Here is a 140,468-nt window from a genome sequence, read left to right as displayed (position 1 = left end):
CAGAGACTGTGAGAGGACGCTGCTATCGTTATGTTAGCTGAGACTACAGAGACCAGAGACGTGTCTATGACAGAGACTGTGAGAGGACGTTGCTATCGTTACGTTAGCTGAGACTACAGAGACCAGAGACGTGTCTATGACTGAGACTGTGAGAGGACGCTGCTATCGTTACATTAGCTGAGACTACAGAGACCATAGACGTGTCTATGACAGAGACTGTGAGAGGACATTACTATCGTTACGTTAGCTGAGACTACAGAGACCAGAGACGTGTCTATGACTGAGACTGTGAGAGGACGCTGCTATCGTTACATTAGCTGAGACTACAGAGACCAGAGACGTGTCTATGACAGAGACTGTGAGAGGACGCTGCTATCGTTACGTTAGCTGCAAACACGGAGAGAGTGATCGGAGAAAAGCCGACTGTTTGACCGGATCACGTGTTCCCGACTGGCTCGTTTGGATCACGGATCAACTGTGTGCTGACTAAAAGTTAAAAGGGGCACGCCGCGCTCGCGTGTGTGCGCGTGTGTGTGCATGTTAGCGCTGAAGTGTCTGTGTGTCAGAGAGAGGAGCAGGTAGCTGCAGCTACATTAAACGTGTTTTATATTCATACCAAAGTTTTGATGACGCCAAAAAAAACAACTTAACGAAGCCTCGAGGCAGCGAAAATTCCTCGATGAATTTTTGTAATCGAATTATTCGAGTTATTCGAGTTATTCGAGGAATCGTTTCAGCTCTAAACTGGACTGATATCTGATTGGGTACCAGATTTTAAAAAATGTCTGCTTGTCTTTATCTGCTGCAATTTATTTAACTCTGAATTTTTAGAACCGACCGGGAAATCTTGAAAAGCTGCAGAAAACATCGACGTTTCTTCTTTTCAAACCATTCCTAGTTTTTTCCAGCACTGAGTCGCTGGTTTAACGACGGCTGAGTGATGGTGACTGCACAGACAAATTGTGTTGGTTTTTTTCCTTCTCCACGGCAACAGGCCAGTTATGGAGTCAGGAGTTGATCGATTTGTTTCGCCTAAAGATCCTTGACGTTGAGTGGGATTGGTGACAAAGCCTGGGTTCTGTTAATATGGGCCCCCTGGTGACCTGCCGGTATTTGAACTGGCCTTCAGGTCCAGTGATCAGAAAGCAGTGTGTTAGAACCATGGAGGGGGTTAAGACTCAGCCGGACTGTAAGGGCCAAGCTTTCAACACTCCAGAGGATCACGGACCTGCGACCCGTCACCCTCGGCTGAATTCACGACTCACCGGCCATCGGAAAATACCAATCAGTCATTACCTCGAGCCCGCCGCTCAATGGCAGCAAATCCAGGCTGCAGATATTTTATCTTCATGTTTCAGTTTCTCAAAGTCGACAGGCTTTGATTTATTTGAAGATGCCTCGCTGCAGTCTGGAGATTCAGATCTTAAAGGGTTCAATACACGCCACCTTTCTAGATTGATTGAAGTAATTACGTTTGAATAAATTTGATTAAATCAGTCGTCCTCCTTTAATCATGATTAAAGTAGTTTAATGTTACTGTCTGTACAGTAGATCTTTATACGTCTCAGGACATTTGAACATGAACAGCTTTTATCCAAATATTCTGCACGCTCGATACGTTCACTCTCGTACTGTCTCACGTATGCAGCCAAGCTGCGGTTCTGTCGGGTTTGTCCGTCTTAAAGGAGACGAGGCTGTTCAGATCCTGATTCTGCTCGTCTGTATTCACACATGTGGATCCATTAGGAAATGACCGGATTAGCCTCCTTGCTAATTCTCGTGATCATGTGATGAAACGTAAACTGACACCTGTAACTCTTTTCTTCAATGTTTGAGTCGGGACCAGAGTGGGCATCGAGTCGTGAGGGTCTTGGTGCAAATGACAAGAACTTGAATAAAATATTATAATATCAGAAAATCTATTCTTGCTTTGGATCAGGGTTCGTTGTGTTTCGGGAAGAACAGACAAAATAAAAACGTCATTTCTCTGTGGGCCCAGAGTCCCGAGCGCCGTCCCTGATCAGATATGTATTATGATGAATATGAAATATAAAGGTTAGTCGGAGGCTGTGCTCCTCAAAGCGGTTTAAATCCAACCTGTGGCTCCTTCCCTGCACATCAGTCCTCTCCCTGTCCCCCCCCCCTTAAATACGTATTATAACGAAGCAGGTCAATGTGGCAGAGGTCAGTGATTCTCCTGCAGTCCGTCTAAGAAACAGAAAACAACAGAACGATTTGAACCGCTCTGCATGTAAGGGTTTTAATCAGAAGGCTTTAACAATCAAACTTTATGTTTATGTGACTGTCCAGATATGAAACGTGAAAAATGTCACGTGATGCAGTAACGCACATTAATGTAGAGAAGCACATCTTGGGAGAGACTTGCTGTGGCCTCGAGCCGCTGTTTGTTCCTCCTCACATGCAACATGAAGTCATGAGCTCCACCGGGGACCCGTCACGTCAGGCACGACGGCTCAAATAATGAAGGCTTTGCTTCCACTCCCATGCTCTCTCTCTCTCTCCCCCCCTCTCTCTCACCCCCCCCCCCCCCTCTCTCTCTCTCTCACTCCTCCCATGTTTTTTTTTACTCTTCAAAATAATCAGAAACTTCTTCTCATCCCTTTTTCATTACACAAGTATTCCAGCTCTGGAGTAGCCTGAAGGTTAGAGAGGCTTTCTGGTGACCGGAAGGTCAGATAGTCGGAATCTGCCAGATTCCCTCTGAAAACCTGTGCGGGGGGGAACTGGACCAGTACATGATGGCGTCCCTGAAAGTTCACTTGAGCAACACGTCATGCTGTTGTTGGCCGTGGTGCCGTCGCCCGAGGCCGACACTTCAGCATGTTTCAAACAATATCAAACCTGCATCAATATGTGTAGAAGTTACAGTAAATCCTGTTAGGCATGTATTCAGAGAGGAGGGGTGCAGGGGGGTCGGGGGGGGGGGGGGGGGCGCAGTTGTGTGAAACGATCTGGAACGAGATTTAACACTTCTAATTACATCTATCAACAATCTGGGCTTTCACGCCAAAAGCCAATGTGTTTCCTGTTAGCAGAACACCGTTCGTGACAGCCCTGCAATTAATTGAAACATTAGAGAGAGGGGAGAAGAATACTCGGGGGGGGGGGGGGGGGGGGGGTATGTGGCCTTGGCTGACGCGTCGCATGCACTGCAGCCCCCCCAAAAGACAGGGAGAGAACAGGCGATCCCGGCTCCGCCTGCAGGGAGCAGATGGATCTTTGCACTCTGCACTTCATGGAGAGGCAGACATGTCGCTCTCATGACCAGCTCACTGCGGCACACACGTGCTCTTCATGCAGCAGGTGTCTGTTTTCTGCTGCTCCTATGATTCACCAGCTTGTCATACGCAGGTCTGCTGATGTATCGGGGGACAGAGTGAAGCGTGGAGGACAAAGTAGGGAGTGGCAGGCTGGACTTGATGTGATGACAGAGACCGTCGTGCAGCCAAAAGATTAGGCCGCAGCCGCAGCCACAGCTCGCGTGTCCTCCAGCAAGGCACCGAGGAAATCAAATCAATGTCTGAATCTATTAAAGCAAAGAAAAGGCCAATCAAGGCTCTTTAATCTTTGGGGGGTTTTTTAGTTGTTGTTTGGACCAAACTGTTATTTACAGGCGTCAGTTGGAGTTTTGGGGGATTTTTGTAACAGTCTCTGTCTCGTTTTTTTGTCATTGGAGAGAAAACTTTTATTTCAGGAACTTTAACAGATTCAGATAATTCCTCAAACGCATAGTTTGGAAAATCTGCCGCGGGGGGGGGGGGGGGGGGGGGGGGGGCTCTTAATGAAAACCAAAGAGATGATGTGGAGGCTGGTGGGGAATCATGGGAGTGATCCCCCGATTAAAACCAACTCAGAATCGACCTTTCGTCATGACGACGCGAGGACACGTTTACAGACGAGCCGACGTATCCGAGCATCACGTGCGTGACGCTTTCAAGCACGCTTCATCGTGTGACGCAACAGCCAGGGTTTCCATGGCAACGATAAACATGTCTGTCATGGCGGCCACCGCAGACGACGACGTGGGCCGTTACGACGATAAGATGAATTTCTCTTTGGTCACTGTTGGAAATATTTGAGGTGATGTCAGAGCTCGACTAAAACAATCAGAGCTTTTAAAGAAAGCACTTTGGATTTCTCCAGAAGGGACAGATTTTAAATCACGAGCTTTATTCACATGAAGGTTTGTGGACAAGTTAGCAAATCAATCTGAAGGTTTCAGCACAAACGATTTAAACGCTCGGGCTGCTTTAAATGAACAACTTCTGCTTCTTGGCTTGAAAACTTCATTTTCCCCAGAGTATCCATCTGTGAGGGTTTAGACCAGGCAGCCTTTTTCCTCATCACTCTCTCTGCACTGTGTGTGTGTGTGTGTGTGTGTGCGCTGTGATGAGTGACACAAGTGTTGTGTGACTAAGTTGGGAAAAAAAAAACCTTTTGATTTCCTTCTCGATTCTCTCTTCAAACTCTGAAAGTGTTTTTGTGTTTTGACAGTGACGAGCTGCCACATCTTTTATTTTACACCGACATTTGTAAAGACTCTTTCTCAAACGTTGGAAAACTCATTTAGTGATGAGAGTCATGTATTGCATTATTTCTCCGTGTGTGTGTGTGTGTGTGTGTGTGTGTGTGTGTGTGTGTGTGTGTGTTCATCACAATGGAAACTGTTGTGTGACATTCACAGCATGCCAGGGGTCAGCGGCGGCAGCCCGAAGCACACTAACACGTCAGTCAGAAGACGTACTTGGAAACAATCTTAAGTATTATTTATGAGGCTGGCAACTGCCACTACAATGAACTATGACATCACCTAAGCTGCGCCCATTAAGCTTTTATTCGCAGCAATGTGGCACCTCGCACATCAAAGCTGTCCGCCTGGTATTCCCTGCACCTCCGACAGCCTGCAGCTAATTACATGATGTGATGCTGGAGAGTGGACGCTCGCTGCTGGGACAGTAAACCTGCTCGCCGCTACCTCAACAACAACAACAGCTGCTGTGCCCTTGAGCAAAGTGATGAAACCCACAACCAGCCTATAGTGCCTTCTCGTTGGCCACAAACGTATAAACCGTCGTTCACAAAGAGCGGGTGATCTACAGAGAGCTGAACATTTCAGGATCTGACGCTGCTCGCCGGATGAAGTTTATTCAAAATGAAGACTTAAATATTTTTACACCATCCCACCCAAAAGCTTCGCTCACTTCTGCTCAGTCAGTCCAACGCAAGCAGCAACCTCCAAAATGAAGCCGATGCTGAAAAGTGTAACCTCCTGCAGTTCCTGGAGTGTCCACTAGAGGCTGGCTGCAGCAGCACAGGAAGTCACATACACACCCATTCAAACAGCCTGTTTGTACAGCAGACATGAACATGTTTACAGCCTGCTAGCTGTGATTAGCTCATGTCATCACTGGCACGCTGAATCTTTTATATTTGCAAAGTAAGAGCTATCTGTCGTTAGCCGGTAGCTAACGTGACTCAGAGTTAGCCTGAGACGTTTCATGAAATATTTCAAGCTCATTTATTGTTTCTGATTTAAACTACAAAGGTTAAAGTGAAGGATCTCAGGGCCAATAAGGAGCTTCAGAGCAGTCATGACTGATTTGTGGTCACAGTTTCATGATTATATATTTTTTTTAAATGGTGCCTAACAGGGCCACAAATCCCCTGACATGTTGTGTTTGTTTCCTGCAGATCGCTTCACCAACACATCAGGATAATCAGCCGTCATATTTCCACCCCGAGGTGCCCCCTGGGATCAATACCGTGTCATTAGCGTGTCTCTTTGATGCTCGGCGGGCGAACGCTTTGATTAATTGTCTCGTCATAAAACACGCCCGAGGTGATCCGACTTTCAAGTGGTGGAGGAAGTGAGGCGAAAGCTTTCAGAGCGACAAGAACAAACAAGACTTGAGCAGCAGATCGAGAAACAGGTGGCTCTCTTATTGTTGTTGCTCTGTGCCTAAAGAGATCTCCACCTGTGCCGTTTGTGTGGCTTTTATTAGATAATTACATGTTAATCAAATGATCACGCTGAGCAGTTGATAGTTCCTCCCTGCAGCGCTGCACTTCTCTTTCTTTCTCAGAGAAAAGCCTTTGTTTCCTCTCCGTCCTTTGAAAGGCCTCAAACTTACATGATAAACACATTTATGGCGCTCTCGCTCGATGCAGTGTGCGCCGCGTCACCCTTCCTCCTGGGCGTGTTCAGATCCACGACCTCGAGCCGACCGTGCACGAGCTGGGATACACATGCTGCTGTCTGTTATCATCAGAGAGAGAAGCCGCTGTTTCAGAAGAAGCTCAAAGTCAGAGAAGCTGCCGTCACGTTTCTGCACATTTAGATTTTTATTAAATGGTTTTTTTTATTTTCGAGTCGGCACGTCTTGGATCACGACTTTATGTTGAAGAGGTAACCATGTTCAGGCCGGGCAGACCTGGGTCAGTTCTGGGTCAGTGGGTCAGTCCCGGGTCAGTCCGTCCTGGATCAGTCCCGAGTCAGTCCCGGGTCAGTCCCGGGTCAGTCTTGAGTCAGTCCCGGGTCAGTCTTGAGTCAGTCCCGGGTCAGTCCCGGGTCAGTCCCGGGTCAGTCCCGAGTCAGTCTCGAGTCAGTCTTGAGTCAGTCCCGGGTCAGTCCCGGGTCAGTCCCAGGTCAGTCCCGGGTCAGTCCCGGGTCAGTCTTGAGTCAGTCTTGAGTCAGTCCTGGGTCAGTCCTGGATCAGTCCCGGGTCAGTCCTGGATCAGTCCCGGGTCAGTCCCAGGTCAGTCCCAGGTCAGTCCTGGGTCAGTCCCGGGTCAGTCCCGGGTCAGTCCCGGGTCAGTCCCGGGTCAGTCCCGGGTCAGTCCCTCTCCAGGTGTCCTATCAAACGAAGGCAAAGAGGCTGAAACATTTAAAAAGGAGAAGAAGAATCCGGAGGCTCAGCACTGTTAGTGTTTCCTTTGTTTTGCTGGACATTGTGGTGAATATGTAAAATGTAAATCTTTAATCCCCCCCCATCCTGCTGTTAGCCCCGCCCCCCCCCCCCCCAGTCTGCCATAATAGTCTGCAATCAGAAGCTTGAGTAAACACAATCAATGATAGATACGATAAGCACCACCGAGACTTCAGGAGTCTCCCCCCTTTATTTTTTTTTTTTTTAACACACCCCTCCGTGTATTTGATTGCCCCCCCCCCCCCCTGCGCCCCCCGCCTACAACGCCGGGCGGTTTCCAGGCAAACCTGAGACGAAGGTGTTGATGCAATATTACACGCGGGGAGCAATAACAGGTAACGTTACCATCAGCGTCACAGGGGTCGCTTTGAAGATCCTGGTTCTGGGGGGGGGGGGCCTCTCTCTCTCCCTCTCTGTGTTTGGTGCTCCTCCAGGCTCTCTTGCTCCTGGATTACAATCTCTTCATCCATTATTAATGAAGTTAAACTACTAGTGGCATGCTGAATGTGCTGCATGGGAGATTTGTAGCTAATCCAGCGCAAAACAGCCCCAGTCACATAATGAAGGGAAAAAAGCACAAATGTCAACAGTTTCACACTGGGACTGGATTAGACCCCCCCCACCCCCCCCCCCCACCCCCCCATTCAGACACCGTCTCGCTTGTCTCTCTCTCTCTCTTTACTACACCACTCTCACAGAAACCCTGAGATGATCCAACACCAGTTTCTGTACGGTGGCTGAGAAGTGCAAACCAAACCGCTTTGACAAAAAGACAAATTTACATTTTCAGAAAAAAATAAAATAAAATTCACAAGAAGTAAAACATTTCAACGAGCGCTGAGATAGAAGTTTAAACGACACTTTTACCAGACTCCAAACACATTGATTTTATTTATTTATTCCTGCTTTAAGAGTCATGTGCTTCCTGTTTTATTTTCTCATGTGGGAGTCTGGTCTGTAGTGTTTCCTGTTTTATTTTGTAGTTCTGGATCAGCTCTTGCCCTGACACCCCGAGGAGCTCGACAGCCAAGCGATGGCCGCCCTTGTTTTTACGCTGCTTCCTGCTTCCTCACTTTCTCTGATTCGACATGTTGAATCGGCGTCGGTTGACGTCGTCGGGGTCGCTGAGAGGAACATCTCTGATTGGCTTGCATCAAGCAGGCAGACGGACACTTCCTGTTTCCTCTCTGTGGGGTCAGTAAATGTGAAGCAGCACACGTTGAGGTCGACACGTGACGCACACTCCTTCAGCTGTGACGCCGCTCCTTAAAGTCGACCACATGTGAGGCGTGCTGACAGCATAAGTCGACGCCGACCCGGCTCATCGTCCGTGTTCTCGTGTGTCACATGTCGTCAGGCGACTTTGGTCGCTGTGTTGTGGTGAAGCTCTGTGCTCGTGGGCAGTTCAGAGGGGCGATGAGGCTCCATGAAGAGAAGGAACACCTTTTGCCTCGACGCTGGATTTTATTGTCTCCTTCAGTTTTATTGAATCCAAATATATTCTGAATATTTTAGTCCAGGCTGAAAGAGACGGTAAAACTAGAAAATGGGCCAAGGATTAAACGTCTTCATCCCCATTAATCGTTTGTTTGAAATTCCAAACTCTTAAATAAAACTCGTCAGACTTAAACTGAGAGTATTCTCTCTATGAACCGTGCTTTTATTTTGAAATAAGGTACATTGTGGTAGGTTGGGACATGAAGTCTCTCTCTCTCTCTCTCTCTCTGGACCAATTAGGACTAAGCTGATTCCAGTTGTGACCTTTGGGTGCACCTCGGGGTCTGCTGACAGGAGAGTTAGCATGTAGCTGAACTGTTTTACATGTTATCGACAGGGTGGGAGGCATCATAGTCATTTTATCACACCAATTTCATTCTTGGCCGATTTCCCCTCCGGCAGGTTAGTGGCAGCTTCACATTGATTTTTCATGTAATTGATCAGAGACCTGCTTGAGCAATTTATTGGCCAGCTCGCACCTGTGATTAAGGCTGAGGGCCGCATGTGTTTATGCATGCACCGACTATTACTTCCCCCCGAAGATCAAGCAAGACGCTGCTGTCTGGTCCTGATGGAGGCCGTCCACGGCTCGGGGACACTTTGAATCTGTCACGTCCAAAGTGGAGAGGAAGGGTCTGACAGGAGTTAATGTGTTCACATGAAAACACGGAGCACACTTTAATTCAAAGTAATCCTCGTTTATTTGAAGCTGCTTCATGCATGGGATTAATATTAGAGCGGTCGGGGGGCCAAAACCACGATGACATCAGCTAAGCGTTTTCTTTGGAAGCCGAGGATAGGATAATTACAGAAGAAGACAAAGACGAAGAGCTGAGTACTTTTTAAACATACACCACGTTAGCCGGGGAGGGGAGCCTCTCGTGGCTGTGCGTGGAGCGTTGGGAAAAAAAAAAAACCCACAAGCCATGTTTGCTGCAGGGCTGGAGTGCTTAGTGCTGGTGCAGCTCGTCTGCCTCTGGTGCTGTGACGGAGCTGGAACAGCAAGGATCAGGAATAAAGCCGCTCAACGAGCTCAAGAGCCAGCCAAGAGCCACCCTTTTAATTTGCTTAATTTACAGGCAGCTTTTTCACTAATAACCTTCCTGGAGTGATACTTGACAAATGGAAACACACGCAGGATGTTTCTGCCTCCAAGGAGAATCTTCGGATGATTTGTCTTTCTTACATTTCTCCTTCAGAGAAGAGAGAGAGAGAGAAAGTCACACCCCTGCAATAAAACTCAATTCCCACTCATTACACTATTTCTAACATATTAGCAGTACATAAACTGATTTGTTTAAAGATTTGTGGCTTTGGAAACACCAATTTGACTCCAGATTTTATTACACGGCCACAAAGTGTTGGCCAGACAGAACGCTAGGCGACAATCGCCTGTGGTTTGAGGCTGGAACCGAAAAAAAAAAAAAAAAAAAAAAGGAGAAGGAGAAAAATCAGGCTGGTTTTTTGTGCAGGCAAATTGCAGCCCTGAATAATGGTACCACTTCACACACACACACACACACACACACACACATTACTCAAGCATCAGGAGGCAACAGCATGATTACAGTGTGTAAGGACGGGCCTGGTGTATTTCACTGAGTGCTGTGGGAAACATGTTGGGAGCCACTTTAGACGACGGTCTTGCAGGAGTAAATACAGAAGGCGAGCACGGTGTGAAGGGGGGGGGGCATGACACATACATGTGCTCCTTTAACATACATGTGTGTGACATTCAATGATTTCATTGAAGTCTTTTGTAAAGGCAGACAGGAAGAAAGACATGAGAATAAATCACCTCTCTGATTGATTGTGAGATATGATCAATACTCGATATGATTGATGATTTGGCAGGAAGTGAAGCACAGATAGTTTAAACTGAGCTTAATGGACACAGATGGAGACAGTGTGTGTATGAGCACACTGGTGTGGAAAAGGGCTCAGAAGAATTCCATCAGGCCTCAAAGACCTGGGTATGGACAGAGTGTTAATCTGCACTTCTGTGACTCCAGGTGAAAAATAAAAAGGGGGAAATGCAGATTGTGTTTTTGTATAAAAGTTCAGACATTTGTTAAAAAGGGAGCCAAACTTAAATGGCCTCCAAGTTTAAGATTCTGTGCATCTGTTGCCGGGCAGTCCATCACCTCTCCTCTTTAAAGTGGAGTCTGACACACACGGAGAGGCAGTGATTTAAAGTCCTCTCCAGTATGCAGGAGGAGGAAACTAAAGTTGAAAATGTCCAACTGTACAGACGCTGTGGGGGCTGATGTGCTCGTTAAGAATCAGGAGAGAGCATCAGCAGAGCAGGTCACCCCGTTTCTCACATCACAGCCCCATCACAAATTCTTTCAAGTGTCCTTCTGCGTCGCCAAAGATGACAACGGAGGATCGATAAGCGCTTGAAATGAAAAGAAGCCGCCGGTTTGCCCCCGAGGCGAAAGATTTCATAGCCGGCAGCCTTCTCTGAACTTCAGGCATTCCTCTGCACCTTTCTGCGTGAGAACGAGGAGGCTCTCCACTCGGCTTCTCTCTCTCTCTCTCTCTCTTTGTATAAGACGGTAAGAGGAGAATATAGCGGAACCATGACGCCTCTCCAGACGCAGCTCACCCTCTTTTTCCTCCGCGTGCACGCGGGGCGGGATTTAAAGAAGTGCACGGTGCAGGGTTGAGATTTCGCTCTGCTCGTTTACTCACATTTTGTCTGCGATTGTGTGTGAGCGCGCGCGCGTGTGTGTGCGTGTGGATATGTATGTACATATTATTTATTCTTCCTTTATTGGTTTGCATTTGACCAGCAGCTCTCCGTCTGCACGCGTGTTTACGCGAGTGGAAAATTAATAAAACGTGGCCTTCTCAGGGCCTCTGAAGAACAAGAAAAGGAATTTATGTTTTAAAAACGATCTTAATCAAAGGCTTTATAAGTCCTGCTGAAACAAACCTCCTTATAAGAAGCTGTTTAAAATGACAGTCACCCTTCCATGTCCGTAGAAGGCGGCAGAAAGCATCCAAATATAGGAGTGCAAGGATCCTGAATCTCAGACATTTGGAGGGGGGGGCACGTTTTGCTTCAGTGTCCCCCTCTCGTGCCAGGATATTCCCGTGTGGATGTGCGCATTAATTACTGCTTTAATGGGAGTATGACTAAAAATGTAAAAGAAGGATTAGGCGCGGGGCGCGCGCGGCCTACGTCCGGTCTGCTCGCCTCACTTAAGATGCGAATGGAAAAAAAATCAGTCTGTATCTAACGAAACGGATCTATAAAGAACATTTGCATCCGAGCCAGCTGTTCACTTCATCTGCACATAAATCCGCAACACGATACGGCTTTGTCTGACCCTGGAGGAGACTAATGCATCTATTTAAATCCTCTCTGTGTTTCCCATCCATCCCTGAATATTCAAAATGTGGACTTTTTAAAATATGTTGAAGCATCATTTCAATCAGAGCGCACACTGGTCAAATGATACGCTTCATTAGGCGTCAATTATGCCACAATGTGATGACATAATGAGGCTGGCCCCTGTAAAATGTTTCTGTAAATTAACGGCAGGTTCAGTGTCTGTGGCTCACTTTGGATAATGGGCAGTTCAGCTGCTGCAGGTTTGGTTTAGGCAAATTTAATCGTTCTATGTTTTGCATGCCTGCACATCCAACGTTGGATCCGTTGGCTGTAGCAGTGTACAGTAGAAGTGCAGAGGCGGGCCAAGAGGACGAGCACTGTTTGGTTTCTCTTCACGTGCTCGCGCTTTTTAAAGATGTCCTCCTGATTTTTTTTTTGGTCTTTCTTTGATTGTTGTTGAAAGTTGAGAGCCTCGAAGTTCGCCCTCTGCTTCAGACTTCACAGGCATATATACACAAACACACCCCTTTAAGAGCACACACACGCGCGCGCACACACACAGACGCGCGCGCGCGCGCTCAGGGTCCCTCTATGAGCTCAAAAGACGGAGAAAAAAAATGCGCCACTCTTGGAGCGTCTTTGAAGGGGGGAAAAGTTGAGGAAGACAGAAGAGGACGAACCAAGGGGAGACTCGGATGAACGCGCCTCCTTCGCTCCTTCTCCGCACACCGTCAATAGATGCTTATTTATGCGCATTCATGAAAGTCACCTAAAAGGTAGCTCTGCGCCTCCTGCCTTGTTTTGGGAGGATAACGTAGCCGGGGGAGCTACATCCAAGAAACGCTGCACATTTCCGGACAGAAGCTTGAACTTTCAGCGTTACCCGGACTTTGAAGTTTCCACGAATTGTCCCGTGAACACATCTGCTGGGGTCCGAGTGGGATTTTATCTCTTCGCTGCAGAAAGAAGAAAAAAAAAATAAAACGCCGACGGCTTGGAAAAATCAAACCCCACCGGTGTCAACAACTGGTAAGTGCAGCAGAGGAGCAGAGGCGCTCCACGCACACAATCAAAGTGAGATGTGAGTTCATGCGAGAGGAGGAATTTGTTCCACCTTGTGTTTTATGTTTTTCTGGCTGCGTGGTGCGTTCAAAGCCGTGGCTGTAACATAAAGGAGCGTGGAGTGATGTGAGGGCAGGGTTCGCCTCACAGGTCGGCGGAGCAGGAGGATGATGATGATGGTGATGCAGCCTTTCGTTAGCGGTGATGGAGCTGAAAACAGGCAGAATCATCCAAACACTGAAGAATCTGAAATGTGACACATCGGGGGGATTTTACAGTTTTATCCACGCAGCTTGTCAGCTTTATTTTTGCCTTTAAATGACGTCTTTCAGCTTTAAATTCAACACGTTAGAATAAAAGCATCCAAGTGATGGCAAATTTTAAGATCTTAACTTAAAATAATAATAAAATGTTCTACCACCCAAAATTTAAAAAAGACAACCGAGGTAATAAACACTGAGTGACGTGACTTCAACCCTGCATCCTGCGTAATTCAATAAGAGAAAAACAAATCTGTACATTAAAAAAAAAGAAGAAGAAGAAGAAGAGGCGAGGTTCACGGTCTCGCGCCTTTAAAGAATACAGGAGCATATGGTGGAGGTAAAGGCTGCAGTCTCGTGCTCTACTGTGTTAATTTCACAAGTAAAGCCGGCGTGAGGCCGCTGCCAGCTTTCTGTCTGCACCGGGCCTCGTGCCACGTGAGTCACCGTCTCGCGTCAACTGTTGGTGGTGAACGCGCGCGAGGCGTCCGTGCAGTGACGAAGACTGGATGAACGGGATGTACATCACTAATAACACGAATCAGTCAAATCAATTCATTTTTCAAACCGCTTCTATCGAGTCCACATTAAACAAGTTCAAAAAATATGATTACAAATTAAATTATTTTTTTAATGACCACCAAAACACCAGCACAACATAATCACAAACTAATCTTATAATTATTTTAATTATTATTATTATTACAAGAAATATTTATTTATAATACTCAGCGTGTGTAACGGGTTTATTCATTTAAATTAAAGGTACACTTGTTTTGTTTTGTTTTTAAAACCAAAAAAACCGAAAAGGGTCAACACATATTTTTAGGCTAAAACTTATTTTCATTTATTATTCACACATGATGTATTTTTTTCATCAGGCATTTTTCCAACACATTTTTTTTCCACAGATCGAAAAACATTTTCACTAAAAAATATTCACAATTAAATAAACTCATGTAAAATCCTGTGTGTTGATATCTGACAGGATAAAACAGAGTGAAGAGCATCACGAGGAGCGGGAAACATTTCAGAGGCCCCGTGGAGCAGACAGTTGAAATATTGCCCCAAATATTGCCCCAAATATTGCCCCCCCTCCCCCCTCATTAAATCTGACTGATTAGATAACACGGGGCCGCGTGCAATAACCTCCCACCTTACAGCATGACCCCCCCACTTTTTCATTTTGCTGTGTGGGTGCAGGGGAGGGAGGGGGGAGAGAAAGGTTGTGCAGGTACATGGCGGAAAACTTAACCTTCAATATATGTGCATGTTTGAAAAGACAGAAGAAGAGAAAGGCTCGCGCATGATGTTCGAGCATGTCGAAGGGAGGAAGTGAGGGAAAATGCTTAACAGCATGACTGCATGCAAATTCCCCCCGACTTGAATTATCATAAGCAAACAGTGTGAGCCTGGACTAATAAAAGCCCATCTGTGTAACTTCATATCGAGGTAGTCGAAGGGCTGCGATAATGAATTTTGTAATATCCCACCGACAGACATCTCAATCAGAGTCTAATCCCGTGATTTTACCCACGGAATCACTGCAACTCCTCACTGCTGCAGACTGCTGCACAACACCAGGACCGGGCCGGGCCGAGCCGAGCCGAGCCAGACACACACACACACACACAAACACACACTCATCAAAATAGAAGAAAACATGACGTGCATACGTGTCATTTTTAAAAACGCGCATTTGTCAGAAATCAGGTGACACGTGCGTCATGTATTTTCTATATTCATTTACCTTCTCTTAAAATGCAGTTTACATTTTTAAGTCCTTTTCTGAGTCTCTTTAACATGAAACGTAAAATAAATACATTTATAAAATAAACTTATTTATTTTTGGGAGGAAAATAAATCTGTGAAGCTTCAATCAGACCCAATAAATGATTAAAGCTCGAGTCATTTCAGTGAAGCGCAGCTCACATCTCCAATTTCATTAAAGCGTTTATTCTTAATTATAGCATCATCTCTGCGCATGCGCTTTCCACGCGTTTAATGTCAAATTAAAGTTTTCACACATTAGAAAACACTTTAAGACAACGAGCGTTTCTGATTTCCTTGAATGCAGCACTTCCTGTCTGTTCCTGTTGGTCTCATGATGGACTGTGAGTAGAGTCCTGCTGAGGTCTTCACGGGGGGGGTCATTGTTTACTGCTCTGTAAGGTTCATTTACCCTCTTTTGTCTTTTTTTTTTACAGAAGCAGTTTCCTCAGATTACCAGAATGGACTCCCACTGCCGTAAACTGGCCACCACCTGCGCACAGATAGGTGAGCACGAGAGGCGCGCGAGCTCATTTAGGAGCCCACACATTTATTTGACGAGATTAGAGAAAATAACATAATATATTCATTATCTATTCAACTGAGCACAAATATAAATGCCAGTCATTATTTAAATGATCATGCACAGTCCCTTCTTTCTTATTATTTAAGAACTTTTTTTTGTAATGAATTATATTTTTAAAGGAGGCCTGAACAATAATCTAACACTTTAAATATAAGAGTTGATCCTTCATTCACCTGAGATTTAAACCAGTTTTACATCTTTAATTCCAAAAGACTAAAATGAGAGAATGTGTTGAGACAGCGAGGTGTAAACATGGCATCAGCTCGTGTCTGCAGTTTAGAAGTGGATTTCTCTGCTCTGCTTCAGAAACGTTCAGCTCGGATACCTCGGCCTCTCGAGCTGCAGCTTCATCAGGCTGTGTTAGAGAGACACCTGGCGGTCGCATGTGGGTTTGCAGAGCCATGACAGGCATCTGATACATCTCTCATTTTTACTGCATTCAGTGAGGGGATTTTTTTGTTTTTAACATTTAGAAATAACCCCTCGACACAGCAGCTGGAGACCTGTTCCCCATCAGACACAGAGAGGGGGATTTATTAATTATTCTTCAATATTGTGTGCAAACGACATCAGGTCCAGTTAGGATGTTAAATGAAGAACCAATAGCGCTCATTCTGCTTCGTTTAGCCGCCATCGACGCGCCTCAGTGACAGAGGGCAGCGTGTGAACGACCATTGATTAAGAATAAGAAGATGATAAGAAATAGACAGTGCGCACTGCTGCTGCTCTAATATATGCAGCGCTTGTTGGATTGACTCCGGGGAAAACTCAAAGTATAATGAAAGCCCATCCGTGAGCAGGAATACACTAATGGAGGAATCTGATGTCTCCTTAATCCTATGTAAAAAGCCTTGTCGTCTCCCCCCTATATTGACTGAATTGCTAATTAATGGCCCTCTATGGCGGAGGCCTATTGCGCGCAGTAATCCGCAGAGGAGAGATAAAGCATTCAGAAGGCAGAAATGAAGAGGAAAGAGATAATCCACTTCAAGTTTAGTGTGACAATAAGGCAGCAGGAAGAAAGGAGCAGCAGGGCTACACACACACACACACACACACACACACACACACACACACACATAGCACCTTCTGATGCTAATCACTGTTTTATAAAGATGACATTTTTAGTGAAGGAGGAATATTTGTAGGATATTTTCCAAAAAGATTATACAGCCGATCCGTGCTTGTGTTGTTAACCCGTCAAAGATCGTCTATTCAAGACAAGAATACTTTTATTGTGACGTAACGAGTGAACGAGCATCATCTTCACTGAATTATCCAAACAAGGTTTTACTGCTCCGTGTGTGTGTGTGTGTGTGTGTGTGTGTGTGTGTGTGTGTGTGTGTGTGTGTGTGTGTGTGTGTGTGTGTGTGTGTGTGTTGCATACACTCTATGGTTGATCTGCTGGTATTTATATATCCGGGGCTTTCACGGGATTAGCCCAGTAACTTCTTAACATCGCCAAGTCCAAATGTGCTGGCTGAGTGGGGTGTCCTGCTGGACACGTGCACATGGGAAGTGTGTGATTAAATGATGAAGACGTTGGTGAGGATGAAGGTGTTGCTTTGAAACAATTCCGTTCATACATTTGCCCTGAATATCTTCAACATTTTAAGTCTTTTTTTTTTGACATCCTAATCGCACCCATTGGCGCGCGCTTTTCCTCCCACCTGTCCATCAATCACCTGTTCCCCCTCTGACATGGCTCCACCCTCAGTCTCCCGCCCTGAACATTAAACTCGCGTTTGTTTGATTAGACGTGTTCACTTTGCCTCGACGCTTCAGAAAATCTTTGGGGAATTAAAGGTTAAAAAAAATGTGCTCAAACTCATTAAAAGTCCTTCTCCAGAAATTCTTAGGCAAATGAGAGTCTTATCAGATTAAAAAAAAACAGCAGAGGAGAGCTGCGTGAGGGGTCCAAAGGAAAAGTGCGGAGGGAGATCCATTTAAGCACCCAGAGGAAGTAATCCGCCGTCAACAAACCGAGTCTTGATTTAATGGAACCTTAACTCTGCGGAGATCAGGAGGCTCCTGTGACTGACCGGGCTGCCTGCACGGATCTTTGGGATAGTAAACCACTTAAGTTGGGTCGTGTTTTTTGGACCTAAAGATGAAAATGCATTAAAAAAAATAGTTCCTTATATTCCGATGAGCCGAGAGCATAAATTCTATTTCTCAGTGCTTGTTTTGCACTTTTTGTAATTTCACGGCCTTTTTGACTCCTCGTACTTCACCATCTTGACTTAATATGTGACAGTGTTGGTTCTGCGTGCACGCGCTGCGCAAACAGCACTGCGTGCCCCTTTTAACATACTGCACATGTCTGGCAGTTAGCGTCAGTTGACAAGTGCGCACAGACACTTTCAGAGCAGGTTGGCACATCCTTCCTTTTTTTTTATTCTTCTTCCTTGAATGTGCTTTCTTTCAGAGAGTCTGAGCTGTAGTGCGGGGCTCGTGTTTGCACTGTGCATATTTCTTTCAATACAATCCGCTCGGTGGCTCGCTTTATCCACATTGAGTCCCTGAGTAAACTGCGGTGACAGAGACTACGAGCAGGCTGCTCAGCCGGGGTATCAATAGAACGGCATCGTTTTACTGGGCCACTGGACCCATCTCATAAAATGAGGCCAAACTGTGTTATTTTCATTTTTATTTGGTCTTGGGCTGCTGCGCCACCTCAGCTCGGAGCGCCGCGGGTACACCGTGCGTCCCTTCTCTCTTTACATGCTTTTATTTGGAAGAGAAAAAAAACAAGCGCCAGTGCCGGCATAAACAAATTGGCACACATATCTCGTTTCTGCAGGCTCCGGTTGGCTGCTCCCACAGTCATATCCACATGGATGTGCCTGTCAGAGAGAATATGGGCGGGCGCAGCGCGGTGACGTGGAGAGAGGCGCAGCAGAGCAGGCAACAGCTGAAATGAAGAGAGAGCTGTGTAGTGTGTGTATGCCTCTGGATCTAATATCACCTACCTGTCCTTGTCACTCTGATAGTCAGCCGAGGTAGCCGCTGTTTACAGCCGATGCTATGGCAGCGCTCTCTGCTCTATTTTAAAGCGTTTTCCAGTCCAGGCAGAGAGAAGGAGCCGCAGGAGGAAGCGCTCAGCTGTGCGCCGTTTTTGGACAACTGAACACATTCCGCACACGGACTTTCCACCAATCCTCGCTGCGCTACAGAGGACTTTTATCTGCTTTTGACAGACAGTTGTGCGATCTGTTACCCATGAACTCTATGAGGGATCCTTTAAACATAGACCATCACCACCTCTCAGGGAATAAACTCGTCTCGACGCACCACACGGCTCTGGCGATGGCCTCCACTTTACAGCCGCTGCAGCGGACAGTGGACTCGAAACACCGGTTAGAGGTGCACACGGTGTCGGACACATCCAGCCCGGAGTCAGTCGGTAAGAACCGCGCGGGGGCAGATGTTCCCAGAAAGCGAACCCGCAGCTGTCCTCTATATGTCCAACAAAAAAAAAAAAAAAAAGAGGCTCTGATTAATTGGCGTGCTGGGACTTTTACCAACATGAAAATCGGCGATTTCAGCTGTTATTTTACGCCCAGATAATTCGTTTTGACAGCGGCTCGTGTGTGGTGAGGGAGTGAAAAGTTTCTGTGTTATGTAAATGAATGACAGCTTGTCTTGTGTCAACTGGAATTAGTTCGGTATTTGCTCATATCCTCGGCGTCAGATGAAATCAAAGGGTCAATTATAATCCCCGAAAATAAAAGGAGAGGAACATTTTAAAATCATGAAAAGCATATTTGTCTTATTTCAAATCAAATCCCTCCATCAGCAGCTCATCTGTCTGACCCCGACTCTAACCCGTTTCTCTCCTCTTGACAGAAAAAGAAAAAGTCCAGAATAAAAACGACGACTCATCGGATGACCCGTCCAAAAAGAAGCGGCAGCGGCGGCAGAGGACTCACTTCACCAGCCAACAGCTGCAGGAACTGGAGGCCACTTTCCAGAGGAACCGCTATCCGGACATGAGCACGAGGGAGGAGATAGCCGTGTGGACCAACCTCACAGAGGCCCGGGTCAGGGTGAGTCCTCCCCAGGGTGCATTCAAAAACACGTCCTGTGTTGTATTCGGGGTCAAAACTGTCCGGCTAACCGACAAATACCTTCTACCTTCACATGATTACGCACCGACGCAAACTTTACGCGCGGCTCGGACTTCCCTTAAAATAATGTTTGACACACTGTGTAGCTGCAAAACAAATAGCCAGAGCCCTGTTCAAATAAACGAGCTGGATTTCATTAGATTCAATGTGTTTATCTTTTAGGCTAAAAATAATTCTAATCCTCTGCACATAATGCAAAACAAACAGCTTCAGCTATTTTGTGTCCCTCGGCACATTCTAATCTTTTCAGTAATTGTGTCGTAAACTAGGACAGAAATTAACCCTTTATTCTCTGTAATTAGACATTATTAGGTGGTTAACAGTGGAGGCACATGTGTACATGTATTGGTGGCAGATACCAGTCGTGTTCTGCTGGCCGTGTGAAAGAGGTGCAAAGCTTGTATTTTGGTGTTGTGTGATTAAGGTCAGCGCGCAGAGGAATACACATCCTGTCCACTTCAACACGGTGCAGTGACAGCAGCACGGTGTGTATTCTGCCGAGATAAACACGGAATCAAAGCGCGGACACGAACACAGACATATTAACACCAGTTTAAATTATTAGAATTTATTGTTTAATTCTGCGTGTCCTTTAAATTCAACTTTCAATTCATAAAATAGCGTGCATCATGTCAAAATAAATAACTGTCTAGAATATGCCCTGCACGAATGTAAAAAAAAAATGGCGTACTAATGTTCTAACCTTTTTTATTGTTGCTCTGTTTTAGGTTTGGTTCAAGAACCGGAGAGCCAAGTGGAGGAAACGGGAAAGAAACCAACAAGCCGAGCTGTGTAAGAACGGCTTCGGCCCGCAGTTCAATGGACTCATGCAGCCCTACGAGGACATGTACCCCAGCTACACGTACAACAACTGGGCCGCCAAGGGCCTCACGTCGGCCTCTTTATCCACCAAAAGCTTCCCCTTCTTCAACTCCATGAATGTCAACCCCTTGTCCTCGCAGACCATGTTCTCGCCGCCCAACTCTATATCCTCCATGACGTCCAGCATGGTGCCCTCGGCGGTGACGGGCGTGCCGGGCTCCAGCCTCAACAGCCTCAATAACTTGAACAACCTCAGTAACCCGTCCCTCAACTCGGGGGTGCCCACGCCGACGTGCCCCTACGCGCCTCCGACCCCTCCTTACGTGTACAGGGACACTTGTAACTCCAGCCTGGCCAGCCTGAGACTGAAAGCCAAGCAGCACTCGAGTTTTGGATACGCTAGTGTGCAGAATCCGGCCACTAATCTGAGCGCCTGCCAGTACGCCGTGGACAGACCAGTCTAATACCGACCTGCACTGCAAAAAAAGCACCACTTTAACACGTCATTAGGGACTGCTAAAGGCGCGGAGTGTTATTTTCTCTCTGCTGGAAGTCTGCTCGGGAGATAACTGTCTTTTTTTTTCAGGCAGTTTGGGACATTTCCTGATCATCTGGCATTTTTTTTGAAGAGTGTGATTTGCATTATTTCAAAATAAAGCCACTTGTTCTATAAAAATGATCAAACGTGCCAAGAAAAAAAGTGAGATTATTCCAAAGCAGCAAGTTGTTAATTTGAGAGTAAATAGAAAATTAATGTGGAGGTCGGTGTAGAGTCGGGACGGTTTGTTGTGGTGGTCATTTTTTGCAGTGTGTGGATAATGAAAAGCAGCCGGCCACAGGAACAAGAGACTACTACAACTACTTCTTCATTTTTCAAAAAAAAAAAAAAAAAAAAAAAAAACTAAACAAGGGCACTATAGAAGACTGAACCACTGAAGCAAGCTCCACTCCAGCTCGGAGTCCAACCAAGTGAAACGGGAGATTTTTTTGGTTTCTATATTTTTTGTTGTTGCTGATGAGGGCAGGCCTGCTTCACAGTCCGAAAAAAGAAAAGCACGACCTGATTCTTCAAAGCTTGTCATGAGGGTATTTGGACTTTCTCTGGTGGATTTTGGACGTTCATTGTTGACTGAAAAAAAAAAAGGTTGTATATATATTTGACTTCTCATCTCCTGTTTCGTGGAGGCGAATGCGCTTACAGCCCTCCAGGTCCGACTGATCAACGCATGTGGAAGAAGACGACTAAAAAAAAAACCCTAAAAAGGAATCATGTTTTGCTTGCAAACAAAAAGGGAATGTAAATACTAAAACGCACCAGTTGTGTGTTTCTAACATATTATAAATTTATTATTAATGTCTGTGTGAATATCGATTTAGAATAGCAATTCTGGATTTAAAAAAAAAAAAAAAAAGAAAAAGAAAGAAGCAGCATCAACAATGTTCCTGCGACAGATTCTTTGGTTTTGCTCTGTGTATACTATTTGGTACGGAATTATGGTTTTTTTTTTCTTTTCCAACATCCAAAAAAACTATTGTGTTTTATTTAATGGAAGTAAATATATTGTTGAAAACACTCTTGTGCTGGGGGACTCTTATTGAATCTTTGTGTTAGGTGTGTAAAGTAATGACAGGCTGTCTATAGCCTTTCGATTATGTGCGCTCTAATCTATAGAGGGAAACAATGGGCCGCTCCAATACACATCGCGCGAGCGCCGAGATGCTCCGTCAGATTAACTGCTGAATACATGTCTGCTGCTCTCACAGCCTCGGCTGCTCACTCAGCCTTGAAATAACACGGGAATCCACAAACACGAGCTGGACCACACAACAGTGACATGAGTCCAATAGGATGGGATTTCATCCCAGACCTATGAGGGGGGATTATTTGGAAACGAGCCACTTGAAAATATGAATGAATTTAAGTAGTTTAAAACGTGCATTCATCCGAATATATATTTGAATCTTCAATTAGCCAAAATCAGCTGAAAATTAAATCTGATTAACTCATAAAAGTTTGTTTTTGTTAGAGGTATGTCCAATATTTTTTAAAGCTCTCCGTATTGTGCCAGACATGTGAAGCACCTTTACGCACGCGCACCTTTACCTCGGCTTTTTGTTTTCCTTTTATAACCTGCTCTGCTTCTTTTTCTTTTTGTTGCAAAGGGCATTGCTTTATATTGGGTAAATCCACCGTATCAAAACAAAGCTACGGTGTAGGGAAACTATGAATCACACATGCAGAGGTATGTGGGCCGAGAGGCGGGCTGCAGGACGAGAGAGAAGGCGGGAGACGAGAGCTGCTTCACGGCTGCAGGCAGGGAGGAGAAGCCTCCACAACACTCCGTGAACAAATGGAGAGAATTCAAGAGAAAAGAGGATTTAGAGTCTCATATTTAAACAACATTTTGACAATTATTATTATTTATTTTTTTGTCTTCCATTTAATTCCCTTCTTACAATTAGACTGAAGAATATTCTATCAAATATGGCCGCCTGCTCAAAGAGCTGATTGAAGTTGTGATGTCATGCTTAAAGAGGCTTTAGGTCATCCCTCGTGGGGATTATTATGAGGAGAAATAAATCACAGTTAGTCCCAAGTGTTGTTTTTATAAAAACTCCTCCAGAACAAAGACAAGAGAAACACATCTGATTTGGTGAGCTGACCTCCTCGACCCTCCACAATTAGATTTCCCTCATTCAAAAAAAAAAGCAACGCACGAGAGTCCTTTTGTTGCACGAGCGTCACCTTCTGATGGAGTCTGTAACGCGGGGTAATAATCAGCTGACAGGGAGGATAAGCTTCGGCTGCTGCTTTTAGGCGAATACGCAAAGTCTGCAGCCTCAATACACATCTTCACAATGAGCACGTGCGCAGAGGATGAGGAGCCGAGCTGGAGAAGAGCAAATACAGGACTACACACCTCTGGCCTCTCCTTCCTCTACAAGGTAAGAGCTCATTCAAGTGTTCATGGGACAGAAAACATTTGACTTGAAGCTGCATGTTTCCTCTTATTTTATTTTAATTTTTCTGCTGAGAAAAACAACAAAATAACTTTTTTATTTTTGCACCACGGCTGCTCAAATTCTGCTCACGTTTTGGCTGAAAGGTAAATTTAGACATGCGTCAAACCAAACCTATTTTAGAGTCTAAAAGTACACGCTTCCCAAGCACAGGCATGCATAATAACATCTGACAAACATGCATAATAAAGCATGCAGCAGAGTTCATGTTGCAACACAGATACAATTATCAATCTCGGATTTGTTTTCAAGCCAAAATCCTATTATTCATTGCATCCATTTTCGGACACATAAAACACACTGTTACATCTTAATGTGAGATTTGTTCCGCTAGATGATTAAAACTAAACCAAAAAAAAAAAAAAATCCCATGTGCAGAAACACATGCAGCACATCCACTCCGCCGGGAATTCAAACACAAAGCGAGGAAGAGCAAATATCCAAACACGAAGCGTTCCACCTCCGATCTGCATAATTAACCGGCTCCGCGCGTCGGCTTTGGACCAACCTGGAAATAATAATCCTGCATGAAATACATCAGGTGCTGTGTTTCCTAATTATACATTAATGAGGCCTGAAATTCAGTTATTGTATTTGATGAAAAAAAAACGTTTTTTATGTTTCTTGACTTCTTTGTAAAGAAAAACACAAAGTGTGAAGGAAACAGAATGTTTAGAGGGTTGGATATTCAAGCAGTTAAATTGCATGTATGCATCTAAATTAATTTGCAACAGAAGATACACTTCTGACATAAATACACAATCTACAAGAGGATAGAACTTTCTGATCTTCAGCTCCTTAAAAACAAGCATTTCTTTTCTCTTTTCAATCACAGCTGTGTTTTTGTAAGGTGTGTGTTAGTGTGAATGAAATGAGCACTGCAGATTTCAGATGTTTGAGAGCATGCATGGGGGGGGGGCGCTGATCAATAGTATATTTTAAAGTGGTCAGTGATGCAACAGGCTCAGATTAAATCACAGCAGGGCTGAAGAAAAGCAGCTTTTTGAGTTTGACTCGAGAGTGGAAGTCCAGTTTCATTTGACTGGGTAAAAAGAGAAAAGGGTCGGGATGGCCTGCAGTCTGTAGAGTAAAAAAAGAAAACATATTGATGGAAATAGATATAAACACACTTTATATATATATATATATCCACATAAACACCTTTAACATGTAAGTTCTCAAGTGTTGTGTTTCATATTTGAATTTGAGTTTCTGAAGCAGAAGAGACTCAATTCTTTGTTATATTTGAAATAAGAAACAGCACAGATACACAGGTCTCAGCACTCTGCACCATGAGGGGGGGAGGGGGGGGGGCTGTGTGTCTGGGGGAGGAGGGTGCTTGAGGGTTTAGGGGTTTGGCTCTGGACCAATGGCAGCCCAGCGGCTTCAGCTAAAGGTCACATGGTGTGACCTCACACATTCTCACCCTCACCTAAGGCCCCGGGAGAAGTTCTCCATAACAAGACAGCACGCTGTCCATCCAAGGCTGACAGTAAGGCCACATTCATCCTCCCTGGTTGGCTTTTTTATCTGCCAACACGACCAAACATTCATGGTGTAAGTCTTTAAATCAGCAACATGTTACATGTCTGCACGCTGCAGAATGAAACACACGTCTGTCTGCGTGTGTGAGACAGTCGACGTGCACTCCTTTGTTTGCATGTGCGGCCTTTGATTGCTCGGTGTGTGTGTAGCTCTCTCCGTGCGTGTGTGTGTATCCACCCCTGTGACTGTGGGGGCTCGCTGCTGTGCGGCTGGCCAGAGCGTGTGAAAGCAGATAACCAGGGAGAATTTCATGACGCACACACTTCCTGCTCTCTGAAGTTCTATTAAAAAAAAAGATGAAAACTAAACACACATCTCAGATGTTTTCTCTCCAAATCAATTTCTACACATTAAGCATGCTGAAAAAGATCAGTAGCACGGCTCTCATGGACCTTGAAATAGTGGAGGAGGGACAAGAGAGGATGGAAATGATCTGCCAGGAATCACAGCAGACATTCATTAGAATATTTCTTTGAATGCACTTCACCTGCTTGCTTGTTTTTTCACCGCTGAAACCTTGAGGTCGCTCAGCGTAGGTCGCGATCTGGAGCAGCTAAGACCAAAACTGAACATGTTCGAGGTGTTTTAAAGCTTTGTTTTTTTTGCTCTCATCGGCCTCTACTTATAATAATTCAACAAAAACCAGAAAGAAGAAAAGACACCAAACACCTAAATCAGTCCACGACGCTCAGTCGGAGCTCTCTGACCTTCTCACAGCTCTGAGAGAGTCATCCTTTAGCATCAAAGCTAACTATGCTAAACTGACTAAAGCCATCAAATGCATGCTGGCTGCATGACCAGGTCTCATTTTCAGTAAAGCTCGAGAAACCAAATGTAACTTTCTAAAATCGTGCCATGCAGAAAGACTGAGTGTAGAATAAGAAGCGTGCAGGGCGTTCTTCATGCCTCTTCATGTTCACCTGACAACTTTTAGCCGCTTCTGCAGCATCGTGTTCAGACACCTTCAGTTTACACAGTCGGCCCCAGATGGCATCTCTCAGCTCTGTTTTCTTTCAGCCTGTCATCTACTGTAACGCCTTAATTGACGTTTACCTCTGCTGGCTCGCTGTCAGACCGCCAGCGTCTGAGTCTGAGGAAAAGCCAGCTCCAACCGTTTCCCAGGCTCCAGCTTCAGTCAGAAAATTACACCCGGCACCTTCTGTTTGTTTTGGTTTGGTTCCCTTTCTTTTTTCACACGCAGGGTGAATTACAAAATGTCGTAGATGGATTGTAAAAGTGTCTCCCTCTCGTACGATCTGTGGTGGTTTGAAAGCTGCTCAGAGTCAGAGAGTCACAGATCCACCACAGAAGAGTTTCTAACCTCTGGACATGCACGACTCTTCTCCCCGACAGAAATCAAACACAGCTCTGTTAGATAAGATTGCATGTTTGAGATTGGGACGCAGTTTAGCCTAGCGGTTATGTCACTTGTGTCCTTATAGCAAAGGGCCGTGGGTTCGAGTCCGACGCTAAAAGAACCAAAAGTACAACTTAGCTTAAAGATTTCTTTAATGTGGTTTTAATCGGATTCTGCGTCGAATAATTCCAAACTTTCAAATAACGTGGAGACGATCCTGCAGCGCAGAGTGAAGAGGAAACAACTCCAAACACTTTCAGATTTGATTTAATGTTCAAACCGGTGTTTGGTTTCATGCAGTTTTAAAGATGGAGGCAAAGTCACTTCGCTCGACGCTATCCAGTGTAGCATTTACTGCTCGAGCACATTCACTGCTTAGGATTAAAGGAGCAGTCTGTAACTCAGCCCCCTAGTGTTTAAAATGAGTACTGCAGTCTAAACTCTAATCATCACAGAGAGCTGTCTCCCCCCCCTCCTCTCATACAGCTCTGCATGTGGTGGACACTGTAGCTTCAGTGTTTAGCCAGCTCTGCATGTGGTGGACACTGTAGCTTCAGTGTTTAGCCAGCTCTGCATGTAGAGACACTGTAGCTTCAGTGTTTAGCCAGCTCTGCATGTGGTGGACACTGTAGCTTCAGTGTTTAGCCAGCTCTGCATGTAGAGACACTGTAGCTTCAGTGTTTAGCCAGCTCTGCATGTAGAGACACTGTAGCTTCAGTGTTTAGCCAGCTCTGCATGTGGTGGACACTGTAGCTTCAGTGTTTAGCCAGCTCTGCATGTGGTGGACACTGTAGCTTCAGTGTTTAGCCAGCTCTGCATGGGTCTGTAAAGCTTTCTGCGTTCTAACCTCTCTCCATGTTTCATCTCCAACATTGATCCTAGTTTGAGCAGCTTTCTGCTGCTGGAGCTTATTAGAAACATGCAGAGGCTTTTTAGCTCGGGTACAATCACTTCTATCTGAAGCAGTTCCACTGCCCGCTTCCATCGCTGCAACACCTGTTCACCTGATAACTGCTCTCATATCTGGCAAACCCAGGGGCGTCCAAAACGGCCTTCAAAGCCCCGCCTACCTTCTCTGGTCCAATCAGATCCAGAGCATTCAGGAGCAGAATCTAAAGTTAGAAGGAGGACATACTGGCTGCTGCATTGTTGTCAGAGAAGCTTCAGCACAGCCTCGCTGCACAAGAGCGTGCCGCCGCCGTCTTCTCTTTAAGCAGTTACTGGAAGGATCTTTTCAGATATTCTGATGACTCTGCACTTTACTGAGCACAGGGACACGAGGCTCTCTGGACTACAGTGACGTGTTTAAGTCCACAGTGTGTCTACATTAAATGATAACACTGATGATATCTGGTGTAACAGGGATGGAGCAGGGCGGTCGGATCACACCCTCCCTGTTAATCAACAAATGTTGGACTTTGTTGTTACTGCTCAGAAACGTTCTCACAGGGACGTGTGCTGTGTTCTTACACTGTGTTCATTGTGGTTACCAGCCTGTAACACCAACACCGAGTCGCACAGTACAAGCTAGGCTAACCGTTTCCACCAGCCTCGATGCTAAGCTAACAAAGCTAGAGAGTATTGACTCCTGGTCTATTATCCACAGATTTCATCTTTAATCAGCACAGAAGCGTTGGAGCTCTGCCTCCTGTAGGAGTCATCTTAAGAGACCTCTCGCCTCTTTGTTCACGTCTGTTTGTGCCACAATAAGTCTACAGATAACCTTCATAAATACGAGACGCACACCTGGAGACGAGCAGCAGCTACCTGCTGGAAAAAGAAAAAGAAGTGCACACCTGTCGGCTCCACTCGTGCCCCTCTCCCAGCCTGCAGCCTTTTCCAACCCAACAAGAACAGACGGCGTGGAGAGCGACTTATTGGATTGGATCCCACCCAGCAGTGACTTATACGCTCAACCTATATGTCACAGATGGTGGGATTTCTGTGTGGTTGATATAGGAAATCCACTACGGAGTATTGATCTTTCTAAGATCTGCTCTCTCTGCCTGATCTCCACAGGATCTGAACATCCGCAGAGACCTGGAGTCGAGCCGCTGGAATCTCACTCTGCCTTCCACGCAGACAGTAAGAGGTAAAACTGTATATAATATTCATGCATGAATGATTCAATGAACAGAGCGGTGATTATGTTCATGCTTCTTATGTTCAGCTTTTTTTAACAGACTGTAGCTGACCCGGCTCGTTAGCTTGTTCAACACGGCTGCAGAATTCAAAGCTTCCAGTCACCTGACCTGCAGGAAGAGCTGATAGGAAAGAAGCAGCGACCCGATCAGCTCATCCAGTGACCGTCAGTATTACACTATATGGATCACAACAAGCATCGTCACCAAACTGTTTCCGTTTGTGTTTCAGTAATCAGCTCTATGAATGTGTTTCTCTCCTCCGACAGATAACAGCCGATATATCAGGATCATCGACCCCCCCCCCCCGACAATCCCATGCAAGTTTAAAGCTCCATCTTCGTTTACGTCCCTCGACACCCTCAGAACACATTTAGAAAACCTTTTCCACAGTCTGCTCGCTGATTCACACGCGTTCAGGTGGCCACTGAGGCGATAACTTCTCGTGAACATGCAGCTGGAGGAAGGCTTTCTCGTCCTTCAGTGTGTGACATCATGTGAAAGACAGTAGCTCAGGTTGTAAGAGCAGAAAACCCAAAGAAATACTGCTGAGTCATTGTTTGCTCGGAGTAGATTAAGTTGAAAACCACAACAGTGATAATCCGTTTGTGTCCAAAGAGAGCGAGCAGGGACACGACCGAGACCGATTGTTTTGGTTCGACGCATCGCCACGACAACGGAGATTTAAAGATAATGCTGAGTCATGACAGACAACTGGAAGTGGCTGAAGCTGAGGATCGTCTTTGACTGTAGGATGAAAAGCAAACAAAGGCTGGAATTTAAAAGTATTTAACGAGAGACTCGTTAAGGCCACGCCCCTAAAACACAGAGACACACCCCACCTTACTCAAGGCGCAGGGCGAGGTGCGTTGTTGTCATGGCAACAAACAACCTCTCTGCTCGACTGTCTTCCTGCAAAGCGAGTGGAAGATTCCACGCCACAGTTATTGGCGTGCACGAAGGGAGGCATCAGGTCAGCTGAGTCTCTTTTCAACGGCTCCACAAGCTTTTCCTGATTTTACATTCACTTAAGGTCGTTCTTAAAATCCTACTTTTTAATCTCTTTTTCAGATATTTTTAAATGTTTGCTGTCCGTATGCGACGCCTGCTGTCTGTTTGTGTCCCTGCAGGTCGCTGGTGGGCGGGGCTCTGACACACCTGGGCAGACATGTCCAGTCTTCACAGTGTGTGGGCTTTTTAAGATCAGGCCGCCAGCCTTTCGGATCCACCCTCAGCGTCTCTCTCTCTCTCTCTCTCCCTGTGTGTCTCCCTCTCTCTCTCTCTCCCTGTGTGTCTCCCTCTCTCTCTCTCTCCCTGTGTGTCTCCCTCTCTCTCCCTCTCTCTCCCTCTGGTGAGTCAGTCACGTCGAGCTTTGTCGTCTGCAGTGTAGAAAGCGGCCTTCCTCCAGTCTCCTTCATTACTGCACACGGCGGGAGAGCGTGGGCTCACGGTGAGGTAATCCCCGCTGGAAGGCGTCACCGTACAGCGTCGTTAATGAGAACACACACACACACACACACACACACACACACACACACACACACACACACACACACACACACACACACACACACACACACACACACACACACACACACACACACACACACACACACACACACACACACACACACACACACACACACACACACACACACACACACACACACACACACACACACACACACACACACACACACACACACACACACACACACACACACACACACACACACACACACACACACACAAACACACACACACACACACACACTTCTCTGATAAGGGGTGTGCTGCTCTTTTTACTCTAAGTCTATGTAAAGAATCTCTGATTGGATGTTTCTTTAAGGTCCTGCTGTGATCTTTACCTTTAAATATCACTGACTCTCTCTCTCGCTCACCTGTGACGCCCTGGTGATCAGAGGTATAACGAGCAGCAGAGGAGGACGCCAGTCGACTGTATGTGTGTGTGTGTGTGTGTGTGTGTGTGTGTGTGTGTGTGTGTGTGTGTGTGTGTGTGTGTGTGTGTGTGTGTGTGTGTGTGTGTGTGTGTGTGTGTCGAGCTTGCTCCGAGTTGTTCCTTTGTTTAAATTGTCTTCCTTCTTTCTCTTTTCCCCCTGTAACCATCTCAGGGAACGCAACATGTGATGACCTCTGACCTGTGGCTCCTTCCCTGCGTGTCATCCTCCTCTCTCTCTCTCCCTGACTCGACCGCTGTCCTGTCTCTCAAATAAAGACCAAAAATAAAGGCTTTCTCTGGTCTCCAGTTCTTTTTCTCTGCTTGTTGATATTTACAGGATCCAGTCAGTGGTTCATGTCCATGTAGAACCAAGAGGGTAACAGTTGCCTCTGAGGACGTTTTGATTGGTCGGTTTCAGGCTCGCTCTCTCGGTCGGTTGCAGAGATTCATGTTGTAAATATGATCGGAGCTCAGGGAGGCTTTGACTCGATCCGGAGCAGTAAAACAATCAGACCTGAGGATTCATTGGACAAATAATTGGGTCCTGGAATCAGGTCACACAAGCCGGATCCGAACACGCAGGGTGACGATGAGCGAGTGTCAGGTGATCAGCGTCCTGAGACATTCAACACAACGCTTCTGAGATCAGCTGCTTTCTAAAACTACAGTTTAATAAACTCCAAATCACAGTCTGACCCCAGAGTGACCCCTCCATTAACTTCTCAGTGTCTTGTAATTTACATGGAACACCAGCAGAGGGCGCCAGAGTTAATTAAATCAATTAAAACAGCACTTCATGTCCAGCTGAAAAAGATCCTTAAAGATACAGAATAAAACTTCACATCTGGAATCATCTGGGAGAGGATTTTAACCCAGCAGCTGGGCAGAAGAATCAATCAAAAACAGAACAGCTCACATGATATTAAAAAAATACATATGAAATACCAAATCTATTAAAAGTGTACTTTTAGCCTTCGGGGGCAGCTGGTTAAAAACAAAAACAAACATTTATTAAATAATCTTCATATATCTCTGAATGTACTCTTTATTACGGGTCTGAACACAAGCTGAGGCGAGATCCAACCCTGCAGCTGGTGTGAGGCGAGAGCAGCGCGGCGTTCAGCTCACTTTATGAGGTATCATGGCGGGTAATGAAGCGGAAAGGTCAGGGGGAATGTGCTTTTATCCGCTCTAAACCAATAGGTCACATTTCCACTTTCCACGCCACCACTCTGTGACTGCAGCTGCTGCACCGCCTCGCTTAAAAAAACAATGCATTCCCCTCGCCACTCGTACATCACATCGCCAATTCTCCATCTTATTGGCAATGTCACACGGCGGGGGCTGCAGCGGGAGACGGGACGGAATAGATTTACAGCCTCACATATCAGATAAACACAGAGTAATGTAAGCCATACATTATCAATCCAATTTGCTGCTGGGGTCAGAGGCGCTCTGCGGCCACTAGATGGCAGTGTGCTGGCAGATATGAGGAGACTTGTTATCTGACAGCAATGAGCAACTCTGACAACAACACAAGACAGAGGACAGGGCGTCCTGCAGGACACAGACAAACCTCCCTCCTCTCAGAGTCACATGTTTGACGCGTCTTTTCCTCGCCATCTTTGTGATTAGAAGGAAAAAAGATCAAATCGATTCATTTGTGATTTTTATCCTCCGGTTACGCCCGCTACGTTACGGCCTCAGTGAGGGACACGCCCCCCGCCCCTGTAGTTGTAGTCTTGACTCGGTCTCTGAGCGCTCTGGTCTCGGGTAAGTCTCGTCGCAGCTGATTGGTTCAAATGCGTTTCATTAGAATGAACAGAAACACCCGTGGGCTGCGTCGGCGCCATGATGTGTATGTTGCTCCTTTTGAGGGGTCGAGGGTCGACGCAGACGGTGAGTGGGTTTGAATATTCATCATCAACATTTTTGGACTTTATTGTTCAGAATTATAAATCTATAAATGTATCCGGACTTTGAATTTCATTTGTATAAAAAGGAGTCAGAGGTCAGCTGACAGGATCTGGATCAGTGTAGAATAAAGAAAGAAACAAGCTGAGCTTTCTGAAGCCTCAACAACTAAACATGTTGAGGAGCTCTGACAGAAACATGCTTGGACATTAGGGGGCGCCATTCACACACTTTACACAACCACAACTCATTCCTTCACAGTGCAGCAGGAGGATGAAGAACGGTGCTAAACTTCTTAGAGGACAGATGTCTCTGGCCTCGAGGACGTTTACGAGCCGGACCGAGGCGAGCAGGTCGGACGCACGGCGGTCTGAGGAGTACGGCGAGCGGCATCACGACGTACGAACTGTTCTTTTACTGACTCAGGCTTTTCTCCTCAGTTAACATCAGCCTTTCTACAGCAGGACGCGGAGGTCGGCCCAGAGGTCACTTCAAGGTCACGGGTTATGGAGAGAGTTTCCTGTAACTGTGTCTCAGCTGAGATATTTCATGATTCTGGAACAGAGGAGCTTTAAATGCTTGAAATCCTTTTAAGTTTCACAACAGAGAACAAAGAAGTCACTCTTTAAAACACGTCTTCTGTCACAACGAGGTCACAGCTGGAGGAGAGCAACCAGTAAACCCTGACGAGCAGGTCTGAGGCAACGCCAAAGAGCCAGTCCTCTACACGTCTCTATGCAGAGAATCTGTGTGTGAGTATCAGAGCTGCAGAATGGTGGCGTGCAGACAGTCTGTAGAGACGGTAGAGGTGGCGTGCAGACAGTCTGAAGAGACGGTAGAGGTGGCGTGCAGACAGTCTGTAGAGACGGTAGAGGTGGCGTGCAGACAGTCTGTAGAGACGGTAGAGGTGGCGTGCAGACAGTCTGTAGAGACGGTAGAGGTGGCGTGCAGACAGTCTGTAGAGACGGTAGAGGTGGCGTGCAGACAGTCTGTAGAGACGGTAGAGGTGGCGTGCAGACAGTCTGTAGAGACGGTAGAGGTGGCGTGCAGACAGTCTGTAGAGGTGGCGTGCAGACAGTCTGTAGAGGTGGCGTGCAGACAGTCTGTAGAGGTGGCGTGCAGACAGTCTGTAGAGGTGGCGTGCAGACAGTCTGTAGAGGTGGCGTGCAGACAGTCTGTAGAGGTGGCGTGCAGACAGTCTGTAGAGGTGGCGTGTAGTCAGTTTAGTGAGTGATTTCAGTGAGTGATAAGTCAAATATGATATCTCAACACCTCAACTCTTAACCACTCCTCATAACCACATTCACCTCTCAGTACACACACACACACACACACACACACACACACACACACACACACACACACACACACACACACACACACACACACACACACACACACACACACACACACACACACACACACACACACACACACACACACACACACACACACACACACACACACACACACACACACACACACACACACACACACTTCAGAAACAAACTGGGAGGATGAACTCCCAGTGGGTGCTGTTACTCAGTGGGCTCCACAGTGAGACTTCAGGACGACGGTGAGAGGTCGCACCTCTGAGTCCTGCAGCAGTTCCCCTCCAGAGAAGCAGGGGGAAGCTAATAAAGCTAATGACGCTAACGTGATGAAACCTAAACGCAGGGTGTTCTGGGTAACCGGGGAGGAAAAAGTACCAGAGTGAAGAAAGGTGCAGGAACACAAGAGCAGGTGAGTCAGCGGGCTCAAGGTGAACAGATGCAGAGTTCACATCTGTATCTGCAACATCTGCACTGAACACAATCACCCCCCCAAATCAAAACCCTGGAGTCCATCTATACGTGGAGGTACAACAGCTGGGAGGGAACCTCAAACAAGCCTCTGCAACCAGGACAGGAAACATGAACTGAGCCATCAGCCTGAGTGAAGCTCAATAAGAAGCCAAGTCATGGCAGCGTCATGCATGATGATAACCTGTGTTCACTGAGTGCAGAGTGAACACATGAAGGTGTGTGAGGAGGAAACATGGACACTGAGCGAGCAGCAGCTGCAGAGTGAACACATGAAGGTGTGTGAGGAGGAAACATGAACACTGAGCGAGCAGCAGCTGCAGAGTGAACACATGAAGGTGTGTGAGGAGGAAACATGGACACTGAGCGAGCAGCAGCTGCAGAGTGAACACATGAAGGTGTGTGAGGAGGAAACATGAACACTGAGCGAGCAGCAGCTGCAGAGTGAACACATGAAGGTGTGTGAGGAGGAAACATGAACACTGAGCGAACAGCAGCTGCAGAGTGAACACATGAAGGTGTGTGAGGAGGAAACATGGACACTGAGCGAGCAGCTGCAGAGTGAACACATGAAGGTGTGTGAGGAGGAAACATGGACACTGCGCGAGCAGCTGCAGAGTGAACACATGAAGGTGTGTGAGGAGGAAACATGAACACTGAGCGAGCAGCAGCTGCAGAGTGAACACATGAAGGTGTGTGAGGAGGAAACATGAACACTGAGCGAGCAGCTGCAGAGTGAACACATGAAGGTGTGTGAGGAGGAAACATGGACACTGAGCGAGCAGCAGCTGCAGAGTGAACACATGAAGGTGTGTGAGGAGGAAACATGGACACTGAGCGAGCAGCAGCTGCAGAGTGAACACATGAAGGTGTGTGAGGAGGAAACATGAACACTGAGCGAGCAGCAGCTGCAGAGTGAACACATGAAGGTGTGTGAGGAGGAAACATGGACACTGAGCGAGCAGCTGCAGAGTGAACACATGAAGGTGTGTGAGGAGGAAACATGAACACTGAGCGAGCAGCAGCTTTCAGAAAACACAGAGAGGAGCTTCTCTGTTCTTCCATCACACAAAGAGGAGCAACATACAAACAGGCACAGATCTCAGGTCAGGGGTCAGGGGTCACACTGCTCCCCCCTTGACCTCTTATCTCTACTTATCTTTATACGCTCCACACTTTCATGAAAATATACAAAAATAGATTCTTTAAAAATTCAAGTGGAAAGGGGAAGATTGTAATCATGACAATAAAAGCGTTAAATAAAATCAAACAGTTTCAAGTTTTCACTGCCATCATCTGTTCTTTTTCTAAGACACTTTCTAAAAGAGGAAATACAATCAGTCAGCACGTGCACGTGCACGTGCACCCTGCTCCTTCAATCCACCAAACATCCTCCAAAAGACAAACTGGACCAGCCACAGATATTAACCAATAAACAGCAAACCAGCAGACTGACCTGGAGGAGAGTCTCAGCAAGATCCACACAGTCCACCAAGGGCCGAACTGAGGTCAGGGGACCGGAACCAGCAGCGGGAAAAACTCCTTTCTCCATGACGACGTTGACACGAGCGTCCCGTTACAGACAGCTTTAATGAGCAGCAGGTAGCACTCCATGCTAGCAGCTCCGTTCATCTCAGGAGCAGCTTCAGGTGAGTCAAACAGAGGGCGGGGCCATGCACGTTTAAATGGACCGCTAGATTTCAAATGGCGCGTTGCACGTGACGTCTTGCAAAGGACGTCACGTGCTCAAAGGTGCCCACCTGAACCTCAATTTAAAGGGGAACGCGCCATAAAAACCCGGAAAAGACACTTTGGCTCAGACATGTTTCTAACAGTTCTTGTTTGAGGTAAAAAAAAAAAAAAAAAGTTCTTGTTTGAGGTTTCAGATTATATTATAATTATATTTAAAATATCTTTGTCTTTTTATATATATATATATATATATTCATTAAAAATACATTTATTAAGATGTAACATCATTGTTAGATGTTTTATTATTGTTGATTGTTGTGGTCATTTTTCTTTGGTAATAAAGGTTGTTTCATGTCATGAAAATAAAGCATCTTGAACTTGAGCTGGAGTGAACATCCCGTCCATGTAAACACGGCTCTGACAACAACACAGCCAGCAGGACTCCAGCTTCTCCCTCATTAGAGTCAGGACTCACACACACATTCACACAGGACACAGGACATACTTGATCTCTGCTTTAGTTATGTGTAAACAGTTCAGGCCATGTGGATACCTGGATAATTGTCCTATTCAGAAGTAATCAGTGGAATTCATTCGGGAGCAGAGTGCAGGTACATGAAGGTAGTGAGGAAGTACAAAGGAAACTGCTGTGTGGCTGGCTGACAGCCAATGAGAGATGACGGTGCATGGCAGGTCAGAGACTCTGAACCAACTGGAGGAATCGTGCTCAGGATAACGACACATAAGAGGCTTGAAGCGTGTAACTAGCACTGTAATCTGGTTAAGAAAATGATCTGTTGGAGGAACGGCTGATGAGCTGGCATGCACTAAAGGGGAGTGGGAGCATCATGCCCACAGCAGCACATGAGAACAGACGGATCAGGGAGCACAGGAGACTTCACACCATTAAAACCCGACTGAGGAAACAGCCTATTTAGAGACCCATCCTTAAAGCTGAGATCAGAGGTTTGTTTCTGAGTTGATGCTCTACTAATTTGTCAGCATGCCAAATTTAAGTTTTCCTGCAGTACCTTCCAAATTACTTTCAGACACATTTACATTTCAGCAAATTGCTTGAAAGAAGAACCAAAGACAAATTTTTTTTTAAATGGCGGACCTGCTCAAAAGTTTTGCTCGAGGCTGGAGGTGGAGTCCATGGGGGGTTTTTTTTACCACTGTGACATCACAAGGAGAGCACATTTGAAACAGAGCATTTTTCTCTGAGTTGACTTCTGCAGACCACAAGCAAAGGACTGGATGAATTTATTTCACATGTTGTGGTTCAGGTCAAATACACTGTAGAAGTGGACTTTTCATCCCCTTTAATTGCGGGTCCTGCATCCCATTTATTTTCAGAATAAAGGCCCATTGTTGTAGAATCAGCGCTGCATGTTGTTCATCAATCATTTGTTCTGTAGATATGGAGACAATGTGATTAAAGTGTTACGTAATCTACCCATCAGTCCATGTTAAATCATGAGTTGATGGGCTGAAAGTCCAAGTTCAGCTGCAATAACATCAGGCCACCATCCAAAGGGTAACGTGGTGTCTAGACAGCTCTGTGGTCAGAAGGTTCAACCTGCTGTGGAGAAAGCTTCATGGTTACTGCGTGTTGTGAGCAAGTGTCTGTCTCAACGCAGAATCCAGGGGAAAGTTGAGGTGAAGCTCCGATGATGCAAAAAGGGGTCAATCCACTTTATCTGATTTTTGCTTCATGAAAAAGTTCAATATGTTGATAAAGCCGTCGTTACGACAGTATTTGCAAATGTTTGGAAATTGCGGCAATTGTTGAATAAAGTGACTCATCATGAACGCTTTGAAAAACTGGGAATAACTTCCAGTGGGTCTCTTAAGATGTGAAAAGTGAATATTTTGACTTGCACATTAATGTAGTCCTGGTGTATTTTTGTCTGTAATGTATGCACATGTGTTTGCACATGTGTTTGCACATGTGTTTGCACATGTGTTTGCACAGTGGGACATTTTGACACAAACTTTGATGACAAAGACGATCTCTGTATCTTCCTGCTGAACGGAGCTCCTGAGCTCTCATAGGATCGTTGGTGGAAGGCTTGCCTGCGTGCCCCATCCCATTGAAATGAACAATCTAGATATAGACAGACATGTTTGCTATCGTACATCACATACATGTGTTTATTTTAAAACCACAACATCTATAAGAACTGTAAATCAGAACATGAGGGCTCCTGAGGGCGGACAAAACTTTAAACCACAACATTTTTCCTACCTGTGCAACTTTTGCAATGACAGTAGGAAACCTCCTTCATGGGGCCCCATCTGAAAGCACCTTCTTGCATTACTGCTGTGAAAACCAATGTTTGTCAATTAAAGTCACTGAAGGGAAATTAAATGGAATGACGTGCTTGGTAGTGAAAAGGAAAGCAAGTAATTATTATTATAACTATTATTGTAAAACCAGGGGGGCCCCAAGGACTTTCTACCAGGGGCCCCAGCAGACTCTATCATCGCCTCTGTTTGGGGTGATTTAAAATGGGTTGTAGCCGCAGAGGAGGCCGAACTCGACGGCGTTAGGACCCGGGGTGCTCCTCTCTGGGACAGGAGGGCGTAGGCTCAGCAGCCGGCGGAGGAGGAGGAGGAGGAAGGTGCCGCTACCACCGAGCTGCTCGCGCACAACCGCGAGGTCCTGGAAGCAGCACGAGCGATGCGAGTGGAGGGTCGCGAGGAAACAGACTAAATCGATCCAGCTCGGCCGAGTATCGTGTTGATTCAGCAGCAGTGTGAAGACTAAAGGCAGCATGTCGGTGCTCGCGCTGCAAGAGTACGAGTTTGAGCGACAGTTCAACGAGGACGAAGCCATCCGATGGATGCAGGAGAACTGGTGAGGCTTTTTATTTCCTGCCACATTCTGCTCGCTCTGCATCTCTATATGTTGAAATCGAGGATGAACCGAGGTGTGTACGTGCTCAGTGTAACGTGAAGGCTGCACCGGTGCGCATGCATCAGCCTCGATCTACCGGGATTAAACCTCGCTGTATCCTGTTATATCAGCTCTCTGTCATCATCCGCAGATTGCAGCTTGTGCTTCATAAAATGAACAGATTCACTCAGGGCCTCCGTCACAGATCACTCCATCCGCCGTGGCATCACTCATCTTTTAACGGGAAGGATTCGTCCTTGGTTTCCCCGTGATTTATTCTCCCTGCATCCGTTATTATAAAGGTCATCCATGGCTCCGGCTGCCTCATCCAGTCACAGTCAGTCACTGGCCCAGTGGCATATTGAACCAAGCCTGCACCCCACGCTGCTATAAGCTGCATCCTCCTGCAGCCACCACACACCAAACACCAGGACTGCTCCATCACAGAAAGGATGCAGACAGGCAGAATACTGAGGTTGTTGTTTTTCAGGTCAGAGCTCAAAAAAAAAAATCAGAAAATGTTCAGAATCTGATCGAGCTGAAAATCAACAAATCAATGTATTTTTATAATCACTCTGTTCTGATCTGTCGACTGATCAAGGCGAGTAAAACATAGTGAGAGTAATGAAAATGTGCTCGTCTTCAAACAGCTGTTTTCATCCTCCAACAACAGTAACATGATCAAATTCATGAAGAGCAACATATTGCATGCTAACTACATGTGTGATGAACCTTTAGTTTGAGCTGCAACCAACTTCAGTCTTATCGATGATTTAGAGCGTAAAGGACCGAAATATTTCCATCACACACTCGTAACGTAAACAGGAAGTCGACAGGAACTTATTTCTTCCCAAATGTCATCCGAAGACGATTTCACACCGATACATGAGTTAAAAAGTGGAGGGGGGAAAAAGACGACTTGATTAGTAAATCCACAAAGTTCATTCATGTTACATGAAGGACTCAAACAAAGCTGCAGACGGATGTTCAGAGCGCCATGCTTTAAGCTTAAACCTGCCTGGTGTCACGCTCGCCTGTCTCACCTCAGTTTCTACTGATGCTCAGTAAATACTGCCGTGTGGTTGTGTGCACTGATGCATTTCATACAGACGAGTGAAGGTCATGGCTGTCCAGGTCTGAGCCAGGTTGAGCAAGAAGCAGATCAAAATGAGTCATGTGTAAAGTTAGCACAGGCTTCATTAAACATTCAGAGGCAGCGCATGGTGAGCCGGAAGCGTTCGTCTCACTTCCTGTGTCATCTCAGAAAGTTCAGAAAGAAAAAAAGTCACGTTTGGTGTTTTTCTGTGGAGCTGAAGCTGCAGCCTCCACAACACTTCCCTTCTTGTTGGATGGAATGAAATCTGCATTTGTGTGAGGGCAGACGGCATGGCTGCAGTGTGTAGGAGCTGTCCTTTCCCTGGTACTGAGAACCGACCAATCACGTTCATCTTCTGATGTCTGCTGACAGAGCATTAGCCAATCAGGTGGCAGCTGATCTGAGCTGACTTTCCTCTGCTGCTCTAGCAGTGGTGGAAGTGAGTCTGGGCCAGCGCTCGCTGCACATGGCTAACGACTGTGCAAAAAAAAAAAAGGATTTGATGGATTGTTTATGAAATGAAAATGTCACAGGAGAGGCTGAGTGAGCGGGACGACATGTTCTCATGACTTCAGGGTCAAAAAACAAAAAAGACAAAGGATGTGAACAAAGGGTGAAAAGCTTCACGTTCCTGATCCTTCACAGCAGAGGAACATTGAGAACATACTTCACAACACACCTTTCTGTGTTCAGCCCGGGGCGAGGCCCCGCCCACTCTGAAAGTGAGCCAGTGCTGATTGATCTGTTGAGAGTGACAGGTGGTGATGAAGCGCTGTGGGACGCTTTGGATGTTTCACTTCAGATGTTTTCAAACAGATTCTGTTTCTGAATTTCACATTTTATTTTTTTATGAATAAAAGAAGGAAACCGATGTGTTCATAACCAAACTAAATTTTCAGTCACACGTGAAGAGTTTCACCTGGGGGAGGCCAACCTTAGTTTGAGTCCAAATAGCACAGCATTTAATCATACTCCATTCTAAAGAGAAGTCTCATAACAATCACTTTTAACGTTCAGACAGCCGCAGCGCCTCTCAATACTCCATTACTCGCTTATGTCTATATTTTTCAGGTCAGACAAAAGCGAGAAGCGTCGGTCGATAAACGTGTAGAATGAAGGAAACAAAAAGAGAGAAATATGACGAGAGAGAAACTAAAAGGTGTTTATGGTAAAGAATCCAACATGTGGCTGTGGAGGAGGAGCTGACATGCAGAGACGAGCGCTCACAGGTAAGAAAGCTTTCATCCGTTTTACTGATGGTCCTGTTTATTTATCTGAAGTCTACACAGATACTGATTAAAGCAGCAGACCTTTAACTGTGTAGATTGAGTTTAGTCACAGTGTATTTAAGGCTTGCTAGTCTGTTTTCTTATCTCTCAAACATTCGAACACGCTGCGTGTAAAGTCAGTCGCTGCAGACAGATATCGTATGAAGGCTAAAAATATGTTTTTGCGTCTCATCATGCTCATGATTGAATTTGGTGTGTAATCAGTTTGGAGCTGTTCGTAGTTCATAAAAGGCTGCAGAGGTCCAGACCTGAGACGCGTACAGGTGATGCATGTTGTGTGTATGTGCAGCGTGTCTGCATGTGGTTGTGGTGCAGGGATGAATGGAGGATGGTACTCTGATCTGATGTGTTCCCTTCAGGCCGGCAGCAGACAGATCTGCATTGTGAATAAAGAACAAAGAAGCAAACAGAAGAAGAGGAAGAGGAAGGACCATCCCCGTCTCCTCCCATAGCTGACTGTATGAAGGAGCAGCAACACCACACATGTGCTTCAGTGTTCAGACATGCATGCAGCGGGTTTGTAGAGCCAATGAAAACAGTCATTCTGTGACCAGGCTGCACAGACCACGTCACACCTCAGGCGGGCTAAATGAGAACGCTACTCTTCATCCTACACTGCTTTGTAGTTATTTTTAAGAGTGTCAGCAGCATGACAAACAGCCTGAATGAAGAGTGCAAAGTCAGATCAGCTACAGCTCTGAACCTGTCACATGAAATCGTTGAAGACGCCTCCTTCAGCAGTACGACTCGTGGTCCACAGGACAGCAGGACGGGATGAAAGAGACTGAAATAGACTTTTATATTTACGTATGACAGGTGTGACTGCAGGACAGAAGCGAGCGCACACTGCAGGGTTAGCATGTGTGTGTAGTGCGTGTTCCTACAGTGCATGAAGACAGGAAGCAGAGCGGGCCAACACAAGGTTCACCCTCCTGTTAGAGTCTCTGCAGACAGTCACACCTGTACGGAGGCCCAGAAGGGACAAAGGAGCAGCTTCACTTCAGGATGAGTTTAGAGTTTTATTCTTCAGGGTCAGTCGACTGACTCTACGTTTAACTGAACAGTTTAGGCTGTTAAATCATTATTATTATTATTATTATTATTGTTTACAAACACGTCAGGAAATCACCAACTGAATTGAGTTCTTACCTCATTTTCTGTCCTCTGTCCTGCATGCATCTGTAACAGAAACAGGAGATGTGTTGTTGTATGATGATTTAATGATGTAAACTGTCTTTGTATGAAATATTCAGACTAAATGAAGTTCTGATTAAACCCGTTCTCTTTGGTGTTTCATTTTTAAAGTGACCTGACAGGTGAATATGTGAAGAAATGAGAGTTGGGGGTCACAGGCCTGAGACTCTCACATGATCCTTTTAAACGAACATCATTGCAGAGAGTCGGCGCTCACATGATGGAGAACGTGTGATTGGAATAAAGAAAGGAGAAGGCTCCAGTGTGGAGCGCTGTGTGACCTGCAGGATCATGTCTGCTGATGAGAGACAGCGATGTGTCCATGCATCGAGGATTTGTGTCGTCTCTTCACGTCAATGCATCTGATATGATTTAGTGTGATGGTGCTGCCTGTTTGCTATGAAGCAGTGCAGCTACACCAGATCCATTTTACCTGCTGACTCACTCTGAGCTCTCACACACGTCACCAGCTCTCATCACCATGCAGGTTGCTTGGTTGGACTCTGTGGTCGTCTGGGGTTTTTCTAAAAGCCTCCAGGACAGAGAGCTTCCCTGCAGGTCTCTGCACCTGTGATGGATCTCTGGTGGGTTTGGTCTGGATGCAGAGTCTGAGGGCCATGCAGTCAGAATGAACAATGAGATGTGTTTATTCTGTCTGAAGACTCTGCAGCTCCAGTCTGCTGCATGTTGGTGTTAGGAGGGATGCTTGTTTTATTTGTCAGCACTTCCTCTTCTTCACGGGAGCTCATGATCCCTTTGTGGAGGTCAGGTTACAACTTGAATAGTTAAGACGATAATTCTCTTCCTTTCAAGTCTCGTGTTTCTTGTCCAGCAGCCTTTTGTGTGCTGCTGGATGGACCCGACTTCAGTCTGCTCGTGTTGAACAGAAGGATTTGATGGTTTTTAATCAAGGTTAAGGTTGTTTTTTCCCATGTTGGGGCCGCCGTGGCTCTGTCATCTCGAGGGTTCGATCCCCAGCTCCTGCAGCCACGTGTCCGACTCTCAACCCCAAGTTGCTCCCGCTGCTTCGTCAGCAGCGTGTGTGTGTGAATGTGTGTGAATGTGTGTGAATGTGTGTGTATGTGTGTGTATGTGTGTGTATGTGTGTGAATGTGTGTGAATGTGTGTGAATGTGTGTGAATGTGTGTGAATGTGTGTGAATGTGTGTGAATGTGTGTGAATGTGTGTGAATGTGTGTGTATGTGTGTGTATGTGTGTGTATGTGTGTGTATGTGTGTGTATGTGTGTGTATGTGTGTGAATGTGTGTGAATGTGTGTGAATGTGTGTGAATGGGATTATTTACTTCTGATGAGTCTCATAACTATTGCACTCTCCGAGCTGCAAAGTTTTGCTTTTTAATTACACAGATGTTTGTGTGCTGACACACTGGCAGAGCGTGTGTGTGTGTGTGTGTGTGTGTGTGTGTGTGTGTGTGTGTGTGTGTGTGTGTGTGTGTGTGTGTGTGTGTGTGTGTGTGTGTGTGTGTGTGTGTGTGTGTGTGTGTGTGTGTGTGTGTGTGTGTGTGTGTGTGTGTGCGTGTGCGTGTGCGGCTTTTTACTTTCAGTTTTGGAGAAATGAAATCAAGACATGACTCAGTTTTGAGTTTCTGTTGCTGTGGTATCAAAACATACGTCAGTTTAATATTGTGGTATCATGACAGTAACAGTAGTGACAGTGCAGAACATTGTGGAGGGTGGTCACAGTGTGTGGAGTGCCCTGTAGTGTGTATAGTCCTAAATGCTTACTGTGGAAGACAAACAACGTATGATAGAATTATGCCAGATGAAGACGTGTCCTCTTCATCCCCCCGTGTGCTTCTGCTTGTTCCTGTTGGTGGTTAAACAAAGTCTTGGTGTCTTGTTGTTGATGCCAAACAGACGAGAGCATGTCAGGATGACGCTGATCACATCCGACCACGTTCAGCCCGAGCTCTCCTCAGGCTGGCTGCTCGCTCGGCTGCCGTCCTTCCTACAGATGAAGATGAGGGCTGGCTCTGCAGGACTGATGTTCAGCCTGGAGTCCAGCTCCACTCTTATGTCACTGTGACATGTGAGCCGGCTGTGGACCCAACAGATCCTCCTCCTGTGTGGTCTTTGCATGCATTGACACATACATGAAGGAGGCACACTGGGTCCTGCTTTTTCCAAGTGGTGAGATTTCTATTAGGAGACAAAGAGAGTTACATGAAGGAGCTCATATGTGAGGTTGACTTTGGGTCCAATCAGCTTTCCTTTCTCCCTGCTTGTTTGATGTGAAATGACTCGTGTTCTTATCTTCTTAATGTTGTGTTGTTTCTAATGTGGGTCCTGGTGCATTCTGGGTAATGTGTAATGCGTAGGAATTTATTGTAGTGTAGAGGCTGCAAGACGTGTGCAGCTCTGGAGACCAGGACACATTTCCCCAAGGGGGCGATAAAGAGCATCCTGTATCGCATCGTACAACACAGAACTTCACGTACACAGTGTGTGTGTGTGTGTGTGTGTGTGTGTGTGTGTGTGTGTGTGTGTGTGTGTGTGTGTGTGTGTGTGTGTGTGTGTGTGTGTGTGTGTGTGTGTGTGTGTGTGTGTGTGTGTGTGTGTGTGTGTGTGTGTGTGTGTGTGTGTGTGTGTGTGTGTGTGTGTGTGTGTGTGTGTGTGTGTGTGTGTGTGTGTGTGTGTGTCAGACAGCACAGTGTGAGTCAGCATGCTCCTCTCACAGACACACATCATGATCACTGGAGTGGAGGACTCTTGTGTTTTGCTCAGCAGGTAAACGTGGGCCACCAGATGCAGGAAGCATCTTCACGTCATACACACGGCTGCTCAGTGCGACCATGGGAGCGTGCTCTTCCTGCCTGCTTCTTTGTCCTCAGATTGCTCTGTCATGGCAGCTCCTCCTCGTTTAGCTGCTCGCCCTGCACTTTGGCACAGTAACTCAGATTTATTCCACTGTGGCAGACGGAGACAATAAGCCCAGGGAATATCAGGTTACACACACACACACACACAGCATGAAGTTTCATTTGCAAACGTGACGCTGCAAACACACACACCCTTCAGTGAGACGGTGAGACAGCAGCTCGCGGGCACGAGCATGCAGACTCATCCTCAGACCGCACATTCAGGATTACGTAACCGTTCAAATCTCCTGGACCAGCTAATACAGATCCAAGTTCCACAGCAGGTTATCCAGCAGCTTTACTGTGAGAGGGGGAGGGGAGTTATTATCTTCCTGTGTCAGGACAGGTACGAGGCTTAAAGCACATCTCCACTTTCATAGAGTCATCAGAGGAAGCTCTTTATTAATCAGCAGCTTATAATAAAGCACTCACCACAAATACAAACAGCAAGCTGTAAGCACAGTACGACAGTGACCTGCTGCAGACGGAGCCATCTGTGCAGCCACCAACACAACAATGGATTAACTCTGTGTGTGTGTGTGCACATATGTGTGTGTGTGTGTGTGAGACCGGGGGACCCCCTCTGTCCCTGGAGGCGGGCACAGCGTAGATAAGACTCAGGAGTGTTCTCCTTATGCATCACCATGGCAACAGGGAGACGCTGCAGTGGCTCAGCTAAGGGGTGCAGAAAGGGACAAAATAGCACACGACGGCTTTGCACTGAAACAGTCAACACTTGATTTTCTGACCTGAAGTGCGCGGTGATGATGACGGCTACATGTGCAGATGTTTGTGCATTAAATGGATCATTTCTTGCATAGACAACAGTACAACATTATCTGTGTACTTTGAACGCATCTGGGATATGCAGCAGTGCAAACATGGCCGCCGCCCAGCGACTCGCTCAGGGCCTGAGACAACAAGCACACAGCGGAGATGTCCTCCCTCTCTAACTGAGCTGTCTTTAGTCAGCAGGGACTGTAAATCAGTGTTTGATGCAATAACAACACATTAACAGATATTCAGCTAATGATGTAAAAAACGGCTTTAACTCCGGGGGGGGGGGGGGGGGGGGGGGGGCTGAGCAGGAGGACAGCTGCATGTTTTACAGGAAGCACAGCATTTCAGCTGATGGTGTTTCTGCTCCGTGCTGATCCTCCCCAAAGGAGCTCTGACGTTGTTGTTTTTAGTTTGTGCTGCCTCGGCCCGCTCGGCCTAAACAGCACAGTCAAGCTTCTCGCCGTGCCTCTGTAATATATCGTCCAATAGCGTGACAGGTCAGGATCAGAGGACTCTACCGCTGAGCCACAGCCACTGGGTGGTGTCCAGCTGTTAATGTGAACTCTTCACAAACTCGAAGGCATGAGTACATTTAAATCCTCATATTTTACAAACCAGGATCTTCTGCTTCCTTTATAATGATATAAGCGTGTTTGTGGTCGTTCATGTTGTGAGTCTTATTTCACGCAGACGGGGGGAGTCCTGACTCTGGGTCCTGACTCTGAGTCCTGAAGGTGGTTCACAGAGGCACGGGGGAGCATGAAGGGAAGATGTGAATTCACACTGATGTCCCAGATAGATTCCTGTGAGTGCAGCCCCTCCCCCGCCTCCCCCAGCCCGCCAGCCTTGACCATGCCCTTGGCTTGCTTTGCCCTCTTTATGATCAGAGTGATCCATCCTGTAGACCTGCTGCCTCACACACAGTTTTCATCTGACCATTCAGTCAGACTGACCGTCCACTCCAAAGACTTCGTTTGTAGAGTTTACACAATTTAATGCACTTTTTTTTTTACTTCATCTGAGCCTGTTTTTGTTTTTTTTGTCTGACACTGTTTGATTTTTTTTAAAGACATTTGTAGATATTTTTTAGGATGGATAAATAGATAGATGGATGGATGGATGGATGGATGGATGGATGGATGGATGGATGGATAGATAGATAGATAGATAGATAGATAGATAGATAGATAGATAGATAGATAGATAGATAGATAGATAGATAGATAGATAGATAGATGGATCTGTCTAGATTAGAAGGACAATAAAGATCTTCTAGCACGGTGACCTCTTGACCTTTGTGTTCACACAGCAGTACACTGATTGCTGCTTCCTCTGCACAGTATGTAGGCCGCTGCGTTGCTTGCCGTGGACTTGAGGATCAGTGATGTCATCCTGCAGCCCAGCCCTGCTGTCCTTCTTTGTCCTTTGTTGTGTGGAGGTGGCATCCTGCAGGAACAGAGAGGTGGCACCCTGCATTCTCTGAATACTGACACCCAGCTCGCTCTCTGTGCTGCTCTGACAGCAGCAGGCAGGACGCTGACACATACCGCTCACTGAGGTTTCTGCATCATGTCTGACCTCCAGCTCGCCGTTCAAAAACAACTTCACAGAACTGACTCTTGGGTTTCAAACCTCAGGTCGATCGCTCCCAGAATGCATCACTCCTGGACTCTTTGCATCCTCCTCTGGGAGCAGAGCTGATCATAGTTTTTATTTATTTTTATTCTCACAGCTATCTTTTTTTTTTCAGGCTGGTGTTTGATGTCAGTAGCATCATGTCCCAGTCTCCGCCTCTTTGAACTCTAATCAGACCAATCATCCCCGTCTCACCTGCATACTCGCCTGAAATAAGTTATTTCCTCCCACGTTCTGTTGCCAGCTTTTACTCTTCTCTTAGTCCAACGAGCGTCTGAACAAAGCTGCTCTACTTTCAGCATGCCTGGCTGTGCATCCAGTCTGTCAGGTCCGACCACCTGCGCTCTGTGGCTGTGCTTCTCTTCACATTCAGAGTCCTCCATTTACTGTGGCACAGCAGGGATCTCTGACCGGATCCAGCTCAGACCTGATCCAGCTCAGACCTGATCCAGCTCAGACCTGATCCAGCTCAGACCGAGCACAGCAGGCAGAGAGTCAGCAGCTCCTCTGATATCTGCAGGAACTTGTTGTAGGCTGCTTCACGTCATGTGACCCTGATAATGATCAGTGTGAATGTGTCTGACAGTGGTGTCTGAGCACACGCGTGATGTTGTGTCCTGCAGAGTGTGTGGACACGCATCATGCTGCACGGCTGTGTGGACACGCATCATGCTGCACGGCTGTGTGGACACGCATCATGCTGCACGGCTGTGTGGACACGCATCATGCTACACGGCTGTGCTGTCCACACATCATGCTACATGGCTGTGTGGACACACATCATGCTACACGGCTGTGTGGACACGCATCATGCTACATGGCTGTGTGGACACACATCATGCTACACGGCTGTGCTGTCCACACATCATGCTACATGGCTGTGTGGACACACATCATGCTACACGGCTGTGTGGACACGCATCATGCTACATGGCTGTGTGGACACACATCATGCTACACGGCTGTGTGGACACGCATCATGCTGCACGGCTGTGTGGACACGCATCATGCTACACGGCTGTGCTGTCCACACATCATGCTACATGGCTGTGTGGACACACATCATGCTACACGGCTGTGTGGACACACATCATGCTACACGGCTGTGTGGACACACATCATGCTACACGGCTGTGTGGACACACATCATGCTACACGGCTGTGTGGACACACATCATGCTACACGGCTGTGTGGACACGCATCATGCTGCACGGCTGTGTGGACACACATCATGCTACACGGCTGTGTGGACACACATCATGCTACACGGCTGTGCTGTCCACACATCATGCTACATGGCTGTGTGGACACGCATCATGCTGCACGGCTGTGTGGACACGCATCATGCTACACGGCTGTGCTGTCCACACATCATGCTGCACGGCTGTGCTGTCCACACATCATGCTACACGGCTGTGTGGACACACATCATGCTACACGGCTGTGTGGACACGCATCATGCTACACGGCTGTGCTGTCCACACATCATGCTGCACGGCTGTGTGGACACACATCATGCTACACGGCTGTGTGGACACGCATCATGCTACACGGCTGTGCTGTCCACACATCATGCTACATGGCTGTGTGGACACACATCATGCTACACGGCTGTGTGGACACACATCATGCTACACGGCTGTGTGGACACACATCATGCTACACGGCTGTGTGGACACACATCATGCTACACGGCTGTGTGGACACACATCATGCTGCACGGCTGTGTGGACACGCATCATGCTACACGGCTGTGCTGTCCACACATCATGCTACATGGCTGTGTGGACACACATCATGCTACACGGCTGTGTGGACACACATCATGCTACACGGCTGTGTGGACACACATCATGCTACACGGCTGTGTGGACACACATCATGCTACACGGCTGTGTGGACACACATCATGCTACACGGCTGTGTGGACACGCATCATGCTGCACGGCTGTGTGGACACACATCATGCTACACGGCTGTGTGGACACACATCATGCTACACGGCTGTGCTGTCCACACATCATGCTACATGGCTGTGTGGACACGCATCATGCTGCACGGCTGTGTGGACACGCATCATGCTACACGGCTGTGCTGTCCACACATCATGCTGCACGGCTGTGTGGACACACATCATGCTACACGGCTGTGTGGACACGCATCATGCTACACGGCTGTGCTGTCCACACATCATGCTACACGGCTGTGTGGACACACATCATGCTACACGGCTGTGTGGACACACATCATGCTACACGGCTGTGCTGTCCTCGTAAAGCTGCAGGTTGACGTTCAGGTTTCTGAGGAACAAACAGGAAACATTCTTCTCTCGTGTGTCACGACTTCTTGGTAATAAGAGCGTCCAACAGGTCTGTTTCCTAACGGTGTCAGTCTGCAGAGGCGCTGATTACACGGGGCCCCGGGACGGTAAGAGGCCCCAGGACGGTAAGAGGCCCCGGGACAGGAAGGGGCCCCGGGACAGGAAGGGGCCCCCGAAGTCAGACAAACTTAAACCTGCAGGAATAGAGCCTCCCTGATGGGGCCCCACCTGACGACACTCACTCTCCTGTAATGTTCCTGGGAGACGCTCAGTTTGAAGACGAGCTCTCTGTCTAGGAGCGAAGAAAACGCTGGCGGACATGATGCTAGTGGGAGGGGCCCCAACAGACTCGCCACTGATCGCCTGTACTTCATTTTATAATCCACGCCATTTCAATCAGGGCTTTGTTGTCCTTGAAGTCTGTTTCTACGATATCTGAGAATGGATTCCTCCTGACTTCAAACGTTTGGATCGACTCCCACTCATGACCTCGTGACCTTGTAATGACCTTCAGGATCAACGTGTACGGCTCTCCTGTAAAGACGTGCAGCGATTGGTGCAAAACGCCCCCTGCAGGTTCACCTAAGTAAAACAGGAAGTTCATGTTGGTCTCTTGTCTTCTGATGTTCACAGGAAGAAGTCCTTCCTCTTCTCCGCGCTCTACGCTGCCTTCATCCTCGGGGGGCGCCATGTCATGAAGCAGAGGGAGAAGTTTGAGCTGAGGAAACCGCTGGTGCTGTGGTCGCTCACGCTCGCCGTGTTTAGGTGAGGAGACACACACACACACACACACACACACACACACGTTAATGTGTCTGTCTAATCGCTCTTTTCTTGGCAGTATATTCGGGGCCATCCGCACTGGGAGTTACATGACCTACATCCTGATGACCAAAGGGCTCAAACAGTCCGTCTGTGATCAGAGCTTCTACAACGGGCCGGTCAGCAAGTTCTGGGCGTACGCCTTCGTGCTCAGTAAAGCACCGGAGCTGGGTGAGTCACTAGTATATAAAATAGAAGTATGAAGAAGAATAAATAAGTGATTGGGCCGTAGGACAACCTGAAACACGCCACGTGTCAGCGGGCGGCGTGGATCACTCTGTTTCATGTTCTCCTCTCTGCAGGTGACACTCTGTTCATCGTCCTGAGGAAGCAGAAGCTCATCTTCCTCCACTGGTACCACCACATCACCGTGCTGCTCTACTCCTGGTACTCCTACAAAGACATGGTGGCGGGCGGCGGCTGGTTCATGACCATGAACTACTTGGTCCACGCCGTCATGTACTCTTACTACGCCCTGCGGGCGGCCGGCTTCAAGGTGTCCCGAAAGTTCGCCATGTTCATCACCATTACCCAGATCACCCAGATGCTGATGGGCTGCGTGGTCAACTACCTGGTGTACTCGTGGATGCAGCAGGGCCAGGAGTGTCCCTCCCACATGCAGAACATTGTGTGGTCCTCCCTCATGTACCTCAGCTACTTTGTGCTCTTCGTGCAGTTCTTCATCGAGGCCTACTTGAGCAAGAAAAAATCCTCGGCCCTGGCCGCCACCAAGAAGAGCGAGTAAACAAAGAGCCATATGTTTGGGAAGTAGGGCGATCGTGACGAATAAAGGGAGATTAGGGACCAGCGACTTGAGGAAGTCTGTTAGGGTTTGGGATGGAGAGATGCTGGAGGTGGTCTGAGGGTGGGGGAGGGAGGGTTCGAGCATCACTATTAAAAACGCCTCGTCTCCATCGAGCGATGCTGAGAGAGCAGCGCCGCCGTGAGCAGAAGCCATCGCAAGTTCTAAAAAAAATAAAATAAAAAAAGCCCCTTTTTGAATCCCCCATAATTAGTTTTTAAACTTTGAATTTAACAAAAGGACAAAAATCGCCAGATTAAAAAAAAAAAACAAAGAGCGTATGTTTACCTGATCTAAAAAAAGAAACAGTCTGTGTACATATGAAGATGGACGGAGTCTGCGTTCACTCGAGCCGTCGGAGTATGTTTCTGTCCGTATGTCGTCGGTGTTTGTCGTTTTGTTTTTGTCGGGGGGAGACGGCGGCGAGCGTGACGCTGCTGGGAGCTGCAGGTTGAAGTGATGGGGGGGTGAACGGCACTGTTTCTTCTGTGTCTTACGTCGCAGAAATGTGATATTTTCTCAGGTCTTAGGTTCTCTTTCGTATTATAATATGCATATCAAGACAAAATGTTTGACATCGGTGCGGTTTGAATCGATCCAGGAGGGCTGATGGGAGGAATGAAGCTGATTGGACTGACTGACGCAGATGATCACATTGCTCCTGGGGCATGATGGGAAACAGATGCTGACAGTGCCCTGCTTCACCACACGTCATGACCTCGCAGAAGTTGGCGACCACATCTGGAAAATGACTTGCCATTGATTTCCAAATGTTGTTGTGTGTTTAAGCGCCCCGACCAGAGAACAAGCACGAGTCTGCGGGACACTGAAGGCAACATATTTATGTTGGGGAGGGGGGAGGGAGGGGGGGGCAATCGAACAAGCAAATTGTTTTAATCTGCTGTATTGACTTTAAAAAATAATCTGTATCTCTAATGGTGTCTGTCGTGCTCTTGTGCATTTGCACTGTATCAATGTCAAGAAGTTGTTGCTGAAAAACTTAACCTATGAACAAAGAGTGCAAAAAATGTGACGCGTGCCTCGGCTGTTTATTTGTTGTCTCAGCTGCAACATGATTTCCTTTCTGAAGCATTAAAGGCTGATTTAGGGGAAGATTCAGAAGCTCTGAAGGTAAGATGGTGACGTTCCTCTTTCCAGCTTGTATTTAGACTTTTCGGGATGTTTGGTAGCGGTGATTATGAAAAGTGGCGTTGAACATCTGGTGGACGCTGTGGCGTCTATCAGGCAGGATGTTCAGGAGTCTCTGAAGGTAATCTGGGTCAATGTTGGATCAACATGAGACACACAATGCGTGACTTGAGTCATCACGAAATGACCTGCAATCAAACATGTGCATATACAATGTACCTGATCGCCCCCTAGAGGCGCAAATGAGTGATCAAACAATTATTAAAAAAAGAGAAATTAGATGCAGTTAAAGCGCATTTTTCATTTTTTTATTTTCAGGCTCCTGAAGGGAATTGTTTTTCAAAATAAAAATTTGAAGGAATCCTCGAAATGACGATGAAAGTTTGCCAATAAAAGAATAACTTCTGTCTTTAACTTCATGCCATAATGTGAATATTTTGACTGCGAGACGGGATTATGTCATAAAGTTGTATTTTAAAGGAACAAGCATCCTGTCTCTAAAGTCAGTAGAATGAATATAGTCTCCGGTGCTCATTTATGAATTTGAACTGATTTTAGAATAGTTTCCTCTGTAAACTTTGTACACGTCACTTCAAACATAAAATGTTGGTTTGGGAAACTCAAACTTGTTTCATTGCTTTTTTAAGACCTTTTGAAAAACGGTGACAGGAAGACGCTGTCACATCTTTTTAAGCTAAACAACCGTCACTCATTATTTCAGACAGAAGCTGACAGCTTGTTGTGATTTAACTTCTTGTTTAGTTTGAGTGGATAAAGAAAAAGTCGGAGGGAAGTGTTGTCAAAGGATCTGCAAGAAAAACTGCTCACTAAAAAGACGTTTTTAAAAGAAGTGTGAAAACCCTGAAATGAAAAGAAAAACCTGTCAGTTTAGTTTAAAGTGACAGCTAGCTTAATGCTAGAGCTAACTTACAGCTAGCTTAATGCTAGAGCTAATCTACAGCTAGCTTAATGCTAGAGCTAACCTACAGCTAGCTTAATGCTAGAGCTAACCTACGGCTAGGTTAGCCATCTAGAACCCTAACCCTAACAAGGAGATCTGACCTTGTGTTCTGATCTGATCTATAGAACATTTATTCCAATCATTGTTCATTGGAAGAAATGCAACTTGAGCCGTGACGCAACATTTAGAAAAAGGACATTTAAAAGTGATACTGCAACATGAACAGGTTTAAGATGGGACAACAGTCACTCTCTGAAGAGACACACTTCCTGTTAGTGTGTGTTAGTGTGTGTTGTGCTGCAGAGCCTGTGTGACCAAAGGAAGGAGTGTGTCTGGTTTTATTACCTGCTGTTGTACAGGTGGAGGGCGAAACATGACTCATCACATTCTGTCGTCCCTGCTTTAGTACAGTGTTTGTCTTTCATTTATCAGGGGGAGTGTGCGATGACACAAAGAAAAGTGACGCAAGACCAAACAATAAATCTCCACTCCACACAGGAAGCACGACTTCCTACACAGGAAGTCCATCAGTCCAGAATGAATAGTGAGCGTGGAGCTCACCTGGACGTCAGTGTGCAGTGTTTGCATTTCACCTGGCCCCTCCTGTTTCTGCCTTCTGAATAAGAAGAGACAATATAAAACAATCAAATGACCATATTTCATGAAATGTGTTTCCTGTCATGACACGTGTGCGTTTGACCCTCAGGGCCACCGTAGTCCCACAGAGTCAAAGGATGATTTATGAAACAGACAGAGTAGGTTCTGAGGTCTTTAATCGTGAACATTAAACTCTCAGGTGTTTGCTGCTCGGCGAGGTGTCGGTGTCACCTGAACATTTAGAACACGCCGTAGGCCTTAGCGTGTCAGTCCGTGCTGGAATGCACCCGTGTGAGTTTCATGTCAGCGGTGACAGCTCAACGTGTCTGCGTTCTTACTTCTCTCCTTTATATCCACGCGTGTGTGGCCCCAGGGGGCCGCGGGTCCAGCCCCCGGTGCGGACCAAAGGATCCAGACAGGACTGTCCGTCCAATCAAAGACCGCATCTCTGATTTGAAGTGTTTTCACACCTTTAACGTCGTTGGACTTCACATCACGACCTTGTCATGTTGCCAGGTATGAGAATGAAGCCGTGAAGCCTTCCTTGAGTCGCTTCAATTAAATGTGCTTGTAAATGTGGGCGATTAGGTGATTAGCGGGTTACCTGGATATAAGGCAGCGTCCTTGGTGACCGGTCAGGTGTCCTACCCTGAAGGAAAAACTGGGTTTTTTTTAGTTAGGAGAGTTAAAGGAGAGGAAGTGGACATGTGGAGCCAGTGACTGTGAAACAACGCGTTGAGTAAAATCCAACCTCGACCTTTGATCACTGAACAGGGTTTTTCTCAGTAAACTCTCCAAGCAGTGATTGGACAGGACAGTGATTGACGAGCGTGTTTTGGCAGGCTTTTCGTTAAGTCACTTTTAACTGCAGAGAATTTTGCCATTCAGGGTCGACAGCATATCTGCATTCTGTTAGTTGTTTTCAGTATCAGTCGACCGGCTCGCATTCTGCAGGAGAACGTGTTTTTGTAAGGTGTCAGGTGAACTCTCTGCGTCAGGTTCGGATACGAGGAGTGTCTCTGAGTTATTGACGGAGGAGCTGAACATCCTGCTGCGTTCTCACATCAGCTCACTCGGGTCTGTCAGGAGAGTTCTCTGCAAGCGTGAAAGCACGATACGTGTGAGTTTGCATCAGTGTGACTGTGCAAAGAGAAGCTTCACAAAGCTGTTTGCTTGTTTTTCACTCTCGTAGACTGAGATATAAAAAGGATCTGCCACAGGAGCACCGAAGCTGAGGCGATCCCGACCTTCGTCCTCAGCCTTCAGTTTCACGGAGTAAACTTCAGCCTTCAGTGATTAAAGAATGAATCATCTCTGCTGCTGCTGCTAATGTCACAGTTTCTCAAGGACAATGCATGGACTCATTTCTGCTGTGCACTGTCGCCATCTGCTGGACAAACCAGTGCAGACTTTAAACTAAAGAGCCGAGTTTACAGGATGTATACTTTTAAAACCATTTGATTTTATAACCATGTTGTCAGCTGGTGTTGGATCTTCATCATGTGGTGGCTTTTAATCATTGTCATGTGTTTAAAATAAAACACTATCTGATGCTAACTTTAGAGATGCACTGTTAAGAAAAATCAGATTCTTGAAATAACAATGAATCTGAGTGTTAACTGTGATTCTGTTTGTTTCATGACTTCTTTTGGCGTCACACTCACCACGCTTACACTCATATTTCACATGTAAATAAGGCAGAGTTTCTACTAGTTATCAGCATTAACAACAACTAATCTACCACTAGTGACACATCGGTTGATGCAGCATTATTTGTGGATGTGTCGACACGGCTGTTGATTCGATGCGTCTCTAATGAATTTACCTGAAAGATCAAAAATGGCTCATGTATGTTATTTTCTTCAGGAGTTTTGTGCATGTGTGAGAGCACATGAACCTGTACTGTCTGTCTGTGTTAATCTTTTAGATAAGGAGGAACTTAAACAGTGTCAGTGTGTTTTTGTTGTGTGATGATAAGTATTGCAAGGCTGCAGCTTTAAAGAACATATCACCCAACCAGCCCTGAGGAGACACAACTACCCACATATGGGACTTTCCCTCCTGTGTGGTGCATCCATAGATTCTGGCTCATGTGTCTACGTGCAGTACATGCATTAGACCCCCTCCTCTTTGGATTTTAAATCTACCCAAATCCTCCCAAACTAGTGTTACCCTGTCCTGCTCAAGAGCTGGAGGGACCAAACACTGACCTGAAGGATCAGAACAAAGCCTTTGAGTGGGTAGCTAATTCCCTCTTTAGCCCTCATCAGCTGCCCTGCAGGCTGAGACGGAGCGATAAAGTAAAGCTAACCCCATCTGGCAGGAAAACTACGGACTCTGTTACTCGTGTTTGTCTTCTCCCGTTCCTTGTTTTTCTTTAAATCCACTCCATGTTGGTAACCTGAGACTCTACTGACCCCCATCATGTGGAATAAATCATCCAGTCCTTTGTTTGTGTCTGCAGACGTCTGACAACACAGAGAGAAATGCTCTGTTTCTACTGTGCTCCCCTTGTGATGTCACAGTGGGACCCTCCCCTCCCCTGGTATCTCCACCCATAGACTCCACCTCCAGCCTAGAGATAAACATTTGCGCAGGTCCGCCATTTTTATTCTCGCTAGCAAAGGAGTGATACAGGGAAAACTCAGGGGGCGGGGCTTATTTCATTTAAAGAGACACACGCACCAAAAGGAGCGTTCTGAGAGAGCGACAGCGGTGTGAAAATGTTCTTCTTGTATCAAAACGACAGACTACCGCCACCTGCTGGCGTGGAGAGTTATTTCCTGTCAGTTGGTCGCCAGCTGTTTTCTTTGCGGTGCGTTCAAGTACAACTTCTCGGCAAAGACAAATATGCGACGTGAGGCGACGCCACAGTCGGTCTTCGATGCCACGAGTTCTTTTCCGTCTGCTTGGTGTGTTATGACCTTAAAGTTAACGGGGCGAATAATGACGTGGTTATTTTACCCTCATGAGGGTAAACATGATCAGCTCAGTATGAATGGTGTATTAATGATGTGCATTTCTGAGAGTTTATTTATTCACCTCCAAGAGACTGAACCCCCCCCAGGCTTCTGTTCCTCACAGTGTCACAGACTCTATTGCCCCCTGTTGCCCCAATTGAGCAGTAATACAAGATAAATTGACACTGGGCCCAATTTCATCTTTACTTGAAGGCTGATGTGCTCCTGTTTGGAGTGGCGCCCTAACCTATCTGTTAGCCCTAATGGAGACCAATATATAGATAAGTGTGTCCTGCCAGGAAAATCAATATCGATGTGGCCCCTGATGGTTTTTGAGTGAAAGTGCTTTGTTTTCTGCCGTTGCCTCGAAACAAAGAGCTAGTGGGTCCTTCTATTAACAATTCCCAGTCAACCTTGAGACCGAGTCCCAGACGGAGAGAGAGAGAGAGAAATAGAAAGAAAAGACAGATGGGGCGGGCGAGCGGCGGCGGAGGGTGGCAGCAGTGGTACCAACATCACTAGAGCGTTAGATTTGGTGGAGGATAGAGAAGCATCATCAACGGAGCGAGAGCTGTGGAGACCAGTGATTGGCTGAAGCCAGGTAAATCCAGCTACCAATGGCTAGCTTAATCTTATAATTATAACGCTCCTAAAAAAAAAAAGGATTGGCTAAAAAAGTAATCAAGTACAAACAGAAGTTTTCAATCAATCCGTCAAATATGTTGTAATAATTTAACCCAGCACTTTTATATGTGAATGTCTTTTTATAGATTTGAACAGAAACAAGCTTCTTTATTCTATTTAATCTGAAGGAGACAGAAATGAAACTTTCCAAACAGCCTCGTGTCCAACTCATCATTTGGGGCCCCGGATATATTTACAACCTAAATTACAATCATGCACATATGGAGCTTTTTCTTTTTTTTTATTAGATGATTCAACAACATGACAGACTTTACAAAGTGACGCAGACGGACACTCCAACATGGACGGCTATACGTTTGGGACAGCGTTCAGGCAGGGCAGGTTAGAAGAATGACTTGCTGTGACGCTGCACAGGTGACTTTACATCCAGGTCTAATTACTGCGTCTTGTGATGGGGGACGCTTTGCTGCTATTCTGTTTTTTTCTCATTTTTATGGCTTCATTAAATTTGACAAACTTGACAGGACAGACTTCAGATTTTCTCTGAAAGACTCAAAGACAAACATTTTTTACATTTGTATCTTAAACTACAAGTCATGTACTCGTAAATCCTCAGCTACTCTATCACCTAAATATGACTTTGATTCCAAATACAACACTTCTGAAAAGGAGAAACAAAGAACTTGTTTATTTATGTCATTATCTCAGGAGGGTTTGACACCTGGGACCTGATCCAGATACGCTTGACCCCGAAGTCCGGGTCATTTGACCAGTGTGAACACAAACGTACCGGGTCCCAGTACGCTTGCTATTCTCGGGTACGATTCACGAGTAGGCTGCTCGCGTGCAGTCTGCTGAGGGACGTGAACTCCGTGCAGCTCGGGTCCAGGTCATCCTCTGAGCTGCACGCCAGACGAGGACGCAGGAAGTGGGTCGGTGGTTTGACGTCTCAGAAACTAGAAAACATCCACAGTTAGTGGTTGCCATGGTTACTTCTTCTTCTTCTTCTTGCTCTTTGGTGGATTTACAAACCAGCGATGTGCATACTGCCCCCTGCTGGGTCAGAAAGTGAACATACTTGGGGAACAGAGTAAGTGACTGATGTGAACACAGACCAGCAGGGGGCGCAATCGTGCACAGTATGAACCAATCAGGCCAAACGTATCAAGGCTCCAACATTTGGTGGCTGTGTGCGTCTTCTTCTAACGAGCCGAACCGATTGATCAAATCAAAAAGAACAGGAGCTTAAAATAAAGTAATTTGATCTGCAGCGTCTGCTCATTAACACCAACACTGGCACTTTTTCTTTTTTGCTGCTGTGGTATGGAAACATTCAACGACATCATTGACAGTTTGTGACATCACGGCGAGCCCACGGTCTGTTTGCGTGTGATTACACTGCACTGAGGTGTCGGCTGGGTGTCTGCGGGAGAGTCGGCGATGGCTTGAAAGTCGTGCAGGTGTATGAGCTGGATGATGGACTGCAGTGAAGGGCAGTGGGGTCGGTGGTCTCCATGGCAACAGCGGACACCAGTGAGCACTCGTACCCTCTGTTGTGTTTGGAGAATGTTCCCGACTCCTCGGTCACAGCTGGGAAACAAGGAATCAAACACACAGGTGGTTATGTGAGTCGCTCTGTGAGCTGCTGGATTCACAAAGTGTGAAAACAAAGTCAACCTGTCTCTGACGAGCAGGACGGACACACGGCTCTCATTGGACAGCCCCTTCCCTCCACGCCGCTTTCTCCCACCACGTAGAACTGCAGGTGTGATCACATCATGACCCCGTCAGTTTAACGTCCTCCCAGCACATGGAGACACTTTCACACTTTATTCATGATGATGATGATGTTCTTACCCGGGGGACGCTGCTGGTGCTGCTCTCTGACACGCTCTCATCCGTCACGCTGCTCTCACTCACGTTATCCACCGAGTGTTGTTTGTGGAAGAACTTTCTAGTTCTGCACGAAGGACAGAAAAAAACCCGCGTTTAACGTTTGTGTAAAGTTCAAAGGTCAAACTAACGAACGAGTGAACTTAACATCCACCACACACTCCTTATTTTCTTTCAAAATAAAAGCAGGGTTGGATCCCAACAGGATGTAAAGCACTCCTAACATTATTCAAAATAAAAGCATGAACTGCATTTGTTTGCACGTTGTGTTTATAGCTGTTATTACTGTTTACTGTGTGATATACTTTGCTTGTGTGTGTGTGTGTGTGTGTGTGTGTGTGTGTGTGTGTGTGTTGCAGAGGAAACTAACGCCCCAAACTCACACACTGTGTAAGTGCACTCGCAGTCAAGTGCAGAAGGCAATTTGAGGCAGAGCTATTGGCGGCCACGTAGCGTTTCCACCGGGGTCATACCTCAGCGGCTCCATTCTGCAGCTGAGAAATGACCTCTTTTTATGTGTAATTGCTGTAGAACAAGCTAAACCAAGCATGTAATTGAAAGCGTGCCGCTTCCACAGGGGAGGCAGGACTGCGAACGTCAGGATGTAGTCGATGGAGGAGCGAGAGGTGCTTTAAGAGTCAAAAGAGACGACAGCGAAACAAGCAGAAAACAAATCAGCTCTTTGGAGGCAGCTCAGGTGGAAATACGAGGGAGGAGGGATTCCCTGCGTGGTCTACCAATGCCCCCCCCCCCCCCCCCCCCCCGCCGTCACACTGAGACACCAACATTACACGGCTCATGCCACCCTGCGTTTGATAGACAGCTCTCCATGCTGTCAGCTCCTCCTTCACTCTCTGCCATCCCAAACATTACACGGCTTATTTATGCATGCTGATGGGAACGCATCCACCAGAGAACACATCAACATACATGATCATATATGTGATCGAGGTTTCACATGAGACACTCTTCATACTCTGTATGCTGTGTGCTTTTGTGTTACTCTTGAATCTGTGTGAGTTCTTCCTTCTTTGGGAGAAGTTCAGAGGTCACTACCCTGAAGGTGTTCCAAGCAGAAGTCCTGAGAAACTCTATCGTTCATCAAATGTTATAATCTGTTCATGATTGAAGGTTTCAAGGTTTCTTCTTCTCCTCATTTATTAGTTTAACACTCCAGTTGTAGCCCCTCCCCCTTCTCCCCTCTCACCCAAAGCAGTAGGTGACGCAGGCGGCGATGGAGAGCAGGGACACGAGGACCACCATGCAGGCGGCGATGACCACGTTCCTTCTCTTCTCCTCCTCGGCCTGTTGAAGCTCCCACCACTCCAGGTCGCTGAACTGACACCGCTCGCCCATGAATCCCGACGCACAGCTGCAACACACGCAGCACAGTCACACACTCTGCAGTGGAACCATGTGGTCAGCTAACACAGTTTATCCGTGTGGAAATAGTGACACCTGCTGTTGGAGAACTGTAACTACAGAGATGAGCAGATACACGCTGACAGTGAACAAGGACAATAACTGAAGCTGTCCTCTTCAAAACAGACAATGACTTTGTGTCTGCAGGTCAAACTCTCAGAGGTCAGAGGTCAGAGGGGGGGGGGGGGTCCATGGGGTTTACTGACTTGCAGGCGTAGGACTCCATTTCAGGAAAGTAGAAGCAGACACCCTGGTACAGGCAGTAGGACTCGTGGGTGGGGGGGCAACTCTCCACGGAGTTGCTGTTGTGGTGCAGGGTGGTGACATCAGCAGGGCTCCCGGTCGTAACCCACGGCAACGTGGTCTCTGACTCTGGAGGGGAGAACGTAACACGTCATGGTTCTATCCAATCAGTTCACTTTAAAGAGGGTCACATGTCGAGCCGAACCTTCCAGCCTGCAAACCCCTCAAATAAGTATGTGAAGTAAATCAGGTGGACACACCTTGACATGACTTCCCGTTGCCACGGTAACCGGCTGGGCACTTGCACTGATAGCTTCCCGGGTGATTTTGGCACTCTGCGTGTTTGCCGCAGGTGTGCGTTCCCCGTTTACACTCATCGATATCTGAAGGTAAAGGAAACAGACCGACAGGTTTACGCTTCGACAAGTCTTCATTCATCTCATCGAGCGCTGCAGTCAAACTGAGGGACGAGTGATGACACTGAGGAGAGACCGAGTTTACACCTGCAGAGTAAAAGACAATATGAATATGAAGGATCCTAAAAACGTCCGGCCTCACCGGCGACACCTGCTGGACCAAAGACTCTCCATTCAGCCTTTAATGTTCTAAACTGACTCAAACCGCTGTAGCATCCTTTTTAAAGCACTGAAACAGATGGAGTGACTCACCCACACATGACTGGCCATCACCTGCAAACCCCTCCACACACGTGCAGGTCGGGCTGCCAGCGCTGAGCAGACACTGAGCGTTCACGCCACAGCGCAGGGAGTGACACTCCTGCTGGTCTGACGGGGGAGGAGACACAGAACGTCAGAGAGAAGAGAGCGCCGCCTCGTGCTCACTGTGAAGACTCGACTGTTACCTGAAACCATCTTGTCCGTGTAGAGAGCCGGCTCACTGCTCACGTCGGGGTCGGACCGTCCAGGTGTGCTCTCATCGTTGAAGGTTTGATTTTTGAGGGACTCTAAATCGTTGGCTTCTCCGTCTCCAGATTCTGCTGAACACAGCTCACACAGTCAGGACGGTCTGAGCTTCTTAAACAGAGTGAGACATCTTCACGTGCATCACCTGCTGTGGTACTGGAGGCGTCGGCAGGCGAGCAGCTCGATCCGTCTGCTGACAGCACGTAGCGTGAGCGGCAGGAGCAGTGGGCCAATCCCAGCTCACTTTCACACACATGGGCACAACCTCCATTCAGGTGGAGGCAAACGTCTGCACCTGTGGATCCAGACGCAGAGCGGGAAGTGTTAGCCACAGGATTCAGGAACGTAATCTCAGATTGAGACCCGTGCACAGGCCGATCAGGGATCAGGTCTCGTCTCTGTACCTGGTTTAGACAGAGGATGAACCACCACCACGGATGCTGGTTGGACCATGCTGACGTGGATACGCTGCAGGTTCTTCCCACTGCGCTTGTGCACGCTCCTCAGCTGCCGGTGCTCCCAGTCAGAGATCCACAACCTGTCTTCAAACACTGCGAGGTCAAAAGGTCGAGCTGGATCAGAACAGAGGACAGAAGGCCGGAGGTGTGTTAGCGTTGTAAGGTAAGTGTAGCACATAGCACTGGCCCTTTAAGACTTTAATCAGACCACACCTGCTGCTACCTGTTGACAACAGGTGCATTGATTAGTGTTTGTCGTTTTCCTTTCAACTTTAAAATCACCGTAATAATCTCATCACTACATGTGGAATAAAGAAATGAATGAATGAAGAGGCTTTACTCCCTGCACACACACACACACACACACACTTCCTGCAGTATACAGGCGACCCCCAGGATGTCCTAATAAGGGCATGTCCGGAGGCGTGGTTTTTCTTTTTTTATCCTGCATTAGATGTTGAAACTCCGGCAGCTAGAAAAGACACGTTTAATTGCTCCATAGTGTCCGAGGCATTTTTATTTTTGCATGTTGATAATCAATCAAAGTGTGTTTGAATAACCTCACCTACTTGGTTCTCTAACAGGACGCGACGATGTGAGCCATCCAGGGCGGCGCTCTCCACTAAGCCCCTCCTCTGGTCGCACCAGAACAGACGGTCTTCAGTGAAATCGATGGTCAGGCCGCTTGGCGATACGAGGTCGGTGCTCGCAATGACAACACGGTCGGCCCCTTCCAAAGACGCACTCTCCACAGCAGGCCGGGCCCCCATATCAGTCCAGAACAACTTCCTCAAGAAGAGAGGACAAAACATTCTGAAGCCCCGTTTACATCAAGCGCTCCGGGTTTGCTCCCTTAAATTAAATTCAACAAATAAGAAGAATATGACACAGAAAACAAAGATCAATGATTCATAGGACTGTCAAAAAAATCAAACACAGCCTAGAAAAAACTCTAAATCTGAAAGACATTTAAACAGGGTGTGCTTTGTGTTTGTCAACCAATCATCAGGCTGCAGTGTGTCGAGCTCCGCCCTTTAGGGTCGGATCAGTACGCTTGTCACCCCAACAGAAGGGACCAAAACAGTAGGACTGTGTGGATCTGTTATTCTTCACTTTTATATAAATGTGCACCTTACCGATCCAAGCTGAACCGTCGTGTCCTCAGATTCATTGAAAATACTTGAATATTAGTTTGTAAAAATATCAGGAAATCAATAATCCTTCCTCCTTTCAGAGTGAAGACGTCACACACTGTCAGAGACGATCTGAAAAATGACTCGCTTACTTAGCCAGAGGATGAACTGCGATTCCTCTCGGTTCCTGCAGATCTTTGCTCACAAGGGTTTCCCTGTTTAGTCCCAACAAGTTACTGCAGTCCACAGTGGCCTGGCTGGAGGACAAAAACACAGGTGTAAGACAAGAATATAGCCAGGGACCATTTCAACTGTCACACTGACGTCCATGCAGGACACACCTACCTTTTATCAGTCCAGTACATCCTGCGGTGGAGCCAGTCCACAGCCAGGCCTTCAGGAGAGTCCAAACCGTCAGACACAAGAACGTCCCTCGACCCACCTTTCAAATCAACGCGCTCAATCGTCTTCTGCCTCGTGCTTGTAAAGTACGCCTTCAAAATGCACGACAACAAAAACAGCAAGCTAACCAATTCATGTTTTTAAAATACATAAGCAGCATAGCATTTAATGACACGTACTGCACCAGGTCAAATCCTGCTCCTCATTTATCACTGCTGAACCCTGCTGAACCCTGCATTACCCTGTCTGTCCACTAGATGTCACTATATGTCTTCTACTAAACCTTCATCTCCTCTCAATAAGGGAGACTCATTCTGTCGCGCTGCTCTTGCTTCTTAAATTGCATCTTACATGGTTCTGGACCGGGTCGTAGTCCAGAGCTATAATTGTTCCTCTGGGGTCCTGGACTAGGGTTCGATCCCCAGAGCCATCGGGATGAATTTGTCTCACATCCACCAGATTGGCGACGAGCAGATAAGGCGGTGGTCCTGCAGAAAAAGATGACATGTGATGTAGTTTGCTTATACAGCTCAGCTCTTTAACTCCTTTAAATGTAAGATGAAGAAAAGAACCAGGATGTATCGTGTCACTCACCTGAGGCAATGCAGCGCTTGCTGTCTTGGTGAAGCTGATAGCCTGCGAGACAGCTACACTGCCACCTAGTCGGGGTCACAGGTGTGCACATCTGACTGCAGCCCCCGTTGTCTGGGGACGAGCAGCCTGCAACAGCCAAAAAGACAGAGTCAGGTTTCAGCTCGTAATGTGTAGTGGACCTAATGCAAAGACCCCACAAAGGGTTAATCCTCTGACCGCTTTGACCCACTGCTTTATTGCAAGATATTAACAATGCATGTAATGTCTCTTCTTGAAATTGTTCAGACAGAAGCGTCTGTGGCCTTAATGCATGAGACCGGCCTAAAGATCATCAGCCTACAACCGAGGTCAGGATAGCGTGCGGCGTGCGAGACCTTAATTCAGTTTTATTTGGTATGTTTTTCCTTGACAGATCATATCGGGGGATAACTACAAAAAAAAGTAGTTATATTTCTATCATCGTTCTCATTGTTGATCACATGGCTGACACTTCCTGTCAGTCCGGAATTCAGTGCATCGCTTGCTGTTTGTTTTGGTCATGTGTTGTCCCTGCTTCTTTTCTAAGAGCTGCTAAATCTGCAGTACAAAGGAAACTTAATCTGAACGAGGCTTGTCCCCGGTTAGATGAGGATATTTATCCTCACACCAATGACAAAGGCCAGTCCGAGATCAACTCTTATCCGGCTTCTCGCTCCGCTTTTGTCCTTAGTGTCCACTTATAACTTCTTCTGTTAACTTCTTTATCCGTTCTGTTCCTTTGCAGAGAATACTGATCTAAGAACAGGAACAGGGAGGGTTCCCTTCAGGGCTTTCTGCCTGTTATCATTCATAATGCACCTTAAAGATTTCTGCTCCTCAAAGCAAATCGCATAGTGCAAGATAATGTGTGTGGGACCCCGTCCTTCCTTCAACATGTCCGCTGGTTTGAAGTTGTTATCTTAAGTGGGTTAAATCAGTGGCATCCATTGCACATACCAGTACAAGCCTGTCCATCCTCCTGCAGTATAGATCCATCAGGACACACACACACAGCCCCCTCGTCTGTGATCAGGCATCCATGGCCACACTTGGTGATGTTGCTTTGGCACGCTGTGATCTCTGATGGTGGACAAAAAAAGCTCGTTCTTAACCACCGTTAATCCCAAATGTGGAAAAAAACCCTCCAAACAAAACAAAGACAAATCTGATCAACTCAAGCCAAACCCAAAGAAACAGTCGAAACACTCAAAGGTTATTCAATGATTGATGATTAAGGACTGTTACATGGGGAAGTTATTTTCAGGGATCAGCAGGTTTACAGATTGTAACGCAGCCAGCTGGACCACAAGCTTCTTAACCTCTGCACTGCTAAAATCCCGTAATGAAGGCAGCGCTCCGTCAAAACAGGAGAAAGTGTGAGGAGAATGCAGTCAAAGCCCACACAGTGAGGGTGATGTAATGTTAGCTCGCACGAGAGTGGTATCTCCTCTACCTGTGAATATGTGCCAGGTATACAGAGACAGACCGTAGCGATGTGAATCTCATGTGAAATAGTTAAAGAACTCGCTGTACCTGGACTGAAAACATCTCCACAGCAGGGCAGAGAAAAACACATCAGAGATGACCAGCTTTTTGCATCTACAGTATTCATTATTTTCTGGGGATGAAATCCATCGTTTTTAAATCATTAACTCGAGAATTTACTTACATTACATTAAAGATCACATATTGTCCTCCTTTTTAAAAAAGTGTGAATCAGTGTCCTCGCTCCTCTTCATCATGTGTGTGAAGTGTGTTGTTGTAAATCCACTCTGATCCTGTATTTGATCATGTCTATAAACCCCTCTATTTCAGCCCTGCTCAGAACAGGCTGTTTCTGTGTCTGTAGCTTTAAATATGTAAATGAGCTGTGTCTGACCACGCCCCCTCTCTGGAAGGGCTCGGGTGTACTCGCTGCTTTCTGGCTCCATGTCCTATTGTTTACGGTGAGAAGGCAGACTCAGAGGGCAGAACAAACACCTAGCTGTGGGAGTGTCACCCACCTGGGGGAGGGGCTACTGCCCTTTGTGATGTCATGAAGGGAAAACGGCCTGTTTGAGCACACATTTTCTGAAAAGTGGAGCAGACAGAGAGGATGGACTGTTCTCATGATTGGGGGGTTTGGAGACAGATAGAGACACAGAGGAAGATGGAGGAGAGGAGTTTGGAGAAGATGTGACCTTTATGACCTTCATGAAAACAAGAATATATTATGCAAATAGAAAATAGTCCAGGCACCAGACTAACCCTCCTCCATGCAGTCTGTTGTTGATGCGTTCATTGTCTAGCCTGCTACTTGGCTGCGTGTTAGCACTCCTGGACCTTGGCAAAGGTTGTCTGCTAAACAGCTTAGACGGACAAAGCTGCTGACCAGATATGTTCCCTATTGCAAATGTCACCTCGTCATTTAATCTCGTCGTGTGTGAGCCTTTCCTGTTCTCTTGGCTGTGAGATTAGAAGAGAAGAGATTACAGTGTGTCCATAATTTGTTAGAAAATTAATGAATTATTGTTCATCAATTTTAAGGCTGAGGGAAGACTTCAATCAAAAAGTTTAAATGACAAAAAAAGAAAAGAAGTCCTTGACATTTATCGGGTTTAACAGTCTACACATTCCCTCAGTGCAGTGCATATGTTTGTGCAGAAATCTTGAATTGTCTGAGGTATCTGTTCACGTTAAAAGAATGTGTTGTTCTGTTGGCAGACAACACAGCTGCATGAAGGCAGAAAGAGGTGACCAGACACTGAGTGAGTTCGAAAAAGCTCAACAAACCTGAATTTGTGAGATAGTGGAAGTATTCCTTTACAGTAGGTTTTTGCATAGGTCTGATTTGTTTTTGTAACCTTTTTTTAACCTGATATCTGTCCCAGTAAATGCATGCATGTCTGCTCAGAGAAACAAATGAAGGTTAACCTTTAATTTAACACGATAACCCTGCTTCAACACAGCCTCTCAGTCTCAGCACGACGAGTCCTGTTGTGACAATGCGTCAGTGTTTCAAACCCGAGTCACCTAACACACAATTGGCAGCTCACATGTGTCTGGTCTGGTGCGTCTAGCCGGTGACCCAGCCTATTTATTGGCTCTGTGGGGTCAAAGTAGTGTCTGGGGGTCAAATGCCACCCTTCAAAGCCCGAAGAAGAAGAAGAGGATCCGACGTGAAACCCGGGGCACATTCATTATCATGTTCCAAACAAAGTGCCAGTGTTCTCACTGTGCAAAGAAAAACTGCTTTCTTACGTCACAGCTCAGGAGTCCCGCCCCTTCTTGATTTTGATTGATAGGTGAAAGAACAGTGACAAAGCTAATGAAGATGGTCGTTTAGCTCCGAGGATAGTAAGTGCTGGTTTTGTATTGAAAGCAGCGCCACCATGCTGTCTGCAGACACGGGTTCGAACATTTTCATTGTGCTATCATAATAAATGAACACTAGTATTAGTAACAGATATTTGCAGTTTACCTTGACACGTCTTCCTGTCAGGTAGGAGGGCGTATCCTTGAGGGCAGGTACAGAAATATGAGCCTGGGATGTTCTCACAGCCGAGAGAGCAGCCGTGGTTCCAGTGGGCACATTCATTAACATCTATGATGCAGACATGGATAAAACATTATTATGAGTGTCTGAGTCATTAAACGAGATACAAGGGAAGCAGGAAATTTGAAGGAGCAATATTTAACATTTATCAGGGAGACAGTTCTCAACAAGGATTACAATTTGGACTGCAGTACCCATTTAAAACACTAGGGGTCAGAGTTACATATTGCTCCTTTAACAACCTTAATTTTTAATTTAATTTAAAGACTACACTAAACTGTCAGACTGTTTTTCTTGTGGCCAATTCATTTTGAAGTAATTGATTAAATGACATTGATACCAACCTTCACAATGAGTTCCCTGCTTGCTGAGAGCAAAGCCCTCGCTGCACTTGCAGGTCCCTTGCTGTTCCAGACTTGAACACACGTTTACACAATTTCCACTCTGTTCATCGCATCCTGTTTGAAAGGATTAAAGTAATGTACAACTTAAATGCTTCAGTCTAAAAATCTAACATTTATGTGATACAAGTTGTTAAAAGTCAATGTCCAATCTTGACCTGGAAATGTTGATTGGGAGTCTCCCATTGGCTGGTTGAGGGGATGTACGACCTTTATATCCACCGGGGGTTTTCCCATTGGTTTAATGTTTACACTCAGTGACTCTCCACCAATGTTCTTATCTAATCGTTTTATTATCCGAGATTCAGCATCAGTGTAGTAAAAATACTCCAGAAACACAGATATCCCAAGTGACTGAGACCTGAGCAAAGGAGAACAAATGTTTAGTTTAATACCTGTTAGCTGATGAGAAAGTCACAGAGAAGTGAAACATGCTCACTGAAGAGGCTGATCCATGATGTGCAGGACGTTCCCGTTGTAATCACAAGATCCTATGGCACTTTCTCCTTGCAGACCAAACTGAACCCAGAACAGTCTTTTGTCATCGCGGTCAACTGTCAGCGCTTTCAGCTGTTCTGTCATTTTAATAAGCACAGTTTTCCTCTGTCCTGTCAGATCGGACCGCTGGACACTTGAAGTTATCCCACCAGACAGCCAAAACAGGAACCTGAAACATATTTATTTAAAACTGCCATCATGTTGTAATGAAGTAGCCTCCAACGCATCTGTACTCTTCACAAAGTTATGAGCCACTGTTTTCCAAATCCTAATTGACATATTCAAGATTTGAAAATAATGCATATATGGGATTTTCAGTAAAATTAAAAAGTTAGGCTCACAAAGAAAGTACGGAGCAAAATGAAGAAATGCATTTTGAATCTGTCTCTGTTCGGCGATGTCCCCTTCATGACATCACAAAGGGCAGTAGCCCCTCCCCCAGGTGGGTGTTTGTTCTGCCCTCTGAGTCTGCCTTCTCACCGTAAACAATAGGACATGGAGCCAGAAAGCAGCGAGTACACCCGAGCCCTTCCAGAGAGGGGGCGTGGTCAGACACAGCTCATTTACATATTTAAAGCTACAGACACAGCAACAGCCTGTTCTGAGCAGGGCTGAAATAGAGGGGTTTATAGACCTCAGTCATTTTGCACCTCTGTGTCAGACAGATGGAGGGACACGGAGCCTTTATAGTAACACAGACGCATTATGTGAAAATCTGAACTGTGCAATCAGCTGCTCAGAATCATTTAGTCAAATTCAGTTCATCTCTCAGTTCAGTTTTTTTTCCACCAGTTCCAACCTGATAAATCAGAGAAAGAAGCACAAACAAACTCAGAAGTGAAAGGCAGGGTGGATTACCTTCTAGTTGGGTCGACAGTAATCGAACTGGGTTGGGTCAAGTGTCTTAAAAGAGTTCTTTCATTTTTCCCGTTTAAATCCATTCTCTTGATTTTTCCCTTTTCTCCACTTGTCCAATATACGCTGTTTGAAACCCAGTCCACTGCAAGGCCCGAGATGTTTTTGTCGGATGAGTACAGTTTCTGAAAAACAAACCAAAATGTTGTTCATTATGCTCAACTAAGGATCTTTGATGAAGGCTTTTTCATCTTTAATTTTCTAATAGTTCCATAATCACCTGTCTGTGTGCTCCTCTCGCTGATGCTTTGTGGATGACCCCCGTGTGTTGGTCCGCCCAGTAAACTCTCTCCTCTCTGAAGTGAAAGTCCAGCAGGATAGAACTTCCCACCCCAGTCACAAGCCGCCTTTGGTTTTTTCCATCGAGATCCATCCGATGAATGGCTTTACCATGGCCAAATATGAAGAAGGGCTGTGAAGCTGAACACAACAAAAGATCATTACTTATTTAATCAATTTTATGGATTCCAATAACCTCTGGTCCTAAATCACAAACAGAGCATGTCCTTCCATAGCCATCCATCCATCCATCTATCCATCCATCCATCCATCCATCCATCTATCCATCCATCCATCCATCCATCCATCTATCCATCTATCCATCTATCCATCCATCCATCTATCCATCCATCCATCCATCTGAAACATGTTTCCATGGCAACCAAACGTCCTTTCATTGTCCTCTAACTCTGATAATAGTAAGTGCTGAAATACTGTTTCTGCTCCATGAATGGAAGTCTTCTCCAGCACGTCTGCTGTTGGGAACACTGAATACGTTTTTATCATACAGAGATATGGTTACTGAACGAGGTGACCCAAACAAATCTTCGCTGTCTGACTTGGTATTGATGGAAAGTCTCTCATGGTAATCACGCCGCCATGAGCCGCCATGGATACTTCTCTACACTCTGTGGAATGAAGCAAACAATGAGCAACTCCACACAAACAACATAATGAAACGTATGTCCCCAAGATGGCCACTGGTTTCCAGTTGCTAGGAGACGTCCTTACAAATCGTTAACTGGCGAGTTCACATGTTGGTCAATGCGGGTCTTGACCTGCTAAACTGAGCTTGCCGGATGCTGCTGGGACTTCCAAACAAACATGTTCAACTTTGAGCCACACAAAGAAAGAGAAGTCTCGGGGCGCTGGATAGCATCGGGGTCACGTGTGAAGACGCTGTATCCTCGTCACAGCGACCACGAGTTCGAATCCAACCCCTGACCTTTGCTGCACGTCGTCCCTCACTCTCTCTCCTCCCATCTCTTCCTGTCTCTCTTCAGCTGTCATACAAAGGCAAAAACGGCCCCAAAAAATGATCTCTAAGTCTGACAAAAGGTGGGCTCCTGACGCTCCGTTCATATCGACTGCCACCTTTACATTGTCAGATTTTCGTACAATCGTCGAACTTTGAATTCATATTATTTCTGACGACAAAGACAACTCATCTTCAGTTCCTGGATAAGTAAAGTAAAGTTGGTGAACGCAGCTTTTCAGTTCATCACCTCTCTTTTTTTAAAGGACCATTGAAGTCCTGTAAAGTATTTAATGGAGCTGTGTTGTCCCATCTTTGAACAGCATGGTGCAGACGAGAACAGAGATGACTCTGCTTTATGTGCAGCTTCACACTCGTACACATCCAGTCTGCAGGAGGTGAGAAGAAACTAAACCATCTGAAAAGTTCAGTAAATGACCTTTGACCTCTCTTTGGAGGATAGAGAAGATTACTTCTGAGAAAGACCTAAACTCTGCCTATCCATCATGAAAAAAAACACACATTTCTCCAAGACGACCATTTGGACATCATCGTCCTCTGTGAGCTGCTCTGGTGGGATCCCACAAGATTCTTAGACTCAGCATGAGATACACCCACTCCACAAGCAGCCAGCAGAACTCGACTTCATACAGTGCTCAGCCAACATTATTTATGACTTCTTCAATTTCTCTGCTTTGGCCAATTTGTGATTTAAGAGTATCGTCTATACAGTCGAGGCGTCGAACCAACTCACCCACACAGCTGCTGTTTCTCCCCGCTCGCAGCAGGCGTTCATCCCAACATGCTGTACCCAGGGCCAAGGCTGCAGAGCTTTGCACCACAAAATAGATGAGAGCTGTTGTGATTGTTGCAGCCGACATAATCCCGATAGACATCCCTGCCTTGGGAGCTGCACTGGTTCAATTGTTCTCAGGCATTCCCACTTGCATTTCCACTGGCACACAAGAATTCTCCAAATCGAAGCAACATCTGTTTATAGACTGCTGGCATCTTTTTCCACGGCTTTGACCAAGAGAGACGAGAGAGCTTTACATACCAGAAGATGTTGCCCTAAAGAGAGGTGTACCCCAATGAGGAGCAGGAGCTCTAAGAGAGAAAGAAGAGGGCAACACTGATAACCAAAGAAGAAAAAAAACCAGTGTGTGGGATCCTGCTCACTCCCCACTTTGGCCTCTGGGCTGCCAGTCTGTTTTGGAAGCAAAGATTGAAATTCCTGACACCCCCGTGGTAAATTTTGCACATGCTAGTCCAGCACTGGAGTAAGATCTTCTTTAAGCTGCAGACAGTGTCTCACGCAGAATGTGGAATATGTAAGAAATGAGGCTGGACTAAAGAGAGGATCCACATAACAACAACATATCACCCTCACCCCGCCCCCTGACCCGCGTCCTTCTCAATATGTCTGTCTGAGACAAAGAGTGACTGGGACACCATTCATGTGAGCCTACATCTGACCAAGCTCAACACTACTCTATGAATCCATTCATTCATTGGCCAACAGAGATAACCTTATCAAATTATAGCTCCATTCATAAACGGCACAAACTTACAGTACAAGTATAATTTAATGCTGCTGAAACAATAGACGCTGTTTTCGTCTGATACGTCTGCTGGAGTTTGTTTGGCTTCTGGGGGGAAACGGTCAAATGAGTAACTTATCGAGAATGTAGAGCAGATTAGTCCTAAATTGTTTGTCCTCTTTTTTTTTTAAACACTGGCGAACAACTAGCAGACTCGAGGAACTAAAACCTCTATTCATGCGCTCCATGACTGGGACACTGTGAGCAGCAGCGTCACCATTAACCTCGTAGAGAAGTGGTATATGATTTATATGGCTGAGAAAGTTGCCTTGTCTCCATGCTAATGTTAGCAGTCTGAAGGACACCACGTTTTTCCCACGGTTTATATCTCTGGCACTTCACGTGAACAGTGTGCTGGATGAATATTAAACACGCCTTTGAATCATCTGGAAAAAAGCGTTCGCAGCAGAAAGAAAGTCGTCTGGACAAAAAGTGCAGCATCGTTTTTCAGAGCGCTCCTCTTTCTTTGAGCAGCCGCTCCGAGAGCTGAAGTTGAAAATCTTTATCATAAAATGTGCTGTTGATGTCACTGGTTCACTTTTCCAAATGTGTGATATTCCCCCGAAATGTTGTGCCCTACAGATCGGGTCTTTTAGCCACATCCCCTTTGCTCCGTGTCCGATCTCGAAAATAAACCTGATAAATAATCTTGAATATGAAACGCTGAGTAAAAGTAACAAAGCTGTGTCGGTCATGCAGGCGGCCACTGTCAAAATGCCTGTTGTCATGGAGACAGGATGGACGTGCACCGCTTTTCATCTCAGCGCACAAATGCTCCATGCACCTGGTCTTTTCTGCCTGAAAAAAAGGTGAGAAATGAGGTGGACACAGGGCCTTAAGGGAAGTTTACATGGCCCTCTGTTGCTATGACAACTCAATAAATGGACGCATTAACAGGTTTAAAATGATGACGGTGAAAAGTTATAACGTTTGGTCGATTTGTAAGGATCAGGATCAGCTGCAGTGAGTTACTGGATTTCTTTTTACTTTCAAATATTCAGTTTACACTCGCTGTGAGGTGTATCAGAGGGGACTCGTAACAACAGGTGATTATCGAGGACTTGGTGGACAGAGGGGACTCGTAACAACAGATGATTATCGAGGACTTGGTGGACAGAGGGGACTCGTAACAACAGATGATTATCGAGGACTTGGTGGACAGAGGGGACTCGTAACAACAGTTGATTATCGAGGACTTGGTGGACAGAGGGGACTCGTAACAACAGTTGACCATCGAGGACTTGGTGGACAGAGGGGACTCGTAACAACAGATGACCATCAAGGACTTGGTGGACAGAGGGGACTCGTAACAACAGTTGATTATCGAGGACTTGGTGGACAGAGGGGACTCGTAACAACAGTTGACCATCGAAGACTTGGTGGACAGAGGGGACTCGTAACAACAGATGACCATCGAGGACTTGGTGGACAGAGGGGACTCGTAACAACAGATGACCATCAAGGACTTGGTGGACAGAGGGGACTCATAACAACAGATGACCATGGAGGACTTGGTGGACAGAGGGGACTCATAACAACAGATGACCATGGAGGACTTGGTGGACAGAGGGGACTCGTAACAACAGTTGACCATCGAGGACTTGGTGGACAGAGTGGACTCGTAACAACAGATGACCATCGAGGACTTGGTGGACAGAGGGGACTCATAACAACAGATGACCATCGAGGACTTGGTGGACAGAGGGGACTCGTAACAACAGATGACCATCGAGGACTTGGTGGACAGAGGGGACTTGACATCTTTTACCTGTACTGGATGTTTTGACACAGCCAGTAAAAAATGGGAAAGCAGATTTATTTATTGTCCAGCACTTTGGTCAGCTGTGGTTGTTTTAAAGTGCTTCATTAAATAAAGTTGGATTGAATTGGACTTATTTATGTCCTTTAATCGAACAGCCACACCAGCGTCTGAGCTGCTTTCTGAGCCGTGTTATGTTTTCTGGGACTATGAGCTGCCAGTTTTCCACTGGACGGCTGTAATGGCATCAGATCCCAGTTGCCAAGAGATTTGTGATGCAACTGTAAATCCTCTAGAGCGGTATCTGACCAGTTGCTCTATCTGGGGAGGCTTTTATGGACCACAGCCCTGTGGCAAATGTTTCCTCATTGAAGAAGATCTTAATTTAGAATAGATTTTGTATTGTCTCTCCATTTATCTGTGATGTCCATGTCCCTCTCTCTATCCTTCTGGAGCTCTGAGAGCTATCTATCGACCTGTCTATAACTCAATCTCTCTGTCTATTCATTCATAGTTTACCTAACAAACATCCCAGCCCATTGTTGTCTGCCATCCAATCCTCCTGTTTGTAAAAACAGCCTGGGTGTTGCCATGATAACAGCACAGCTGTTATTAGAGATTGCTTAAGGCCCCAGGCACATACAGCTGGTGGTACAGCGGTATCCATGGGAACAGTTTTCCAGGTCCACCCGTCATCTTATCAGGATTTACAGCAGCGTCTGTTCAGATGTCCACAGAGACAACTGTGACCTGTTGATTTTCAGCATGAACATGTCTGCTCCTGTTCTAAACTGAGTGAGCCCTTGTGATGTATTCATTGACCTCCCTGTGTCTCCTTCTATTCTTTGTTGATATTCAAGTCTTTGGCACACAGTAAACACAAATATTGCCTGCAAGGATGACCTGCTCAATACTACTGTGCCAGGTGTACAATAGGAAATGTTTCACCTGCTATAGCTGTGAATGAGCACACTTCTCTTACAGACTGAATCATATTTTTATGGTGCTAGAAAGGAAAGTGGGATTTTGGATGGATTCTTTTATGCCAGAGTTTTTGCACATCCATTTCTTAGGACAGGACTGTCTCCAGTGAGGGAGAAGCTGGAGTCCTGCTGGCTGTGTTGTTGTCAGAGCTGTGTTTACATGGACGGGACGGCCGGCTCCTCCCCTTGTGTATAAAAGCTGTTTTAGTCAAGAAGAAGAAGAAGAACATACTCACTCACTTTACATAACACAACACTGCAGGACACAGGTGATTGAAGCTACCAGCTATAAAAAGAGTGCTAACATTAGCATGCTAATACAACACTGCAGGACACAGGTGATCGGAGCTACCAGCTAACTAAAGAGTGCCAACATTAGCATGCTAGCACAACACTGCAGGACACAGGTGATCGAAGCTACCAGCTAACTAAAGAGCGCTAACATTAGCATGCTAATAAAACACTGCAGGACACAGGTGATCAAGACTACCAGCTAACTAAAGAGTGCCAACATTAGCATGCTAGCACAACAATGCAGGACACAGATCGAAGCTACCAGCTAACTGTGTGTTTCTGGAGGAGAGCGGAGGCTTCAGTATGGAGGAGTTTGTTTTGGTTTCATGCTGGAGCTCAAGGGCGACACCTACTGGATCAAAGAGACACACATTCTTCCTTTCAAAATTATTTATTTTATGATTTCAAATTTAGAAAACATGCGCGAACAACAAAGATAGAAGACAGAAGTGTTTTGTTTATTAAAAACAAAATATCCATTTATAGATAAATGTACAGGTACATACACAAATTCATAGAAAGAGGCAGAGTTTACAAGACAACTCACACATTCTATCAAACACACTGACAGTACTTTCTTGTCAATTAAGGCAACTGCTTGGTGCTGAAAACAATTATGCTCCAAATGTGATGTGAATTTTATAATTGGTTTTCGTTGACACCACATAATAATCTTATCTGACACTTTGGCATTTGGTTTAAGAATTGAACAGCACACACAGCTGGATGTACAGCCAACCAAAGTGCTCTATGCCGGGGTGAACTCAGATTTAAGGCTCCACAATACATGATGGTTTGAATGAAGATATCATTTTCCTCTGAACAACCTCCAGTGAGTGTTTCCACGTTCACTGTACGTCATCGTCAGATCATTAAAAGAATCCTTGTTGATCAAATATAGATTAAAAACACATAGAGATGGTGTACCGCCATTCAATCCCCAAAATATTTCTTAAAAACTCATAGTTAAAGGCAGGGTTGGTAATTTTTGAAAACCAGTATAATTTTGAAAGTAGCATTCCCTCAGTGCTCCATCTGCCCCCCTCCCCTCTCTACTCCCTCAAAGTGCGCCGTTGCTCTAGAAGCTGATGACGGATTTTCTTTCAGAGAACACGAGTTATTAATTTCTGTCAGGACCTAAATAAAATATCAACCAAGATCTGAAAAAAGTGTATCTGGAGGAAGTGAACCAACCCTGCCTTTAATGTTTCATCAGTGTCATGAAAAGGCAAACAATGATTATTTACAAGAAGGTGTTACTGCAGTGGCTTTTGGGAATTTGCGGAATCGACTCCTGATGTCAACAGAGATACTCTGATCGGGAACTGTCACTTTTATATGTCATCTGGGAGTCGATGCTCGACCTGGAGCATAGCAGCATTCGCTCTGATTCATTAGTCTGTCTCCTTGCCCAAAGCTCAGTCGGATGAGGGTTCATGGTCCTTTGTTTCATTGAAATTGTCTCAAACTTGACATAGCTCTCTTTTTCAAGTTCCTCTTCGTCCGATCCTGGGTTGTTGACCTTGCAGTACAGAGCGAGGATCTTGTAGAGCAACAGTCCGATCAGAGGCAGAACCAAAGCACAGGCGATGCCGCTTATGATGATAAAAAGCTGGTTCTGCCCTCCGTCCTCCACGTTATCCAATGTGTAGAAGTCAACACAAGGATCTTTTCCAGCAGCACTCCCTTTAGCAATGAGACAAACAGAGTACCGCGTCCCAGATGACAATCCCTCGAGGAGTACTTTGCCGCTGCCAGCATTGGTCTCTACTGTTCTTTTAACTTCATCCTCTCCGTAAGGTGAATACACAACAGTGAGAGGAGCATCATTCGATAATCCATCTGCTGTCCAAAGCAACACTGCACTGTCCGACGTTTCCTCTACAATTTTAAAATCTTTCACTGACTTTGACGCATCACTGTTCTTGCTCTTTTCGTCGGCTGCAAGTTTCCTCCCATTACTTCCTTGCTGGATCCGTCCTTGTTTAAGCGAGCCCTTCTGTAAAATGTTGCTGGGAGTAGTTTTGTCCCTCTTGGGGACAGCAGCTGTTGTTGTTGATGTTCTCGGAGGAACTGTGAGTGTGACGGCAGACAAGTTAGGATTCTCTGTTGGGGGAACCGATGTGGTTTCTTGGCTGGTTGGAGCAGTACTTCTGCTCAGGCTCACTGGAGGAATGGTGGTACTGAAGGTCCCAGCGATGGAAAGAGAAATGGTGGCTTCTGCACTTCCAGCAACATTCTTCGCTTTGCAGCTGTAGTTCCCGGCGTCTTTGGACAATATTCCAGTCAAGCTCATGATGGACCATCTGATGCCATCCCCAGGTGATTCTTGGACTAAGGAGTGGAACAAGAACACAAATGTCAACATGGATCAAGCCCTACTGAAGTCTTGGACAGCTTTGCATGCTTCAGAATGGGTAATGACCTTTTGGCACTAATGCCACACACCTTAATTCTTCCTTCACAGCAGGCAATGGTAAGATTTACACAGTATTTTAGCTCCTGAAGGGATTAGTCTCAATGCATTTTATAACCATTTTTCCTTTTCCTAAAAGCTTGAACTATAAAAAAGACTCTGCCTATTTACCTGTGTTGTCGACTGTTGAACCGTCTGACTTAGACCAGTAAAGAGATGGTGTTGGAAACCCTGTGGTGTCACATCGCAGGAGAACATTACTGCCCAAAGGAGATGTGATCTTGGTTGCCGAAGTCATGACTGTTGGTTTTACACAATTGTCTATTTCAGCACGCTGAAAAAGGACTCCTGCCAGGTTCTCTGGTCCACTACAGGTCAGGAATTGGTCCATCAGAACCACTGGGGTGACAGTCATTTTGGAAATCTCAATCATCTTGGAGATTTTACAGTCACAGAACCAGGGATTATCTTGGAGGCCTGAAGAGGAATAGATGAGATTAATGTCTTTCTTGCAGTTTATACCATGACTTGTCAAACACAACAAAAGTAAACGGTAAAGAGGACGAACATGTTTGAGAATTTGTCAGATGTGAATCTTTGCTGTGGACGTAAGAGCCAACACAACTCAAATGCTTTTCAAATTACGTAATAGATCAGAGAATAATAGATATTTTCCAAATCGCATGTTAATTTGTTTGGCACAGAATGGCTGCTGCTGCTGTGCTCACCTGTTGCACACAATGGGTGAGCACATGTACTAGTGCATATTAAAGCCCTTTAAACAGATTAGTTTGCCTTAACAGTCGCAAAGCACTTTAAGCCGGCTTTGGCCTTCCTTCAAAGTGTGGCAAACACCTTTTCCACTTCCCTTTTGTTCGCTTTAATCTCAACAGACCGCTGAAGATAGTTCTAGAAAAGTTTTATTACAAGCTAAAAAATGAAGATGACCAATTCATAACTGCCTCTTCAGCATAGTTTAAAACCTTTTCCCATCTGTATTTTATGAGAGGTATTCTATCCTTCGCTGTTTTACTTCACTTTGTAATCTTATCTAAATTCAAAATAAAAGCATTTTTAACATTTAAAAATGAAAGAAAACACATTTAATCCTGTTTCTCTTTTTGGGTCAGTTCACACAGCCGCCTCTCTCAGCACTGATGGCTTATTTGCCCTCATACGCCCTGTGAACATTTTTGTTCCCACTGTCTGATCAAAGTGAACAACTATCCAGTCTCATAGAGGATGCTTATAGATTATGTAGGAGAATAACAGAGATCTATAAAGAAGAAAACAAATAATAATGACAATAACACAGCACTATGAGTCTGTTGTTATAGTTGCAGAGCACTGCGAATTCATCTTATTTTTTACAGCCATTACACAAACCACATAGCAGTAGACATAATGTAATTTCCTTTCTTGCAAAAGACGTACCAATTTGATGAAGCTAGAAATACATAACTTATATTACATAACTTAGTTCCTTTCAGTGAATTTAACTCCATTTGATGTCCCAGGAATAATTGAAAAGACGTGTTTCATGATTACTTTCTTTGAACTCATCAAAGACTTTGATAACATAGTTCTTTTGTACATCTAAAGCTTTGGCTAGAAATAAAACATCAACACAGATGTACTAATGGTTCTACTTGCTCATTGAGTTGTCCTTTAAAGCTGGGCACACTGGGATGAAAAATACATTTTTCAAAAAGGTCAAGAATCAAAGCACACAATTAAATGAACTCTTTGAATATTAGATCTTTTATAATGTGAATACAGTCGGCAGGAGTTGGGGTTTCATAAAAGGGACAAATGCGCAATTAGAGGAAAATATTTTTCGTCACAGGTCAAACTATTTTGAGAAATACCATCGTCTGTTTGGTAGGCTGAATGTGTCCAACTGAACTTGACCATGTCTCTGAATGCCAAGAGGAAGTGTGTTAAATATTCAACCATCTCTCCAACTCTATCCCTACTTAGAATAAGCTAATTTGACTTGGCATGATGGAGTCGATCAGAATTAGATTAAAAGGTGCTGGAATAAAGATCCTGAGGTAATTATGACCCCTGTGAAACCAAGTGTCCTGTTCTGCCCCTTTCACCTGTTGAAACCAAGTGTCCTGTTCTGCCCCTTTCACCTGTTGAAACCAAGTGTCCTGTTCTGCCCCTTTTACCTGTTGAAACCAAGTGTCCTGTTCTGCCCCTTTCACCTGTTGAAACCAAGTGTCCTGTTCTGCCCCTTTTACCTGTTGAAACCAAGTGTCCTGTTCTGCCCCTTTTACCTGTTGAAACCAAGTGTCCTGTTCTGCCCCTTTTACCTGTTGAAACCAAGTGTCCTGTTCTGCCCCTTTTATCCTGTGAAACCAATTGTCCTGTTCTGCCCCTTTTACCGTGGGAAGCCAAAACTTGTATCCTTACCTAACACTACTTTCTGAGAGGCATTAGTAGAGACGGCAGCTCCGTTGAATGGCGGCCAGATATCCATGAGGTCAGAGGGCAGGGTGGCTAACTTGTTGCTGGAGAGATCCAAATAGGTAATGTTGAGTAGGAAGGGGATTGCCTCCGTGGGGATGCTAGTGAGTCTGTTGTTGTGTAGATCGAGGGTCCTCAGTCTGGGCATCTCCTTCAGAGACTCCCAAGGGAACATGGATATCATATTCCCATCCAGCCTCAGCTCGTGGAGCACTTTGAGGTTGTAGAAGCTTCCAGTATCAACAGAGGTTATGGAATTGTAAGTAATCCACAAATAGCGTAGGTCCACCAAGTAATAAAAAGCCTCTGTTGGGATTCGCCGTATCGCTGTTTTCTCAACACGAAGTTTGACCGTGTCCACAGGGACGTTAACGGGAATATCAGACATGTCTGGATCATTGCAGAGGACGGATCTGGAAATGAAAGAAACAGAGGGTTAAATGGTTTGTAAATATCCGTCTATCCATCCAATCATCCATCCATCCATCCATCCATCCATCCAACCATCCATCCATTCAACCATCCATTCATCCATCCATCAATCCATCCATCCATCCATCCATCCATCCAACCATCCATCCATCCATCCATCCATCCAACCATCCATCTAACCATCCATCCAACCATCCATCCATCCAACCATCCATCCAACCATCCATCCATCCATCCATCCATTCCTCCATCCACTCATCCATCCATCCAACCATCCATCCAACCATCCATCCAACCATCCATCATCCATCCATCCAACCATCCATCCATCCAACCATCCATCCAACCATCCATCCATCCACTCATCCATCCATCCATCCATCCATCCAACCATCCATCCATCCATCCATTCCTCCATCCACTCATCCATCCATCCAACCATCCATCCAACCATCCAACCAACCATCCATCCAACCATCCATCCAACCATCCATCCATCCATCCATCCAACCATCCATCCATCCAACCATCCAACCATCCATCCATCCATCCACTCATCCATCCATCCATCCATCCATCCAACCATCCATCCAACCATCCATCCATCCATCCATTCCTCCATCCACTCATCCATCCATCCATCCATCCAACCATCCAACCATCCATCCATCCATCCATCCAACCATCCATCCATCCATCCATCCATCCATCATCCATCAATCCAACCATCCATCATCCATCCATCATCCATCCATCCATCCATCCATCCAACCATTTATCCAATCATTACTCCATCCAACCATCCATTGAGACTCTCCATTGTAATGTGAATTATTTTCCTTTCATTGCTGTTGTCCATCCTTAAGGCAGCTACTCACTAACATCATAAATGTTGAGTTATCATTCCTCTTGACTTTATGCTGCAGGAGGATGAATGCGAGCCAGCATATGATGAATTCATCTAATCGTCTATTGTAAAAAAGCTTGTGGTGTTTTTGCTCCATCACGTTGGTCTGAACTACAGGCTCGCCCCAAAGCTGAATATTGTATTAATTTGGCAGATTTGAAAACACTGGGATTAAGGATTGTCTGATCAGTTTAGTGTTTTATTGCTAAATGCTGCCTAATGTTTTGCCGGATGTCATTTTAATTTGTTATTGGTCTGTGGTTTATTTGTAGGAACATGTCTTGCTACTGTCTTGGCAGGATTAATTTTCAGTGCTGTATGTACTGTCATGTCACCATGCGAAGACAAATCAACCTTTTCTCTTTGTTTGTGAAAACTCTCATTACAAAATCAGCCAAAGCGATTTGTTGATATGCTAATAGCATTTTCTTTGTTATTTTGGCTTTTCAAAGATGGAAGACGGACACTGTCATGTCTTTGTCGTTATGACTTGTCTGAAAGGAAGGGGATGCATGGTACAAGAAGAAATAGCACCAACAGATTACAAAGGTGACAATTAGGTCATTCTCCGAGATAACAGGATTGGTACCGTGCCAAGGCATGTACATTATGTCAATACATGTCAGTACAGATTGTACACGGTATACCTTGTGGCGTTTAATATCAACACGCTGCCAACTTTAAAGCAGATTATTATAACCTTGATGTTAATATCTTAAGAAACGTGGAAGAAATTCACCACAAGCCAAAACGCACAAAAATAGTATTGTCTATTTAAAAGTGTTTATGAATAGGAACAACCTGCTGTGTATGACCTATCAAAGAGCTTGTGTTCTCTGTGTGCACAGTTTTGCTCTGATATCTTCCCACTACCTTCACATATTATTACTGCTGAAGAAGACTAAAGATTATGTTACTGTAAACTTGGTGTCTTGTCCATTTGAGTCAACTGAAGAAGAAGAAGAAGAAGAATACACCTTGAGTAGGCGCTCTTTGCCAACACAAACAGGCACGCTCCAGGAGAGTGAAATAATGAAAAGGCTTGTTGTATCTCAGTGAACCCGAACCATATATTCACAATATGTAATGATGTTTTTAAAGCCTGGAACAGAAGGAAACACACAGCTTAGTCTCAGGCTCTCTGAGTGGATCTCACACTTTGCCCTAGGTGCGAATGAGCAGGTGTAGACATAGCAGACAATCTCTCTTTGTATTTTGGTGTTAAATTGTTAATTTTGTCTGTTTTTATGTCAGTTTGATCAATAATTCCTTCATTGATGAAGAGTTCATTGAGAGAAGTTGAGCCTATAAGGCAGACCTGTTCCAGAGTTTCACTGCATTGACTTTCTTTTCTAAATGAACCACCATACGAGTAAGAGCAAAAGAGGACTGTCAGTCAGTTTACCTGGTTCCAGCTCCATCGGTGCGTCCATGGAAGACACAGGTGCATTGGGACGGACAGAAGGGATGAGCCATACTGAGGCAGCACAGGAATACATGCACGCAGAGAAGTCGACGCATTATTTCACCGAGTGCGCCCAAAATCCTCACATTGAGATGATATCAGGAACAAAGACATCAAGATTCATTTAGAGCCCGGCGATGTATTCCTCGTCAAAAAATAGATGGAAGGTAATGAGAAAAGAGCTTTCAAAGTCCATGAGCAGTACAGGTACACAAGCTGAGGATCTAATTACAGTACAGGTGACCTGTCAGGCTGACTGCGTGGGGGGGTGGGAGTGGATTAGCGGAGGATTTCCTTGAGTTTGACAGGGTCACGCAAGCTGCCCAGTGTCATGTGGACGCCGTGCTAATCAGCTCATTCTGAAGAGGTTTCCCCTCATGTGAGCCAACCACGCCTTTCTCAATCCGTTCAGACCTCCACGTCTCAAAAATGAAGCTTCAGGTTCTGATGAAGGTAAATGCCCTCATCATAAATCCATTGTTTGCCACGTGGGAAGACTTTTGTTATAAACAGTCACATTTCCTTTGCAGTACCAGGAACAATGGTTTGGACCAATTTCATCATTCTGCTTCTTCAACAAATCAGTGCAGTCTGACATTACGTTACCTGTAGATGTAAATGTGTCTGTAAGAGTGGAGGCCATATGCAAGCTGTGTGAGTGTGTTTGGTCTGGTTCACAGGTGCTCGATGTAATCTTGGTTTGTCACATGACTGGGCTGAGCTTAGAAAGAAGGAGGGGGGGGGGGGGGGGGGTTGTTTCTATCCTGGAGCTTCATCCATGACCGACATTTCACTGAATGTATTTATTTAATTCAAACCTTTATTTGAGCCGCCAAAATCTTTACGTTTTCTGTCATTTATAATGATGTCGACATGAGAATCAAAACCAGACAAATAAGAGCACGACGACGAGAGGTCAGGATTTACAGTCACAATGTTTGCACCCTGTGGTGAAGACGTTTGAGATCATTGTTTTAATTTGTCTTCGAGATATGAGAGTGTCAATCTTCAGAGTTTTGTAAATTATTCCACATTTTTGGAGCGAACTGGCTAAATGCTGATTTTCCAAGTTCAGAGAAAACCTGCAGGACTTGAAGCCATAGAGCAGCATCACAAGATGGTGAACGTCCAATAAGAGATTTCTTCTTTCAAACACGTCGTGTTGATCAGCACCACCTTAGCAGAGGTGTAAATGGAAAATAAGAAGATGCCCTTCTGTCAACACACGCTTAGATTTACACTGAAGATGAAACTACAGGAAGGGGAGACACCTAGTGGTCGAGTTAGGTGAATGTGATTCATTATGCAGCTCACTTCTATTAAAACTGTCATTTATCACGACTCACCTGACGGAGGATTTCAGCTCATTACCAATCCTTTCTCACAACTACTGAATACCTGAAGTTCAGAACAAAATGGACACGAGACACCTGACGTATTTATGAACAAGTACACAAGTGAATTTTATTAATGCAAGCAAATTTGATCATACAGGTCAAATAAGCCACTTCAAGCTGTTGGCACATGGATGTACAAAACAGATTCAATTTAAAGCCTGCTACTAAGCATTCGTAGTGAAAGTACAAAAGACTAATACGAGGAGAAAGCTGAAAGCATCTTCTTTTTTTTTAGGTCATTACAGAGTAAGCGATGTCGGTACAGGTATTAGTTTGAAGACATGGTGGAGCGCTCATCACAAACTAAACAGACACAACTCAAAGACTACAGTCTCTATTTTCAGTAGCATAACGCGGTAAGCGTGGGAGGTTCAGTACTGCACACATAAACGAAGGGTTGATCCAGCAAGACAGTCAGAAGTGTACAAAATCAGGAAGTGAAATAAAGTAACTTTTGAGTCAAGAAGACTATATTAATGCATGTCCATGCCACGAAAAACATCTAAATTCACAGTCTTTACTAACAGTACAGTTATCCAACTTTGAGTTGAACACCAATGCGCTTACATCTAGAGAGAGAGAGAGAGAGAGAGAGAGAGAGAGAGAGAGAGAGAGAGAGAGAGAGAGAGAGAGAGAGAGAGCACAGAAATGGTCAAATAAGTGCATGAAACTAGCTTTAAGGAATACTGGCGAGAGAAAGCATCGCCAGGTAATGAACTGACGGGCCGCAACCGTCGTGGTCACGTGGCATCAAGATGTGTAAGCACTACAGCAAAAGCACTGTGACACACACACACTGTTCTCACATCGGATAAGTCCACCAAGGAGTGCCATTACACCAACCACTTATTGTCGAGGATTCGTTTTCACGGTTGAGACTGACTGATGCGGAGCGGGCTGACCCGCGGTGACCTCTTCGTCGTCATTAAACGTCAGTGCTTAACATATAGGTATGCTTTGATATATCGGTATATACAGTGCAGAGTTCTGCAGAACAGGACTTTAGTATTTAAAAAGGTAAGAAATTAAAAAAGTGATTATGAAAGAATGTTTGCATGTGCTTTTGTAGCTCGTGATACAAAGAGGATGGATTCTTTCACAGCCCTACCATGAATTTAAATTGGCCCTGGGATCATAAAATCACCCATCGTTTCCTTTGATTCACTAATCACGTCGTCGACATCGATCAAACTCGGTGTTTCCTGTTTGACAGGCTTGGCACGTCTAGCAAGTATTTGTTTAGCGCTAATGATTTGGTATTTATTATCATGTTGCAGTTGGAGAACTTTAAATAGAAAAGCAGATTGAGTGCTTTCACGTGAAAGCGTTTTTTTTAATCCCTGGGAATACGAAGGCTTACGATGCATCATGGTTTGTGTTGTAATATTTAAAACATTTTCCAAACTATCCACCCTGTTCACGTACAGTACATAGTTGTTGAACATGAAATCTCCAGACACACAACATGAGGAATGTGCTTGAAAACCCTTTGAAGCCCCTGTTGACCCCCCTCGGAACTTTAAGCAAAATCAAAAATAAATTATGCATGAGAGCAAAAGGACACGTATAGCATCGAATAGAAAAGTCAAGAAAAATCAAACAATCATTCAAAGTAGAAAATAAAAAGCTGAATACTACTGCTACTTCTGATTCTACAAACGACACTAAAACTACGATCAGCACTGAACGACTGGAATCAAGAAGAAGTGGCAGAATGAGAACACCATCCATGAGAGAGGTAAAGGGGCTTTTTTTCATCTGAAATGCTGTTTGTGACCGAGGAGGTTTGTGTGACGTTTCCCTCCCCGGACCACATTGTCATATGACGCACCAGTGACATCAGCAGTGGCGAGGGCCCTAGGCGCCATCCGCCCCCCCTCGGGAGGGGATGGTAGAGAGAGACAGATAGAAAGACAGAAGAGAGAGAGAGAGAGAGAGAGAGAGAGAGGGAGGGAGAGGCCGGAGTGGCAGGGCCAGGCCTCACGCTGGGCTCTTATGTGTAGGCGTTGAGACGTTCCTTGGAGCGAGTGGAGTGGATGTCGTGAAGCTCCTGCTCCTCCTTCGACTTGATGTCCTCGTACTTCTGCATTCGGCAGGCGTCCTTCACGTAGGCCCAGTTGGCAGAGAGCACCATCAGGTAGTGGATCTGTCAGAGGAGGGAAATGGGACAGGATGGTCATCTATACAGTACAAAGACGTCAGTATGAGCAGAACAAAGCTCAGACTTGCTTCCTGTTGAGTGGACTCGTCAGTAAACTGGATTTTCTGAGAGGTCCAGCAGATGGCAGCATTGTGCTGAATGCAGCCTTTGTACTTGTTACCATGGCAGCAGAGGTTGTAATGAGCTCATTGCACTTTAAGGACCTAACTTGTGTTTTCTGACGGGCAGAAGACGATTTAGTTTCTGCTTTTTAACCCAAAGGATCAAACGTTGTTTCGGATGCGTTTATAAAAAATGTTTTTCACTCGTATTTGGTTTCAGTCATTGACGCTCTTCTGCAGTAATCTCACGGTTCGCCTGCATCAGTGTGAATCTGTTGTACCAACATTTTCCACTGCTGTCCAATTAAAACAGAAAAAGAACAAAGAGGATGCTCCGTCTTCAATCTGCAGCATCATTCCTGAATAACAAACACTTTTCTTTTTTTCTTTTTTTTTTTCCCAGAAACCGGCTTCTCACGATTTACTGAGTGATGTTTGCAACAATCTCCCAAGCCTTTCTTCTCCCTGTTTCCATGACGACATGACATGCCGGGGCGCCTCTCTCCCTGAAAGAGGGAGGGAGACAAACCCTGTCTTTTTCACTGCACCAAAATGCCTTCTCTCTCCTCAGCTGCAGCTATTCTCTCAAACACAGGCCGGCCCGGCTACATAACAGCCGTTACATAACTCCGCTATTGTTGTCTCCTTTCAAACACAATCACCTCCTCTGCACGAATAATAATAACAAATCTACCCATTATAAAGAGTGTCAAATATTGGTTCACAAAAGCAGCCCAACCAGGCTCTTCATCACACACGCCCCTGAAGAGCGGCTTCCTGAGTTCACGGTGTGGTTAATTTGTGTTTTGTCTTGTGTCATGATTGTTCATCCCGTGAAGCAGGTGCAGGTTTTTATTGGTGTCTCACCATGGCGATGACAGCAGCTCCAGCTCCAGCGAGGGCGCAGATGAACAGGTGGAACGTCATGTCCAGCTGTAGCAAAAACAAATCACAGCACATCTTAGCCTCCAAGCGCTGGGAGACATCTCTGCAAATCTTTAACATTTGAACCCCCCTTTAGTTCCTCCTGTGTGTCATGCACAGACCCCTGGGATTGGCTGCGTAGGTTCTCAGTCATCCCGGTCAAATAGAAGGAAACTAGACTCGGTTTAGGAGCTTGAAGACGTTTCATCTCTCTCTTCTTCAGTTCTGTGTCCACATGTTAAGAACTGAAGAAGACTATCGGAGGAGCTGAAACCTCGTCCTGTTAGCCACGCTCATGCTAGGGCTCATACTAACCTCCATGGACCGTCACCGGGCAACTGGGCCTCAGAAAGCTTTCCCCTGAGTGAGAATGCATGTGCCTGATTCTAGTCATGACCTTTGATTATCAAAGTGATCAATATCACTTATAGAGACTACAACTTTAAAACAGATACATAAATTAACATGATTTTTCCTTAAATTAAAAACTAGCTTTAATTGGTTCTTAGCTACTTTGGTCTTACCTCGTTGGATTCACACATCTTGTAGAATTTCTCTGATCCAGCACACACCGTCTTCGCCTCGTTGATTGGCACGATACCTGAAACATAAACGCTACATGAATGACGGACGAGTCTTAAATGTAGAACGCAGTGATGCTGCAACAAGCTGCAGAAGGTCGCCTCGTGTCCGCCTGACTGCGAGCTCCAGCATGAAGCGTTGAAAGACGCTGGGTGGCCGCTTTCTGCTGCAAACGCTTTGTACTCATAATTGAAAAAAGACGCAGGTGGACACGGGGGCGTTCATGTATGTCTCACACTCCGTCATGAAAAATCACGATATTTCTCAACCAATCAAATTTTGTGGAAAACGTGTGGCGCTTGGTGAAAACAGAACAAAGAAACATGATCATTCTGTCACCCTCCAGGTGAGAACCGCTGCTCCATATGATGGCGGCAGCATCAACGCTTGATGACACAGAGGCTGAGTGTCTGTTAGCGGCTAACGGACTGAATGAGGTCTCACTAATTAAAAATAATGAGAAGCTTCTGATACGCTAGACGTCACACAACATGATTCTGGATCATTAAAGCTTACGAGACACCCAATTAGTTTACGTCCAATATTATGTACATCCTCATAGTTCTGGTTTATTGACATCACCATTAAATCAGCATTTACTTCTTCTCATATGCTAAGTTGCTTGTTAGCCGGGTGCATTTCTTTGAATGCTTGAAAAGAAGAATTAATCAAACAAATCAGATCATGTGTTGTACATTATTCCTTTAGTTTAGTTTTTGAGCAAAATCAGCCAAAAAGCAAAATCCAGCCACGACCTCTCCAGGAGGGAAGATTAAAGGAAGAATGTGCAACTTTATTTATCCAGTAGGTGTCGCCCTTGAGCCTTGACATGAAACCAAAACAAACTGCTGTTTGGCCACGCCCCCTTCAAAGACACACCTCCAAGGAAAGGTGTTGGCAATTTGCAATGCACCAAAATTAAGTACCATTAAGTGCAAGCGGCATTTGTTGTGTTAGCATGCTAACGTTAGCGCTCTTTAGTTAGCTGGTAGCTTCATGTAAACTTACACAGAAGGATCTAAAAACTCTTCATCAAATAATCAGTGAGTATGTTCTTCTTCTTCTTGACTCAAACAGCTTTTATACACAAGGGGAGGAGCCATGTAAACACAGCTCTGACAACAACACAGCCAGCAGGACTCCAGCTTCTCCCTCACTGGAGACAGTCAGGACTCACACACTGATACTGATGTGTTCTTCCTTTTAAAGCAGCAGTTTAACAAAGATGTGGGAGGAGTTCAGCATGGTGAGGTCTGCTCAGTGGGAGTTGAAGAAGTGGAGACCAACATATATATATATATATATATATTTCTCACCATACTGGCGTGGGTCCAGGCAGAGAGTGGCCCCCTCCAGCACGGTAGCATTTTGGCAAATGTTCCAGATGTTGAAATAGATGAAGACTGGAAGGGAGGTGAAAGCCGTCACTCCGAGCCAAGCCAGCATGAAGATGTAAGTCAGCATGATGAACTGTGAGGGCGACAGAGAAACACTCGTCACATTTACTGGGCTGAAATAGTTTCACTGTTTTCTAGTAAAGCGTGTGTCACTGCCGGCTCTAAGGCTGGTTCCTTTCTCTGTGACTGTGGTTTCATATCGTTCTGAGTGAGGCTTCTATGAGCAATCATTCATCGCTTTAATATTACATTCATACAATTTAGACTGCAGCTGTGTCTCCCCTGATACCCTGATTCATACCGTCTGTTGTGGTTTGTTCCACACAGATGTGATTCTGGATCATCAGACGAACAAACTGGCCTGCAGGAATCTGGACCCCTCTTTTTTTTAAAGGTTTTAAGGTGTTACCAAGCCACTACTTGGTCTTTCCTTTTCAAGCCACTGACTGTAATCTCGTTTTTAGTTTACACATTTCCTTGAGAACAAAATTAGACGCGCACAAATTGAATGACCCCAGTGACCACGTGAAGCCCGGCGCAGCTCGTTTCCTTTACCTCCCTGCGGAGCTTCAGATTTGTTAAGTAATTATATCCCCAAGATAATCTCGTTAGGATTGGCTCTCTGATGTGCTCGATATAAGTCAGCTTCTTTTTTTATATCTATTTCATTCAAATGTGTTGCTCATCTCTTCCTCTGATCGATGATGCCTCTGTGAAGGGTGAAGCTAGCAAGTTAGCGATCAATTATTTCCTTTTCCTGCTACGTTGTACGTCAAAAACATCAACGCAGGTGGAGCGCCGTCCGTCCATCCGTTGAGTCCCAGTTCCCTTTGGTTCACGAGCAAATACTGGGCGTTAAGTTAGCCGAAATAACATCATTATGATGCCCATAAGTAAAAGGTTTAGCTTCATGCTTTGTCAGGTTTGTTGTCATGAGGAGAAGAAATCCACTTGTTTTAAAAAGCCTGTTTGTTGAAGTTTGGATCGATCTTTACTGATGATTTCAGCGAATCTAAACGCTGACGGCGCCGCAGCATCGAGCAGATTTCTTCCTCCAGTTAAAATGTTTGATCTATATTTCATAGTGAGCTGCACTTTATGCAGATTTATGTTGAAAGGAAAACGGTGGGATGGGAGCCAGAATCAGACAAGAACTGATTGTGCTGCCCACACTGACACGTTCTCCTGTATACAACCAAACCTGCAGATTCAACCAAAACACACCTGTGCAGTCCTCAAACAGATTCTACATTTCTATAAAGATCTGCTTACAGAGACGAGTTAAACATAAACCCATAATATTTGATGAATATTCACTTTTATCTGTAAAAATTCAGCCCATATTTATTTCAAAACCAGCTCATTTACATAAAACCTCTCCGACCTTCCTGGGTGATTCTCTGGATAACTACCTGACATTGAGACGGTTTACAGACCAAGTTATTCCTCAACATAACAAGTGAAGCTTTCATCGTTTCGGAGTCACGATGAAGAAGCTCGATAGACAACAAAGGTGCTCCTACCCAAGCGCTGACACAACGTCCACATGTGGTGATCTTGAAGTCTCCGTACAGGTCTTTGATGGCTCCGCTGGTGAAGAAACCCTCCACCATCAGCAGGATGCCGTACACAAAGAAAGCCGAAGCAATGCCATAGATCACATACTTGATAATATCGATCCTGGAGGGAAAAAGGGAAATGTGAATGTGAGGGATTTATTCTATTCCAAGAAATCCTTCTTTTATGACATACAACCTTTGACTGGGTTCTTCCAGTCTACTCACATGGTGAAGACGTCCAGGGCATCCACAGGGCTCCGCACCACCTCGAAGTAGTTCTGGAGGATGGTGACCGTGCCGGACAGCGCCTCGTGTCCGCAGCCGCAGAACAGAGCCACGCCAGCGTACAGTAAGATAGTGGCTATGAGAGACGGGTATGGGATCCCACCTAGACATTTGATGCAGCATTCAAGGCATCCTGAAGACACAAGAAGAGACAAAACAACGAGCGTGAACATTTGGGATTCGGACTTTAATAGATATTCTAGCACATCTTGCAGACATGCAAACCCAGAACAAAGCTGGACGGGCAACTTCACATAGCCTGCAATGCTTTCTCTAGCTAATGTATGGCCGGCTTCTTTATCAATGCACTGATCTGGCCTCTCGTTTTCCCTTCTCGATCTGTGCAGCTGGGTCATGTTGTCAGGTTGTTCAGAGGACACATTTTATCCTGGACCCAAAACTCTGCCTGAGCTTTACATAGTAATCCTGACCCTTAACCCCATTCTTCTTTGCCCCGCCCCCCCGGGGGCCCTTGAGGTGACTAATCACTGCTCAGCTCCCACTTCAATCTCCTGTCGCACAGACTGTACTCACAGGAGCTGAGTCTGTAAATACTAGTGCAGCCTGGGTTTATGAGTCTCCCTGACATGCTCGTGTATGAGTGTGTGTTTCGAGGCACTGACTCAGACTTTTCTCAGGACAACAACAACCTCGACAGAAGTGGAATTCGTTTCATTTGGAAACACAGAAGAGAAGCAGAGTTTACAGGGCCTTGGAGTGCAGAGCATTAAACCACACCAGCACAACTAATCCTGGATTCATTTTGAACCCTCAAAAGCTGCATGAACGAGAGAGCTGCTCGCTACACATCATGTGCCAAGTGGAAGCCAGGAGACATTAGAGACTGCATGTATGACCATTATTTACTCTCCCACTCCTGAAGAGAGACTGTGCAGCCCTTCTTCTCATTCTCAGTTAAACTGATGATGAAAGATTCCTCGATTGTGAGATTCCTTTCATGGTTATCTTTCTGTCTTTACCTCCGTTACAGAAGCAGGAGCCAGAGTCAATATCCCTCCTCCTCCTCCTCCTCCCCGTCATCCTCAACTCCCTGCTTCTGACTCTGATCTAAACCTGAGCAGAATACCAAGTAGCTGGTCTGCCTGCTGGGCTGGGCTGAACGCTCAGACGCTTGGTGCAGCACGACCCTCACGCGGACTCCCCGACATGATGAGCATCCTCTCTGATGCAATCTGGTGTTAGACTGAGGGTCGATTCTTCCTTCATATCATAGACTCAAGGAAAGCTACATATCTCTGTATTACCTGTTTTTCACACCTCGGTCATCTACTTATTCAAAGTCTAACAGATTACAAACATATGCTCCGACGAATGAATGAAACTAAAAGATCCGGCTCAGGATTGGGGGAGGGGAGGTTTGGTACGTTTAAAGGAAGGCATCAACTTTTTTCACATTTCTGCATCGTTGCCACTTTGGCTTTTCTCCATCACACTCAGTTTCCCGGCTCGAGGGACTGGGATATTTTCTGGCGGGATGGGATTTCAAATCCAGCAACACCTCACCTTTGGGGCCTTTTAGACTATCAGGTACTGACAGTGCCACCTGACACCCACTGCTGGGTGTTTTTACACCTATTCACACCTCGATTCATGTGAGTGTGTCAACCTGCAGTAGGTCCAAACAGCTCCCATCTCCCGTCTGGAGCCTTTCAGAAGAGGGGACTCAGCTTACGTTCTGCAGTTTCACTCAGATGGAGAGGGCATGTTTCTGGAAATAATTCCAAAATAGGATGAAAACATCAAAACAAAGACTTCCTATTTGATGTCCCATGACAAGCCTTGCGGACTTCCTCTGCTCTCTTCCAAATTAAGAATTACAGTTTGACTAATCAGCTTCAACTCCCATTCAATCAGGTTCTTAGCTGTTTCCCCCCTGGAGCTTACTGTCCAAGCTTCTAAGACTAAAGAGGAGTGTGGCTGCTGACAGGCCGGTCTGATTCAGGGCTATTCATTGGGTGCTGTGTCGAAGCAAGCAGGGTTGACGTGACGTCTGGAGGAAGGCGGTTAGGAGCGAGCGCTGTCTCTTCAGTTAAAACAGTTATCAGTTAAAGGTCTCTTATTCTCCTCCATCTTCCTCTAACATGTCTCATGTCCCCCCAATGATGAGAAAAGTCCATCCTCTCCGTCTTCTGCCTGCTCCACGTCTCAGAAAATGTGTGCTCAAACAGGCCGTTTGGAGATTTTCCCTTCATGACATCACAAAGGGCAGACACAGCTCATTTACATATTTAAAGCTACAGACACAGAAACAGCCTGTTCTGAGCAGGGCTGAAATAGAGGGGTTTATAGACATGATCAAATACAGGATCAGAGTGGATTTACAACAACACACTTCACACACATGATGAAGAGGAGCGAGGACGCTGATTTCACCTGAAGGATGACCTTTGATCTTTAGTCTACCTTTGTGACTTGTGTGCAGAAAGCTCTACTAGAAATCTCCCCCCCAAAAAATCCCTTAAACTGTATTTGTATCCATGAACAGTAACGATACCACCAGCAGTTCGATATCAGAACGTCCAAGGAAGAAAGTGAGTCTGTCAGCAGCTCTTCCCTTAGACTCGTTTTCACCTCAGCGTTGCAGGAAGAAGGAAGTGACAGGATTTATGAAGCGATAGTGTTTCCTGATAAGAGGATGGAGAACAGCCTCCGTTCAGCCTCCATGCTCAGGGTCAGCAGAGATCATCCACTCACATCAAATATTCACTGGACACATTATTTCTCAACTCAGCCTGATTTATGAAAAACTGTCAAGAGCAGAGAGGGGGGGGGGGAAGACGTGCGGGAAAATATCCACAGGTCGGATTTGAACCCGGGCTGCCCGCTCGGAGGGCTTCAGCCTCTGTACAAGGGGCGTGCACACTGACCACACCTCCCCGTCCTGGTAACAGTGTGTGCATGCTCAGAGCCTGTGCTTCACACGAAAGGAGACGAGCGGTAACATGAATGATTCATACCGCGGCCTTAATCGAACCTCATAACCATTTCATTATTTACATCTCTGCACACAGATTGGACCAGCTGGAGCCGCCATCTTGCATTAAAACATCTCCCTGAAACATAAAGGCGTTGAACCAAATTGACCAATCAATCGCCAGCTCATTACGGAGGCTTTGGCGTCACAATACTGTGTGAGCAAGCGGCAAAATAACGCCATCAGACTCCGCTGGTGTGCTGTTTCCTTGGAAACGGCCGGAGATGAAGTGAAAGGGAAAGATGGGGGAACATTGGTGAGTGGTTTTAAACACGACTGATGTTTTATTGATTGTCTGCTTTTAATTTGTGGAGGGAGAAACTCGTCTCAGAACCAGAGGGGAGAAATAAAATGTGTCACCAGACAGGAAGTGTAAGATGTAGTGAAGGTTACAGCTGCGTCTCTCCCTTCTGCTCTCCTGAAACTTTCTCTGACCAAGCTTGGATGACTTCATGGCGTTTATCATCTGGAGAGCGTGTCCTTCCTGCACTTAGAACAACGTCTCATACCAGCACGTGGACTCATTTCCTCTCTGAAACTCCTCATTGATCTTTACTGACTCGCAGATGGAGCTGGTGAAACACGGCGAGCGAGAACTGACTCAGAGCGATAGAGAGAGAGAGAGAGAGAGAGAGAGGATGCTTGATCCATAATTTAAAAGCGACGCAGCGCAGCAGAGCACGAGCCTCTGCCTTTCATTATTCATGCTTTCTGCTCAGCCCGACATCACCTGTGATGAAAATATGAGGACTATATCGAAGGTGTTTGAATTGATCCTGCTCACACAGCTGTTACAGAGTTGATCTCTTTGAAGTACAGACTGACAGCAAGGCATGCTGGGAACTGTAGTCTTTATTGACGTTGAGCTGATTGAAAAAGACCGATGAAGACCGTTGTGTGTACTAATGTTGCTCAGACAGAAAGCAACAGGAAGCTACACAAATGTTTTTAGATCATTTAATGGTCACATACTCAAATACTCAGATTAGCTTGAATGCTACTCGTGAGGCTCAATAGGCTTGTAATGTGTGAACATGTTGAGGGGGAAAGCCCAGTTTGAATGCTTTAAATCTTCTACACTTGGGTCCAACAGATCCTGTAAGAGATGAAACAACGAGGACTTTCTCACAGCTGCTTTTAAAAGTGATCAGTGTAATTTTCCAAAAACTGAAAATGTGACAAAACAATCAGTGTGAAACAAAGAGAAGCTGGGGTGTGAGCTATTTCTTTAGTGCACACAAACAAGCCTCTGTTTCAGGATTCAAAAGAGTGAAGCCTACATGACCCCAAACACTGCGCTCCAATCAACAGAAGGCGTCTCACTAATACAAAGGGAAAGGATGACCCCCTCCCAAGGCCCCTCCCACCTCCCACCACTCCTCCATCTGTCAGTGTCATATCCGACAGGCAAAAGGGACACACACACACACACACACACACACACACACACACACACACAGTCAGGGTGAGGTTATCCTTAAATAATGCTGAGACGTCATTCGAAGGAAACATGACTCAACGTTCACTAATGAAGAATGATCTGCCTTTTTTTACAGCATTTATCACTTTAGTTTGTTAATGTTGGATAAACATCTTTAAACACGTCTCTCACAGATAGTTTCCTCAGAACAAGTATTTCACCTGTTTGTTCACCAGCTCACACAAACCTGGTTTTGATCGACGTGGCCCTGCTGGATCTGATAACAACATCCCGTCCTCATCTCATGCTGTGTTGTTTTTGCAGATGATTTGCAATATGAGCCTGTCAGTTTACCTGAGGATGTGTTTTTATTATTGTTTTATTCATTGATTCGAGAGGAAGCAGCAGTAAAGTGAATCAGACTGTATTGAATCGTATAAATGATATGAGGGGTGTTGGTTAGCATAGCGGCTATGTGCCACCATATACAGAGACTACAGTCCTGCTCGTCTTAGTGACCCTTGGTTCGAATACGACCTCGGACCTCTCCGCTTTGTTACATGAGAGGACGTCCTGTGTACAGAATCTCTCCCCTTCTATTTCAGCCCTGCTCAGAACAGGCTGTTTCTGTGTCTGTAGCTTTAAATATGTAAATGAGCTGTGTCTGACCACGCCCCCTCTCTGGAAGGGCTCGGGTGTACTCGCTGCTTTCTGGCTCCATGTCCTATTGTTTACGGTGAGAAGGCAGACTCAGAGGGCAGAACAAACACCTAGCTGTGGGAGTGTCACCCACCTGGGGGAGGGGCTACTGCCCTTTGTGATGTCATGAAGGGAACATCTCCAAACGGCCTGTTTGAGCACACATTTACTGAAAAGTGGAGCAGGCAGAAGACGGAGAGGATGGACTTCTCTCATGATTGGGGGGGTTTGTAGACAGACTAGAGACACATGTTAGAGGAACATGGAGAAGGGGATTCTGGGTAATATGTGACCTTTAAGTTTGAGCCAATGGAGATTCAGTAGTTGGAAAATCACATATGACATATTTTCAGCACATTATCAGTTAAATGATAACACACAGTCAGCAGAGTGATGTGTGATTCCACTGCACAGTGTTTATAAGATTCTATTGTCCCTGTTTGTCTTTGTTGACTCAGCCAACATTAAAAGGCTCTTCTCCTTTTGAAGTCATAAAAGACTGTTACAGGCTTTCAGCAGCTTTGCCAATCAGAAAATGAATAGAGGAGAGAACACACAGAATGAGATAAAAGGGTGACGGAGGAGAGGACGAGAGTCTCATTGTGTTTGTCTGCTGCGTGTTGACATCACTTACAAAACAAGGCAGACTCTGCTCATTCCACATTTTTCACTTATTAGTTTCTTGTCACCAGAGGAGTTTTTGTGTGGGGGTGGGGTGGCGCTGAGCCTGGTCCTGGAGAGACCCTGAGAGGGGGGATGGTGCGTCTGTGTCAGTCTGAGAGTAATGGGCGTACACTCGTTGCTTCCCTATATTTAATGCGCAGCCTACCCCCCCCCCCCCCCCCCGAAGCGAGCAGAGTTTTTTTTTTCAGCTTGCGCACGCCCCCATCTCCTCCGTGCATGTTTAATCAACCAGTATGGTTGCCATGTCAACCGCAGCACAAAATCTGAGAATAGACCGGGTACTTCAGAGCCATGACCCACTTACTGTATGTCAACAAATTCAGTGGGACAAAAGTGAGTGAGACACATTACTCTGATAACCCCCTCTGGGGGAAGAGGGACGGAGCAGGCCAGGTCCAAAAGCTCTGCCTCGGATTTTCTCTCCGTGTGTGTGTGTGTGTGTGTGTGTGTGTGTTTTCTCCTGCTAAGAGATGGAAGAGTCATGACTGCGTGACTGCGGAGCAGAGATGTGTCTTTGTCTGAGACAAGTTCACTCCAGGAACTGAGGGCCGAGTGTCAAAGAGAGAGAGAGCATTCAGGCCATCATCATGGGACGCAGGAGATGTTCTTCCTCGTCTCACTTTGTACATTTGAAGGCTGCAGGTTTGAGACGATGAGGGGATTTCATATGCACTCTTCTCTAAATCATGCCAACTGTTGATCTTGATCTGTGTTTGATTGTTTGAAAGACTACGAGGAAAAGACAACCTCACAAATCAGCGCGCCTCATGCATGGAGGCTGGAGTCCTTCAAGCGGACGGGCCAGGTTTGAATCCAACCTGTGGCTCCTTTCTCGCCACTCGCCTTATCCCTTATTTCTGACTCGATCCACTTTCCTATCTTTACAATCAAGGCCCCAATCCCCCCCCCATTTAATAATCCTTACCCATCCTAGAGCTGTAGAAATGTTTGATGCTGTCCTAGTGATACGACAGGAGAAAGCAGCATCATTATAAAGTCCATGAGCTGCACCATCATCAACGCTACAACAAGAAGATATCCCCTCAAAGCTTTTCCACTAATAGCACCAACAAAGTGCATGAATCGACTTCTTCTGGGCCGGGGCAAGTTAGGATTCAGAACAATGAGCGAGAGAGAGAGAGAGGGGGGGGGGGGGGGGGGGGGGCTGTAGCAGGACCAGAGCTCACTGAGAGCTGACAGCGTATAGTAACTTTCACTGAGTTGAAGTTATTCTGTCCGAGTGGAGGAAACACCGACACACCATCATGGAGCACAAACTCTCTGTTACAATCTGAACCAATGAAAGAACAAAGGACTGCATGAAATAAGTCACAACACAGAGACCCTTTTTATATAAACTGTCTAATAAAGAATAATGTCTGAATCCCCCCCCCCCCCCCCCCCCACACACACACACTCACACACACACACCATGTGTCAAACACAGGCATGGTGTAAAATGTTGCAGCAGATCGGTACAGAGGCTGTGAAAGTTTCTAAATGTAGTTTTGCTGCACATGCTGAAAATCTTCAGTTGTTTTTCTGTATTTCATTATTTATTTATTTATTTTTGATTTATAATTTTTCCAAAACAGAAAACAAAAACCGTGTACACCACTTACACCTACAACAGACATATACAAAGACATTACATAACGGTGTACAATACCAGATACAATAATGAACAGCAGACAAGAAAATAAAAAAATAAATTCATTCATTTTTTAAAATCACAAAATATATATCAGAAATAAAAGGTATGCAGCTCTATTACAAGCTCTGCCTCTATGTGTAGTATATCCAAAGCAGCCTCTTATGTAACCGTGCTTTAATAACTGCCTTGTAAATGTGATATTTCATACATGGCGTTAAATTTCACTGAGATATTAAAAAGTGCAGCAGACTCCAGACTTCCTCCATCACATTGTTTGTTTCTTCTTCGTCTGTTGTGTTTGATGCAGACTGACAACGATATCAGCGCGACATCTTGCCGAGTTAGTTTCCTGATCAGACTGATCAGACAGAAGGACGAGCGGTGCCTTGCCGAGTTCAGGCTTGGCTCAAGTGAGCGCTAACAGGTGTGTTTCCGTTAGCTCCCCTCGTGTGAATCAGAACTGTCTCCAAAATGTGTTTTTGATTTATTCTTTCGGAGTAAACCATCAAACTTCCAGACGTGAATTCAGCTCTTATCCACGCGGCGTTCTCGTGAGCAGAGGCTGCTTTTTTGACTGCAGGATGTTGGACTTCCTGTTGCTGATGGCTCTTAGCTGCTATTTGGCAGCGCCCACCTGCCAGCTCATCTGACTCATAATCTGAGATTTGCAGCTTCAGAGGAGGAAGAGAGAACGGTACTGGCGTGCTGCGAGTGCACTCGCTGACACCTACACGGTGTGGTCAAATCTGTGTATGGATTTAAAGGGCTATTTAGGTGAATTGAATCACATTCACATCAAATTTAACGATGACAGTATATTTCTATAGACAGGAAAAAAGTATCCAGTTGTTTTTTTTTTGCAGTGAACAATATGTGTGTGTGGTGCTTGATCTTTGAGGACTGATGGTTCCTACAAGCAGTTACAGATATTCTCAGGATGATCTGCATCGGATCAAAGTGACACGGGATGAAACCTGACAGGCTCAGCTTTAAAGCTCCCTGTGCTTCATCAGGGCAGTCATCTCCATCATCTGTTGTCTTCCATAAGCGAGAAAGGAGCAGACAGTTATTTAATAAAAGATCTTCATGGTCAGGTCACCAGTGGGCGCCGAGCCGGCTGGTTTCCACTTTAATCAATGTCAGGCTTGATCTTCCAAAGATGGGCTGGATGTTGGGTTATGATCTCACTTCAGATTTGTAGTAAAGAGGAACTCGTTGTCAAATATATACATATATACATATATACATATATAAATATATACACATATAATACTCATTGCTTCCATCCAACCAAGCAACCTATGACATCACAAAGGGCAGTAGCCCCTCCCCCAGGTGGGTGACACTCCCACAGCTAGGTGTTTGTTCTGCCCTCTGAGTCTGCCTTCTCACCGTAAACAATAGGACATGGAGCCAGAAAGCAGCGAGTACACCCGAGCCCTTCCAGAGAGGGGGCGTGGTCAGACACAGCTCATTTACATATTTAAAGCGACAGACACAGAAACAGCCTGTTCTGAGCAGGGCTGAAATAGAGGGGTTTATAGACATGATCAAATACAGGATCAGAGTGAATTTACAACAACACACTTCACACACATGATGAAGAGGAACCTGAAGAGGAGGAGAGTAAGGCACCTTTTAAATTAAATATGGATCAATGGATTGTCCTAACTATATTAACATGTTTGGGTGCTGGTGGAGCAGCGGTTTGAACTGAACATCAGGTTCAATAGTTGTCATTGATAAAATCCCAACAGAATAGTCTAAAGATCAGCGCACTGGTGTCTAAATCTGAGATGGATTTTGTGTGGCTGTTGAACATTGAAGACTTGGACGTCTCATGTCAGGACGCCATGACATCATCACAGCACATCTCTGAGCATTTAGAGATCCCTGTGTGGAAATAACAGCATTATTCAGGGAGCTGCTGTTTTACTGTGAAGTCTGAATATTTCTTTACTTTTGCTTGACGTTGAACTTTGAATTGGTCCAACTTTTCCCCTCAGATTCTTTGCCTGAATGAATGTTGTGCATCTAAACAATGACTGTACATTGAAGTTTAACATCTAAACTTTTGTTCGTGGTTGAATGCGAGGGCTTCTGAAGCCGACTGTTTGCAGGCTTTCAGTCTTTTTAGATCATTTGAAAAAGGTTGCAGTGTAAGTGGTCGTTGCAGAATACAGCGAGTGAAACATCAGCTTCCTTGACCCAAATAAATCGGCACGACATACAGGAATGTACAGTTTGCATGGCTGCGTCTCTCAGTTGGCTGAGCATTTGTGTTAGTGGCCAACGTTGACGGATTCTGCTTTCTAAACAGGAATGCCCGAGCACACACCTTGTAATGGCGACCATGAAGTATTACACCCAAGTCTGTGAGCTTGGTGTTGCCAAACATTACAGATCACCATGGGAACAGCGCCTGAACTGAACTGATGGTCTTGCAGTGATTTTATCAACCCCCCTTAATCAAAGAAAGAAATCACACGTCTTAGTGACTGGATGTGCATTAGTCTTTATTATTCTCCCCAAACACTCAGTCCCGCTTCCTCACACGCTCTGCATCTCTCTTCCCCTCACTTCCTCCTCTAACCTGATCCATCAGCCTCCGTCCGTCTCTCTTCCTCCTACAACACCCTGGGAACTATTCCTGTGTTACTGAAATGTCATCAGCAGGAGTGGGTGAAGAGAGAACAGATAATGAGTACTCTTGGCCGGCGCCATGGCAACTGCTTCAGCTCATATGTGTGTGTGTGTGTGGCTGGGCTGCGTGGTGGACAGAGGAACACATGCCTGTCACAGGAAGTCACTCTGAACATGAAGCGGGACAAAGGTGTGTTCTTGTATTCGTGCCGCCTGCATGAATGTTGCAGTCCACATGTAAACAAACGTCTGCGCTTTACCTTGTGGCTCCCAACCATGCACTGAATCATTCATGCAGAGAAAAGGTGGTGGTGGTGGGGGGGGGGGGGGGGCGGGGGGGTGAAAGTAAAAATAGCAATCCCACTTTGAACAAAGCAAACACTGCCCTTCCTCAGTGAATGAAAGAATCCACAGTGAAGGCTGCACAGCATCGCTGCAAGAAACAACGTCTGGCTGTTTGTCACACAAAGGAGCCGACCTGAGAGCTGCTGGATTAATGATCTTACACTTCTCTCCTCTTCGTGTTCTCGACTCATCACGACAAGCATGAAAGCCTTATCAAGCGAACAAAGACAGAGCATCCCTCACTGAGGCAGTTCACACCCCTCTGACTCCCCAAACAGCACGGAGCGACGGGCTCTCTTCACTGGAGTGCTGACACTCCATGGACAAAGGAATCACCACAAACAGCTGCTCTCCTCTGAAGAAAGGGAAAGGCTAACAGTCTGTGCCCAAACACTGCTCACACACTGAAATAAAACATGTCTGACTTCAGGACTTCTGCCAACACAAGCAAAGAAATGATGGATTTTCTGTACCTTTCTGGGTCTGCCCCTCGTCCATGTCTTCTTCCATTGTGCTGAATCTGTTTTGGATATACAAACAAAGCCTGGTTGGGTTGCAGGTTTGATACCTGATTAATGTAAACGTGTAGTCCACAAAGCACTTCCACTCTTCTTTCCCTCTTCCTCACTCTCTCCCTCTCTCTCTAAAGGTCCCTGCTGAGTGCTGAGATTGGCTGTCAGCTGTGATTTCTGTCAAGCCTCCGGGCGGCGATGCGAGGGATCACTGAGTCTTTGTGGTGCTGTCCATTGCGAGCTGCCGTGGCAAGTGCTGAAAACCTCCTTGGTCCCTGGAGGAGGAGGAGGAGGAGGAGGGGGGGGGCTGGATGGAGCAGAGGGTGGTCTCTGTTCTAGCCAGGAAGGCACATGTGTGGAGGGGATTATGGCGCTTTAGAGGCAGGTGATGTCGAGTGTAGAAGTCAAAGTCTGAAGTCAGCAGTGAAGAAGAGGCTGAGCGGTGAACGCACACTTTTGTTTCTCACTTCAGAGAGCAAACTTTACAACTACAGGTCACACAGTACTCACCCGGCCCACCTAGAAACCCCTTCCTCTGGTCCAGAATGGTTAAGCCCATCACCCCCCCCCCCCCCCCCCCCTGCACTGCCTCTACTGCATTAACTCAGCCTCCTCTTAAAGAAGGGAGGGGGAGTGTGGGGGACGTCTAATTTCAAAATGGGATTCTCCTAATCTTGTTAGTCATACAGATTCAATTATACGATCACCACAGAGGTGTGAGTGGATTTTTATCATGTAAATACACAGACAGCGGATTATCGAGGCGTTGCTAGATTCTGATCATGTTTCAGATTTGGATGATAACCTGTGATAAGGTTTCAGCTCAGCACTGCTCCAGGTTCTATCAAAAATGTCGGACAGAAAATAGATTTTGACTTTTCCTACTTTTTTTTTAAACAATAAAAACAATTATTTCCAGAGACATGCGTGTCGCCAAGTGTGTCTAGATTATACTATAATTTGTTAATCTCTAGACAGAGGATGAGTGAGTCTAGAGAAGCAGCAGTGTGGAGAGCAAAGGCCGAGCACGGATGCAAAGTAAGGCTGGGACCGAGGGATGGAGGAATCATTTCTAGGATCATTACACATCACACGGCTCTGCTTTGAATGGACCAGCAGCACGGACAGATGGATGCATGCATGGAGGATCACACAGGTGGATGAGATGAAACTTTAATGTTCCCGCTGGGGATATTTAGCTTCTGCTGCAGCGAGGAATCGGAGGCGAGTACAGACTTCTTAGATTGATGGTTTGGTCGATTGGTGAAGAGGTTCAAGGATGTGGACAGCTTGTAACTGCCCAGTGAACATGTTTAAAGTTGTCTTTTCTGGGGTGCAGATCAGCTGGTTATGGAGCCCCATATATCCAAGCAGGAGACCAGGGTTCAAATCAGTCCTGTGGCTCCTTTAGTGAATGTTGTTCTCCACTTTCTCATTGAACCATTGAGATCAAGATGTCTTTCACAAGGTGACCTGGTCAAGAAGGCCGCAGCACACGATTCACAAACAAGATGTTAAAGTCAGGGTGGGTCATTTCCTCCAGATCCACTTTTTAATATCCTGGTTGAAGCTGTCTTTAGGTCCTGACAGACATTAATAACTCAGGTTCTCTGAAAAAGGAACAAAGTAAATCCATCATCTGTATCAGTTTGTAAGTCTGTAAAAACTTCAACCAATGTCTGTCACGAGGTGCCAATCTGATGAACCAATCACAGGCCTCCCTGTCTCCCTGCTCTCTGATGAACCAATCACAGCCTCCCTGTCACCCTGCTCTCTGATGAACCAATCACAGCCTCCCTGTCTCCCTGCTCTCTGATGAACCAATCACAGCCTCCCTGTCTCCCTGCTCTCTGATGAACCAATCACAGCCTCCCTGTCTCCCTGCTCCCTGATGAACCAATCACAGGCCTCCCTGTCTCCCTGCTCTCTGATGAACCAATCACAGCCTCCCTGCTCTCTGATGAACCAATCACAGCCTCCCTGTCTCCCTTTATACTGAGAGTTTACTGACCGCTGAATGAGACATGAGACGACGTCGTTTCTACACGATGAAGAGACGAGGTCACCTGTAAGGAAGGGGGCGTGGCTTAAGAGGGAGCACAGAGGGGAGTGGCCGTGTGCCGAAGGAGCACGGAGGGAATGCTACTTTCCAAATCATGCTAGTTTTAGAAAATGACCAAATCTATCTTTAAGAGATACAACAACCAATCACAGCCTCCCTGTCTCCCTGCTCTCTGATGAACCAATCACAGCCTCCCTGTCTCCCTGCTCTCTGATGAACCAATCACAGCCTCCCTGTCTCCCTGCTCTCTGATGAACCAATCACAGGCCTCCCTGTCTCCCTGCTCTCTGATGAACCAATCACAGCCTCCCTGTCTCCCTGCTCCCTGATGAACCAATCACAGCCTCCCTGTCTCCCTGCTCTCTGATGAACCAATCACAGGCCTCCATGTCTCCCTGCTCTCTGATGAACCAATCACAGGCCTCCCTGTCTCCCTGCTCTCTGATGAACCAATCACAGCCTCCCTGTCTCCCTGCTCTCTGATGAACCAATCACAGCCTCCCTGTCTCCCTGCTCTCTGATGAACCAATCACAGCCTCCCTGTCTCCCTGCTCTCTGATGAACCAATCACAGCCTCCCTGTCTCCCTGCTCACACTCAAAGCTCGTCACTGATGATGGAGTTTATACTGAGAGTTGACTGACCGCTGAGTGAGACATGAGACGACGTCGTTTCTACACGATGAAGAGACGAGATGAGGTCACCTGTAAGGAAGGGGGCGTGGTTTAAGAGGGAGCACAGAGGGGAGGGGCCGTGTGCCGAAGGAGCACAGAGGGAATGCTACTTTCCAAATCATGCTAGTTTTAGAAAATGACCAAGTCTATCTTTAAGAGATACAACAATTAAAATGTGAGAATTGGTGATCACAGACTGACACTGTCCAATGAGCTCGTGTTTCTTGTCTTTAAGAATCGAGCCAAAGGCTTCAGGTTAATTGAGTGGATCCTGGTTCATCTTTAAAAAGAAGAGGCAGCCAGTGTATGAAGCTGCACACCTTTAACGATGGCCAATCAGATTTTGAATACACTCATCACGGCGATGAGTAAGACTAATGTTTCAAAATGAATCTCATGATTTATTCATATTAAAAAGTACCGCTTTATTCATGTTTAATCACTTAATGAAGCATCTTTAATGAATAATTCAATTAACCTTCTGTAGCATGGAGGCAGATGGTCAAACCTCCCGCGTCCACTCACAAGCTCTTTTAATCATTTGCCTAAAAACAGTCTTCTGGTCTGATAGAGGGACCACATCGACCCAGATCCATCCAGCTCGGACTCTCCTGCCAGCTTATTAGACTTCCCGATGATCTCACACATCCTTACCCTTTAAAACGTGTGCGCCCTATTTCAGGAGACGGAGCCAGGTCGTTCTGTGACTTCGTTTAAACGTTGTAGTTTGTGAACTCGAACACTCGAACGCTCATTCTGAAGTTTGTTTTCTACAGCTGGCGTTCAAAAACGTTCAAATATTCACTTTGCCGCAGTGAAGTAAACGCTGCAGAGTTTGAAGTCCAGATGGAGCTCAATGATTGGTCACTTGTAGCGGGTTTGTATGTGTGAGCTGAAGTTACAGACAGCACGCAGCCTTGTACAGTTTGAACTGAGAATATACAGAAATGAGACACGTGAGGACGAGGACTTCTGCTGCTAATATCAGAGCTTTACAGCTTTGTCCACAGGGGGGCGCTACAATGGGCACAAATCAAGAAGTCTTCACTGGAGCTTTAATGAGTGTGTTTACATGAACTTGACTAGATCCTGGTTTGGATCAATGTCTCCACTCCTGATAAAGTCAGGATGTGTTTGAGATCCTGCGCTGGCGTTGATCTGCACGCTGCAGCGCCTTGGTTTAAATGACTGTAAACAAATGTGAAGGCTGAATTTTTCTATTGTAAAGAATGTTTTCATATTTGTTTGTCTCCGGCACATTAATCACTAAATTAGCTTCCTGGGGATTTTACAACAAAGAGCTAATTGGTTGGAACTAACTTGAAAATATGGAAATAAATCACCGCAGTTAATTAGCTGATTCTGAATCAATTCATATAAATATCACAGGCTGACGTGCACGTGACCTTTCTGTGCGTTTGTGTGCACGCCATCATACAGACACACGCGGCGCCCCACCCTCGGCCTGGATAGCATGGCCACAGCTTACTGCGGCTTTGTTAATAGGGGTGGGAGATTTGCTGTGGGGGAATGAGGGGGGAGGGATTTTTTTCCAGGGGGAATCCTTAGCTTACAAAGACCCCCCCCCCCTCCCCCCAACAAGGCATTGACCCCCCCCCCCCCCCCCGCCCCCCCCCCTCTATGTCACCATGAGAGCTTCCTTCACACTGAGACGTCGATTGGAAAAATGGGCAGATGGTGAAACACTTTCCGAGGGCATTTAAGGCATCCTCAGTTTTCTAATGGCGGCGGCGGTGGCGGCGGCACACGTGCGTTCAGTGTTTTGAACGCCAGTATAAATTTAATATTCACGCCTTTTCTTTTGGGTGCATGCGTCTGCAGTTTTAAAAAATCCTGCAGCTACCGCCTGCGCTCATGACCAACAGAAGGAGCCAAAGAAGCTCACAGTAAGCTTATTAATGTCTCCTGGTCTCTCTCCAGCATGGGCTCGCTAGTTGCCATGGAAACCAGGCCCGAGACATTGTTCTGTAGAGGAGGCGTGTGGATGTAGAATAAATATAAACATCAACCTGTAACCCTTTAATGTAAATCAGCCAATCTCAGTCATCATGATGAGTTAGTGTTTAAAGCAGGATTTATTATGGAGACTGCATCAGGCTGTTCACTCATGCTACGTGCTACGTGCTACATGCTACGTCTTGTTATTCAGCATCTGTATCCTGGCACTTGCTGCTGACTATTGCAGTTACCTCCCAAAATGGATTTTCAATAGAAAACCAGCGTGGCTGAATGTGAGCGTCGACACAGAGAATCCAGATTCCGACGCTCGTGGCCTGCAGACATCAACAGGCGACAGCGCTCCTCGTCCTAAGTGCTGATGTGTGTTCACACCCAGTCAAGCTGAGCGAAATCAAGAGACACTGAAAGATTAAGGAGGTCAGGTTTTACAGCTCCACTGAGAGAGGCTTCAGCAGCCACAGAGAGAAGATGGGACATGAGATGTCTTAAAGGATGGGAGAAGTGCAGGGCTGAAATGATTGGTTTACATTGTTTGTTGTTGTTCCTCCTCCGACAGTTAAAGACTCATTTTTCAGCAGTAAATGTCAGCTGTGCTTTATAGTCTGTAGCTGCTGTGAAGATCATATCACAGCATTGTCCCACCTCTCTGTTGGAAGCACAGGCACATGAGAAGCCAGGCAGTCAGCCAGAAGCACTTATCATCCTGTCATCCCTTTTTTCACCAGCTTCACGGCTCAGCTGAATCGTCCACTGGACGTCCACGAGCGCTCCGAGGTTTGGGGCCGACGCAGAGTGAGTGAGTGTGAGCGGCTTTGACACCAGAAAAGAAAAAAAACAAATGGAAACAAACTCTTTGCTATGAGTGAAAAAAAAACAGACACACAGGAGGAAAAGATTTTTTTTTTTGTTGAGGTTGCTGGTTTGAATCCCCGTCTGACAGGAGCCTCTCTGTGTGGAGTCTGCATGTTCTCCCCATGCATGGCGTGCTTCTCTCTGGCTTCCGCCCACAGTCCAATCACACGCTGCTTACCTGCTGACTGTAACCTGTCTGTAGGTGTGACTGATTGTCAGCCCTGTGATTGGCTGAGAGAACAGGCCAGGGTGAAACCCCGCCTCTTGCCCAATAACAACCCTAACCCTGTTTCCAGAAAAGTCCTCTTTTGGAGAAACTGAGAAAGCAGTAGGTAAAGTGAGTTTAGTGAGATGAAACATATCAGCCTGAACACATGCTGAGTGTTTGATCACCATGAGTTCCTCGACATCGTTTTGTAAGGTGTTCACACGTCGTGAAGAAGAGACAACGCTGCACGCCACTCCAGCCAAGCGTCACCATCAGCAACGCTCTGAAGAGGAGCCACTTCACCGAGGCTCGGAGCCACTGCTGTGATTTCTCTCTGATAAACTGATGATGCTAACTGTAGGAAGGTCGGCGTGCACGTAAACTTTGCTCCCCTCAAAGATGAATGCATCTTTCATACATGTCAGAAGTGGTTGTGAAAGAAATCAAGCAGTGAAGCGCGCTCAGAGTTTCTCTCTGCTTAATAATTAAAAACATCAGGAAGGAGGCTCCTGCAGTTCATCGCCTCCTTTTCAGCAGGTTGTTATAAATCCCTCTGTATTCAGGTACGCCATGTGACTACTATCACAGGCCTGAGATGTCTGTCTGCAGCTCATTAGCAGTCTGCTAGCTGGAGGACAGATGAACAAGTTTAAAAAGGTTCAGTCACAGAAAACAGCAGAACATCATCCAGCCTTTGGTGTGTGAGGCCGGGTCAGTCAGCAGAGCTGAAATCTATTCGACCTACGGCGAGGAAATTTGGAACATTAATCATTAATATGCAGAAGACAGAAAAATGCTTTCATGACTACATGCACGGAGGACGACTGTTCTTCAAATCAAGAAGCCAGTTTACAGACAACAGCTCAGTTAGAAAGTCTTCAGGGAATCTTTATCTAACATTTAGCAGGTGTTCATGAAGATGAGGAAGAGGTGATGATGATGCTTCAGTGATGACACAGACGACGGCCATTTATGTCCTGCTCCACCTTTTTATTTCTTCTTACTGTCAGTGGATCAACACAGCGGAGGACACAACAGCAGGAGAGACGTTTAGCTGATTGTATGCTGCCATCTAGTGGTACATGTGGAGCGCACACGTGTTGAAGGATGCGTCACACGAGCCACAGAAAAACAGCAGCACATGTTAAACAGGCTCATAGAACACACACACACACACACACACACACACACACACACACACACTCCTTCAGTAGTGGAGCAGGGAGCGTGTGGCAGGCTGGCACACTTTGATCTCCTTAAAGGAAACGAGCGCTCCGCTCCAAGTCGACGAGGAACTCGGCTCTGAAATGAACAAAAGGAGCTGTGATTGGTCGGTTATTGGCTTGCAGCATGAACTCATATCAACATGACTGTTTTGTCTTTGCACTTATAACACGGCCTCCATGTTGCCTCCTTCCTACATTTAGTTTCAAACCGTCCTGTCAGCGAGGTAATGCCTGGAGTCACACGTCGCTGATATTTGATCCACAAAACAAAAATGATGATCAGACAAATGAGAAAAGTTCTTCTTTTAAGCTCGCACTCAGTCAGCCTGTCAATCTATGTGACTTGTGTTTACATCCTTTCTGTCGCGGCGGTGGTGGAACCCGTGACTTATAAAGAGCGTGTGCTTGTTGGCTCTCAGGGACTCACCGGGGTCTGCAGCCCTCCCCTCAGACTGCTGCTGCAGGTGCATGTGCAGGATGACCTCTGCCTTCCTCTGGTTGGTGGAGATGTCGGGGTCGGCCATGATCTCGGTCGTCCTCAGGTTGTTCTTGATGGCCCGGGAGGCTGTGGAGCGGGCCAGGGGGGGCAGGAGAGCCTGGTACTCCCTGTCAGTGAAGTCCGGCTCGGAGCGCTGGACTTTTCTGATGCTTAAACGGAGAGACGAACACGCAGGTGAGGATTCTGATTGGACAGGAGGCAGAGGCAGAATCACCCTTCACTCAGTGCTCACCTCCTCTCAGTTAAAACTGTATAAATGTGTTGCAGCAGCAGCTCGCCGGCTCCTGGTTTACAGTGGATGGTTCCATCAATGAGCTCCTTCATCAGGGCCAGACTCTGCTTCTGTACAGACTGACACAACTTCTAATCAGGTCACTTTAAAAAAAGGCCCTTCTGCTCCCGGAGATCCTCAAGTCACAACAAGCATCCTGTGTGATAACAGGAGGCACACGACAGAGGGTTATTTCCTTTAGTTAAGTAGAGTTGTACACTACGTGGGACCAGAGACAGACCGGGACATTTAGGGATCTAGACCAAGTCAGGACCAAGACCAGGGCAGGGCGAGACTGAGACCAGACCAGGCCATGAATATCCCTGAGATGTTGTGTGCAGGTCTTCTTTTAGTCCCAGTGATGACCAGGACCTATCGCCTCTCCAGAGTCCGCCCAGTCAGAGACCGAGTAACAACGCTTTAGATTCTGAGATGAGACTGAGACCTGCAAAAAGGGGTCTCGATGGGTGCCTTGCTCAAGGGCACTCCTCAGAGTCTTTTCATGATGGTTCAGGACTGAAGCAAACACATGGTATATTTTCAGATCTCTTCTTCCTCTTACCCGCTCTATCTGGCTCCAGTTCCTCTGTTTGACACCAAGCGATGTCCCTTTATCGTATGAATGCACCGGAAAGTCTCGGGGGTAATAACGGGAGAATATCTCGGCCACAAGGTAACCACTGGAAAAGTCCCTGGAAATACAAAAGCAGGGAGAACAGATGCATTATATTCAGTGAACCAGGGGAGTGCTCTCTGAACGAGATGCTGTGCTGGCAGCGTTACAAAGCGCTGATGTTCCTCTAGCTGACACCTTTCTGCATCCTTTAAGCTTCAGTGTTCAGTGTTCAGTGTTGTGCAACCTTTGGTTCATGGAGCTTCACATGCTGATGTTTTAAATGAGGGATGCATCTTTAAGGCCAGCTAAAGTTATCGCTGCATGGCGTCAGATTCAAACTAAATAGCCATTTTATTGCTGTGTCATTCATGCATGCATGAGTCATGAACATGACACCATGAATTCAAAGGATCCAGGATGAGAGTCCAGAAGGTCGCGTGCATTCATCATCAAGAAACAGAAAGAGAGCAAAACTAAAGCAGCTTCAACACAAACCACTTTAACAGACATAGATCACTCTCACGTGACAGTCATCAGAACTACACGTCTTCACCTTGGACAGTAACCACTGATGACGTGTTTGACGTCATGAGCTGTTTGTAAACAGACAGGTGTGTTACCTGCGCATGTTCCTGGGATGCACTGACAGGTCGAGGCTCTGCAGCCACTTCAGGACTTCTCTTTGGAGTCCTGGTTTTTCACGACTCTGTGGATCCGACATGCTTTTCAAAAAATTCCACCGTCGTTGCGTCTTTAGTTTACGTCTCCATGGCAACAGGTCGCGACATGCGGCAGAACACAAACAGCTTTGACGCATTACTGCCCTCTAGAGGCCTGGCGGGTTGACGCAAGTCTACATGAATTCATTATCAGACTCGACTTTATTTTTTACACCTCTTTCTAAAACTACAAAGTTTAATTTAAAGTTGTAGTTTGATCTTTAACTTTCCCTGTGAGTGACACGCCCCCCTGCACACAATGTGGATTTTTCTGAGGTTTTTATGGTCTGAGCACTCTGGTCTCGGGTATGTCTTGGTCTTGGTCTTGTCTCTGAGCACTCTGGTCTCGAGTATGTCTTGGTCTTGGTCTTGGTCTTGTCTCTGAACACTCTGGTCTCGGTTTTGGCATATATGAGTCTTGACTACACCACTAGTATCCACAAACACATTGAACACACTCATGTTTTACATCCCCTCATTCATTCTTTAAATCCAATAGCCTGGACATGAACATGTTTCAAAAACTATTTAATAAATAGGTACAGGGCAATCTTTCAAAGAATATCAAATCCAAAACAATGACTACTGAACCTTGTATATTATACATTGATATGACCTTTCAACCCTTGTGTATACTTTTCAGTGTTTCACTCTGTCTCAGCTAAATACAGCACACCTGATAAAGCACTCGTGTGTTTATTTCACTCTTTTCTATGTGACTTGTTCAGAGTGGCAGCCTCCTCTAGTTACTGTCAGCTACCCGCTGCCTGACACTCTCAGCTGATTTCCTACATTTAAAGGTAGAAAGAAGTTTTGGCGTTGATTTGTCCTTTTCGTCTTCTTTCTGTAGCAGACGGTTTGTCATTGGTACTGCAGGAAGCTCCTGAGCCGGGCGGGCAGGGGAAGGTGGGAGAGGAGGTGGAGTCTGTCCCGGCCGACGCAGCTCCTGATGCACTGACGACAAAGCGGGCTCAGCAGGCGAGGTGTCGCTACGAAAAGGACACGATGAAACATTATGTAAGCTGGGTCTAAAGCACAGAATGAAAAAATGAAGCCCGGTCTGGAGCTTCAAGGTCAGACTGGAGAACAAGAAAAGGAGCACAAAGGTACCTTCATAGAGCAGTAAGAAGCCTTCTGTTATACTGCTGGGCGGAGCCACATCCACTGGCCTCTGAAACTCTGTGTTCCTGGCATTTATGTCTGCACCAAAGTCCAGCAGCAGCTTCACTACAGCCGTGCAGTCCTTTTCTGCAGCTGCATGTAAAGGTGAATCCAGGGATCTGCCTTTCTGTACGTTTGCACCTGTATGCACAACAAGAGGTTTTTGGGGGTTTTGCCACGGTCCAAGAAAAAAGTAAGAAAAAAGATTCTCAATGTCAGATCCACTTCCTCTCTGAAATATCAACATGCTGTTGTAATCCAGGAGCTACTGTGACTATATTTTCTGATTCTTATTTACCAGCGGTCACCTGGCTGCCCTTGTCTTCCTAACAATCTCTTACATTTCCAGGAAATTACTTTCAACAGCCCTGAGAGAATGGATGTGAACTTTGGATGTGAACTCGTCACTTTCAATCACAGGTAGCTATATGGGCATACAAATAGCTCAGTCAGCTGTGCCCTACATGAGGCTGTAGGACGGCTCCTTGCTTCGACTGCAGCATGGCGTGCATCATATAAGCCACACCAGTGAGAGATTCAAAAGACATTCTGCTATGATCTTTAGAAAGACAAGCTGAGACCTGCTACTGGCGTTCGCTGTTTTCTTGACCAGTAAAATAACTGGTAATAAATAAAGCTGTGTTATTGCTGTGACATGCCTGCTGTTCTAAAGATTTATGAAGTACCTTAGCGTGCATGCATTAAAGCGTGGCTGTGTCTGTGTCTGTTTGTTCATACAGGACGTGTTCCTGTCTACGGTGATGTACAGTTCCACACGGCGGCGGGAAGCTGACCTTCCCTCAGGAGTTTCCTGGCACACTCCAGCTCTTGGCAGACGCAGGCCGTATAGAGCGCTGTGCCTAGGTGAGGAATGTCCATGTCCACATCTGCCCCCCAAGTCACCAGAGCCTCCACACAGCCGTAATGACCTGGAAGTAATAGAGCATGCAGGCAGTAATCAGTAAGTGACAATGCAGGATAATTCTCCAGACTGTCTGCTCGGCTCCTGTTGGGATTTATTTCAGAGGCTGTTTGTCACGCTGCAGGTTGAATTCAAAGTGCTTTATAGCTCAGCAAAGGACACAAATACAGGTTGAAAGACAGAATGAACTCTCAGCACAGCTTTGATTCTTACTGTTACTAAATAATTGACCTCAAATCAGTTCTTATTTTCTGCCCTAATGCACATTTATCAATTCTACAGTTAATCTAGCAGATGCTTATATCCAAAGCACTGTACGTTAGAGAACACAGGATCTGGAGAGGAGGAAACTACATCTTTAAGTCTGATCTGACAGGAAGTGCAGAGGCACTGTTGTTGTGTTTTAATCAAAGCTAAAATATCATCTCCATAAACAACACTCAACGACTGCTGATGAGAGTTTTAATCAGAATCAAAACCAACTTAAATATCCTCATCGTGGTCATCAATATCACCGCACCTCCCCAAGTGCCCACTTGCTTCTGATTGGTTTTCCAGGGGGCAGAACACGGGAGGGCTGCCAGGTGAAGGCTGCTCCCCAGTGATGGGAGAAGACTGAGCTCACGAAGAGGCTTGAATTGTGACATTCTTGGTTTAGCGCCCTCTGCAGACTTATCCTGGGATTACTCCAACATGCATTTACCTCACCATCTGAATTTTGTGCCCATGTTTAGTTTGGGCGTCCAGCATTGTCACGGCATAATGAGTAAACCTTAAACTTCTGACAACTCTCTGCAACACAGCACTAAACAGACATGAGAGTAAATGTAAATGAGCTGATGCATTTGATCACATGTGCAGAATATTCAGTGGCAGCGTACCTTTGCTCGTAGCTTGGTGGATGGGTGATGGACGGTATACAAGGCTCTGGGGTTTTGCTCCATTTTCTAAAAGAATTTCAGTGCATGCCACACTGCCCACGGTGCAGGCGTTGAACAGAGGGGTGACTCCATCAATTGTAGAGGCATTGACCTGTGAACACATCTTTTTTTTAAATCCTTATTTTTAGGCCTTGTTTAACCGCACAAGTGGACTCATAGCAACATCCTGAGGGAGCTGTTGAAGGAGAACAACAACTTTATATCTCTACAGTGACTGTAAAGAGAAGAGGAGGGCATTACTCATTTCTGACCCATGCCCTGATTTACCCAACCACAGCAGTGACACTTGACCTGTGCAGCGCAGCATCATTAAAGACTAATACGTGACTTACATTCGCCCCTGCATCAATGAGTGCTCTGGCACAAGCGGCGTGGTCTCCCACGCAGGCTTCATGAAGGGGTGTCACATGGTCTATGGTCAGAACATTCACACTGTGACCCTGGAAGTATTTCAAAAGGGACAAAGACATTATAAGGGACATTAAGCACGACATGGCCTTTGTCAGACACGTTTCAAAAACATCAATGAATCGTCCTAAAACAGACCCGTCCTCTCTCCACTCAGAAGTGGCAGTAATTGGCAAACCGCACTGCACGGTCACATTTGTACAAAAGAGATAGATAGACAAGCGTGCAGAATCAATAGAGGCCCGTTAAAGAGCTGATAAATCACAAAGCAGAGTCGGCTTTGAAGCTGAGCTGGCTCAATCTATGGCAGCGAATCTCGTCAATCAGTGAGCAGCTGAAGGAGCAAGTGAGAGAGGAGGAGTCTCAGTCTTCAGTTTATTAGGCCTCAGTATTGACCAGCAGCTCTATGGTCACATTAGTAATGTTACAATGCATATTATGGGTATTTTATGATGTCTTTATTTAATGGAAAAATAAATGTTTGTCCTCTGTGACTCTAGATGTCGGCATGAACACAATATTTATCACTAAAGTCTGGATTGGAGCCGACATAGAACCAGAACTTTAAACTTTGATACAACATGAATAAAAATCGAACAATGTTGATACCTGTTTCGTAACCATGGCAACAGAAACACAAGTCCAATGCACCCAATGTTGGGCACTTGTTTTTTTTGTAATGTCAAAGAATTGCAAGCAAATTAATTCACCTTGGTGACAGAGTATTTTTGAGCAATGTGTTCTCTATCGCTCCATTTTTCAAGAAATGTTTCCCAAACAGGCCGTTTGGAGATGTTCCCTTGATGACATCACAAAGGGCAGTAGCCCCTCCCCCAGGTGGGTGACACTCCCACAGCTAGGTGTTTGTTCTGCCCTCTGAGTCTGCCTTCTCACCGTAAACAATAGGACATGGAGCCAGAAAGCAGCGAGTACACCCGAGCCCTTCCAGAGAGGGGGCGTGGTCAGACACAGCTCATTTACATATTTAAAGCTACAGACACACAAACAGCCTGTTCTGAGCAGGGCTGAAATAGAGGGGTTTATAGACATGATCAAATACAGGATCAGAGTGGATTTACAACAACACACTTCACACACATGATGAAGAGGAGCGAGGACACTGATTTCACCTGAAGAAGAGGAGATCATGTGACCTTAAAACACTGGAAGTATTGAGATGTTTGACTGTGTTAGGCTAGATGGTCACTGTTTATATTTCAATGTGTGGCCTGGGAGTCTACAACAGCTGTGACACAAACTCAATTGCACAAGGGACCCAGGGGATGCAGGATGGTCTCCCGAGGATTGTCTTCTCTTCACCTGTAAAATGAGGGTCCGGACAGCCAGGAGGCGGCCTTGACTCGCAGCATCGTGTAGAGGAGAGCGGTCCGCCCAGGATCCTGTGAGGAGAGTAAGAATGAATCTGCTTTTATTTCAATGCTTTGTTTTAAAGCTGACACTCCAAAGCTATTTCCATAATTGTAACTGTGGAGCAAGATTTAAATTGTAGGTTACCAACATTACAAGAAAAAAACAGCCATAATATTTACAGGCTCACTGACTGGACCTTTGACAGACATGTGAACAAAGTGTTTTGACATTGTTGTTCAGATAAATCCCTTTCACAAACCTCTTTAATGGATTCTACATCCTCCGCTCTCACAACGTTTATCAAAGTCGTAGTTTCACCTCTTAGGTCATGTTGTTCCTCTTTTTAAAGAGTTCAGCAGCATATTATTATGAGACTAATCATACTTAAGAAGCCCTCAGCACATTCGAGTTTCATTCAGAAGATTAATGAACACTAACGACAGAAACTGGCAGTGGCCTGCAAAAAAACCCCACCCAACAAAACCCCCACTAAGCACACCTGAATCAATGTCCAGAATAACAGCTGATGCATTCCACACGTTCTCATCCTCATTGTCTCCGTCCTCGTATTTAATCATAGTTTATTATCCGACCTGGTGATATCTATCACATCCAGGCTGCCTGTTCCCTTTGACTGACATTCATTTGGCTGCAAACATCAAACAGATTTCTTCAAAACAAGGAAGTCCACATCTGAAGGACTGTGACTAACCCCCTTTAAGCCTGGCTAATTAGTATTCTGATGGAGTGGAGTCCACTTTTAAATTCAACACCCCCTCGTACGATTATGTCTCATCTTCCCCCAGAATGTTCCCTCCGAAAAAAAACCCTTCCTGTCCCTGAGAATGTGAAGTGTTGTTTTGCTTGCTGTCTGAGTGTGAACGGGTGCACTGCATAGCTGGGAATGGAAAGTAGGACAGGAGGGGGGTGGGGTGGGGGGGTTTGGGGAGGGAGGAGGGGGATGGCGGGTATCATGACTATGTTCTATTAATACATAAGAGAGAAAGAGCTGCCAGCTCGTAGAGTTCAAGATTTATATGCAGCCTTTAAGATAAAGAGAGAAAAAGAAGGCTCACATTTGTATCTGTGCAGCATGGATTCATGTGAACACGGCTAATGTTTAATATGCTGAGTGGATTAACACAGCAGTCGTGATAGCTCATTTGTAAACATGGAAATTGTGAGTAGGCGTGTGAGGATGATGTAAGTGAACTTGAATTTAGAGGAAATAATATCAATATATTCTCTTCAATATTTTCCACATCTGACGTCACACACAAGGCCAAACGTGTCTTTGTGCGTGTCATGTAAACAAATCTGTTTTATGGTCACTTTTTCACCAAATAATATCCAGGTATGTGCCTGAAGAGAAGACACTGTGCTAAACCCCTCAGGAAGAGGAAGTATCAGCTCTGTCAAGGTTTTATTCAATGTACTCACCTTGTTGTTTACCATAATCATAGAACTCTGCTGATATCCTGGCAGCCTCCTTACGGTTTCCTCGGACGACGTAGAAATAAGCCAGCAAGTTGAGAGAGATCTTAACAAAGAGCTTAAAGCAGAAAAGTGCCAAGATGCTGAAGTATACATTGGACAACTGAGCAGCAAAGGGCTTGTTGCTGAGTTCCACGCTGGGGTCTGACATTTCCTCCGGCATGCGCGCACCTTACTCACTCGGGGGCTTTGCTTGGGATGCAGGCAGGATCACATGCCACTCCAAAAAGAACAGGAGTGGAGCCTACTTCTTCTCCCACTGTGCCGGCTGGTTGGCTGATCCTGACAACGTCCAGGCTTAGGGGGGAAAATGCTGTGCAGCTGCTACTGTGCATGAGAGCGCGGTGATGTTACTGTACAATGAAAGTGTGTGTGTGTGTGTGTGTGTGTGTGCAGACCCACACACACATCAATTCCAACATCAATCACAATGTTCATACTTAAAGAAACCTGGCACACAGGTTGTCTTTATTCAAACCTGATGTTTATCACTCATCTCTTTATTCTCCATATTGTACTTACACACATCACTGTTTATAGATTTATTTCCCATTTTAAGTCAGATCATTGTCAGCTTATATATTTAATCTGATTTGATTATATATTATAGATTGTGCATAGCTTCCCTTATTTTTCATTGCTCTTAATCTTTTCATCTATTCATATGTTGCTTTTTTTATATTAATAAACCAGTTTTCTTTTATTCTTCCTTTTCATCTTCATTTTTATTATGTCAAAAAAAAGACAAACAAAGAATTACGCAATAATAGTTAATAATAAATCAATATTATATATACTCAATCATCACGCCTACATACAGATATTATTTAATTATTTATGTAAAATATTGGTGAATATTTTTTGCCCAAATTTCTTCTTCTTGTTTTTGATTATCAGAAATACTTTATAAACCCCAAAACAAAACATAATAGGCTGTCATTATTATTTATAAGTATTTTATTTAAATTGAGTTTTTTATTTTACTTTCTGTTTCAAAGGAAGCGCCTCTCGGTCGATAATGCGCATGCGCAGTACATCAGCCCTCAACTTCTCCTCCACCGTCACATTTCCAAATTAAAAAAGTTTTTTTTATTTATTTAACGGCGTTTCTGGGTCAAATGACGGGCTGCCACCGGAAGTCAGGAGTCCTAGTGACCGTGTTCACACTCGTCTTTTCTTCGTGCTGTCAAAATGTGAGCACGGAGGAGACTCTGAGCCGGAAGTTGAACGACTCTGCAGTGGATTTCCACTTCTTCAGAGAGCGCTTTAACCGCACGTATGACGTCAGCAGTGACGAGTTTCACCGTCGGTACCTTTACTATCAGGTGAGAGAGTTTAAAACACTGTGACACTTTTTACTGTCAGCTCACGCTTCAACACAAGTCTGAAAACAACCTGGCTGTGACGTCACTACCATATTACGCCTCGGGTAACGCCCACTAATGTAGATGAAGGACTTAACGTGTGACCTGTGTGCAAATCAGGTGTTAAATAGATACAGGAAGTAAAATCTGATTTAAGACTTTTCATAAATAAGGAAACAACCAGGAGAGACTTCATGATTTATTTAACATGTAGAAAAGGATAAATGTGCAACGATGTGGCGAGTAGACTCAAACACACACACACACACACACACACACACACACACACACTGGGAGTATGGGTATGGCTGGTTTTGGAGGCTGTTTGTTGATCCCTTGTCTTAAGGAGTCAGAAACAACAGACGTTATAATGAAAAGAATTCAGCTGTGTCTTTTATTTGACCTCACACTCGAATCACTCTTCATTTCCCCTTCACTTAAATTTGACCTCATCTTGGTTTTACTGCAGAACTCGACAGAGCGACATGCACACTTCAACGCTTTTTCCTCCACACCTCCTTCAGCTCGCTACGGGATCAACAAGTTCTCCGACCTATCACAGAAGGAATTCAGAGGTAAGTGAACTATCTGTATAGTAGCATGCTCTGTGTCTTTATTTAATGAATCCACACTACAGATTATCAAGTGCTCATCGTGCGTTCTGACTGTCTGCAGAATAAATACGAGGAGAAACTGTGTTCAGATGTTTACAATCTCACCCTGAAAAGTGGAGGAGTTTTTCTGGAGTTTTGTGCGAGTGTGAAAGCACAGCTCGTTCACTGAGATGTGTGTGTCCAGGAATGACTTTGAATGTGTTTGGTACAGATCTGTACCTGGGGGCCAGTGCTGACAGAGCGCCTCGCTTCTCTGGGCTGAAGACACAGGGGCTCCCGGCCAAATTTGACTGGAGGGATAAAGCAGTGGTGGCACCAGTCCCGGACCAGCAAGCAGTAAGGGTTCAACAGATAAATGCTGTATAGGCAGAAACATACGGTGGGTGGATATCAGACAGACAAGGTGTTTATAAGGACAGATAAAAGAGGAAGAGAAATGGTTCCAGTCTTTGCTTCTGTCATGAATATCATTTATTTCAAGATCCAAGTTTACGGATGAAGGAGTGTTCTCCTCTGAGAAGAAATTCATTTTATCTCCACACACAAAATAAAACGTGTAAATAAAAAAAAAAAAAAAAAAAAATATATATATATATGTTCATGCTCCCTCTTTTAAAACAAATCTATGAGCATTCATTTACAAACCTCCCCCACTGACACATCATTATTCCTGCTTATCCGTTCTTGGACTCTGGAGGCTTCATGTTTTTGAATCTCACACGATGAATGTCACGGCATCGTGAATGGACGTGCACATTTCAAGAACACGTACACAGTGAACCTGAACAAACGTGTTCCTTCTTCAAATGGACTGAAATGCCCTCTAGACTCAAACTCCCTCATTGTTATTGTGCACGTTAAAGCTCACATCTCCTCCTCCACTGCAGTCTAAATCAGTGTCCTCGCTCCTCTTCATCATGTGTGTGAAGTGTGTTGTTGTAAATCCACTCTGATCCTGTATTTGATCATGTCTATAAACCCCTCTATTTCAGCCCTGCTCAGAACAGGCTGTTTCTGTGTCTGTAGCTTTAAATATGTAAATGAGCTGTGTCTGACCACGCCCCCTCTCTGGAAGGGCTCGGGTGTACTCGCTGCTTTCTGGCTCCATGTCCTATTGTTTACGGTGAGAAGGCAGACTCAGAGGGCAGAACAAACACCTAGCTGTGGGAGTGTCACCCACCTGGGGGAGGGGCTACTGCCCTTTGTGATGTCATGAAGGGAACATCTCTCATATTTTCTGAAAAGTGGAGCAGGCAGAAGACGGAGAGGATGGACTTTTCTCATCATTGGGGGGTTTGTAGACAGACATGTTAGAGGAAGATGGTGAGGTGAATTTTTAAAGTCTCTAATCAGAGCGTAGTGGGACTTAACTGTCCATGACAATATAAAGCTATGTTAACATGTGACTCTTGTTAAGAGAGAGAGCTGGAGGACACGACAGGGACAGAGGTTCAGTGAGAGCGAAGTGAGGTTTATCTCTTTAGTCAGTTAGCTGCCGGGGTTGATGTTCTCCCTGAGGGAGAAAAATCGTCCGTACAGTTTAAAGCCAACACAAGAACATGTATTTTCCTCCCTTTAAGTCAGGTGAGCTCACCCCTCCAAGGAGAGTCTGTGTGTGTGTGTGTGTGTGTGTGTGTGTGTGTGTGTGTGTGTGTGTGTGTGTGTGTGTGTGTGTGTGTGTGTGTGTGTGTGTGTGTGTGTGTGTGTGTGTGTGTGTGTGTGTGTGTGGACCGGTCAGGGCTGAGCCTCCTCTACAGATAGACTAAAATATAAATGTGCACTAAGACACACTTCTCATCACTTCTTATTGATCCAGTGTTCCCTGCTCTTAATTCCACTTCATGACTCAGGTGCACCTCATCTGTAAAAGCAGAAAGCAGATGGTCCTGAGGTTTTGTAAACTCAGCGCGTACTTATTTCCAGTCCGAGCAGTAATGAGTGATTTGGGTTGCGGTATTGATTTTTAAGCTCGGGAACCATATCGAGCAACTCAATATTGAATTTTTACACAGAGCGCTTAGGTTTTCATCACGTTTATGGGAATTCATGGCGAGGAGGTGAAGCGAGCACAGCCTGAGAGAAGGCCTGTGAAAACACTGAAGAGGAAAGATGCACTCTGCTACGTAATGAAAACGCTGTCTGTTCATTAAGCATCTAAATCAGATCTTATCTGTTGTGATCCTACGCAGCGCTGCGTCATGCAAAAAAAACACAGGAGAAGAGAAACATGATCCTGAAGACACGTCACATACCTGTTTCTGCCAGCAGGTGGCAGCAGAAAACAATCAGTCACACTCACACAGCAGCTCATGGAAAATATAATAGGGTGAAATCAGCATTACATTTATATAGCAAGAGACAAATAATCGAACCGCCCCTCCCACACACACACACACACACACACACACACACACACACATGCATGCACACGCAACATGAACGAACACAACAAACGCACAAAACTGAGATTTTTGGTGCAAACGAGGAGCGATTAAGAGTCTGCATGCAGCTTCAGTCAGTTAAAGTGAAACGTAGACATTTACCTTTTTAAAAGCCACTTCCTGAGTCCTCCATCTTTGAGCTGAAGACGACATAAAGAGGACTGAAGTCCCAGCGGGAGCTGAAGGAACGTGTCTGCATGTTGAGTCGGCTTGATTCCTGTCACACGTCTAATCTTGTCTTTCTGTCTTTTTCTGACTTCATTTTAACTTTGCAGTGTGGGAGTTGTTGGGCGTTTAGTGCGGTTGGTGCCACGCAGTCCGTCCACGCCATCGCCGGCTCTCCATTGGCTCAACTCAGCGTGCAGCAGGTTGTGGACTGCTCCGTCCGTAACAGAGGCTGCAGCGGCGGCTCCCCGGTGCGGGCTCTGGATTGGTTGAAGCAGGTTTGTTGTTGTCGTGACGTACAGTAATTTCACGTTGTTTGGTGCCCGTGGCGTTTGCTGCCAAAGTGGCGTGCAGTGAGGGGAACGACGGGATACACCTCAACACCCGGTGCTTTACATTCCCATGCACAGAATGAGTCAGACGTGCTTTTAAAGGGAGGTTATTATGGTCCGTGTCGGGCCTCAGTCACCGAGGTCGTGGTCAGCTCAAGGCTTGGTCTAAAGGCGACTGGACTCAGGGGGAGATTTGGATCCTTCTAGATCTTTAAACAAGTCCTGTTGCCTTCAGCTGGAGCTTTGAGAGTGAGGTGAGATATGAGGAAAGAGCATGTGTTTGTGTTTGCAGGCTGCTTGGATCTTTAGTATTCTGGTGACACACTCTCTGAGATAAAGTGTTCTTTTGCAGACCGGAGTGAAACTGGTGCCTCGGACTGAATACCCCTACAAGGCCAGGACCGGGATCTGCCATTTCTTCTCCCAGTCACACAGCGGCGTCGCTGTGAAAAACTTTACTGCTCATGACTTCAGGTACAAAAAACCCAACACAATCAAGGCTATCAAGTATTATATTTGTTTTAGACAAAGTACTCGAGGGGGGGGGGGGGTCTGTGCAGGGACAGAGCGCAGTGTTGACTCAGTCAACATGGACTGCTCAGTAGCACAGAGGTTCTTTACTCTGAGTAAAGTCAGTCTGCATATTGGACAGTCGATGGTTTTCAGGATGTTTAATAACAGAGAGATTGATGGGGGGTCAAAGGTCAGATTTGAACCCGGGTCACCTCTGTACACAGGGCTTACACACTAACCACTAGGCCACCAACGCCCCTGATTGAAATAAACAGTTGTGAACCTTATTCAGATTGTCTCCTCTCCTCCCCTCTTGCAGCGGTCGTCGCTTCTTATTTTGTAAAATAATGAATTGAAGGCGTTTTAAAGGACTCAGCGACGTGTTAGTCATGTGACCACTGAAACATCTCTTTATCTTAACAATGCACTTAGAGGTCAGAGGTCTGGATCCAGGGTGAGGACGTGGGCTTGGCGGGGGTCACCTCGTGGTGAAGGATCTTGTAAGCCGCGGCTTTATTGCTGCAGCACAAAAGGACAAACAGAGTCATAAAGTTATAACATGCCAAGACGTCTGTGTGCGTCGCACGTGAGGATTTAACACGGCCTGATTCAATAAGGTCTGGGCACAGACGCGCTCCACGGGCCATATGTCAGGAGCGTGGAACAGGAGGGCGCCACAGCGAGCCCCCAGTGGGAATCATCTGCTGGAGGGGCAGCACGAGCGTGCAGATGGCAGCTTCATACAGGGGAAGGAAGAGGACGAGGGGAAGACAAGAATCAGGGATGAGGGAGGGGGGGGACACTGGTTTGAAAATGATACGCTGGTTGGTTGAATAAAAAGTGAGAGAGAGTGGAGAGAGGGTGAAATAAATAAAAAATACATGTGTTCAACAGCTACATGAAGAGTGTGCAGACGGTGTGGTCACAGGGTCTCTCTCTCTCTCTCTCAGTGACCAAGAAGAGGCCATGATGGGTCAGCTGGTGGAGAGCGGTCCCTTGGCTGCTATCGTGGACGCTGTCAGCTGGCAGGATTACCTGGGTGGAATCATTCAGCACCACTGCTCCAGCAAATGGTCCAACCATGCTGTCCTTGTTGTTGGATACAACACTGATGGTACCTGCTGTCACTAACAGTGAGAGGGAGAGTCTGTCTTACCCTTCCAGGGAGAGGAGATTTCTCAATTAATAGATACAGGAAGAAAGATGATTCATTCTCAGTGAAAGAGCCAATCAGAGAGCTGCTCTCCTCCTGTGTGATCATGAAGGAAACCTGCTGTGTTGAAGCTTCTCTGACAACAATGCAGCAGCCAGTATGTCCTCCTTCTAACTTTAGATTCTGCTCCTGAATGCTCTGGATCTGATTGGACCAGAGAAGGTAGGTGGGGCTTTGAAGGCCGTTTTGGACGCCCCTGGGTTTGCCAGATATGAGAGCAGTTATCAGGTGAACAGGTGTTGCAGCGATGGAAGCGGGCAGTGGAACTGCTTCAGATAGAAGTGATTGTACCCGAGCTAAAAAGCCTCTGCATGTTTCTAATAAGCTCCAGCAGCAGAAAGCTGCTCAAACTAGGATCAATGTTGGAGATGAAACATGGAGAGAGGTTAGAACGCAGAAAGCTTTACAGAGCCATGCAGAGCTGGCTAAACACTGAAGCTACAGTGTCCACCACATGCAGAGCTGGCTAAACACTGAAGCTACAGTGTCCACCACATGCAGAGCTGGCTAAACACTGAAGCTACAGTGTCCACCACATACAGAGCTGGCTAAACACTGAAGCTACAGTGTCCACCACATACAGAGCTGGCTAAACACTGAAGCTACAGTGTCCACCACATGCAGAGCTGGCTAAACACTGAAGCTACAGTGTCCACCACATGCAGAGCTGGCTAAACACTGAAGCTACAGTGTCCATCACATGCAGAGCTGGCTAAACACTGAAGCTACAGTGTCTCTACATGCAGAGCTGGCTAAACACTGAAGCTACAGTGTCCACCACATGCAGAGCTGGCTAAACACTGAAGCTACATTGTCCACCACATGCAGAGCTGGCTAAACACTGAAGCTACAGTGTCCACCACATGCAGAGCTGGCTAAACACTGAAGCTACAGTGTCCACCACATGCAGAGCTGGCTAAACACTGAAGCTGAAAAGAAAACATTTGAATAGAGATTTTAGAAATCCTGAAAAATAAACCAGAGATCAGATATGAAAATATTTAAAATGAATAAAATAAAATGTTAACAGTTAACGTTAATCAGTGGCTGTGGATCAGCGGCAGAGTACTTCCCGTCCGCTCACAGACGAAACCTTCACTTCAGAGAACATGTTAAATCATGGTCACGTCCATTAGGAACATAAACAGTTCTAGTTCTGTTTGTCCACTTTGGTACACGCTGATCAGAGCGTGCTGTGTGCACTCGTTATGCAACTGAACCCGACCGCCAAGTCGTTGTTTGATCTGAGCGCCGACCTTTCTGCCCATTTCTCGACCTCGCTGACAAACGTCGGGAGTTTCATTCTGTCTTGTGTTCTGTGGTTATTACACAAGGGAGCCAGGGATTATATAAGCCTTTAAACAGGTTGTGTGTGCTGTACTCGCACACACACACACACACACACACACACACACAGACACACACACACACAGACACACACACACACACACACACACACACACACACACACACACACACACACTTGTCAATAATTAAGTGTGTGTTGTCTGTTTCAGGAGATATTCCGTACTGGATCGTGCAGAACTCCTGGGGAGCCTCATGGGGCGATCAGGGTTATGTTTATATAAGAATCGGAGGTAATGTTTGCGGTGAGTGTGATCCATGGTTACTGTGACTCTCAGTTTATATCAGCCCCAAGAGTGTGTGTGTGTGTGTGTGTGTGTGTGTGTGTGTGTGTGTGTGTGTGTGTGTGTGTGTGTGTGTGTGTGTGTGTGTGTGTGTGTGTGTGTGTGTGTGTGTGTGTGTGTGTGTGTGTGTGTGTGTGTGTGTGTGTGTGTGTGTGTGTGTGTGTGTGTGTGTGTGTGTGTGTCGATCACCGTGCCCATGGGGAATAATATGACTTCCTTGCTTTCTCTTCCCAGGTATCGCAGATTCTGTGGCAGCCGTCATTCTTTGATGAGACTGTGTGTGTGTGTGTGTGTGTGTGTGTGTGTGTGTTCAGTTCTGCCATCATGTTTTGTGTGTGTGTGTGTGTGTGTTCAGTTCTGCCATCATGTTTTGTGTGTGTGTGTGTGTGTGTGTGTGTGTGTGTGTGTTCAGTTCTGCCATCATGTTTTGTGTGTGTGTGTGTGTGTGTGTGTTCAGTTCTGCCATCGTGTTTTGTGTGTGTGTGTGTGTGTGTGTGTGTGTGTGTGTGTGTGTGTGTGTGTGTGTGTGTGTGTGTGTGTGTTTGTGTTCAGTTCTGCCATCATGTTTTGTGTGTGTGTGTGTTCAGTTCTGCCATCATGTTTTGTGTGTGTGTGTGTGTGTGTGTGTGTGTGTGTTTACTGCTGCCAACATTTCAGTCACTGGTTTGCCGTTGTCTCTTTAAATAGTTTTTTATTGAAATGTCACCTCGTTACATCACTTAAAGAAAATAAATCACTTCACATGCTGATGAATGTCGGATGTTTCATGAACGATCGACACGCACTCAAAACACACTCAAAACACACACACTGAAATACACACACACACTGTACAAAATGCCTCTTATTAAATAGAGAAAGCTGTCAGAGCTGGTTCATATACAGATCACTGCATATACACACCATCACAACACATGACTATACAACACTGCATTTTACACTACATTATAAACATTATGTACACTTTGTAAAGTTCACATTTATCCTGTGCAAATTCTTTGATTGTACGTGTCGAGATTCTTTATACAGAGCTTTATCTCTCTCGCCTGTCATGGCTTCCTCTCTGACAGCCGCCCTATAACGCCGACATGAAAGAGGATCTTAATTCTCCTCCATCCGTCACGTGTCATGACGCTCCTAAACGCTCCCTTCATGTCGCACTCTGACTGCTCGTCATTCTTACAGCTCACTGAAAACAACCGCTAAAATATCTACTCTAGTTTGCCTTCCACGGCTGTATCCGAGCCATGATCTTTATTTGTGCCTGAAAGAAAGGAAGCCCGGACAGTAAACAGAGACCCCCCCCCCTCCTAGTCGGAGTCTTCACTGCTGCAGTAGGAGCTGTCGCAGCACTCAGCCATGTAGAGGAACGTGTGGACGTTGGGGTTCAGCTTGGGCACCCAGTGGCGAGGAATCAGGAAGGTCGCCAGGTTGAACAGGTCTACGAAGACTTTGTACCGGTCACTACAGAGGAAGGGGGGAGGGGGAGGGGGGGGGGAATCATTTATTACATATTCAACTTGTGTGCTCCTATGATTTAAACTGGAGAATGAAGACTGGCTCCACATGCTTGTGGATGTCAACCAGGAAGTGAGGTTCATTTAGATAAGCGTTCAGACGCAGTGTGGCGTCTGCATCAAGTGTTGAAGATAGTTCAGTATTTGATGAGCTGCTTCAAGTGTGACATACCTGACAGTCGATCTCAGGTAGTGGTAGCCGGACGAGCCGCCGGTGCCGGCTTTGCTGCCGATCATTCGGTGCACCATGCACACGTGATTATCTGCAGCAGGGAGACGATTCAATTACAACTTTATTTATTTAGACAAAGAAAAAACATTTGTCATGTGAGCGATGTTTCAGGTCTGCATGTTTGTTGTTTAAAGGCAGGGTTGGTCATTTTTCTAAAACTAGCATGTTTTGGAAAGTAGCATTCTCTCAGTGCTCCATCTGCAATCTCTAAAGCCACGCCCCCTCAATTACATCACAAGCACTGTTTCTGCAGCAGGTGAGCTCAGCTCGTCTCTTCATCGTGTAGAAACGACGTCGTCTCATGTCTCACTCAGCGGTCAGTCAACTCTCAGTATAAACTCCGTCATCAGTGACGAGCTTTGAGTGTGAGCAGGGAGACAGGGAGGCTGTGATTGGTTCATCAGAGAGCAGGGAGACAGGGAGGCTGTGATTGGTTCATCAGAGAGCAGGGAGACAGGGAGGCTGTGATTGGTTCATCAGGGAGCAGGGAGACAGGGAGGCTGTGATTGGTTCATCAGAGAGCAGGGAGACAGGGAGGCTGTGATTGGTTCATCAGAGAGCAGGGAGACAGGGAGGCTGTGATTGGCTCATCAGAGAACAGGGAGGCCTGTGATTGGTTCATCAGATTGGTACCTCGTGGCAGACATTGGTTGAAGTTTTTACAGACTTACAAACTGATACAGATGATGGATTTACTTTGTTCCTTTTTCAGAGAACCTGAGTTATTAATGTCTGTCAGGACCTAAAGACAGTTTAGAAATTGAAAAAAGTGGATCTGGAGGAAATGAGCGACCCTGCCTTTAAAACAGCGGTGTGTTAAAGTGTTTTCATTGGTTTAAAGGTGGATCAGCAGCTCTTGAGCTCCTCAGCTAACATTTCGCTCCTTTAAGTGAAATCAGCTTCCTTCTCTCTAACCCTTCGTCTGTTCACGCCTGTTTCCTGTTTACTGGTGAGCCTGTGCAGTAGCACTTACATCTCCATTTTGTCATGAGGGTGTCGATGTCCATGAGGGATGTGAGCAGCTGGAAAGGAACCTGAAACCTCGGCTCTTCCCTGAAAAGATCAAAAAGAGAGACAAGCACGTTTTTAATTAACCTCCTTCTGAAAATGTGTTCGTGTCCTCTCTAACAGGAGCTACGATCACCTCTCCACCAGTCGCAGCTTGTTGAAATCAATTATCACCTCCAGTGACATTCACATGAGCATGCTGCACAACTTTAATAAGCCTCTATTGATTCCTTTCCTCCCCACACCTTCATGACAGCTGACTAAAACTCAGATAAAGTGCTGCTGTTTTACACGCAGACTTCGGGCTTTTAAACGTGAAAATGATATAAATGCATTTCTCTATAACGAGATGCTCCGCCCCCTGCTGGTGCAGTGACGCCAGCAGCTGATTGTGTAAAGGTGTCGAGGCAAACATCATCCTGCGTCAGCAGAGCTCTGCTGGAGAATCACAGGCCAAGAAGGAAAGTTTCAAACCACGTACCTGTAGAAGTAGATCATCAGAGCGCCTTGGAGAGCCTTGTACGACAGCCGCCTCTCACCTTATAGCAAAAGGAAACATCATATTTTAATGTCTTCATGTAGCCTCAAAGTCATGTGAAGGCTTCATTCAATGTCGAGTCTAGACCACCTCTCGTCAAACACGGCACGACGACTGGAGATAAGAAGTCAGATTTTTTTGAACTTGAAGCACGTTGCTCACCTTTGCTAACGAGATGGTCGTGGCGTTTCTCGTCGAAGAGAGAAGTGAACACCTCTCTCTGTTTGATCAGCTCAGCCATCAGTTCCTCCTTCTCCTCAGAATCTGCCGTTTTCTGTTTTTTTTTTTTAAAGAAGAAAATTCTCAAATCTGTCAATCATCTGTGCAATCTCCAGGGAGCAGAGAAAGTTTGCTCTGGGAGCTAAAGTCATCTCTCACCTCGATTTTCTCTTTCTCCTGATTCAACCCATCAAATATATTGATTTCCAGCCGTTCCCAGAAATTGAATCCATCCACCTCCAAGCCTGGAGTTCTCTCCAGCCACTCCTGAGAGCAACAAGCAGACTTTAAGTATGGAAGGCCTTAGGATACACAAACTGTGTCTCTGCACAGGCGTCGAGTGTTGATTGGACGAACCTCAACAAGTTTTAAGAGTGGCGGCTCCTTCTCCGTGGCGAGCAGCATCTCGCTGTCATGACCCTTAAAGTTGTCCCTGTAATGGCGTCTGTTGTAGGGAACCCTCTGGTTGTCCGGGACCCCGATTTTGTTCTCCAAGAGCCGAAACTGAAGGCTTTGAAATCCAGAGGCCGGAGCAAGGTACTCCCTACACACACACACACACACACACACACACACACACACATTTAGGGCTACAACCAAACACAGAGTACCAAACGACAGCGGAGCGCGGTTCTGTTCTTACCTGAAGTCGAAGAAGTCCAAAGCGGTCATCGTTTCCAGAACAGCGAACTGGTCCACGAGCAGTCTGAAGATCATGACGATCCTGTTGATGCGAGTGTTCACTTTGAGCATGTTGCGTTCATCTCGGACCTGAAGGGGCAGCAGGAGAGACAGGAAACATATTAGCGAGGACAGAGCGGGAGGGGGGTCGGATTCGAACCTACGGTCGATTCGACGACACAACGTAAACACTCGGCTAGCGGCGCTCCCTACTCTGGCTGTGGAGCACGTTTGTAGCTAGATGCTAGCACAGCAGACACTGAGCCAGATGTGAGGGGAGACAGAGTGACCTCGGTTGTCATAGCGACGGCCGACCCTATCAGTACAGCCGTGACCGCCATCAAGTCTCAGCAGACAATCCACCTGGACTGAGACCTGATATATTCCGGGTTATAGATTCTTCTTTTTGTCACGTTTGCCTCCACCAATGAAAATGCAAAGTCTTTATCTGACAGGTCACTCAGAGTGGATTTCTGACTCACGTCTACATTTAGATCATGTTGTGATTTGGAGCTCTTAGGTGTGTCGCTCATTAGCATGCTAATAAGCAGCGAGTTCATGTTGAATGTTGATGTGTTACATTGATGTTTTCATGCTAATTAAACAGGAAGTAGAGTTTGGCGTCACAGAGACTTACGTGTCCGCTGATGAAGATCTCTCGCACCGAGTCCAGCTCGAACAGAATCTGTTTGAACCACAGCTCGTAGGCTGCAGGAAAAACAAAACATTCAGATTTTTAAAATCAGTAAAAGTTTATTTCTACACAAAAATATACAACGTTAATGTTCAGCGTCACAAATGAAAAACAAAACTAGTCTGCTAAAACTAACATCGTTTGGAGACGGAGAGCTTTCCAGCATTAAACCATCCAAAGTCATTTTATTTCATTATTATTTACAGCTGAGAGGAAAGACAGCAAAAAGACTTAAGGTGGGAAAACGTCAAAGAAAGCAGAGAACCACGGTCAGGTGAGAGTCTCACCTTGATGGGTGACGATGAAGAGGTGCTCGTCGTGGATCTTGTTTCCCTTCACTTCACTTTGCAGCACCTGAGCTGTGACGATTTTGTCCAGCTGGGAAAAAACAAAGAAATCAAACACATGACTCGGAAACAAACTGTGGAAGATCCGTGATTCAAAGAGTGGCACTCGTTTTCCTACCTGCAGGTAATCTCCGTAGATGATTCCTCCTTTGCTGGCCTTGTTAACTCCGACCTGAGAGGCATCTTCTTCGTCTGATTTGGGAGGCTTGCTTTTGAATAACCTGCAGGGTGGAGAGAGAGAAGCCTCCTCTGTTACTCTGTTTTCACATCATCACCGTTCAAAAAAAGTGTTTTAGTATTTCAGGAATAAAACAAATCGTACAAATGCCTCTTCTCAAAGTACGGACATCCACTCATGACTGAAGCAGCAGAGATGTTTCCTTCTTCGTGGTCTCACACTTTCTAAAATTGCCTTCATCGCAATCCATCTTTTTAAAGATTCCCCTCCGCCAATCACAGCCACAATACAGCCACCATCCGGCCCACCTCTGTTTGCCCCCTCAGAGCTGTTTGCCTTGAACCGGGACCACCTCGTGGACTTTGGAAGACCAGAGAAGACATCACATCACAAGACCCTTTTGGAATAACAGACGTGAAACAACAACAACAAAGGCGTTAAGATTTGTGAATGAACGCTCACCTGGGCTGCAGGTGAGGAGGGGGACCTTTGTCCTGGATCATATAGTCTGCCTGTTTCTGTCATGGTCACATGGTATCTTCAGTGTTTACCTTCACTGCTGTTTACATGTGTGTGTACCGCCACACGGTTATATAAGAGTCTGACAGCGAGGAGCCCACTGTTAATGTTTCTCTGACTTTAACATGGCGCTCTGACATCACAGGCGAGATGACCCCGCCGCCTTTTTATGAGGAAGGTTCATTATTTATTAAGGTGGGAAAAATCATCCATCCATTATCTATACCACTTTTACATTTAGGTGTCACGGGGGGGGGTTGGGGGGGGGCGATCCCAGCTGTCATTGGGCGAAATGGGAGGTGTGTGAGAAATCAATGTCGCTGAAATAAAAGATAAGCTTGTTGTTTTGAATTATTGGATTTGGATTGGACAGCTGAAGAAAGACAGGAAATGTTTGGCAGAAAGGGTGAAGGGGGGGGGGGTCGGATTCAAACCCTCCACTGCTGCGATGAGGTCTATAGCCTCCATACATAGAGCGTACAATTTAACTACTAGGCTCCAAAGTTTAGGTTTATTATATTTGTTGGGGGGCGGGGCTTCACTCAGAGAAGGAGTCCTGTTGGTCAGACCCGTCTGGAGAAGCCTCCACACATGATGTGCGACCGCTAGGCCATCAGCGCCACCAAAGTTTAGAAAAAAATAAGTGAAGCTGATTGATTGATTTTTTATAATTGTCCTACTCAGAGAACGTAAGAGAGACAGGAAGCGTTGGGAGGAGAGCGAAGGGTCAGAGGTCAGATTTGAACCCACAGCTGCTGCGACGAGGACTACAGCCTCTCTGCACGAGGTGCATGATGTAACCACTAGGCCACCCGGCGCCCGTAAAGCTTGAAGCACACGAGAGAGACTTGAGCAGCTCTGCAGTCATTAAAACATCAACACATGTTTGAGTCTTTCTGAGTTGATCACAAACATCGCCCCCGCTCTGGGTCAGTGACCCGTCTCTAAATATTTGCGATGTGGTTAATATTTGATTTGGTCTCAGGGTCATTCAGAGAGTTCTGACTGTACATGTGTTCGTAAAGAAAGAACACTGGCCGTGTGATGTTTTTAAGTCCAAACACACAGCGACCCGTTTAGAGACCACAAACCCCAGACTGCTCTGAACCATCAGCTGATCGATTGTAAACATTTGTCTGTTTTCATTCTCATTTGGCGAGGTCGCATTAAAAGCAATCACCGCCCCGCCACCTCAACCCAGTTTCATCAGTCTGAGACCCACAATCCACGCTCGCCAAATCTCCCCTACATCATTAGCACCCTGGTTCTTTTACCCACTGTCTTTGTAGACTTCTCCGGCGTGTCCCAGCAGCCTGTGCATCTGTCCTCAGAAGATCAGAGGGATGATAACAAGCAGCTATTTCTGAACTGGGACATGATACACTGTAAGGCTGCAGAGTGAGGAAGAGGAGCGAAGGCTTCTTTGTTCTCGTTGGCGTGTAGCCGGGATGAAGAGGATGCTGGAGAGGAGAGAGTGCAGAGACACTCGGTGTGTCTCGATGTGGGACGCCTGAGACCAGGCCTCCAATCTCATTCTCTGAAACATTGACAGAGTCGTCCGTCTCCCTGACGGGACGCACGTGTCATTACACAACATCTCCAAGGTCTGAGTCAGTCACTCATTCCAGGAAAGTCAGGTTATGGCTTGTAAACGTTGTGTTAAACTCCCCGTGAAAGTTACCCCCCCCCCCACCCCCCGTATTAGCCCCTTGTCCTTCAACTCTGCCCGCCGAGTGTCAACGGCCTCTTCATCAGTTTTCATGACTTTTTCAAACGGTCACTTTAAACCTCCTGAAACGCGCTGCAGTGAATCCTGATGTACGAGCTTCAGAGGTTGACTATGTTTCAATCAGTGTGTTTGTTGTTGAGACAGCAGAGGGGGGAGGGGGGGGGGGGGGCTGCCTGCTGCAGGAACAGCTGTTTATTGTTTATTTACCAAAACAAGGTTCGTCGGTCAACATGTCCCAGGAAAGACCTCCGAGGTGCAGGATGCAGCAGCCTCTACCATCAGTGTGTGAATGTGTATGAATGGATGAGTTCATACTGATGGACTCTGCAGCAGCCTCTACCATCAGTGTGTGAATGTGTGTGAATGGATGAGTTAATACTGATGGACTCTGCAGCAGCCTCTACCATCAGTGTGTGAATGTGTGTGAATGGATGAGTTCATACTGATGGACTCTTTACTCTGCAGCAGCCTCTACCATCAGTGTGTGAATGTGTATGAATGGATGAGTTCATACTGATGGACTCTGCAGCAGCCTCTACCATCAGTGTGTGAATGTGTATGAATGGATGAGTTCATACTGATGGACTCTTTACTCTGCAGCAGCCTCTACCATCAGTGTGTGAATGTGTATGAATGGATGAGTTCATACTGATGGACTCTTCACTCTGCAGCAGCCTCTACCATCAGTGTGTGAATGTGTATGAATGGATGAGTTCATACTGATGGACTCTGCAGCAGCCTCTACCATCAGTGTGTGAATGTGTATGAATGGATGAGTTCATACTGATGGACTCTTTACTCTGCAGCAGCCTCTACCATCAGTGTGTGAATGTGTATGAATGGATGAGTTCATACTGATGGACTCTGCAGCAGCCTCTACCATCAGTGTGTGAATGTGTATGAATGGATGAGTTAATACTGATGGACTCTTTACTCTGCAGCAGCCTCTACCATCAGTGTGTGAATGTGTATGAATGGATGAGTTCATACTGATGGACTCTGCAGCAGCCTCTACCATCAGTGTGTGAGTGTGTTGATGTGACCTGTGGAGAAAAAGAGCTTCGAGTCATCAGAAGATGAGAAAAGAATTACAAAAGCTTTGTTTATTTATGCGTGTGCGTCGTTGTTGTTGTCCTGATCCTCCTTCCTGCTGCTGCCTCTGCCACAGCACAGGTTCTGGTCCCATTCAGCCCATAAAGTTCTTTTTCAAACATGTTTTCTTGTCCTGAATCTTTGTTACGTTACACGTGTGGAAACATCTGAGGTTAAAACTGTATCATCTTTCAGGAAATAAACCTGATATAATATCAGAAGCTTGGTACACACACACACACACACACACACACACACACACACTCTCTCTCACACACACACACACACACACACACAGTGCAGCAGGTTAGCATAGAGGGGATCTTTTTTTTTTTTTCAGATTTTGTCGACTGTTAAATATTCTTTGAGGGTACATTTACAAATGTTCCCATCTTTTCATGTGCTCTGCTTTTGTTTGAAACTAATCAAAGGCCTATCTTTTATGGAAGCCCTTTCAAAATAAAAGCACAGAATTTCAAAGACTGGAGTAAATAAAGCCCAGACTGTCGGTGGAAGTTTGAGGGGTAACTGTGAGTCAGCGTGAGTTACGACACACATCAAATGTTTGTTTATGTTTTTGTTTACTTCTTTTAAGAGCAGAAACTTTTTATTTTCAGCTTTAAAAAACACAATTCATCAAATGTTTTGTAAAGGATCATTACCACATTTTTCTCTGGAATCCAGAAAACAAAGAAAACCTTTTTGGACCTTTTTGAACTCTGTACTTCAAACATCACAGTTTCAGTAAATGTTTGTGTTATTGACACTGTGAAGAGTTTGAACAAAGCATGACAAGGTTTTGAGTGCAGCTGGTTTTTTTGAAGGTTTATTTGGGGAGAGGAAGTAGGGACGGGCATGCGGGATTCAAACCTGCATCGCCTGCTTTTCCTCGAGCAACGTCTCGAGTTTTAAGTTAAATGAATTCTGTCCATATTCATCCTGCACAGGAAAACATTTGGGATGAAGTTCAGGTTTTATTTACCTCTGTTGATGTGTCGAAGGGAAAGTCTCCAAGTTGTGAGCGGAAGGTGAGTGAAAGCAATGATGAATGCTATCACCTTTGTGTGCAGCTGAGAATCTAATAAGACACATATCGGGGGGGGGGGGGGGGGGGGGGGCATCGGGAGCTCACGAGCACTTCCACTACACTGCTGTGGAAACGTCAGGTAAAGGTTTAAAAAGTGTGCAAAGCGCCACACGCTGCAGCTCGTTGGAGAGCTCTGATCTGTTGATTCTTGGACTCATCTGATCAGCAGAAGTCGAACGAGGATTCTGTCGTGTTTGAGAAGTGAAGTGACTGAAGCTTCCTCTTTGTCCCAACATGCATCAGTTCGCCCTGCACGCCGCGTTCTGCACCATGCCTTCGTTGCTCTTTGGTTTTTGTCATGTTGGATTGTGGCCCCCGAGATGGATTGCAAAACCATTTCATGTTTGCTGGTGCGATTCTACATGGCTAGCGTTGCGTTTGCATGCATAAAAGGAGGCTGAACTGAATTATGAAACACGGCTGGTTTTTTCCCGTTTCTCTGATGTGGATATTGCGTGGTGCTTTTGGCTCTTTGATGTTCTTGTAAAGTCGTGCCATCTCTTCTCCATCGGCCTTTGAAGTGGGTCTGGTTACTGTGCGCAGTGCTACGCAGCACTGTTGCTGACTGTGGTCACAGTGTGATACTGCAGCAGAACTTCACATCGTTTCAATATTACTGCTTTATCTATTCTATTTGATGTCTTTTGGAATTAACCTGGAGCAGCCAGAAGGGAGACTTTTTTTGTTTTTGGAGGTCGTTTCCGAACCTCATCAGCCGTTTTCTGACTTCTCTGAGAGCGCTGTGCAGGCGGCTGTTTTAATAAGACTACCAGAACATGCAGGCAGTCAGTGGGACGCCTTTGTGAACTATGCTCTGTGCACCACTAGGGAGCATCAGAGGACTCTGAATCAAAGATCTGAACCTTTAATTTGATCCAAAGCAGAGTTCTTTTTCAGGGTTTTGCTTCTTTGTGAAAGAAATATCAGAACAAATGGGGTGCCTTGAAGTTCACTGTAATTTCATGTGAAGGAACAATCGACAGGAAACTTTAATAAGACATTTCATTATAGGTCGGTGGTGAAAGAGGGAAGGGAAGTATACCCTAAGGGAGGCTCATGAGAACTTTGAAGGCATATATTTTAGATTTGCAGAAACAATCAAAGGGAGTGTATGTCATAGAACGCTTCTTTAAATCTCTGAAAGCATGTGCAGCATCAGTGCGACGTGGCAGCAGCAGAGAGGAGGTCAAAAACAACAGCATAAAGCAACCTTTGAGCGAGCGCTCAACGTTCTCCCATTAGGTTAGAAATGCTGTTTGAAGTTTGGCATGAAAAAAGAGAATCACTTTCATATGGAGGGGGGTTGTTTTCAGCGTTGTGTGTTCCATCATCAGAAACTCCGCAGCGCTTTGATTCAGCGCTCGTACATGGCTGTGGGAAAGCTCATCAAAGGCCAATTATCACGTTAAATATCCGGCTTTCCAGCGTTCACACATGAACTCCAACATGAAGTGCTTTCAGGGTTAGAATAGGGGGGCGGCTCGGCCTACAGGGACTTGGGTTAGGAACCGGAGGGTCGCCAGTTCAAGTGGTCCGCCCCCCGAGAAGTTAGCCTGATTGCTCAAGAGAGGCACTTCTGGAGTACTGCCAAGGTGCCCTTGAGCAAGGCAAGGAAAGCCCAACAGCTCTGCTGCGTAGCAGAGCAGCAGCCTCACTCTGACATCGCTCCACGTCCACAGATCCCGTCTGTGCGTGTGCGTGTTTCTCGCCTGCGTTTGCCGGATCAAAGTATGGAAGAAGGTCTGGGAGCTGGAGAAGAGCCAGAGCACTTCTGGAGTACTGCCAAGGTGCCCTTGAGCAAGACAGCGAACCACGAACAGCTCTGCAGTGTGCAGCAGCCTCACTCTGACATCTCTGCATGTCCACAGGTTCAGCGTGTGAATTACAGATCAGCGACGTAAAAGAGAGAAACGTCTTCAAGCTGCTGCCTGATCATTGGTCAATCTTTAACGCTTCAGGATGATCTTTGATCATCTTTGGACCACGAAGGCCGACACTCGTTGTAAAGACATTCTACTTTTATAATGCCCAAAAAAAACGTCCTTCATCTCATGTCCACCGCTTCTCCTTTCCATTTTCAACCATTGGATTTGTGAGGCGCCAACCAAAACGAGCTGCTATAAAAAAACAACACACCAAAAAAGAACCCCAATATAGTTTTAATCCATGAGTGCACTGAACATTCAAACAAACCCAAAGAAGAAGAAGAAGAACCTACCGAGAACATGGACGTGACTATATCTGAAACCACTGTAACCTTGTTTATGTGCGATGGGTTCATGAAATATTCGTGTGGATGAAATATTCATCGGACAGGAAGCCGGGTCAAAAAGGCGTTACGCCCCAGAAACATGAAATTTAGTGGAAATAATAGTTGACTGCATGTTATAGATACATCACCACTTGTAAATACTTGTCACTACATGCACAGGTTTCTGTTCATTACTTAAACAGAGCGTTGTGAAGAAGCCCCACATAAGCCATGTAAAGAGGAACAAAACTTCAAAATAAAAGCATGAAAATCTAAGAAAATAAAATCTAAAAATCAGCTGGACTTTATTGTCATGTATAAACACAACATAAATAACCGTTAATATGACTAATACAGACATTGACTTCAAATCTTAAAAAAACACAAAGACCTCTTGCATAATTTACAAAACATGGTGTCCCTGTGCTAACCCCCCCCCCCCCCCCCCCCCCTCCCCCCACCCACCCAACAGAGTCTCTCATTCTGTCACTGTCCATCCCCCCACACAATGAAGACTGGCTATTTAAACATGAAAACGGTTTGTCTTTTTTGTCTGGTTAAAAACCCCTCAGAGAGAATGAGACAGCTGGACGTCGGTCAGTTTACAGTGCTGAGTCTGATAAATACATGGTGGCTGTTTGGGGAGGAGATCCATCATGTCACCAGTCTTTGACTTTTAAAAACAAAACTTTTTTTTTTTTTTTTTTTTTTTGGAGTTTGTCGAGGACTTTGTTTGTTCCTGCGGTGTCAAACTCTCCGGCCCGATGTAAACATTTCTCTAGCTCTAATAAGACGTTCTGTTGAGCCAGACTCTTCTCCATGGAAATCAAAATAAAAGGAAGGAAAATAAAAACGGCTAAATATGATAACTGTTCCCAAAACACCACTCTTCCTCTGCTTTAGAGTCCAGAGTCCAAAAGACTTGTGCGACAGAGGAAGCGACCTGTAATTGCCGTGTTAAGGCTGGGTGTAGTTATACATTTACTCTGTAGTCCCGAGGTCACAATGCACAGCATTGCCATTGACCCCTTGTATTTTTATTTTTTTATTTTTTTTACAAAAACACATGGACACTCAGGGTACATACAGCAACCTTTGATGACAGCTGCTCGTCATTCTGTCTCTTTGGCAGAAAATTCACCTCGTTTTGTTACCTTTTCCCAATTTCACTTTGCCGGAGGAAGTTGATGTTGTTAGCACTGTCTGCTAATTCTGGATACTGCTCAATGGAGAGCACATAGTACCCGTCATACCCCAAAACTTTTCCACTACTCAGAAGTTGCCTCTTCTCCCCCTCTGTCCAAGGTCGGACCCCCTCTTCGCCATCTCGCACTCGCTGCTGTTCTCTCGCCCACGCGCCGGCGAGGGCGCGCTGACGAGCGAGCTCAACCACCCTGGCTTTCTCCTCGTCCACCGTGGATCCATAGCGG

At 45.8% G+C, this 140,468-nt stretch overlaps 11 protein-coding genes across 16 annotated transcripts in view; 3 read left to right on the top strand and 8 right to left on the bottom strand.

The window, feature by feature from the left end:
• Positions 1 to 35,735, bottom strand: part of LOC306829402 (uncharacterized protein) — a gene marked incomplete at its 3' end in the record, with an annotated part of 99,290 nt that extends 63,555 nt beyond the window's left edge. Inside the window, exon 1 of the mRNA XM_079352445.1 lies at positions 35,611 to 35,735. Coding sequence (XP_079208571.1) covers positions 35,611 to 35,706 — 96 coding nt within the window. The 5' untranslated portion in view covers positions 35,707 to 35,735. The remainder of the gene's footprint in view (positions 1 to 35,610) is intronic.
• On the top strand, positions 12,367 to 21,839 carry pitx2 (paired-like homeodomain 2). 2 transcript variants are annotated; one of them, XM_079352060.1, is made up of 4 exons: positions 12,367 to 12,813; positions 15,314 to 15,383; positions 19,312 to 19,511; positions 20,321 to 21,839. In XM_079352060.1, exons 2-4 carry the CDS (start codon positions 15,338 to 15,340, stop codon positions 20,876 to 20,878), a joined length of 804 nt encoding a protein of 267 aa, XP_079208186.1. In that variant the 5' UTR covers positions 12,367 to 12,813; positions 15,314 to 15,337; the 3' UTR covers positions 20,879 to 21,839. The 2 variants fall into 2 exon arrangements, with proteins under 2 accessions (XP_079208186.1, XP_079208185.1); XM_079352059.1 differs by lacking the exons at positions 12,367 to 12,813; positions 15,314 to 15,383 and adding an exon at positions 18,267 to 18,868.
• Positions 35,736 to 38,446: 2,711 nt separating the features above from the next.
• Positions 38,447 to 53,337, top strand: elovl6 (ELOVL fatty acid elongase 6). The gene is made up of 4 exons (XM_079353075.1): positions 38,447 to 38,706; positions 50,573 to 50,704; positions 50,781 to 50,932; positions 51,064 to 53,337. The coding sequence occupies exons 1-4, from the start codon at positions 38,624 to 38,626 to the stop codon at positions 51,504 to 51,506; spliced, it is 810 nt and encodes a 269-aa protein (XP_079209201.1). The 5' UTR covers positions 38,447 to 38,623; the 3' UTR covers positions 51,507 to 53,337.
• A 5,509-nt stretch (positions 53,338 to 58,846) lies between these two features.
• On the bottom strand, positions 58,847 to 72,446 carry egf (epidermal growth factor; the record flags this gene model as incomplete). Its single annotated transcript, XM_079352444.1, has 23 exons — positions 58,847 to 59,465; positions 59,553 to 59,634; positions 59,733 to 59,835; positions 60,976 to 61,140; positions 61,397 to 61,562; positions 61,694 to 61,816; positions 62,102 to 62,218; positions 62,296 to 62,430; positions 62,502 to 62,651; positions 62,761 to 62,928; positions 63,380 to 63,603; positions 64,100 to 64,204; positions 64,293 to 64,441; positions 64,701 to 64,837; positions 64,944 to 65,069; positions 65,919 to 66,041; positions 68,422 to 68,544; positions 68,841 to 68,954; positions 69,056 to 69,258; positions 69,337 to 69,564; positions 70,254 to 70,435; positions 70,531 to 70,730; positions 72,377 to 72,446. The coding sequence occupies 23 exons, from the start codon at positions 72,444 to 72,446 to the stop codon at positions 59,269 to 59,271; spliced, it is 3,390 nt and encodes a 1,129-aa protein (XP_079208570.1). The 3' UTR covers positions 58,847 to 59,268.
• Positions 72,447 to 76,722: 4,276 nt separating this feature from the next.
• Positions 76,723 to 84,252, bottom strand: lrit3a (info leucine-rich repeat, immunoglobulin-like and transmembrane domains 3a). The gene is made up of 4 exons (XM_079352033.1): positions 83,835 to 84,252; positions 81,037 to 81,503; positions 78,790 to 79,095; positions 76,723 to 78,536 (listed from the first exon to the last, which is right to left on the bottom strand). The coding sequence occupies exons 1-4, from the start codon at positions 83,948 to 83,950 to the stop codon at positions 77,503 to 77,505; spliced, it is 1,923 nt and encodes a 640-aa protein (XP_079208159.1). The 5' UTR covers positions 83,951 to 84,252; the 3' UTR covers positions 76,723 to 77,502.
• A 1,078-nt stretch (positions 84,253 to 85,330) lies between these two features.
• gpm6aa (glycoprotein M6Aa) lies at positions 85,331 to 103,547 on the bottom strand. The gene is made up of 7 exons (XM_079352064.1): positions 103,214 to 103,547; positions 92,241 to 92,433; positions 91,980 to 92,136; positions 90,376 to 90,529; positions 89,002 to 89,078; positions 88,421 to 88,486; positions 85,331 to 87,437 (listed from the first exon to the last, which is right to left on the bottom strand). Exons 1-7 carry the CDS (start codon positions 103,248 to 103,250, stop codon positions 87,285 to 87,287), a joined length of 837 nt encoding a protein of 278 aa, XP_079208190.1. The 5' UTR covers positions 103,251 to 103,547; the 3' UTR covers positions 85,331 to 87,284.
• A 6,449-nt stretch (positions 103,548 to 109,996) lies between these two features.
• spata4 (spermatogenesis associated 4) lies at positions 109,997 to 112,415 on the bottom strand. Of its 2 annotated transcripts, none has more exons than XM_079352756.1 (5): positions 112,260 to 112,415; positions 111,586 to 111,715; positions 110,985 to 111,112; positions 110,681 to 110,901; positions 109,997 to 110,329 (listed from the first exon to the last, which is right to left on the bottom strand). In XM_079352756.1, the coding sequence occupies exons 1-5, from the start codon at positions 112,358 to 112,360 to the stop codon at positions 110,235 to 110,237; spliced, it is 675 nt and encodes a 224-aa protein (XP_079208882.1). In that variant the 5' UTR covers positions 112,361 to 112,415; the 3' UTR covers positions 109,997 to 110,234. The 2 variants fall into 2 exon arrangements, with proteins under 2 accessions (XP_079208882.1, XP_079208883.1); XM_079352757.1 differs by having other exon boundaries at positions 110,985 to 111,103.
• A 454-nt stretch (positions 112,416 to 112,869) lies between these two features.
• On the bottom strand, positions 112,870 to 118,996 carry asb5a (ankyrin repeat and SOCS box containing 5a). 2 transcript variants are annotated; one of them, XM_079352057.1, is made up of 7 exons: positions 118,602 to 118,996; positions 117,111 to 117,190; positions 115,715 to 115,822; positions 115,323 to 115,473; positions 114,314 to 114,448; positions 113,469 to 113,660; positions 112,870 to 113,347 (listed from the first exon to the last, which is right to left on the bottom strand). In XM_079352057.1, exons 1-7 carry the CDS (start codon positions 118,816 to 118,818, stop codon positions 113,220 to 113,222), a joined length of 1,011 nt encoding a protein of 336 aa, XP_079208183.1. In that variant the 5' UTR covers positions 118,819 to 118,996; the 3' UTR covers positions 112,870 to 113,219. The 2 variants fall into 2 exon arrangements, with proteins under 2 accessions (XP_079208183.1, XP_079208184.1); XM_079352058.1 differs by lacking the exon at positions 118,602 to 118,996 and adding an exon at positions 117,661 to 118,070.
• A 676-nt stretch (positions 118,997 to 119,672) lies between these two features.
• On the top strand, positions 119,673 to 127,695 carry ctso (cathepsin O). 3 transcript variants are annotated; one of them, XM_079352174.1, is made up of 9 exons: positions 119,673 to 119,980; positions 120,489 to 120,594; positions 120,818 to 120,969; positions 123,350 to 123,517; positions 123,924 to 124,045; positions 125,035 to 125,198; positions 126,815 to 126,907; positions 127,181 to 127,220; positions 127,280 to 127,695. In XM_079352174.1, exons 1-8 carry the CDS (start codon positions 119,774 to 119,776, stop codon positions 127,213 to 127,215), a joined length of 1,047 nt encoding a protein of 348 aa, XP_079208300.1. In that variant the 5' UTR covers positions 119,673 to 119,773; the 3' UTR covers positions 127,216 to 127,220; positions 127,280 to 127,695. The 3 variants fall into 3 exon arrangements, with proteins under 3 accessions (XP_079208300.1, XP_079208301.1, XP_079208299.1); XM_079352175.1 differs by having other exon boundaries at positions 120,845 to 120,969; positions 127,181 to 127,695; XM_079352173.1 differs by having other exon boundaries at positions 127,181 to 127,695.
• Positions 127,696 to 128,250: 555 nt separating this feature from the next.
• tdo2a (tryptophan 2,3-dioxygenase a) lies at positions 128,251 to 132,655 on the bottom strand. The gene is made up of 12 exons (XM_079352172.1): positions 132,505 to 132,655; positions 132,301 to 132,403; positions 132,123 to 132,213; positions 131,779 to 131,849; positions 131,104 to 131,231; positions 130,818 to 131,004; positions 130,620 to 130,727; positions 130,404 to 130,515; positions 130,185 to 130,242; positions 129,669 to 129,748; positions 128,636 to 128,726; positions 128,251 to 128,410 (listed from the first exon to the last, which is right to left on the bottom strand). Exons 1-12 carry the CDS (start codon positions 132,537 to 132,539, stop codon positions 128,257 to 128,259), a joined length of 1,218 nt encoding a protein of 405 aa, XP_079208298.1. The 5' UTR covers positions 132,540 to 132,655; the 3' UTR covers positions 128,251 to 128,256.
• A 7,057-nt stretch (positions 132,656 to 139,712) lies between these two features.
• The window catches only part of LOC306829400 (teneurin-3), a 132,061-nt gene continuing 131,305 nt past the window's right edge, over positions 139,713 to 140,468 (bottom strand). The window contains exon 28 of the mRNA XM_079352443.1: positions 139,713 to 140,468. This exon is cut by the window's right edge and continues 473 nt beyond it. Coding sequence (XP_079208569.1) covers positions 140,189 to 140,468 — 280 coding nt within the window. The 3' untranslated portion in view covers positions 139,713 to 140,188.

The sequence above is a fragment of the Symphodus melops genome (assembly GCF_947650265.1).
Source record: "Symphodus melops genome assembly, chromosome: 9".
NCBI lineage: Eukaryota > Metazoa > Chordata > Actinopteri > Labriformes > Labridae > Symphodus > Symphodus melops.
Note: the sequence above shows the minus strand (reverse complement) of the source record. Positions and strands in the feature narration are given on the sequence as shown.

What these genes read in the sequence shown, in the direction of transcription:
- pitx2 (XM_079352059.1), top strand. Translation starts at nt 18,685, where the DNA reads ATGAACTCTATGAGGGATCCTTTAAACATAGACCATCACCACCTCTCA. An exon ending in ATCCAGCCCGGAGTCAGTCG is followed by an intron (nt 18,869 to 19,311) that starts GTAAGAACCGCG and finishes TCCTCTTGACAG; the next exon opens with AAAAAGAAAAAGTCCAGAAT. An exon ending in TCACAGAGGCCCGGGTCAGG is followed by an intron (nt 19,512 to 20,320) that starts GTGAGTCCTCCC and finishes GCTCTGTTTTAG; the next exon opens with GTTTGGTTCAAGAACCGGAG.
- elovl6 (XM_079353075.1), top strand. Translation starts at nt 38,624, where the DNA reads ATGTCGGTGCTCGCGCTGCAAGAGTACGAGTTTGAGCGACAGTTCAAC. An exon ending in CGATGGATGCAGGAGAACTG is followed by an intron (nt 38,707 to 50,572) that starts GTGAGGCTTTTT and finishes TGATGTTCACAG; the next exon opens with GAAGAAGTCCTTCCTCTTCT. An exon ending in CAGTAAAGCACCGGAGCTGG is followed by an intron (nt 50,933 to 51,063) that starts GTGAGTCACTAG and finishes TCCTCTCTGCAG; the next exon opens with GTGACACTCTGTTCATCGTC.
- lrit3a (XM_079352033.1), bottom strand. Translation starts at nt 83,950, where the DNA reads ATGCGTCGACTTCTCTGCGTGCATGTATTCCTGTGCTGCCTCAGTATG. An exon ending in ACCGATGGAGCTGGAACCAG is followed by an intron (nt 81,504 to 83,834) that starts GTAAACTGACTG and finishes TTTCATTTCCAG; the next exon opens with ATCCGTCCTCTGCAATGATC. An exon ending in CTCTCAGAAAGTAGTGTTAG is followed by an intron (nt 79,096 to 81,036) that starts GTAAGGATACAA and finishes ATTCCTCTTCAG; the next exon opens with GCCTCCAAGATAATCCCTGG.
- gpm6aa (XM_079352064.1), bottom strand. Translation starts at nt 103,250, where the DNA reads ATGGAAGAAGACATGGACGAGGGGCAGACCCAGAAAG. An exon ending in CCTGGACCCACGCCAGTATG is followed by an intron (nt 89,079 to 90,375) that starts GTGAGAAATATA and finishes TTTATGTTTCAG; the next exon opens with GTATCGTGCCAATCAACGAG. An exon ending in GAGCTGCTGTCATCGCCATG is followed by an intron (nt 87,438 to 88,420) that starts GTGAGACACCAA and finishes CTCCTCTGACAG; the next exon opens with ATCCACTACCTGATGGTGCT.
- spata4 (XM_079352756.1), bottom strand. Translation starts at nt 112,360, where the DNA reads ATGTCGGATCCACAGAGTCGTGAAAAACCAGGACTCCAAAGAGAAGTC. An exon ending in CATCCCAGGAACATGCGCAG is followed by an intron (nt 111,716 to 112,259) that starts GTAACACACCTG and finishes TTGTATTTCCAG; the next exon opens with GGACTTTTCCAGTGGTTACC. An exon ending in ACTGGAGCCAGATAGAGCGG is followed by an intron (nt 111,113 to 111,585) that starts GTAAGAGGAAGA and finishes CCTGATTAGAAG; the next exon opens with TTGTGTCAGTCTGTACAGAA.
- asb5a (XM_079352057.1), bottom strand. Translation starts at nt 118,818, where the DNA reads ATGCCGGAGGAAATGTCAGACCCCAGCGTGGAACTCAGCAACAAGCCC. An exon ending in TGATTATGGTAAACAACAAG is followed by an intron (nt 117,191 to 118,601) that starts GTGAGTACATTG and finishes CTCTCCTCACAG; the next exon opens with GATCCTGGGCGGACCGCTCT. An exon ending in CTTCTTACTGCTCTATGAAG is followed by an intron (nt 113,348 to 113,468) that starts GTACCTTTGTGC and finishes TCCTTTTCGTAG; the next exon opens with CGACACCTCGCCTGCTGAGC.
- ctso (XM_079352174.1), top strand. Translation starts at nt 119,774, where the DNA reads ATGACGGGCTGCCACCGGAAGTCAGGAGTCCTAGTGACCGTGTTCACA. An exon ending in GTCGGTACCTTTACTATCAG is followed by an intron (nt 119,981 to 120,488) that starts GTGAGAGAGTTT and finishes GTTTTACTGCAG; the next exon opens with AACTCGACAGAGCGACATGC. An exon ending in TGTTGGATACAACACTGATG is followed by an intron (nt 125,199 to 126,814) that starts GTACCTGCTGTC and finishes TGTCTGTTTCAG; the next exon opens with GAGATATTCCGTACTGGATC.
- tdo2a (XM_079352172.1), bottom strand. Translation starts at nt 132,539, where the DNA reads ATGAGTGGATGTCCGTACTTTGAGAAGAGGCATTT. An exon ending in CTTCATCGTCACCCATCAAG is followed by an intron (nt 131,850 to 132,122) that starts GTGAGACTCTCA and finishes TTTTTCCTGCAG; the next exon opens with CCTACGAGCTGTGGTTCAAA. An exon ending in CCTCATGACAAAATGGAGAT is followed by an intron (nt 128,727 to 129,668) that starts GTAAGTGCTACT and finishes TCCCTGCTGCAG; the next exon opens with ATAATCACGTGTGCATGGTG.